At 39.2% G+C, this 144,179-nt stretch overlaps 2 protein-coding genes across 2 annotated transcripts; one reads left to right on the forward strand and one right to left on the reverse strand.

Moving 5' to 3' along the window:
• The first annotated feature begins 30,953 nt into the window (after positions 1-30,953).
• On the forward strand, positions 30,954-62,683 carry LOC114313078 (uncharacterized). Its single transcript, XM_028259413.2, has 15 exons — positions 30,954-31,488; positions 32,464-37,441; positions 37,519-37,707; positions 40,642-40,756; positions 41,416-42,469; positions 44,867-45,314; positions 48,898-48,951; positions 49,044-51,882; positions 52,000-52,113; positions 52,907-53,037; positions 58,975-59,067; positions 59,412-59,681; positions 59,786-60,362; positions 61,543-61,618; positions 61,694-62,683. Exons 1-15 carry the CDS (start codon positions 31,247-31,249, stop codon positions 61,782-61,784), a joined length of 11,271 nt encoding a protein of 3,756 aa, XP_028115214.2. The 5' UTR covers positions 30,954-31,246; the 3' UTR covers positions 61,785-62,683.
• Positions 62,684-87,139: 24,456 nt separating this feature from the next.
• Positions 87,140-88,918, reverse strand: LOC114313079 (protein JINGUBANG). The gene has a single exon (XM_082920420.1). It carries the CDS (start codon positions 88,778-88,780, stop codon positions 87,365-87,367), a length of 1,416 nt encoding a protein of 471 aa, XP_082776546.1. The 5' UTR covers positions 88,781-88,918; the 3' UTR covers positions 87,140-87,364.
• Positions 88,919-144,179: the final 55,261 nt, after the last annotated feature.

Consider the following 144,179-nt stretch of genomic DNA (forward strand, 5'->3'; position numbering starts at 1 on the left):
TTTAGAGGAGCAGAGCAGGGAAAACAGAGGCAACTTGTGCATGGTGGCGGATTTCAAAGCAAAACCGAGCGTGCATGCATTGGACCCTCTTCCCGAGGCTGAGTTTTACTACTTAGTTAGCTTAGTTAATTTGCTTAACTAGTTAATTGTCTGTAATATTTAATTAGCTTGTAGGCTAATTAAATTGTATTATTCTTTTGGTCCCTCCGAGCGAGGGCGAATTTGTAATAAGTGTGGGTGCGTGTGTGCATGTCTTCCAACCCCCACTTCTTTCTCCCTTTTACTTACCTGCTTTGATGGTTAGTGTTAGAGCACGTTTAATTTAGCATACCTTATGCTGTGCATGCGTGCATCATTCATCAGTCTTGCATTCACCAGGCTCGGAGCATCATGCTAACTGCATAGTATTTCAAATTCCAAACTTGAATACGTGCATCAAAATTGTTGTATTTCACATGTCATCCTTAGATTAGTCGAGCCTATTCTAATGACATTTTGTATGCAATGCATTAGCCATTTTTAAACTAGGATCATGCATGATTACTGACTAGTTCATTGTTTTGGCACGGAGTGCGATGTAAGTATTTTTGCTTTAGCATCTCGCATGAATATGAATGTTAACATGACAGCATGCCTACCATGCGGCTATATGCTTACATGATATTACTGCCTGAATGCCTGTGGGTGAAGTTTGGATTGTTTGAGTTGGAACAATTGATTGAAATCCGTGTTTTAGCCTACTCGTGAGTAGTAAATTTCAAATCATTTTCAAACAAACGGATATGCGATGCTTTGTTCCAAATTAGGCGATCTAGTCTATACTTGTTTTGCTGCGCGCATCACATTGTAATTCTAGGCTAATTAACCGGAATAAGAATGCATGTGTTTTCAAAACTAGATATCATGGTTAGTAGAGGCCAATCTTCGGATCGGGCGAGAGGGGGTGCTCATAGCTGACCTTCCCCAATCGTACCCAAGTTCCCGAGCCGAGGCAACTTTGGTGATGACGGACACGTGGCCTTAGGCAAACGACTCAGGGTTTCCTAAATTCTCCCAAAATAAAATATTTAGGTGGCGACTCTGTATCTGGCAAAACAGTTCATGTTTGGCACTTCTTTACAAAAATCTGTTTTCCAAAACGATTTGCCGGATTTGGACTCTTTGGTGATTTATCAATCTCACATTGCACATTGTGAGATCAGATTAAGAACTGACTCAAATCGAGTCCGAACTGTAGCATGAGGCCCCAGGGCGCGTCTACAGTTTCTGGCGACTCCGCTGGGGAGTTTAGAGAACTTGACTCGAACACATGATAGCCTATTTTGATTACACTTATGTGTTTCTTTGCATTGCATGTGCATTGGTGCGCCTAGGACACCGTGTTTGCCATCTGCTATTCCTGAACGGTTTGCCGGAGGCTTGCTTTGTCAAAACATGCCATAAGACTGACCGGTTATGGGCTCTGCCAGTATAGGAACACAAACCCCGGTTGTCACCGAGGCACCCTTTTGACCTTTCGACCTAGTGCATATTCGAAATCCATAGTGACCATTCCAAGCTAGGAAAGGTTGCTTACCCGATGTTAGGTTGTTTGAAACCGCTGCGTGCGTAGTGAAACCCTAGCTCCTGACAAAATAGGACAGGGAAACCCTACCCCAACATAGGGGTGTTTTGGTTCTCATTTACTTGCTATGTGCTTTTAGAGTGTATCTCTACAGGAACGCACATATCAGTTCGCAAGTTTAAGTACTAGGCCAGAGGGCATCAGTATCAGTATTTTGGGGAATCAGTTATATCTGCGGGTATCAGACTCAGTTTTGGGGCAGTGATTTTGGGGAACAGTAATCAGTAGTAGAGTACAGTTTTTCAGCTATGCCTGTGTCTGTTCCGTTTGGGCTGAAATGCTGCGTGTTTTCTCTTTTAGGTTCAAAGATTTAGTACAGAATAACCAGTGTTCTCCCTTGCTGAGGCAAGACAGATATCTGATCCATCAATCGACTAATTGCATCAGTCACCGTTCAAGTTCAGCGGACTTATGATGGCACAAAATTCGGAGGAGATTGTGGTTATGACAGCCGCGTTGGACCAAGGAACCATCTTGCGGAATGAACCCAATGTCGAAATACCACCTCCGCCCAGGTCGCCTGCCGCGCGCCCGATCTGGGAACCCCAGATGTTTCAAATTCATGAGCCCACCACGTTCGAGTTGATGGGAATGATTAGTGACCTCCTGAGGTCTATGGCGGATCTCGCTTACAGAATGTCGACTTTGCCACTAGCTGCACCACATGTCGGGAACTTCATGCTGCAGGAGCCCCTGCTACTGGGGCGAATTGTGATCGAGCTCAGCCAACCTGAGGTTGTTCCAAACTATAACAATGACGTGTCAACGACAACCGGGTTTCGCTCTGATGTAGCAACCCAAACCCTCGATCAGGCTGAGGCTAGAGGTAAGAATAAAGTGGGAACAGATGCTGATCCCGTTGAGCAACTGTTGTGGGCAGTCGAGGCTTTGAAAGCCGAGGGATGAATAAGCGGCAAGTATTCGCAGTCATGACTAAAGCTGTGGATGATGCTTTCCCCACTCCAGCCGAGGATAGTTCAAGCCAGGCGAAAAATTGGGATAGGCCCCGTCATGCCAGAACAGTCCCTTCTGCTCCCAACCCTGCATAAGGAAAAGATCAGAAAGCCAAGGCAGTGCTTGCCGACCCTTTTGCTAGTACGTCTAGCAAGAACCCTCAGACTTCGAAGTATCTGCCTCGAGGACGCAGAGTCTTTCATGCCCTCTACATGCCTTTGTCTAGGGCATTTCAAATTCTAGCTAAAAAGGGGCACCTTAAACCCCTCGAACCTCGACCTCTTCCGAAGAATCTCCCCCTCACACATGATACTGCCTTGTACTGCGCATACCATCAGCAAACCGGTCACAGCACCGATGGTTGTTTCCGCCTTCGCCACAAAGTGCAAGATTTGATCGATAATGAGGTCATCCTCCCACCCACCTTATCAAAGTCTGTTACCACTGAGTTGTTGGACTTCGAGGATACTGCAAGTATGTGATCAGGGGTTGGACCACCTGCGGGCGGCGCCCGGTGTATTTCAGATGTGGCGTTTGGCACGCATTGTTGGGAGCATTTGCGAATGCAGTTTTGTAATTTCTGGCTTGGGTGTCGAGTCAGTTCTTTGTTTTGTTTTGGGGTCTGTCTCATTGTCTTGAGTCAGTCTTTTTGCTTAAGGGTCTGTCTTGTTGTGTTGAGTCAGTCCCATTGTATAGAATGTTAGGTGATTCCAGAGTAGTTGCCTTGAACACTGTTTTGTTTTGTAATTACTCTTTTGTTTTCTTTTGAGTCTATCTCTGCTATGGAGCCGGTTGCAACCAGGAAATCTGAATGAAACAGCTACGGCTATCATATTTTCATGCTTATTGCTACTTTGAGCTAGTTGTGCTAGAGCATTTGAATGAAACGACGGAGCAGCTCACTTACTCTTCTACACCTCGAATTCATTACATTGACCTAAGTTTTTCAAAACTTTTTTAACACTGTGGTGATGAAAACGAAGAGGAAGGAATTCCTCGGGATTTGCAAAACTTTGATCATTTGAGAGAAAGAGAGGCGTGCTAAGCCCTTAATGGTTGAAATCTTGTTTGTTAACGTGAGTATTGAGAAGGACCCTAGCTTGACCCAGATTGGTTCCGCACTATCTTCAGCGCGAGCGATTTGTCGCTTTCTTAAAAAACTTTCAAAAACAAAATGTTTTGCGCAAGTCCTGCGAAGACCTGCGTGGAATCGCTCTTGAGATTGTGCAGCTTAGGATCGCTCTCAGCCTCGAGACTTGAGCCCTTACTTTCAAATCATGGAACTTGGTTCAGAAAGCTCAACGGTCAACTACAACATGAAGCCAGCATGGCCAAATTTGAAGCAACCCTCGAACAAGAGGCCAAGAAAGTTAGATCAAGAAGATCGGGCCTCATTAGAAGAAGCTTGCGAAGCTAGAACAGAAGCACTCCTCGGACTAGGGGCAAAAATGTCTGATGTGCTCGAAGAGCCGAAGATGGATCCTTCTACAAGTCAATACAACAGTCACCCTCCTGGATACGGATGGTTTCGCGATCCTAAAACCATTTGGTATGGAATTGTTACACTTTTACCCTTTGAAAGGCTCGCTGGGCCGAAAACCCGGAAGGGCGACCCAGGCAAAATTTAGAGCAAGAGAAAAATACAAAAAAGATGCAAAAAAAAAAGAGGAAAGAAAAGATAAAGAAGAAAAGAAGAAAAAGGAATGAAAAGATACAAAAAGAATGGAAAAGAAAAGAAAAACAAAGCTCGCAAGGTTGAAAACCTGCAAAGGGCGGCCTTGGCAAAAGTTAGAGCCTAAAAAGTGACGGTTAATACCCGAGTGTACCTTACCCGGAACTACGTAAGGCTTGATTCCCATGTCTGGGATACGTAGGCAACTTCATCCTGAAGTCCAGCCCCATGCACTTTCAAAGTGACTGTGTCCATATATTGGTTTTGACCATCTTTGTCTTCTCTTCATCTGAGAGTTCGGTTGCGATCATCACTAACAAGGACCATTTACAATATGCTGCGGCGTTATCCAAACAAGGGGCAGCTTTCCATTGCCATGAGTCGCCATCCAAACTAGGGGCAACTTTCCATTGCCGTGCTGTGCCCTTTGAAACAAGGGGCAATTTTCCATTGCCTCCGATCCGAGGTTGTACATCTCAAGAGTAAGTTTCATGCTCGTTGAGCACTGGCTGTTTGCCAAAATGATTTTTGAGAATTTTTTACTGAGGTTGACAATTTTCTCGAAAATTATTTCATTTCTCTAAAACTGGGCCATTTTCTTGGACCCAAAAAAAGAAAATTTTCAGTGCTCATAGCCTAACTTGCATGATTTCAAATCAAAAATTGAACAAGTATGTTAATCTAACTCTCATCTTGGTCAAAATTGTTTTAGTAGAAAGCCAAAAACAAAAATGGTCAAAATAATGCACTAGGGGCACAATTGAGTCAGGCTTCCTGTCTTTCCCCCATTTTCAACGTACTTGCCAAGAAGGGCACTCTACATGCTAGAAGGGCACAGCTGAAGCTGTCAACAAAGGGCTGAAAGCTCTCTCAACCTCCGAGCAACGAGGTATCAAACCAGGTGCGAAGCACGAAATGGAATAGATCAAGATACTCCACTCCCTTATCAAGAACATCGACTACACGTCACCAGAGGAAATAGCTGCGAGCTAACAGTGTTGGGAATGAACCCACGACCTCTTGTTTGTTCACCAACCATATCTGGGGAGGAATGAAAAATGAGAGAGTGAAGAATAGAGAGGTGTGAGTCGAGAGAAAAGTGAGCAAAAAGGGGTTTTGAGAGAAAAACCGAGCCTGAGGGCCGAGTGATGTGAGAATCACAAATTAGAAAGGGTGGGAATAATACCCGAAGAAACTGGCTCCTCGCAAACTAAGAGGTTTCTTGTCTTTTATAACACGTCTGTGTGTCATGTCTTTTGTTTTGACTGTCTCGATTCTTGTCTTGAGTCGTCTCGAGTGTTACTCGATTTGTTTAGGTTGAGTGCCTTTTTTGTTTTCTCTGTTGAGTTCTTTTCGCTGTGTTCAGTCGTAGGCTCAATACCCGGTTGCAAACCTTTTTCTCAAATCGCTTTGTGCTTAGGGTGTTGTGCCACTCTCCACATTTGTGCAAGGCAAGATTGGTTCCTTCAGCAAACTGCAAGGTCCACTCCCGATAAGTGTGAACAGGAAAACCTGAACCTATCCGAAGCTTTTGGGTTCCGGATTGTGAAGCAAGAACTTTTGGAGCATCTGAGTGTGTTTCAACTTCTGTAGAGTTCAGAATGAGCAGAGTTCAAAATGGGCAGAGTTCAGAATGAGCAGTGTTCAGAATCAGTTGTGAACTATGTGTATGGGCTGTGTGCCGAATAAACCAAGCGTTGTGTTATGGGCAGTATGTTCAGAATGAGCAGTAGGTTGTGTAAGTTGTTTTGTCGATAGCTGGTTCATTATCTGGTTATTACAATACAAGTATTTGATTTTCAGACGGGAGATCAATCTCATTTACATTAAGGTGCAATATGATGCAATGCGATGCAATGTATGAAATGTATCAATGTAACACTTTTTCAGACAAAAAGCTTGTTTCATTTCATAATCTTTTCAAGTACAAAGTTTCAAAGAAAAAAAGAACCTGCCTGCGGCAGTACAAGGTACTCAAGCTACCAGCAAAAAAAAGAAAAAAGTAAAACAAAAAAAAAAAAAGCAGCAAAAATCTGGATCAGCATCGACCATCTCAAGCCTATGGGTCTGTCCTCGTCCTCTTCCTGGACAAAAGTCTAGGAACATTGTCATCAACACCGTCGTCTGAGCCCGAGTCGTCTCCGGTCTCCTCCTCAGATGCCTCCGCCTTCGTCTCTGCCTCGGACTCATCATCATCGAGAACTGGTGCCCGAGAGCTACTCCCGACATGAGTGCGCCCCACTTTGGTGCGGGGGAATACTGTGCCACCTCGCCCTCCTCCTCGAGCGGGAACAGAAGGCCCAGCTGGAGCACCTCCTGCGACCGACATCTGGAATGGAGGCTGAAAAAGTACAAATGGCAAACGCATCAGTATGCTACGCAAAGCAGGGTATGAATGTTGAATACAGTGTGTGAGTACAGTGTATGAGTGCTATGAACAATATGCCGGTACAGAATGCAGTAACTGAGTGCAGTGTATGAATACCGTGAGTAATGCTGTGAACAGTCTGTGGGCTATAATGTATCAGATGTCGTGAGGGCCGTGTATCGAGTATTGTGTTGATAGTGCGATGCATCAGATTATGTGAAACAATTTATGTATGGTTTGAGACTGTGGTCAGAAGAACATACCAGAATACTGTAAATGGCCAGCAGGTCGAAGCTCCGCTGTAGCATCCCCATCATGGAGGCGTTCAACTCCAGGGACTGACGAGTGTACTCGGAAGAAGCCTGCAAAAGTGTTAGAAGTATCAGTATTCTGCGGAATATCAAGAAAAACGAAACGAAATGACAATGCAAGATGCAAAATGCAATAGTACATACCGGGGACAAGTCGTAGAACCCGACTAACTCGTGATCAGCCAAAGGGGGAGCGAAGGGGATCTGATAGGTCTCCCCACCATGCCCTCGGCATGTCATCGTCGTGGGTAATGCTGGCCAACTAGCCCCCCGTCCTCTCCGAGCCCCACTCCTGCCACGGACCCGAGCCACCCTCGGCGTTCCTGCTCCCGCTCCTGCCCTAGCTGCCAGCGTCGCTAGCCTCTCTCTCTCTCTCAACTCAACGGCTACTGCTTAAAGGCCACATAATGTAGGTCCGGATGTACTCTGTGTAGTCGCCCTCACCCCTGAAGCCCTCAGCATCCCAGCCGATCGTGTAATCAACCATCTCCTCCGGAGTGAACCTCTCTGTCTCCCTCATGTGGGTAGGAGGCAGACCCGGAACTATCTGCTCTAGTAAACCCAGGGTATGGCGCAGGAAGCACTCACCTAGGTACCAAGCCCGACAGACCGGGCCCTCCGACAAGATCCTGAACCGGGCGGTCTCCTTAGCGCCGGCAAACTGCTCCCGAACCGCAGCTGGCAATGGAGCCCAAGGCTGCCAGGTGATCTAAAAATGATATGCAGTCAGTTATCTACTGTTATTGAAAATACAGTGCAAAGCGAAGCTTGAAATAAACTCTAAAGTTGAACATACCTCTGCGGGGGTGATGGTGTCGAAGTAGCGGCGGAAGAATATGAACATCTCCCAGGGTCTCCGCACACACCTCACGTCGAAGCGTCGGGAGAATGGAACGCCGAGAGGAGTCTCCACGTCAGGCACTGGCGCAAGCCTCAAGAAGTAGGCGTAGACCCACAACTGCATGGAAAATATTAGTACGCTTATCAGATAAAGCAGAATGCAGAATAAAGCAGAAATGGTAGAACCGTGTGTTGTGCAGTAGATTGTGCAGAATGTATAGTGTGTGCAGTGTATAGTCAGTGTAAAGCAGATTATATGTGTACCGTGTGTGTAGTATACGGCCAGCGTGAGGCAGACCGCAGTGTGTGCAGTGTACAGAATACAGGTAATGTAGAGCAGAAATGTAAAAAAGAAGAAGAAGATGTACCTCCCAAGCTCGCTAGTAGCCTCCAAGCAACTGCTCGCTGCATCGAGAGGATGAGCTCATGTACCCATAGAGTGTGGCCAAGGCTGCCCCACCCCAGTCATAGCGCAAGATCCTGGTCACGTCCACCAGAGCGCTCAACAAATAGAGAGGCACAGTGTTCGCTCGGTCGGCGAAGATGGTCGTCCCCAGTAAGAACATAAGGAAGCCGTGCGCGTACTGCTCCACCTCCTCCTGAGTCATCGGCGCCTCCTCAGCTAAGGCTGGCTGAATCCTGAAGTGGTCCTCGAACCACGAGTATCTGACGAAGCCTGGACGAGCAAGAGGCGGTAGGTCGCCAAGCAAGTACATCTGAGCGGCCTCCCACTCATCCATGTTTGTGTCAAAGGGGATCGGATCACCTCCTACCCTGATGCCAGTGAGCATCGAGAAGTCATAGAGAGTCATCGTCATGTCTCCCGTGGCGGAGAAGTGGAAAGAGTCGGTGGTGTCCCACCACCTCTCCACCAGAGCGGCAAGGAGAGGCCTGCTCGCGGTAAGTCTGGAAAGTCCCCTGCAGAAGGCGCCGAAGCCGACCTGATCAACAATATGGCAGACCGCGTCTGGTAGCTCCATATACCATTCACGGGCCATGACATTCCCATACCCCCGGCAGGTATGGGAATCCCCCTGTATTCAAAAACAAAAGTTGCGAAGTAATATTCAATATACAGTTTTGAAGAATATTCACTATAGATATAGCATGTGTGCACGCGTTCAAATTCAAACAGACATCGAGTGCCGGTGTGCTCACAGTGAACTACAACATATGATGTGTCATTGTGTTTGAGTGGTTCAGTACAGATATAGCGTGCGTGCACGTGTTCAGATTCAAATAGATATCGGGTGCCGGTGTGCTCACAGTGAGCTACAACATATGATGTGTTAGTGTGTTTGAGTGGTTCAGAGCAAGTGCAGTGTGTGTGCGTGTGTTCCAATTCAAACAGATATCAGTGCAAGCATGTTCATAGTCAACTACAGCATATGATATACCGGTGTATTCGGGTCAGACAATTAAAGGCAAAATCGACTATGGCAGTTGAGTATTCTACTTTGCAGAAAATAAAATTAGGGAAAGAATATACCTCAGAAGCGCCATGTGAAAAGTGTGTCTCGGGCTCACGCAGAAACAGCTCCGCTGGCACCCTCCTGTCAAAGCTCCTGAACTAGCGAAGACCGTCAAGAGGCAGCTCGTGAATCGCCGGCCTGTAGGTTGCTGGATCGAATGGACGGACACTAAGAGGCAAGAGCTCGGCCTCTGGGTCCATATCTACCTTCGGGGGAGCCCCACTGCCTGGAATATTGTCTGCCATCTCAAAGAGAATGTGAAAATGGCCGGGAATGTGGAAACTGGGTGAGAATACGAAAGGTCAACCAAAAAGTCAACCCCGAGAGAGCGAAAAATGGCCGAAAAAGCCAGAATGTGGCAAAGGTACAGAGATCGAGATGAACTCAAGGGAAACAAGCCCCGAGTGATGGAAATCGAAAAAGAGACACCGAAACGAAGATTCGTTCGGTTCAAAACGTTCGAAACGCGAAGGTATTCACGAATCGAACGACGAAATGGGAGCTAAAACCGAGGAAAACAGAGAAATAAAGGAGGAAAAATAATCTAGAGGGAAAGAGGAGGAGATTTCGAGCAGCAAGGAATGAAGAAAATAGGGTTTAAACCCCTATTTTATTAGACCCGTGGCTGAAAGACCAAACTGCCCCGATTCAGGCATGTTTGGCCGGTCGGCCACATTGTTGGCCGGTCTGCCAAATAGATGGCCGATGGAAGTTTTTGATGGCTGATGGACAGCCGGTGATCTCCTCCAATGGCCGGTGAGCCTCCTACACCCTTGTTTGGGTCAGATGTGTGGTTTGGGGCCTTCATTGCTCAAGACAGTGCAAGAAAGTGCGTTTCCAAAGCTCAACCGGTCTCCGTTTTGACCTCAAACCTTGTCTTATGTGCGTAGCACTTGAATACGGGTGCGGTGTATCCTTATTGTATCCTTTTTTCTCTTCCAAGATTCGAAAGTTGTCCCGCATGCGTTGTTTTACAACGCTTTGACGTGAGCGCGCATTAAGTTATGCGCGCACGACTTGCATTATTATGCACCCAGTTCCGGTCTGGCGAGACCTTAAATATGCCCGGTCTAGGAGACCTTAAATCCTCTGAAGGTGCAAAACCTTCGGTGCTTGCATGACTGCATGCGTTGTAGCACACATCATCCCTCACATCGTTATGCGTGTCTACACGCGTTGTAGCGCGCACAATTTGCATCGTCATGCATTCTTCCCTAGCATTCGGTCTAGGAAACCTTAAATCCTCTGAAGGTGCAAGTCCTTCGGTGTTCGTTGTGCCCGAGCGACTTTTGGTAAGTTGCATTGTCATGCATTTCAAGCGATGCGCATCATCGTGCATTCAAGTTCACAAGCATTTCGAGCGACATGCGTGGTCGCGCATTCAAGATCATATGCATTGTCATGCATATCAAAAGACGTGCGTTGTCACGCATTTGCATCATCATGCATCAACATGCGTCATTTGCACTTTCAAAACAAAATAATAAAAAAAAAACAAGCACGCATTATCATGCATTTTCAAAAGAAAAACAAACAAAAAAGAGCAACATGCATTGTCATGCATTTTCCCTTTCATGCATTTGTTATGCATTTCAGAAAAACAAAAAAAAAAAAGCATGCATTGTCACGCATTTTTCCTTTCATTTGCATTGTCATGCATTTTCAAAAAATCAAAAAATCAAAAAAAAAAAACAAAAACAAAAAAAACATGCATCACCATGCACTTTTCATGCATTTCAAAAAACAAAACAAAAATAAATAGTGCATATGTCATGCATACATTGTAATTAGTGCATATGTCATGCATTCACTGTAAATAATGCATATGTCATGCATTACATTGTATATAGTGCATATGTCATGCATTCCCTTGTATATAGTGCATATGTCATGCATCTTACTATAAATATTGCATTTACGTCCATCCATTGCATATTGTATATATTGCATTGTAGCGTGCATGCATCCACTGCATCACATCCATCTATGGTTTGCGCCTTTTCATGTTGAGCTTGGTCTGGTATGTGCCCATATTTTCACGTCGAAGCACAGTTCTACATGTGTACGCGCCTATTCCACTGCTGGTATTGTAGTTTGAGGGTTGCGGCACCTTTTCTGTGTTAGGCGCGGTTTGTTTGTGTACATGCCTTTCCTAGGCAAGATTTGGTTTGGCCCGCCTGCCTTATCCATTGTATCCTACCCATCCAGTGCATATTGTATATATGGCATTGTAGCTTGCATGCATCCACTGCATCACATCCATCTATGGCTTGCGCCTTTCCATGTTGAGCTTGGTCTGGTATGTGCCCATACTTTTCGCGTTGAAGCACAGTTCTGCATGTGTACGCGCCTATTCCACTGCTGGTATTGTGGTTTGAGGGTTGCGGCACCGTTTCTGTGTAAGATGCGGTTTGTTTGTGTACATGCCTTTCCTAGGCAAGATTTGGTTTGGCCCGCGCGCCATATCCATTGTATATATTACATTGTAGTGTAATTTGTTGCGTCCAGCATTTAGGATCATGTTCTTTCTTTAGCGGGTCATTCCCCACTTTTGTCATCCCACCCAATTACTTATTCTTGTGTCTGTCTACATTACTCATAGTTCTGCATGTGTACGCGCCTATTCCACTGTTAATATTGTGGTTTAAGGGTTGCGGCACCTTTTCTATGGTAGACGGACTTTGCATCTCCATCATCTTTATGACATTTGTATGGTTTTGAACTGCTTATGATTTGATCATGTTTCAAATACATTGCATATCATTTGCATTGTTTATACATAGTTTTGTATATATTACATTAGCATTTTGCATTCATTTCGCATTGTCATGCATGATTGCTAACAATATTGCACCTGTTGAGTTCTCTTTCTCTTTTAGGCACGATATTGTATGTACGGTTCATTTGAGGCTGGTGCCACCAGGCGAATCGGGCAGGTATTGTATTCTCCGAGTGAGACGCATCGAGAATTACATAATTCTCTTACATCCTTTCTGCATTGTAATGTAGTTGAATTTGTGTTTGATTGCTTAAAACTGTCGCATGTTATGCTTCATTGCAGCTTTCTTTGCATGATCATCAGTTATGTTCGGCTTCTTGCATTATCAGTTGCATTTTGCCCCCGCCTTCGAGCGCATATCTTTGCTTGTCTTGCATACTTTGTCTAAGTCTTCGGCCTTGTCAAAAATGGGTCGTCTCTGAGCTTTGACATTCACTTCCGTCATTCTTATGACTTTCGAGTTCTGTCAAAGAGGGGCAACTGTAGACGCCCCATTTTTGACCGTCCTCAAGACTTGGACGTCACCGTTTGAACACTCGGTGATCATCCACGTTTGTGTTCATCTTGAGTTCCCGGAGGTCTCGGCCACGCGCCTTGCCTCAGGATCTCTCGACTCGACTGTTTTGTGTTTGGTTTTGCACCAAACACTTGTGTTTTGCCTTGGAGGGGCAGGGAATGGCTTGTGGGCCATCCCCACACATCACCGGCCATGGCTTGAGGCCACAGGCCAGTGTTTTGTTGCCATCGGCCAGATGTTTGGCCGATCGGCACTCTAGTTGGTCGGTCGGCCATTTATTTTGTCAAAATAACATTTTTGGCTGGCCGATCACTGTGCATCTGCATTTGCAGATATTTTTATGCCAGCTGTGCTAGCTGGCATACACATTTTCCCCCCTCCATACACGTGTATGGAGGGATTTCACTCTTGCCAAGCTTGTTTTGTAAGCTTTGCAAGAGTGATCTTCTATAAAGAGGAGGCCTCTCCTCCCTCCTCTAGGGTTATAAAAAATCCCAGGGGAGCTCTGGTTCTAGGGTTAGCATAATGTATCTATTCTATCTCTATTTCTCTCTTTCTTTTGCTCTAAGTGTGTGTTTGTCCTTAGTTTTGCACTAGGACACCTACCATTACACCTTACCTTGATTGCTGAGGCATTAGGGGGCTGTTCTTGAAGTTCTTAAGCTAGTTTGGAGTTAAGAAAGCTGCTGGAGTGATCCTTGTGAAGAAGGTCTTCAAGGGTAAGATTCTTGCCCTTTTTACCCCATCTTTGTATAGTCTTTTTGCCTACCTTACTTGCTGCTTTAAGCTTAGTATATAACATATAAAAGTCTTGTTTTTACCTGCTTAAAATAGTTGTTTAAGGTTGTTTTGAGCTTTGGGGTTGTTTGACCCCTCTTAGGCCTTGTTAAGCCCTATTTTTGTGCTATTTTGGTGAGCTCCGGGACCACCTTGTTTGGGCCTCCTCACCACTGAAATCTTGAGGGATTTTAGTGGTGAGGATGGTGGTTTAAGGTCCCAAGAAGGAGAGGGCCACCCCCTCTCCTTGTTGTCTTCAATATGTGCCATTTAAGCCTCATGTGTGAGCAACATTTTTGAGACCATGTTGGCCATGTTTCAGTAGGTATTTGGTAGTATTTTGCCATGTTTTACCTCTGTTTTTACTTGGTTTAGACACACCATGCTTGCCTTGCATACTTGTCTTGTAATGCCATGTTTTAGCCTTAACATGCTTTGTGCTTTGAGCCTTGTTCTAGCATGATTTAGGCCTAGCTTTGTGAAGATTTTATGCATGTGTAAGCATGCTAAAGGTCTATTTTTGGTCATTTGGGTCATCCATGCTTTTCTTTGTATAGCTACCATGTAATTCCCCTTGTATGCCTTGAGCATTGACCCCTCTAGCATGCCATCCTTGCTTTGTTTCAGTGGTTTGAAACCACTTGTCATGCCATTTTAGTCCATTTAGCATGCTTGTATGCTTGCATTTGGTGTTCCTTTAAAGCCTTGAAGAGTTCATGTTTAATGCTCCATGAATGTGTCATTGCGTATGTCATCATGTGTAGGCCTCTAGGATGCCACGTTATTGTGTTTTTGGCTTTGTTTTAGCATGCTAAACTCTGATTTTGGTCATTCAATTCATGCCATGTTTGGTTTTGTTAAGGGTAGTTCAATACCTCTTTGGTGAGCCTTAGACCTCGGACTTTGCTTACATGCTTTGATTGCCTTGTTTAGATTGATTTGGCATCATTTTATAACATGATTTCAAAGTTTATAACGCATGCCATATGCCCATGATGTTCCTCTTTTAAGTGTGCTTAAAAGTTGTCTCTATATGCCTAAGTGTTGGACCTTGTATGCATGCATATTTGTATGTGTTTTGGCCCTCATTTCTATGGCTTTTGGCCACTGTTTTGGGCCTAGTTGAGAGCTGCCCAAATTAGTCTAAGTCCACTCCCACTCTTTACATGTTGTTACATGTCTTACACTTTGTATGCTTTGATTGCATCATGTCTTGCATGTCCATTAGCCTTGTATGTTGTTGCATACTTGGCCCATCACATGCTTGTTTGTGTGCTTCAACATCCGTATTACATCTTGTATGTTTGTTGGCTAGCATTGATGCTTCATGCCTTGTGTGTTTGTTTGCATTATCATGTTGCATACTAGCTCACATGCCTAGGTTGCATGGCATTGGCATGCATGCTTTGCCTCTTGAATTGAGTATGATAGAGGTTGAGCTCATTGTTTGTTTGTGTGCATTTCATCCCACATTGAAAATGCATACTTGGTTCTTGGGCCATCACGCATTGAAATGTGTGATTGGTGGTCCAGGAATCGAGTACCATGCCCCTTTGAGTCATGACTATGATAAGGAGTGTGGTTAGTGCAAACATTGCTTGAAATGCATTGCCATGCCTTGTTTTGTCCTCTATTGCTGTCAAAACAAATTCTGCAGGAAGCTTTGGCCGATCGACTACACCAAGTGCCGATCGACCATTTATGGATGGCCGATGGCTCCATGGATGGTCGATGACCACCCTGCCATGGCTGATTACCATTCCCCTTGGCCGGTGGTGTTCCACAATGTCCAGAGAGTGTTCCTTGGGAATTGTGCCATTTTCAGAGGAGCAGAGCAGGGAAAACAGAGGCAACTTGTGCATGGTGGCGAATTTCTGAGCGAAACCGAGCATGCATGCATTGGACCCTCTTCCCAAGGCTGATTTTTACTACTTAGTTAGCTTAGTTAATTTGCTTAACTAGTTAATTGTCTGTAATATTTAATTAGCTTGTAGGCTAATTAAATTGTATTATTCTTTTGGTCCCTCCGAGCGAGGGTGAATTTGAAATAAGTGTGGGTGCGTGTGTCCATGTCTTCCAACCCCCACTTCTTTCTCCCTTTTACTTACCTGCTTTGATGGTTAGTGTTAGAGCACGTTTAATTTAGCATACCTTATGCTGTGCATGCGTGCATCATTCATCAGTCTTGCATTCACCAGGCTCGGCGCATCATGCTAACTGCATAGTATTTCAAATTCCAAACTTGAATACGTGCATCAAAATTGTTGTATTTCACATGTCATCCTTAGATTAGCCGAGCCTATTCTAATGACATTTTGTATGTGATGCATTAGCTATTTTTAAACTAGGATCATGCATGATTACTGACTAGTTCATTGTTTTGGCACGGAGTGCGATGTAAGTATTTTTGCTTTAGCATCTCGCATGAATATGAATGTTAACATGACAGCATGCCTACCATGCGGCTATATGCTTACATGATATTACTGCCTGAATGCCTGTGGGTGAAGTTTGGATTGTTTGAGTTGGAACAACTCATTGAAATCCGTGTTTTAGCCTACTCGTGAGTAGCAAATTTCAAATCATTTTCAAACAAACGGATATGCGATGCTTTGTTCCAAATTAGGCGATCTAGTCTATACTTGTTTTGCTGCGCGCATCACATAGTAATTCTAGGCTAATTAACCGGAATAAGAACGCATGTGTTTTCAAAACTAGATATCATGGTTAGTAGAGGCCGATCTTCGGATCGGGCGAGAGGGGGTGCTCATAGCTGACCTTTCCCAATCGTACCCAAGTTCCCGAGCCGAGGCAACTTTGGTGATGACGAACAAGTGGCCTTAGGCAAACGAGTCAGGGTTCCCTAAATTCCCCCAAAATAAAATATTTAGGTGGCGACTCTGTATCTGGCAAAGCAGTCCATGTTTGGCACTTCTTTACAAAAATCTGTTTTTCAAAACGATTTGTCGGATTTAGACTCTTTGGTGATTTATCAATCTCACATTGCACATTGTGAGATCAGATTAAGAACCGACACAAATCGAGTCCAAACTGTAGCATGAGGCCCCAGGGCGCATCTACACATAGTAAGCATGTCTTTGCGTTCTACTTGCCTTAGATTTGAAGTCAATAAGTAAGTTATCTAGATTAGGTTTAAAAGCTTTTTTGATTGTCTATGTTAAAGCAGTGAGTTGGGAGTAATGGTTCATGCAAATGTCAAGGCTTTTGTAGCCACTTAGTTTAAGATCAATATACATTTTTAATCCTTCTTTTTAAATAGTACTAATTATATCGCCATAGGTTAAATTATCATATTCGATAACACCAGTAGGTTGACTAAGAATACCACTAAGTTTAGGTTGAATAGTACTAATTATAACACCAGTAGGTTAAAAATGTGTATTTATCTCAAATTTTGTGAGCAAATAAACTAGGTAATTCATTAATAAATTTTTCTTTCCAAAATGATTTAGTACAGTCTTCTTTTAACATAACTCTAGAGGTAAATACATCTTTATACCATCTAAAATCACTCAACGTTGGACATGTAAGATTACTAAGTTGATCATGTATACGAGAATAGATATTAGTAGGAGTACCAATAAAATGTCTAACAATAGTATTATATATATATATATATATTTGTGGTTTGGTTTTAAAAAAAAAAGAATAAAAAAAAATTGTGTTCTGTGCGTGGTGTTGGAAAAAAAAAATTTTTGATTAATTGTTAATTTTGTTGTCTTAACAATTTAATTATATCTTAGTGTATTATACTATATTTCGTTTGAAAATATTTTTATGTCTCATATTCGGATGATCTTCACATGCACATAGCCGCTTAAATATTCTTTGATTGATTTTTGTTTTATTTCGTGTGTTTTTAGTATTGTGTGTAAGGGCAAAATAGACAAGTACACCTTTGAAGGGAACCGCAGAGAAAGACAAAATAAATTTGATCCGAAACGAGTTACTTGAAGGAGGATAAAATTTTCAGCCCTAAATCGTCTTGGAATCTAACGATAAAAGACCAATTTTTATTTGTTTTGTTTTCCTTCCTGTTCACTATTCTTGTCAGTCCTTTGTGGTATGTGTCATTAGGGACAATGTCATTTAAGTTGGGGGGGAAGTTTATTGTGTATTTTATTTTATGTGTTTTTAATTGTGTGTTTTTAATTTTATTTTTATTTTCAATTGTGTATTGAAACAAAATTTCAAATATATATATATATACATATATTTGTATGCTGTTGTTCGTGTTTTCAAAAAAAAAAAAAAAAAAAAAAAACAAATTGTCTTTGTGTGTGTTGCTCGGTTGTGTTTAAAACAAACACACACACACACACACACAAAAACAAATTTTTTCTTTGTTTGTGTGGTTGTGTTGTGTGTTTCAATATATATATATATATATATGTGATCACCATGTTCCGTGTAACGCCCTCAAAATAATAACATTAAACCCATCAAATAAGACATGCATTGACATATAAACTAACCACATTTCTCTATTCCTTAGAGTTCCATTACATAAGTATTACATGTTAACATCATAACAAAATGCCCTACGGGCTTACAGCTTTCCAAGTTAACACTTGGTTACAACAAAAGAGTACTAACTCGTTTACACATTAAGCCCTAGGCTTGAAGTTACATGTAATACATCAAAAGTTAAGCAACAAAAGTATGCCTGCCTCTAGCCTCCCAGCTATGTCCTTGGAGGTGGCATGCTACCTGCACCTGAAAATGATATTCCCATATAGGGTGAGCCACAGCCCAGTAGAAATACACTAAACCAACCATGAACAATGCCTAAAATATTAGCAATTGATAGATGGCCAACACTGATACAAACACATAAATCATATATTTATGTCAAACGACTTACAAGTCCCAATTACTTTTCATTTCCCTTTTTTCAACAGATAGGCATATAAGCACTACCCACATGCTCAACAGATATGTATAACAACAATATCCACATTCTCAGATAAGCAAATAAGCTATATCCACATTCTATAACAGATATGTATAACAACAATATCCACAGATAAGCATAAAGGCTATATCCACACATCACAAAGATAAGCATATAAGCTCTATCTTCACTTCTTTAGACAAGCATATGAGCTGTATCTACGGAGTTCATCCCCTATCTTCTCCCATCACTATCCGGTTTAGAGGTACATCCCCTATCTTCCCCTAAACCGCGGAGTACATCCCCTATCTCCTCCTCTACACATAACGTATATAAACACATTGGTTCTATATACAATCACCCAATACATACAGTTAATGTATTCTATCAACCGTCAAGTTCCATGACTCATTTCATTGATTAGTTTCAGTTTGCCTAATCATCATGCATTGTCTACAACAATCACGACTATCCTCCACCGATAGCCCAAAGTAGTTATTTCTAAACAGAAAATAAATGCACAATGGATATTCAATCAACATTTCATTTCTTCATTCTTCTCAATTAATTATCCCAATTAATTAAACAATGTAATTAGGTCGATTCCCATAATTAACATTTCAACCCTTAGGTCCCATTTTCATCAATGATTCAACAACCATTCCATTTTTCTATGCCAAACATGCATCTAGGTTTATTATGAATAAAACCCCAACTTTTGTAAAATTACACAAAAGCCCTAAACTTTCACAAAATTACCAAACCAAGCCCAACATCTCAAAATACCAAAATTTAAAGACAAAACCCATAGAGAGAAGTAGGATGTCCCTACCTTGAAGTTTCAGCCAAAAAGGAGATGAAGACTCGAAGATCAACGTGCTCCAAATCCAAACTTTTTCAGATTAAATCGAAGCTCTCAACGCCCTCTATCTTTTTAACAAAGGCCCTAGGCTAGATTCACACCCTAGGGAGATCAAACCTTAGAGAGAGTGCAAGTTTAGAGAGAGAGAGGCTCGGATTAAGGGTTTTGGATAAAAAAGAAAGTGAAAAAGTGATGTTTTAGACGCTGCTGTCCGCTGATATAAAACACGCTCGCTCGAGCGAAGGCTTGGTCGCTCGAGCGACCAGACACAGAAAACTCTCGCTCGAGCCAAGAAGTTCTCGATCGAGCGAAGAAAAATCTAGACCGCTCGAGCAAAGGAAGCTCGCTCGAGCCAAGAAAGACAGCTCTCAGGTCCAGAACCAGGTGCAACCGCTCGCTCGAGCGAGCCACTCTGGCTCGACCCACCAAATACGAACCCCACTCTCGCTCGAGCGACCAACTCCTCGCTCGAGCGAAGGTCCAAAATTCTGGGCAGCAACACTAGGCTCCCGAACACAACCAACCTGTAACAAACCTGCCTAACACATCCTATAACTCAAATACAAAGTACAAATGATGCAAACACGATAATAAACAACAACCAACATCCACGGACACATGTCCGGATCACTGTACAACAAGGGTAAACCCGGGATCGCTATCTTCCGTATTATGCTGATTGGTCCTTATTATGAATGTGATTATGTGTTTGATATGATTCTGTGTGCCATTTATGTGAAAATATGTGGTTTTGAATTTCCATCTGTTCACCGTAGGAAAATCTGTTTGACTTTCTGCTTTGGAAATTAAATTGAAGGCCTTATCGGCCACAAAACCCGAAATTAACTGCGCCATTGTGATTAGCGTAATTTTTAGAGCCTACGGTGAAATTTAATTGAAAATTTAGTCGGATCAAAATAATTAGATTCAAAACGATTAATTAAGTGCTTAATTATTTAATATTAAAATAATGTGATTATTAGGGGCTATATAAGGGCCATTATATGCTCAGTCCTTCTCTTTTATTCAAATTGGCTGATGTTACTCTAAGAAAAGAGAGAGAGGGTCGGCTAGAGAGGGAGAAATAAGGAGAATTGTGTGTTTGGCTCAAGTTTGAGAAATTGGAAGGTTGGACTCGAGATTCAACTAGAATTTGTGAAGATTAAAGCCTCTAGGTAAAAAAAATTCATGGATTTTAAATTGTAATTTTGTGAATTCAAGGTTGAATAATGATCAAGAACATGAATTAAATTGATTATGATGAAATTGAGTTGGTTTTGTTGAATTGAAAGTCAATATGCACATGCATGTGAGAAATTGCTTTGAATTTGCATGCTTGAGCACAAAATGTATAATCCATGTGAGATTTTAGTTAAAGCTCATATTTTGACCATCTTTCATCATCTAAGTTGAAATGGGAGTTATATTCCACATGCATGTACAATTCATGAGAAAATGAGTTTGAAATACATGGAATTGCTATGATGGAAACAAGTTTGGTGTAATTTGGAACATGCATGTAAGTAATTCATGGAATTGAGCTTCATCATGTTGTAATTTGGTGTTTGTACCATGTTAATACATGTATATGTGAAGTTTGAGCCAAAATTATGTGTTTAGAGCCTTTGAATATCAAGTTTGAGCTCAAGGTCAGGTTCTGGAAAACCCAGAATTCTTGACGTCCGCTCGAGCGGGGGAACCGCCGCTCGAGCGTAAAATACGGGCTCCCAGTATTTTTGCAGGCATGGATGTTTGCTCGAACGAGGAAGTTCACGCTCGAATGGGGAGCTATGTAGAATGACCTTCAGCTCGAGCGTCCGAGTTCACGCTCGAGCGTAAAAATAAGACAACCAATACTTTTGCAGACCTTATTGGTCTACTCGAGCAGGGAAGTCCACGCTCGAGCAGGGACCCCTGTTTTTGAAATTTTGAAAATGCATTATGTGCTTCATTTTCCGTTCTCTTTCACTTCCAAGTACTCTCAGGCATGCATTAGGCATTGTAAATGAGTTAAAAGGATAAGAAAGAAGCCTAAAAAGGAATATGTGAATTAAGGAACAGATTGAATCGTTTGTGACCCATGTGTGTTATGTAATATGTAGGGTCAAGCTCCAGGGCAAATCATCCAGCTGATCACTGTGAGTAATATCTTAATAAAGATATTTTGAAACATGTTATTTGTCCAATTACTTACTTCTCTATAAGTTTTATGAGTTTGTTGATTTGAATTGTGGACAAATGTTTGCTATGCCATATGGTTGGGCCTAAGGCCGTTTGCTAGAAGTGAATGGGCCGAAGGCCAATTTGATGTAAAAGAATGAATGGGCCAGAGGCCAGTTTGACATGAATGAATGGATGGGCCAAAGGCCAGTTTGACATAAAAGAATGAATGGACCAGAGGCCAGTTTGACATGAATGAATGGATAGGCCGAAGGCCAATTTGACATGAATGAAGGGCCAAAGACTAGTTTGACATAAATGACTGAATGGGCCAAAGGCCAGTTTGACATAGAAAAATGAATGGGCCAGAGGCCAGTTTGACACGAATGAATGAATGGGCCAGAGGCCGTATGACATGAATAAATTGGGCCTGAGGCCGTATGATGTGTTTGGAACCGCAGTCACTTGACCTAAATTTGTATATGTATGCTAAATAGAAATACGAATTGGGCCCAAGGACGTTTGAAGTATGTTGTTCTACATACCATTTGTATAACTTCTTTGTTTGATATTATTCACTAGGCTTTCGCTCACGCTCATTCATGTGTCTGTAGGTGAGCCAAGGGAGGTCCAAACCCAACCTCAGTGAAGTTTGTGTGGAACAACCAAGGTTTTGAAGAGTCATCCCTTGCGTCTCACGCACGAGACCCGTCTCCGTCCTTTTGCCATCTTGTTTTATTTTGTCATGTCGGCGAGGACTTTGGATATGTTTGTATATAGTTCTGATTGGCTAACTTAGACTTGAATAATCCTGTACGTACAGAACTTTGTGTTAGTGTATATTTTGATGTGAGTTGTTAACATGTATTATGTATGGTTTGTTAGGATGTGCCATATAAGCACAGCTCTATGGACATAAGTTTGAAATTGCTTCCGTTTGGTCCCTTTACTCTAATGAGTTATGTCTTATTTGGTTTGAGGCCGTCGGTAATCTCGCGATTACTGGCCGGTTATGTCCTTAACCCATGGAGCCGGGTTCAGGTCATGACAATATATATATATATATATATATTTGTGGTTTGGCTTTCAAAAAAAAAAAGAATCAAAAAAAATTGTGTTCTGTGCGTGGTGTTGGAAAAAAAAGTTTTTTGATTAATTGTTAATTTTGTTGTCTTAACAATTTAATTATATCTTAGTTTATTATACTATATTTTGATTGAAAATATTTTTCTGTCTCATATTCGGATGATCTTCACATGCACATAGTCGCTTAAATATTCTTTGATTGATTTTTTGATTTAGACTTGAAATCTTTATATTTAATGTGGAGACTATAACCCGTGTGAGATTTTGAACTTATCATTCTTTTTGGAGGGTTATTTTACATTTACTCTTCATTTTTTCTTTGACATCTCATTATGTCGTTGTTAAGTTTTATTATTCTTTCAAATTAGTCAAAAACATTGAAATCATCATTTTTATGCCATTTTGTCCTTATGGATCATGCTATATTTTGAGAAATGATTTTAGACCATCTTTCTTTGTTTGAGCCTTATTTTAAAAAAATTTTAAAAAAAAAAAAAATTCTTGTTCCAATTATCACTTGAAAAGCTTTTATTCATTTAGCCATTTCCTTTGGTGTCTCAAGAATGGATTTTATCTGTTATTTTGGGGGGAAGCTATCTTGTAAGCAAAACAAGGAGTTTAAAAAAAATAAAAAGAAAAAGGAAAAAAGAAAAAAAAAAGAAATTTATTTACTTCAATGTTAAAAAAATAAAAATAAAAATAAAAAAAGAAAGAAAAATTAATAACATGGAAAGTATTTAAGATGGTTGTGAATCACATGTAAAAAAAGAGTCAAAAGGGCGGGTTAATAAAGCAGTATTTCATATATATTGTTTTCGCTTAATTCATTTCTTTATTTTCGCTTAATTCATTTCTACCCTTCACCCAATTTTGTAAATAATTCCCCTTGACCCAATATTACAACTGAAAATAAAGTCCTATTTGATCTTGGAATTAGTATGATTTTTCAGACAACAAATTGGCATAATTTTATTATTTCCAGCATTCCTATCATGAGATTATACATACTTTTCTATACATCGTTTTTTCATTTCTAAATGTGAGAAATTTTCGTTTTGTTAAACATAAGTTTTCTCTCACATACATATATTGGTGAGCTGAGCCATTTCAAAGTGCTTCATTTGTTGAGAGTAAACTAGAGAGAATTGACTCGAAGCATGCTTCTGATAGAACTAGAGTCTTATTCTATTTTCAGATTAAATAATATTTTTGTCGGCTATAATTTACACACACACACCGAATATAGAGGTAGATAGATTATTCTTACTAATTGCTAGTATTCTGAACTCTGATAATTCTTTTGTTACTATATTAAAATTAACAATGATCATTGTGAATATTTTTCTTCAAAAAAATGTTTTTTTTAAATAAAAAAAAATCTGAATTTTGTGGGTATGCAAACCTTCACGAAACTACAACTCGTTCACTAAGGGCAACTTAGGGGTTCAAAGGCTAGTTGCATACACTCAATGCAATCGTGTTCTCTGCGAAAATGGCATATATATTTTCTTTTCTTTTCTTTTTAATTTGTTTTACTCGAGGACTAGCAAAATGTAAGTTGGAAGGTGTGATTGGAGCCTAAATGTTATACATTTTGACCCTCTAAAATATATTTTGTTCAGACTACTTTACTATGTTTGGACTATTTTATAATTTCATGGCCCAACTCTGTGTTAGATTGCCATGTCAAGGTCAGCTGCTCTCATTATTGTTCACATGGCCACTCCCTTTGTTTCAAGGAGAAAGAGCACATCTCCATCATTTTACACTCTCTGCGATTCAGTCTCTGTGGAAAATCTCGAACATGTGGATCACAATGGGTTCACGATCTCGACCGAAGATGGGGTAACAAGGAAGATCTCCACCGAAGATGGGTTCACTAAGTAATTTTTTAACTGAGCAGGTGAACTAGAACTTCAAGTTTCCCCTTTTATTTTGAAATTTGCATTAGTAGGGGATGCTTTGGAACTTATGTTGCACAATACTGATCTTGGAAATCAATTTTTTCATCTTCTTATTAGCTGGAAGCCATTAAGATCTCAAAATATGTTGCTCAGAATATGGTGGGCAGAGGACATGGTATGAATTCAAATTCCTCTGTTCAACCTTTGATCCCCTTTTTACTCTATTTACCCTTGGTATACTTTTGTTGCTTCCTTTATTTGTTTCCCTTTTTGCGGCGTTTTTCCTCTTTAATTATGTTTCGAGTATTGTTTAGTTTAGGTAGAGAATACATATAATTTATTTAAATTATGGTTTGTTGAATTCTGGAATTAGAGCAGTGCCACTTTGATTTCGGATTTGGCTGATGCTGTGATTGAAAGTCTTCCATACGTTGGAGCGATGGCAGTCTCAAATCTTGAAGCTCGACAGGTCCGACTTTGGACATTTATATTTAAAACATTGAACTAATGTGGAATGCTAGTTATAATGTGGAACTAATAAGATCTTGTCTTTACTGATGTGCCATATTTTTATTTATTTATTTTGTTCTGACTGGAGGTTGTGGGTATGCCTTTTGCAGTCTCTAGTTCCTCTTGGAAGCGTTGAAGAACTATTGGCAGCGTATGATTCGCAGCGTCGGGAGCTTCCACCACCGGTCACGGTGTGGGAATGGGGATGGACAAAAAGTGCTGAAACTTAGAATAATTGTAGTGTAGTGATATGAAGAAAATAATACATTTTTTTTGCAGTTATTTTATTCCTTGGTGCCTGCACAAAGCCTCCTCGGCTGTCCATGGTGACTGAATACGTGGAAATGGGATCATTGTACCATTTAATCCATGTGAGTGGGCTGAAAAAGAGACTCAGCTGGAGAAGGAGAGTGAAAATGATATGTGATATATGCAGGTGCATTTGACCATCAACTTTTCCATTGCACTACCTCATTGACATTGCACATTTATGTTGGTACTACTGCTAAATAAGTAACTTATGGTTGCTTTTGGAGCTCAGTATATTTTCTTATGTTGGTATATTTGCTTTTGCATTAATGAATGAGCATTCCTTCACTACAGGAAATATCTGTTTTGTGGAAAATGATTACTCTTTTTTTTTATATTTACCATAGGCCTATATTATTCAATTAAATGTTGAAGGTGTATTTCCTCGTTAAGTATTTTGTAATTTTTCAGCTGAGTTTAAAATGAAAAGGTTATTATTCCTTTTGTCATTTGCAATGACTACTTGTTCAAGCTTTTGCTGATTGGAGATTCTGGAGTTGGAAAATCATGTCTTCTTCTGAGATTTGCTATAAGTGCTTTGGAATGTTTTTCACTTTCTCCTATATTTCTTCTTTTTAATGAAAATCTAGTTGTAGTGATAGACAAATTTGTAGTTTATCTGATTTTCCCTTTTGTAGTTTATCTGTGTTGCATCTATAATATATATAAATGTTGACATATATTTGTATCTGTTTGTCTTTACATACATATATTAGGTTTGTGGATACCATATTCTGAATCTGAGTAAACAAAATTTGAATCTTACCTACTTTATAGTTGATTCTGTTATGGGAAAGAATGCAGAGTATGTGGGTTATTTATTGGGAATTTGAATCCCAAATGAAAGGCCCACAGTTTTGAATCAAATATAAGATATTTATTGGGTATTTGTGCATGTGCCTTCAGAAATTGTTGTTCTGTTGTTTGATTCTCCTCTTGAGCTCTGTTCTGTTCCTCACTGTTACTGCGAGATCGCCGATCTTCAAGGTATGTTTCGTTTCTCTACTTTCTTTTTGATCTATACAAATTGCATATATATATATATATATATGTGTGTGTGTGTGTGTGTGTGTGTGTGTGTGTGTGTGTGTGTGTGTGTATGATTGTGTTTATAAAGTTTAATTTGATTGTTGATTGTTTGTTATTTGAGCTTCAAATCTGTGATTCTGTCTGTTTAGTTACTGAAAAACAGTTTAATCTGTGATTTTGTAGCTTATGTTGACTTTACAGGCACTTCCATCAATTGAAAAGGACAACATGCCTACTGAAGGTATGGTATTTGATTAATTCTGAGTGTTTAGATGTTCATTCTGCAGTCAATTCAGGTAATGGGTTAGATGCTATTAAATTCAGTTTTTGTGTTATTCAAAAAAAGGTACTCGAATTTCTTCCTGAACTTTTTGTGTTATTTTTTTCTTTTTTTATCTTGATTTTTTGCATTCTTATTAGTGAACTTTTTTGCAGTATTTCCCAGCCAAGCTGAGATGGTGAACATTCCAAATTGAAGACATTGATTTGAGAAATCACAGATTTTATTTTATTTTTCTTTTTGTGATTGATTCATGCACTTGTATAAAAATACAACAAAGATTTGTGGGTTCTTTGTAAATCCGCTGATGTGTTCTAGAAATGTTCTATCAATAAACAATTTAAATGCATTTGGCCAAGATAAAACATACACAGGTAGAATGATGTTGGGATTGAACTTATTGGATTTTTTTCTTGAAGGATGTTGTATTGGGTACCATTATAGATGCGAGGGAATAGTAATCTCACAGGAATATATGTCTATACAAAGTTTTATTCATTATTGCTATTTTACAGGTATATTTTTAAAGTTAAATCTTACAAAATTAGTAGTTTAAAAAAAAAAAATCTATTGTGGCGTTTTTCAAAACGCCACTATAGTTATATTTTAAAAATAGCTAAAAAGCTATTACAACGTTTTTGAAGTGTTGCTAAAAGCCTATGTGACGTCATGTTACCGTTGACTGTCACATTTAGCGGCGTCTATAAAAACGACGTCTATACTAATTTTACGACGTTTTAAAGCGTCATAAACTTACAGCGACGGCCGCGTCTTCGGCATTTGGTGATAAGCGTCACTAAAGGAATTAGCGGCGTTTTTCAGACATATAGCGGCGTTTTTAAAACGCCGCTAAAAGTCATTTTTCCAGCAGTGATTGGAGCCTAAATGTTATACATTTTGAACCTCTAAAATATATTTTATTAATTTATTTATTTTTATTATTTTATATTTTTATAATGTTTTTATGTGTTTTTATATATTTTGAATGTTTGAACAAATATTAATATAAATAATACATTTTAGATATTTATATATTATATTATATTATATTATATTTATAAATTAAATAAAAAAATGCAAACACGCAAATATTATTATATTATCTTATTTGTTTTTATGCAAGTTGAATTGCCTATAAAGGGCAAACTAAAGAAACAAAGCAATTGGAGCGGAAAGAGCAGGCGGAGGCTTCGGGCCAAGGAAGCCCATGGAGAAGAAAGAGAAGAAAGGAAAAGTGGGGTAGTGTAATTTGTATATATTAGAGTGTGGTAGATACATGAGCGTTAAGAATTAAATTTTTTTTTTTTTTGAGGATAGAGATGAAATTTTGATCAAGTAATTAGGGTTTATGGTATTTAGTATTTTTAGGTGTCATTTGGGAAGTGAGTTAGTTTTTTAGCTTTTTACTTTTTTAGCTATTTTAGTTTGGGCTAAAAAGTTTGGTTTGGGAAGGATTTTTTGATTTTTTGACTTTTTTTGTGAGAGAAAAGTGTAATGATTATGGATTGCATGTGATATTTTATTTGTTGTAGCTAAAGTAGCATATTTTGTCTTTTGTGGCTAAAATAGCCAAAAAAGCCACAAACTCATCTTCTCAAACGGTGCTTTTTGATTTGATTTGAATAAATTGTATAACTTTCAAATATTTTTGAGCAATAAATGTTTTACTCCCTCCGTCCCAAAATATTAGTCCCTTATTCCATTTTTCATTGTCCCAAAATATTAGTACCTCTTCAAAAATCAAGTACAAAAATAATATAAATTTCCTATTTTGTCCTTCTTTTAAATTAATAAACAATATAAAAAGTACAATTATGACATTGATATTCCCAAAAAATGTACTATCAAAAGGACAATTTTGGAAAATCAACTTTTTTCAAATGCAATAATTGTATTATCAAAAAAAGTTGAATTCCCCAAAAGGGACCATTATTTTGGGACGGAAGGAGTATTCAAATAATGTTATACAATTATTTTCACTACTATGTATTAAAATTATTAAATAAGTCATACCTAGTAAGACGGGTCGTGCATTAATCATAGTTAGTTTAGTTTAATAGTGACGATCCGTGCTAAGCGAAGATGTTGCGTGATTTTCTAGTTTTAATATACAAATTCTCTTGACGATATATTTTCGATCAATTTATATCATTTTATCAAAATTAATGATTTTTTGAAAATTAATACAATAACCCCTAATTATTAGGTTAGTGGTGGATTCAAAATCCTGAGATATTTTTTATTTTATTTTATTTATTTGATGTTTTGTTAATTTTATTTTTAATGTTTTTAAAATCTATTATTTTTAAACTACTTTAATTATTATTTTTATATCAAAACAACTCAATTAGTCCCTGATGATTGGCACTTGGTCTTAACTGTTATTCTAGGAAGTAATAGTTATTACTTAGTTTAAATATAATATTTTAATATAGAAACGGCAACATCAATGTTATTATAGATGGCATTTTTTATATCTCTACTTCATAAAATTATGCAAATTATATAATGAAAATAAATAAAATTTGAATTACCAAACACGTTTTCGTGTTTTCATTTTTAATTTTTTTACAACAAATTGGTACAGCCAAACATGTTTTCTATTTCAGCTTTTATAAAAAAAAAATTAAACAAAAATGAGTTTTCAGTACTTTAAAAACGGAAAATAAAAACGGAAAATATTAACAAATGAGGCCTTAAAGTGTAGATTTCTATCATTTTGCAATTATTATAATTATTTTTTTGCATTTTAAGTACAATTGATTTATACTCGTTTGGGAATATATTATTTTAGTAATTTTTTGACTTTTTAACTAAAATTTGAAGTAAAAAAACTAGTATGTTTTGTGATGACTTTTTAATTTTTTTACTAAAAAACGGTAAAAAATTAAGAGAAATCGAATCTTTGACTTTTTTTTGTATAATTTATTAGTTTTCACTAACTTTTTTAATGATTTTTTTGATTGAGTAAGGAAATGGGGTCACTATTGTGTCTCAATTTGAAGTGTATTAAAAACTTATTTTTATAATCTGAACCGTTTGTTTTGTAGGATTTGTTAAGTACTTCATACCTCCTAAAAATATATTAATCGGATATCAATAACTATATGATCGAATTGTATATTTTTTTATGCTATTTCTCAAAAGAAAAACTTATTATTTATTTTTTTGATTATCGATCATATAGTTATTAATATCCAATTAATATGAATTTTGGTAGACATGAAGTACTCAACAAACCCTACAAAATAAACGGTTTAGATCATAAAAATAAACTCATAATACACCTCAAATTGAGGCACAACAGTCGCTACTGTGCATTTAGCACAACAATGTTTCCATTTCCATTGAGGCTTGGTTTAGGAAGTAGGTTGACTTTTTAACTTTTTGGCTTTTTTGATTATTTTAGCCTGGGGCTAAAAAGTTTGATTTAAGAAGAGTTTTTAACTTTTTTGTGAGAGAAAGAATATAACGATTATGGATTATATGTGATTTTTTGTCTTATTAGAGCTAAAAAGCCTATTTTATTTTTTGTGGCTATACAAACTCACCCAAACCCACTTCCCAAACAATGCCTGTGTAACAAATCACAAGTTGACATATTATCACATCAACAAAGATTCATACCACTAAAAAAAAAGACCACCAATAGCACTAATACATTGGGAATGCCAAAAAAAAAAGAGCATAGGCAGTGGGTAGGGCCCACTGCCACATCATTAGTGGTGCTATTAGAACACTATTTTTAGTGCTCTCAATCATTTTTCATAACCATATCATTGTGAGAACTTTTTGAGAGTCTCAAATATTTTTCTTTTTTATTTTTAGGCTGAAACATAAAGTTGCCAAACATGGACTCTTTTGCAATATTAGAAATAAATAAAGTAAGGAAAAATTATTAGGAAGTCCCATATGGGAATTAGTTACTTCAAATAGTCCCATGTCTACTGATAGGTCTTGTTTATTTTGATAATTTTACCGTGAGATTCTATTTTAAATTTTGGTATGATTTGGTAAACATTTCTACTCAATAATCCTTTCTCATTGAGGGACGCCATATCACGTTTCTGTCATTCCAATATAACAACGTAATATATTAAAAATTTTCTTAATGTACTTTTAAAAACGTGACACTCCTCCAATATAACATTCTAAAAGACTCTTCCAACATAACACTCTAACGTAATACATTAAAAGGCTTCTTAATATACTTTTTTCTAAATATAACACTCTAATAATGTAACATACTGAAAAACTCCTCCAACGTAACACATTACACTAAAAAACTCCTTAATATACTTTCTACAAACGTAACACACTGAAAAATTTCTCCAACGTACACTCCAACGTAACATACTATATTAAAAAAAATTTTAATATACTTTTCATGAACGTAACACTCCTCCAACTTAACACATTAAAAAACTCCTCCAATATAATACTCTTATATAGCGCACTTTTTATTATTTTTTTTCAAATGTATCACTATAATACAACACTGACATACTTAAAAAATTTTAAATATATATATATATATTAAATGTAATCGTCCAAATATAACACTTAACGAGGAAATAAGTCATTACACATCTAATAGATTAAAAAAAAAAAAAAAACAAAAAAAGATCTATCTGAAATCACAAGCCCACTATATTGGTGAAATCTCCCATAAAGTAAACCATGTTGTGTGGGTTGGCTTGCCAGTGAAGGATGAGTTCCTAATATACACAGCGAAAACGAATAACAACAGGTAAGGTAAGGCGCAGAAAAGCAGCAGTAGAAGCAGTGAACAATAAGAATGTTTATACGGGGAGAAAAGGAGGGAATATGAAAGAGGGAGATGCAAAGCCACAACTTGGGGAGCTATAACTATAATCATGCAAGGACTCCACCACCAACAACAGCAGCTAGTCGCTTTGCTCACCGTCGCTCGAGGCGGCGGCGGCGATTCTACATCGTCTTCCTCCACCGCCTCCGCCTCCGCCGAAGGAGACGAGTCCTCTTGCCTCGCCGCCATCAACTCTCTCCACCGCGCCATTCTTTACCCTCCGAACTCACTTCTCGTCACTCACTCCGCTTCTTTCCTCTCCCAGGGCTTCTCTCAACTTCTCTCCGACAAGTACGTAATCCAACCCTCCCTTGATTTCAACGCAAATTTGCAATTTTGACTTTATTAAATGGATTTTGATTATATTTTTTTTTTTTGCAAAATACACCATTAATTTCCTGTTGCTAGTTGAATTCCAAAGGTAATTTAGGGGCTAAGAAATTGATACATATTCGAAAAGCTTACGCAATTGGATTCCGAACTGTCCAGTCTTATGTAGCGGGTCATTTGATCTCAAAAAGATTTCTTAGCAAGTGCTTGCTTGTTAATTTGACTAAAAATGCTGTTGGTTTCAACCCAAAATCGCTGCACTGAGTTTCGAATTTGACTTTACTCACAGTTTTTTGATCAAATTTTTGCAAAATATATCATTGTTTTTTCACCTTTGAATTGCTCTTGTTGCACCAGTTACAATAGTTGAATTCTTCATGTTGTGTTTGGATCATGGATTTGAATGGAGATTTCGGAAGTGAGAGGGAAATGTGAATAAAATATAAGCTAATTTTTCCATTTCCCTTTCCCTTTCGCTTTCCAATTCTATATCTAAATTCATGATCCAAACACAATGTTACATGAACTAATTTCAATTAGAAAAAATTGCACCATTGGATGCTGTATTGTCCAAGGGTCATTTGATCTAAAAAACAACTTCTTAATAAGTTTTTACTTGTTAATTGGACTAGAAAGGATGGGTTTATCGCTGCACTATGTTTGGACTTTGACTTCTTTCACAGGATTTTGATCATATTTTTTAAGATATGCCATTACTTTACACCTTTAAATTTCTCTTGACATACCACTTACAATAGTTGAATTCAAAAGGTAATTTAGGGGAACAAATTGATACATGAAGTCATATCAATTAGAAAACTTACACGTCTGGATTTTGTATTATCCAATCTTGGGTAGCGGGTCAATTGAGGAATGCTTTTCGTCTTATTAACGCTTTCGTTCTTTTCTTTTTCTTTTGGTGAAACCATGGCTTAGATCATACTCAGTGTGTCAGGCAGCAGCTACAGCATATGGGGCTTTGTGTTCTGTGCTGTGTTCAATACTTATATCATCAAATGGAAGGCAAAACAATGTGATATTGGGCAGTTTGGTTGACCGGTTCATTAGTTGGGCACTGCCGTTGCTTACAAATGTCGGTACTGGAAATGGGAAAACAGAATTGGCACTGGAAGCTTTCCGTGAGTTTCTTAATGTTGGAGATGTTGGTGCAATTGAAAGATATGCGTTGCCAATTCTTAAAGCCTGTCAAGAACTTCTTGAGGATGAGAGAACCTCCTTGAGTTTACTGCACCAGCTTTTGGGTGTTTTAACTCTGATATCCTTGAAATTTTTTAGATGCTTTCAACCCCATTTTGTTGACATTGTCGATCTGCTTCTTGGGTGGGCAATGGTACCTGACCTTGCTGAGTCAGATAGACGTGTTATTATGGATAGCTTCTTGCAGTTTCAGAAACATTGGGTGAATAGTCTGCAGTTCTCTTTGGGATTGTTGTCAAAGTTCTTGGGTGACATGGATGTATTGCTCCAGGATGGAAGTCCTGGCACCCCACAACAATTTCAGAGATTGCTTGCTTTGCTGTCGTGTTTTTGTACAGTTTTGCAGTCGACAGCTTCTGGTTTGCTAGAGATGCATTTACTTGAACAAATAATTGAACCTCTTAGCAAAATGATTCCTTTGTTGTTGGGATGCTTATCCATGGTTGGGAGGAAATTTGGGTGGTCAAGATGGATTGTGGATTCCTGGAGGTGCCTGACTCTTTTGGCAGAAATTCTAAGCGAGAGGTTTTCAACCTTTTACCCCCTTGCAGTTGATGTCTTGTTCCAAAGCTTAGCAATGGATAATCTCAATCAACATGCAGGGGCTGGGAGGATTACATCTTTTCAGGTTCATGGGGTTCTTAAAACTAACCTTCAATTATTATCTCTGCAAAAACTTGGCCTGCTCCCATCATCTGTACATAAGATATTGCAATTTGATTTGCCTATATCTCAACTGCGTTTGCATCCAAACCACCTAGTCACGGGAAGTTCTGCTGCTACTTATATTTTCTTACTCCAACATGGGAAGAACGAAGTTGTTGAACAAGCAGTGACTTCCTTGGTTGAAGAACTGGAGTTGTTAAAGGGCATGCTCGAACAAACCTCATGTAACAGAGACAAGGTCAATAGTGCGATTGGTCTTAAAATTTATTCTAAGCCTGAGTTGTTTGTGCTGATTAAATTTGATTTGAAAGTTCTATTAAGCTGTGCGTCTGTGGGTGGGGGTAACAGTTTGATTGCCCGGGCAGAACTTGATGCTTTGTGCCTTAAGAGGTCAGAAAGACTGGCCTCCTTTATTGTTGAGAAATTGAATCCTTTTGACTTACCTATTCAGGCTTTTGTGGAGTTGCAAGCTAATGTTCTCAAGACATTGGACCAGCTAACCATGTTTGAATTTTTAAATAAGTGGTCCACGAGGAAGCAAATTAGCAGGAAAGGTTCTTTGAATACGGCAAGTGAAAAACTCCCAAAGGATGACACTATGAATGATGGATTTCCAGTTTTGATTTTTGAACATTTGCAGAAGTACAGTTTTCTCCTTGTCAAAGCTCTTCACATTTCATCCCCTTTGGCGGTCAAAGTAGAAGCCTTACAATGGATCTATAAATTCTGCGAGGGTGTCATTGATATATATGAGAGCATGAATGCAGCAAATGATCCTTGTGATGAATTTGGGTTTGTTGGTGTTGTTGGGAATTTGGTTTTCTCAGTATTGGATGCTGCATCTGATAGAGACCCAAAGGTGAGATCTCATGTTGCATCAGTTTTAGAGCAGCTTCTGCAGGCAAAACTTATAAATCCTACGCACTTCTACGCCATTAGTGAAGTCGTCCTCGAAAAACTTGGTGATCCAGATGGTGATATAAAAAATGCATTTGTAAGGATGCTTTCCCATGTGTTGCCCATTACAATTTACACATGTGGTCTATATGACTGTGGAACAGCTAACACTTACAGGCCTAGTATTCTTAGGTTAGGTAATAGTTGTAACTTGCACTGGAGTCAAGTATTTGCTCTCAAGCAACTCCCTCAGCAACTGCATTCACAACAGCTTGTTTCCATCTTGAGTTTCATTTCACAAAGATGGAAAGTGCCTCTTTCTTCTTGGATCCAACGGCTTATTCATACCTGCCGGAGTTCAAAGGGCTTGTCTTTGACTCAACTAGAGGAAACAGGAAACAGCATTGTGAATGATGTAGGGTTGGATATTAAAGTAGGGGAAGATATCCTTGAAAGAATTTGTTCAGTAAATATCCTTGCTGGTGCATGGTGGGCTATACATGAAGCGGCAAGATACTGTATTACTACACGCCTTCGTACCAACCTTGGTGGGCCCACCCAAACTTTTGCAGCATTGGAGCGCATGCTTTTGGACATTGCACATGTACTACAGCTTGATACTGAGCAAAGTGATGGAAACTTAAATATTATAGGTTCTTCTTATGCTCACTTGTTACCAATGAGGTTATTATTGGATTTTGTTGAGGCCCTGAAGAAAAATGTATATAATGCATACGAAGGATCTGCTGTTTTGCCATGTACTTCACGGCAGAGCTCCTTGTTCTTTCGTGCCAACAGAAAAGTCTGTGAGGAGTGGTTTTCTCGCATATGTGAGCCAATGATGAATGCTGGATTGGCACTGCAATGTCATCATGCTACAATCCATTACTGTACTTTGCGTTTGCAGGAGCTTAGAAATCTTGTGGTTTCAGCTTTGAATGACAAGCCTAGGGCTCAGGTGGCTGACAATCTCCATAATATCAAGGGCAGATTTTCTGAAGATATCTTGAGGGTTCTACGACACATGGCATTGGCTTTGTGTAAAAGTCATGAATCGGAGGCTTTGATTGGCCTACAAAAATGGGTTACTCTGACATTTTCTTCCTTGCTGACAGATGAGAACCATAGTTTGAGTAATGGTGAGAACCTGGGACCTTTTTCGTGGATCACTGGACTTGTTTATCAGGCAGAAGGCCAGTATGAAAAGTCTGCTGCTCACTTTACTCATTTGTTACAACTGGAGGAGTCTCTCAGTTCTATGGGTTCTGATGGTGTGCAGTTTGCTATTGCTCGCATCATTGAGAGTTATGCTGCAGTTTCTGATTGGAAATCGTTAGAGTCTTGGCTATTGGAGCTGCAAACACTTCGTGCTAAGCATGCTGGGAAGAGTTACTCTGGTGCACTAACTACAACTGGAAATGAAATAAATGCAATTCATGCTTTGGCCCGCTTTGATGAGGGTGATTTTCAGGCAGCATGGTCATGCCTGGATTTGACACCTAAAAGTAGCAGTGAACTCACACTTGATCCTAAATTGGCCTTGCAAAGGAGTGAGCAGATGCTTTTGCAGGCAATGCTTCTTCAAATAGAGGGGAAGGTAGAGAAGGTATCACATGAAATACAGAAGTCAAAGTCAATGCTGGAGGAAGCATTATCTGTTTTGCCACTTGATGGGTTGGCGGAGGCTGCAGCATATGCCACCCAGTTGCACTGCATCTCTGCATTTGAAGAAAGTTGCAAGCTTACAGGCAACCAAGACAAACAACTTCAGTCATTATTGAGTTCATATACCCAAGTACTGCATTCTCCAATCAACCCAGTTCATCAAGATTGTAACATGTGGTTGAAAGTTCACCGGCTTTATCGAACAATCCTTCCAACTTCACTGGTGACTCTAAAGCTCTCTAAGAATTTATTAAGTTTAGCCCGTAAGCAAAAAAACCTAGTGTTGGCAAACCGTCTTAATAATTATGTCAGGGATCATGCACTATCTTGCTCTGAAGGGAGGTACCGTGATTTCCTAATGACAAATTTGCACTATGAGGGCATCCTTTTGATGCATGCTGAAAACAGGCTTGAAGATGCTTTCACAAATCTTTGGTCATTTTTGCGTCCTTGTATGGTTTCTTCATCTGTAGTTTCTGATGCTGATGTCAATGTTTTGACTGCGAAGGCATGCCTGAAACTTTCAGATTGGTTGAGAAGGGATTATTCTGATATGCATTTGGAGAATGTTGTCCTCAAGATGCTGGCGGATTTCAGCATAACTGATATTTCTTCTCTTGGCAAAAGGGCAAGTGGTTTCAGTGATGATAACTTAAGCTCTAAACCAAATGTGGGTGTTATTGTTGAGGAACTTGTGGGTACAGCTACAAAGTTGTCCTCTCGTCTCTGCCCCTCCTTGGGCAAGTCATGGATTTCTTATGGCTCGTGGTGTTATAATCAAGCCAAAGCTTCTCTCTCTGTACCCAATGAGACTGTCCTTTATTCGTGCTCTTTTTCTTCCATTCTCGCTCCAGAAGTTCTACCTGATAGATTTAAATTAACTGAAGAAGAGCTATTAAAAGTTAAACATATTGTTTTGCAGCTTCTTCAGAAAAGGAGTAATTCAGAAGATTTGAATGAGGAAGGGGAAGAGGATAACTTTCAGCTTGATTCTTCTGAAAATTTGGGCAACGACAACTATGCGAAGGTTTTGGTGCAGCAAGCAGTGAATATAATTGAATCTGCAGCTGGAGTGCTGGGCGCAGAAAGTTCTAGCGGCGACTGCCTTTCTGCAATGCTGACTTCTCAGTTACAGAAATGCTTTCTATGTGCAAATGTTGGCATTGAAGAATCTGCAGTATTGTCCTCAGTTGATGATCTAGTTGATGTTTGGGGGTCTTTGAGGAGGAGAAGGGTTTCTCTATTCGGGCATGCAGCTCAAGCTTTCGTGCATTACCTTTCATATTCGTCTTCCAAACATTCTGATGGGCAGTTAGCTGCCTCTTTTTGCGAAGCTTTAAATCAAAAGACTGTCAGTTACACCCTGAGGGCTACATTATATGTCTTAAACATTCTTCTCAACTACGGAGTGGAGTTGAAAGAGACCCTTGAACCTGCTCTTTCTACAGCTCCATTGTTGCCATGGCAGGTGAGATACTGATTATTAAATTTTTATGTTAAGCTAAAATAATTTGAGGACATTCTGAATAGTTTGTACTTTTGAAGGAAATTACACCCCAACTCTTTGCTCGGTTAAGTTCTCATCCTGAACAAGTGGTTCGAAAACTGTTGGAGGGCTTACTAGTGATGCTTGCGAAGCTATCTCCTTGGTCTATTGTGTACCCAACCCTTGTTGATGTAAATGCTTGTGAACAGGAACCTTCAGAGGAGCTTCAGCATATACAAGCTTGTTTGGTAATGCAACCTTTTCCTATTAAAGTGTTTGATTCTGGTCTTAGATCTTCAATTTGCTTTGACATTCACAATTGAAAATTTCAGCCCTTTTTATTTAGGACAAGTAATTATATACAAAAAAAGAGTAATCAGAATTTTCATATAGAATGATGTGGCTTAATGAGAACCATTCTCTTTAAAAACAAAACAACCAGAATGATGAATTTATTTATGATAATGGAATTGCCACGTCATTCTTGTGGAGTTGTATGTATGAATTTTATTTTATGTATGAATAGAGTTTTCCTTAGGACAATGGGCATAAACAATTAAACATTTTGGCTTTATTCACACGATTTGGTATTTTGCATCGGTGTTGTCAATTATGGGCTGCAAATATTATTTTAATACAGAGAATATTGCAACTGAAGTAAGGAGGAAGCTGGTAATAGAGATGACATAAGAGTTTTTTTTTGGTTATTTTATTCAGCTAACGGCCTTATTTTCCATTAAACTACAGTCTGCAGTGTGATTGTCATCTAGATAGGAATCCCAGTTCTTTCTTCTTCTTCTTTTTTTGCCTCCCCCCCCCCCCCCCCCCCCCCCCCTTCCCTTCTTCGTCTTCTTCTTCTTCTCTTTCTGCCTCTAAATCAGCCATAGTCCATCGTTTCTCTAAATGGTACCTCAATCACTCAATCTTGGGATTGCTGGCTAGTAATTAGTGATTGTTAATTGATCCTAAATTTGAAGCTGTTGTGTGTTTTTGAAATGTAAAATTCTGCCATAAAAGTTACCATGGATCACCCACTCCTGCTCAGAAAGTCTTCATGCCACAAGATTTATGATTTAGATGACTGCTCCGTTTTTTTTTTTTTTTTTGATCAGCACTTGAGAATTTTACACTGCATCACAAACATTTGCACAATAATATGTATATTGTTTTGATAAGTAAGGAGACTTGAACTTGAGTCTCTTTATTGTAGGAATGTGATCTAAGCCGTTGGGGTGCTCCCTAGGGGACACAGACATTTGCATTATATATATACCTATTTTCAAGATCTTGACAGCTGTCTCTGAATATAAGCCTGGATGTGTGAAGTTTAAGATTGTCACATACTGACATAAAAAATCTGACAGTAACTAAGTAAGCAGTTAATGATGACATAAAAGGCCAGATGAAAATAAATTTTTTGATAACTAAGAATGAAATTGTATTAAAAGGATCCCGGGGGGGGGGGGGGGGGGGGGGGGGGCGGGGGGGGGGTTTCACCACTGTATGATAGGGGAGAAAATGAAAAAGTACAAAGAGGCAAATATAAGTAAAACTTTCTTTTGATATCTAACAACAAAATAGAAGACTTGCAAAATTCCTCTAATGGAAAGTGAAAAGATTGAAGTCAACTCCAATCTATGCATAGCCAACTGTATTCTTCAAAGGTCCTTGTATTTCTCCCTCTCTAAAGGCTCCACCATAAACACAAAGGAGCCACACTCTGAGCCTTCTATGCCCTCTTCACTTGGCAACCATGCTCCCAACATTTGGGAAGTTGAAGCACCAAAGCCAGTGGCATCACCCAACTAACACCAGACATGGATAACAGTAAGCTCCACATAGCTATGTCATGATGTATCAAAAGATGATCAGCCTACTTCTCCTGCTTGCACATACAACATCGACTAGGCGAAAAGAAACCTCTGTTGGCAACTTGGCAAGGTTATCCGTAGTCAAAATCATATCCAAAGCCTCCAAACAAAGAAGGCTACTTTGGTTGGGACTCCCCGATTCCCAATCAGACTTCTACAATGGAATTATTTGACCGTGAACTTTTTTGTTTCTATTAACAACAAAAATTTATTAAAAAGAGAGGTAATGTACAAAGAAGATCGAGGAGGACAAGTAGTCCACCAAAGTGTACTTATCTTTGAATGTTCTCGCATTTCTCTCCAACCAAATGACCCAAAGCATGGCTCAAATGATACAATCTCAAAGAATGCGAGCCTTCTGACTAGAACCAAAACCTTTCTAATCAATAGATAGTAGCTGGGCACATGAAGCTATAATTGGTCCATGAACTCCTTCACTGACAAAAGAAGGTTCTCAAACCACACTTGATTTTGAGATCCGCAAATTATCCTAAACCATAGCTTCTTTGTTAGCTGTAATGTAGTAAATCTTTGGAAAGGATTTGAATGAAGGGGTTTGACCATACCACCCATCAAAATTTCACCCTACGATTATGCCTAATAATGCAAAATAAACATGCCCAAATGTGTGAAACCATCCACTCCTAGTTGCTTTCCTGAGGCCTACCGCATAAGAACGGCTAGCCTCTCTAGATGTCCAGCCCCCCACTTCACAACTGTACTTGCACTCCACACTCCTTGAAAAACTTCACGATTGTAAACCCCAAGTGGTTGGCCTGGTGGCAAGGCCTTGGGTCTTGGGGGTATGCTCCCTTCAAAGTTTAGGGATCAAAACCTCTTATGTGCTAACAATTTCTTTGGGCCATTGGATCAGGGGAAAACCCTGGAATTAACCGTGGTACACTTGCAGGAAACTCCTTACTAAGGGCTTGTGCACCCCTGGGATTAGTTGGGACACTCCGGTGTCAATAACAAAAAAAAAAAGGAAAAAAACTTCGCAATTGTACTTGCACTCCACACCCTCCTTGAAAAACTTCCCACCTCCATAGCATATCCCTAAAGCCATTTCCCAAGGATTGTTTGTTGATAGAGAAACAACTGAGAAAACAACCCCTCTTGATACTCTTCCAACATCATAATATTCTTTTAACATCCCATTTAACTATTTTGCACTTGGTTATATATTGCTTTAAGATAGGGATATTTTATGGATATGTGGTGCTTTTGACTATCCTAAATATTATACAAACTTTAACTTCCTTGGTCCTAGTGGAATTGGGGATGATTAAACAAACATCTTTTTAAATACAGAGTAAGCTTTACCCAAGACTGATTCAGGACGTCCAGCTTGTCATGAAAGAGCTGGAAAATGTGACTGTTCTCTGGGAGGAACTATGGCTCAGCACGCTACAAGATCTTCATGCAGGTAGCCTTAACTTATTGATTTAGAAGACTTCATTCAACGTTTTTTGTGTTCCTGTGATGCATCTATATATGCATGTACACATTTATGTATTTCTAAGTGGGAGGTTGATTTTTTATCTTATTTCATCTGTGCAACAATAAACACAACCATGGATTTAATTGCCTAATACGCCAACTCAAAACAACATGAACTGCAACATGATTATCTGGATGGAAATTGTGTACAAATACACTTTGTTGATGTGTCTTACATGGAAACATATACTGAACTAGGCTTGTCATTGTGCGATGTCATTTTCTTGCATTGCAAGTGGGAATTTATACATTTTTATGGCACTGTGCATTATTCTGGTTCTATTTCATTATACTGGAATTCTTACTAACATTTGTGATCATGGGTTGGTATGCATAGGTAGTTTAAAAAATTATTTTTCTTTGAACATACAAGGCTATCAATATACATAAATGTAAATCTCAGTGTTGCAGTTTATATGGGGCCATTATTTTGATTATATTGTGTGCCACCTTATCTTTGCTGACTATCTCAACTTATGTTGTCCTTTTGCTGTTCGCCTTGTTGTTTTACCCTTCAGTGTTGCAGCTATCACTTTTTTTGGGGTCATGGACAGATCATAATTATTTTTGTTACACATTTTCCAGATGTGATGAGACGTATAAACTTGCTGAAAGAGGATGCTGCACGTATTGCAGAGAATGTTACTCTTAGTCACAGTGAGAAGAACAAAATAAATGCTGCAAAATACTCAGCCATGATGGCTCCCATTGTTGTAGCCTTAGAGCGTCGTTTAGCTTCTACTTCTCGGAAACCTGAGGCGCCTCATGAGATATGGTTCAATGAGGAGTATACGGAACAACTTAAATCAGCCATCTTAAACTTCAAGACTCCTCCGGCATCGGCTGCGGCACTAGGGGATGTTTGGCGACCATTTGATATCATTGCTGCATCATTGGCGTCTTATCAGAGGAAGTCATCTATATCTCTAGGAGAAGTTGCACCTAATTTGACTCGGCTATCATCTTCTGATGTTCCAATGCCTGGTCTTGAGAAGCAAATCACAATATCTGAATCTGATGGTGGCCTTACTACTCCCCAGGGAATTGTCACAATTGCTTCTTTCACTGAACAAGTAACTATCTTATCAACCAAAACTAAACCCAAAAAACTTGTTATACTGGGCTCAGATGGTCAGAAATACACGTATCTTTTGAAAGGGCGAGAAGATTTGCGTCTTGATGCTAGAATCATGCAGTTATTGCAAGCTATAAATGGCTTTTTGCAATCGTCGCGTGCAACTTCTAGCCAGTCTCTTTCCATTCGTTACTATTCTGTAACCCCTATAAGCGGTCGAGCTGGTCTTATCCGGTGGGTGGATAATGTTATAAATATATATAGTATCTTCAAATCATGGCAGAATCGTGCTCAGCTAGCACAACTGCAGGCGCTGGGTGCTGGTAGTACAAAAAATTCAGTTCCCCCACCTGTTCCCCGGCCAATTGATATGTTCTATGGTAAAATTATTCCAGCCCTAAAAGAGAAAGGCATAAGAAGAGTAATATCACGAAGAGACTGGCCTCATGAAGTCAAGCGGAAAGTTCTTTTGGATCTTATGAGGGAGGCTCCTAAACAACTTCTTCATCAAGAACTTTGGTGTGCTAGTGAAGGATTCAAAGCCTTTAGCTTAAAATTGAGGAGGTGTGTTATTGTAAAATTGAAAAAGCTCATATTCTTCGCTATTAAGCTCCATATCGATAAGTATTTTTTCTATATATATTTCATATATTTAGACTCCTCTTTGATCCAATTTTCATATCTTCACTAATGTGTCCGTGTGGTGCCGTTTGTGCTTTGCACTCATATTTCTCTTGTTTGATGATGTAGCACTTTTTGAGTTTCTTACCTACAAATATTTGGAAGCCGTTGTGGTCTTAATTAGTAAGAAATGTTTTGCCTCTTGGCCAATATTGCCATGATAAATCAATAACCACAATGTGCATGTTAACATGTGTAGGAAATTTGAAGTGAACTATATTTAACCAATTAGAAATTAATCATAAAATAGTAAGTATGGCTTATACATTGGTAGTTAATTCTATATTGTAAAATGTAATAAACATAACTATGAATAATTTGACATTTTTTTAGATTTATCTCCCCCCCCCCCCCCAAAAAAAAATAAATAAAATAAAATAAATTTGTCAAACCAAAAAGAGAAGTATTTAAGAATAAATTTTTTAAAGAAATAATGTGGAGTTTGGAAGGTGTACCAATAACATGTGAAATACAATGGCAGAATGGATTAAAAAGAATGTCAAAAGAAATCTTTGGAGAGTCGAAGGAAAAAGGCTTTATATCTAAAGATACTTTGTGTTGGAATAATAAGATACAAGTCGTAGTAAACAAAAATAAAATGAATGCTTTAAAAAGTGGCAATAGGATACAAATGAGGATAATTTTAAGGGATATAAGTTGACGGTTGGCAGGGTGGTGGAACGGTTTTAGCGATGGTTGTTGGGGTGGAAGCGTCAATATTTGTCAAAAAAGGGGAAGTTGACATTGATAAAGAGCACTTGCATTCCTACATATTTCATGTCGGCACATGTTATACTGGTATTGGTTGCATGTCGTTTGGAGAAGTTATAGCGAGATTTCCTTTGGCGTGGGCTGGGTGATAAACTTAAATTTCGTTTGGTGGCTTGGAATAGGGTGTGTAGTCCAAAAGAGGGGGTTGGTTCGGGGTTCAAAAAGTTGGTGGTCTTCAATAGGGCATTATTAGGGAAGTGGTTATGGCTGTTTGTGGGGGGAAACAAAGTTACTTTGGCGTCGGATTGTGGTTATGAAGTATGGGTCTAGGTGGGGAGGTTGGTGCTTAATATTCTCACAAGGGTCACTCAAGGAAGAGGTTTCTGAAAAATTCTTTGGTTAGGGATTAAGGAATTTTGGAGGTCCGTTAGCTTCCTGGTGGGTAGGGGTGAGCAAGTGCGGTTTTGGAATGATAGATGGTGTGGCGATCAAATTTTGGTCGTTTCTTGTTGATGTTTCAGCTTGCGATAGATAAGTATGCCATCGTAGCTTCTTATTTGTATTTATAAGATGAGTGGGTGGTGTGGGATGTTAGTTTCTGGGGGGAGATTTTTGATTGGAAGATTGATCAATTGGTGGACTTTTTAGCTTTGTTGTATGGTGTTAGGGAGGTGGGGATGGGGGAGGATGGGCTGATGTGGTGCTGTAAGGGTGCTAAAGGGGTTTTCTCGGTGTCATCCTCTTATCATGCTCAGGTGGGTTTCGTGGATAGGTCTTTTTCGTGGTAGAGTTTGTGGATTGTTGGTGTGCCATCCATAGTGGTGTTTTTTGTGTGGATGGATAATTTGATTCGATGTCGCTAGATTTTGGTCAATTGGTGTTGTATGTGTTGTCAGGCTGCGGAATCCACTTTGCATCTTTTACTTCACTGACTTGTGGCATCTTAATTTTGGGGTTAGATATTTTTAGTGTTTGGTTTGGATTGGGTGCAGCAGGGGAGTGTTCGGGAAGTGCTTTGTAGTTGGAGGGGGGATTGGGTGGGGAAGAGGCGGCGGAAGGCTTGGGATCTTGTGCCTTTGTGTTTAATGTGGTTGGTTTGGTTGAAGCGTAATCGTTGGACTTTTTAAGGGTTAACGGTTTCGTTGCTTCATTTGAAGAATATGTTTTTGGTGGTATGGTATAGTTGGGTGTTGGGGCGAGTGGCACTAGACTTATTTTCTTTTGTGGAGTTTATTGATTCTTTATATGTATAGTTCTAGGTTTGGTGGTGTTTGTTTTGTTAGCATCATCTTGATGCTCTTTTCTTATAAAATTTACTCCTTATTTATCAAAAAATTTAAAAAATTTAAAAAAATTAAGAGATATAAGTTGGCTAATAATGAGGTTAAAAGGACAATTAGATGCTAAATTAAAAGCCTATGATAATATTTATAAGTAATTTGGTAGTATTTGATAGTAATACTTCATTAGTTGAGCAATGTAAGTGGAAACATTTTGGTTTTTTGGACTATATCATAATTTTTGAAGCTTTTCTACTTCGTTGAATTGACTTATTTTGCTTGCATGTAGGTATTGTGGTAGCGTAGCAGCAATGAGCATGGTTGGTCACATTTTGGGCCTAGGGGACAGGCATTTGGATAATATTCTAATAGATTTTTCTAGCGGGGATATTTTGCATATTGATTATAATGTGTGCTTTGATAAAGGGCAAAGGCTAAAGATTCCTGAAATTGTGCCCTTCCGCCTGACCCAGACAATTGAAGCAGCTTTGGGATTGACTGGGATTGAAGGTGCCTTTAGAGCAAACTGTGAAGCAGTTCTTGGTGTTCTGAGGAAGAACAAAGACATAGTATTGATGTTGTTAGAGGTTTTTGTTTGGGATCCACTTGTGGAATGGACACGTGGAGATTTCCATGATGATGCAGCAATCATTGGTGAAGAAAGAAAGGGCATGGAGCTGGCAGTTAGCTTGAGTCTATTTGCATCTCGTGTTCAAGAAATTCGTGTTCCATTGCAGGTACTCTTGTATTGTGAATTCTTAGCTTTTATGTGCTTCAGTTTTAAAGATGATAAACAGGCCGATAAAATGATGAATGCCCTCCAACCTGCGGCCACCCTCTCAACCTCAAATAAAAAGGGGAAAAAAAAAAAGAAAGAAAAAAAAAAAAAGAGAAAAAGAAAAAGCAAAAGACACAAGAAATAGAAAAAGAAATGAAGGGAATTTTTTCCCTTTTGTCAATGAACTTATGCGACTACGTGCCATGTATAGTTCCCACATGCTTGCTGTTACTTTTGACATGTGTAATTGTTTTGTGATTGATTGCATTACAGCTTTTAACTTTTCATGCAACGTCTTAAATGTTTCAGCCCTTTCATTTATTTGACACTTTATCAAAGCTTTTTTCCCCCCTCCTATAATTGGAGCTGATTAATTGGTTGTAAAAATTTATGTATTATTGATTGATGTTTATTGATTTATTACAATGATTCATGATTCCTATATATAGAAGAGGGTGAGTGTGTAGTAGGTAAGGAGTAGGTGAAGTAGAGGTGGTAGTGGTGTAGTGGGTTAGGTTTAGTGGAGTAGGTTTAAGTGGGTGAAGTAGGTGATAGGTTTTAACAGCCCCCCGCAAACTCAAGGGGGATAGGAACTAACCAACTTGAGTTTGGAGAGAGTTACAAAACAAGAAAATACATAAAAATAAAAGAGGATAGGTGACACTGTATGGTCGTGTCAGACCATTGGTGAAGACACTGGATGGTGGTGTCATAACGTTGTAGAGGACACGGTATGGGGGTGTCATAACGTTGTAGAGGACACTGTATGGGGGTGTCATAACGTTGTAGAGGACACTGTATGGGGGTGTCAGACCGATGTAGAAGACAGTTTATGGGGTCATGTCGGACCGTTGTAGCAGACAATGTTGTGACAGTTGTTGTGACAGTTTACAGAGTCTTGCTGGACCCTTGTAGAAACTAACCGGAATCAATGTCGGGACAGTTTACAGAGTCTTGTCGGACCTATAAAGGAGCTAACCGGAATCAATGTCGAGACAGTTTACAGAGTCTTGTCGGACCCATGAAGGAGCTAACCGGAATCAATGTCGGGACAGTTTACAGAGTCTTGTCGGACCCCTAAAAAGTCGCACCCTCAAAAGGTGTGCCCAATCTTTCAAAAGGCGTGCCATCAAAAGGCGTGCCCAATCCATAAAAAGACGTGCCATCAAAATGCGTGCCCAATCCATAAAAAGACCTGCCATCAAAAGTTGCGCCCTCAAAAGGCGCGCCCACTTCATCAAAAGTCGTGCCCGACAGAAAGCGTCGAGCCATCAAAAGGTGAGCCGGAGACGCGGCGAGGCACGTGAGCGACAGAGTGGCGTGTCGGCCGCGTCGTCAGTGTCGATATAAACCAATGCGGAGGCTGTGCTTGAGGCAGAAGCGAAGACAAAAAACCTGGGAAAAAACTTCTGAAAAACTCTTCATTTTCTGAGAGAGATATTCGTTTTTCTGAGAGATTGCCTCTAAGAGCTGCAAATCTTGAAACACTCCCCTTCCAAACATTATCAGTCTGAAATTGCTATTTCGCTGAAACACGCAGCAACCCAAAAAACATGGCCTTTTCTTCCCGTTCAGCTACCCAGAATATGGCCTCTTCATCCCGTGGTCTACTCACTCTCTTTCCCGACCTCAACGAGTCAACAAGAGAGATAACTGGTGCGGAGGCCCGTGAACCTCAACCAAACACCTCTGGTTTTGCTCCGTTGAACTTTCCGATGCGGTCGGTGGAGCAAAGAATGGCAGTGCAGTCGGATGTGGAGGCCAATCAGTATACATTGAAGTCATGTGTGGAAACCATGACTGCGGTTACAAATTTGTCGAACCGGCTGCAGAGTAGGACAAATGAGGTGCAGCAGTTAAACGCCCAACTGGCTCTGCTCCAACGCATGTATAAGGATGCGCGAGCAGAGTTAAGTGTGCTAAAGGCGGAAAATAAGGAGCTGAAGCGGAAGGCCACCGTGATGTTCTGATTTGGAGGTCCACCGTATGCTGTAGTGGAGGAGCAGGGAGGAGGCAACTTGCTTGGTGGTCTAGGAAGCACGGAGGCAACACCGGCAAGGACCACCCAGAACGGAGGCAAGAAGAAAAGACCGGCGGCTGAGCAGAGAAGAAAAATCCCACTGTGGGTGTGGTAGTTTTGTTTTTGTTTGTGTGGGTTTTTTTTTTTTTTAATGTAAAAGTGTGATCGGGGTTGATCCCCTGATATGAATAAAATGACAAGGTTGTGGAATGTTGTTGGTGTTATTTTGTGGTGTTGTTTTGTTTAATAAGAAAAATAAAATAAAAGAAAATAATGGATAAAGAAAATAGAGAAAAATATTTGTGGATGGGTGATAAGAAAAACAGCAGTGTGATTTTTTTTTTTTTTTTTGGTGGAATATAAAATAAATAATAATAAGAGAATGGAAAACGGGTGATGCTTACTAACAAGGGATAGGGAAAATATATTATAATAAAATATATATATATATATTAAAATAAAAGAAAAGGGTGAAAGAACGTGGATGAAATAAATTAAGAGAAAGGAGAGATATGATTAAAGTGGGTTTGAAAGTGGGAAAAGATGAGAGAGAGGGAGATAGAGTGGGTGCATGATGATGATGTTGGGTCCATGGAGAGAGAGAGAGAGAGGGATGTCCAAGAAGCTTGTGCTTTTGATAGTTACACATTACCCAAGCTGTATGTGAAGATGCATGTTACTGTCTTACACTTCTGCAGGCTTGGTATTCTTTGTGGGACACTTGCAACACGTGACATTGAAAATTGTATTCGAAAATGATGACATCTCCAACATGAAACGTCTTGGAAGCAGCCCAGGCCTTGTAATCAATATTCCCAATGATGGTTCAACCAGCGGAGTCCCCAACCTTGTACACTGCTGCCATTGAAACCTTCAAGCCAGCAAACATGGCTACCAACAACAGAGCCACAGCTCTACACCCCACACCCAAATCCATGGCTAAGAGAGAGAGAGAGCAAATCGGGAAAAAAAAACAGCAGTGACGAGCAGAAAAGCAGCGCCAGAAACGCCAACGACGACGACGAGTAAGAGTACAACCACGGATATGTGAGAGGCGAGGTGAACGGCGATAGAGGCTAGACGATGATGCGGGTGCCGCCGCCGACATAGCGGAGGAGGGGTGTAAGAAAATGTTGAAGAAGTCAAGGTATGTGTAGAAAATAAGCGGAATAGGTTGAGGTCCGGCGGGCGGCCAAGGCGAGGTTGCCGCCCGCCGGTGAAGCGAGAAATACTAAGGTCTTAACCTTGCTCTGATACCATGTAAAAATTTATGTATTATTGATTGATGTTTATTGATTTATTACAATGATTCATGATTCCTATATATAGAAGAGGGTGAGTGTGTAGTAGGTAAGGAGTAGGTGAAGTAGAGGTGGTAGTGGTGTAGTGGGTTAGGTTTAGTGGAATAGGTTTAAGTGGGTGAAGTAGGTGATAGGTTTTAACATTGGTATTATTTTTCTGTCTTTTTACCTGGATGTTATCTGTATATATGAATGGTACTTATGCTATCGAATATGATCAGGAACATCATGATCTTTTACTCGGTACCTTGCCAGCTGTTGAATCCGCATTTGAGGTATGGAGAAATAATGCTTACATTTTTGGTTGGCTGCTTTTAAGTTTGTTATTAATTGGGTCTGGCTTTAACACTGAGAATCTGTGTACCAGAGGTTCACGAGCATCCTAAATCAACATGAGCTTGTTTCTGCTCTATTTTATCATGCTGATCAAGAGAGGTCCAACCTTGTACTACATGAGACTTCTGCAAAATCAAATGTTGCTGAAGCAACTTGTAATTCAGAAAAAGCCTGTGCCTCATTTGAAGTACAGGCAAGGGAATTCACTCAGGCGAAGGCTGTGGTAGTTGAGAAGGCCCAAGAGGCAACAACTTGGATGGAAAAACATGGAAGGATTCTTGATGCTTTACGAAGCAGTTCAATTTCAGAAATCAAAGCCTACTTACAGCTGACGGGTACAGAGGAAGCTTTGTCTCTCACATCTGCTATTCTCGTGGCTGGTGTTCCATTGACTATTGTTCCTGAGCCCACACAAGCTCAATGCCGTGATATAGATAGAGAAGTTTCTCAGCTCATAGCTGAACTGGATCATGGACTTTCTTCTGCAGTAACAGCAGTCCAAGAGTATTCTTTGGCTTTGCAACGAATCCTACCACTAAATTACATTACAACCAGCCCAATGCATGGTTGGGCACAAGTTCTGGAACTTTCAGTAAATAGCATTTCTTCTGATATTCTATCACTTTCCAGAAGACAGGCTACTGAGCTGATTGCAAAGGTACAGGGAGATGGATTTGATTCTGGTAGTAGTTATGATGATCTATGTCTAAAAGTGGAGAAGTATGCAGAAGAGATACAGAAAGTTGAAAAAGAGTGTGCTGAACTGGTGAACTCAATTGGTTCGGAGACTGAATTGAGAGCTAAGGATCGGCTTCTATCTACTTTCATGAAGTACATGCAGTCTGCTGGTTTAGCAAGGAAAGAAGATACCATATCTGCAATTCATGCAGGACCTTTGAAGCTTGATGGAACAAAAGATGCCAGATTTCAAGGGGAGCTGGAAGACAAGAAGGAGAAGGTTCTAACTGTCTTAAACATAGCCGCAAGCTCTTTATATAGTGAGGTTAAGCGTAGAGTGCTCAACATATTGAACCATTCTACTGGTGGTTCTGCTCTTGGAATTATTTTCTGTGACCTTGAAGAGCAAATAGAGAAATGTGCACTTGTAGCTGGATTTGTTAGTGAACTACAGCAATTTATTTGCGGAGATTTACCTCATATCGGCACAGATGATGATCGTTCAAATTATTTTTTTCAAAGGAATTGGGCTTCCATTTTCAAAACCAGTTTACTCTCCTCTAAGAACTTGGTTGGGCAAATGATTGAAGTTGTTCTACCTGATGTGATAAGATCGGTAGTATTATTCAATTCAGAAGTCATGGATGCATTTGGTTCTCTCTCACAGATCAGAGGATCCATTGATACAGCACTGGAGCAGCTGGTTGAGGTTGAATTAGAGAGGGCATCTTTAGTAGAACTGGAACAGAACTACTTTGTGAAGGTTGGTCTTATTACTGAGCAGCAGTTGGCTCTTGAAGAAGCTTCTGTGAAGGGTAGGGATCATCTTTCTTGGGAAGAGGCTGAAGAGCTTGCCTCTCAAGAAGAAGCTTGTAGAGCTCAGCTGGACAAACTCCATCAAGCATGGAACCAGAAGGACATCCGAACTTCTTCTCTGATGAAGAGAGATGCTAGTATTAGAAATGCTCTATTTTCTTCTGAAAGCCATTTTCAATCTATAATTAGTTCTGAAAAGGACAGTGAGCCGCACATTGCAAGGAGCAAAGCTCTTTTGGCAGCACTAGTCCAGCCCTTCTCTGAGCTGGAATCAATTGATAAAGCATTGGCTTCACTTGGCGGACTTGGCACTTCTTGCTCTAGTGGAACTTCTCGTCTTGCAGATTTGATGAGTACCGGTTGCTCGTTATCTGAATACATCTGGAAGTTTCCGAACTTAATGAACAACCATACTTTCTTTATTTGGAAGGTGGGTGTTGTGGATTCTTTTCTTGATTCATGCATACATGATACTGCTTCATGTGTAGATCAAAATTTAGGATTTGACCAGCTTTTCCATGTCGTGAAGAAAAAGCTTGAAATCCAATTTCATGAACATATAGGCCAATACCTGAAAGAGCGAGTTGGTCCTATTCTGTTGGCTGGATTAGACAAAGAAAATGAACTTTTGAAGCAACCGATGGAAACAACAAAGGAACTTGCTTTTGATCAAGTCAAGAAAGATTTTGGGGCTGTAAGAAGAGTACAACTTATGCTTGAGGAATACTGTAACGCAAATGAAACTGTCAGAGCAGCAAGGTCTGCAGCTTCTCTCATGAAAAGGCAAGTGACTGAACTTAAAGAGGCTCTTTGCAAGACCAGCCTAGAGATTGTTCAGATGCAATGGATTCATGACATTAGCCTGAACCCCTTGCATAATGTTAGGCTCATATCTCATAAATACCTTGCAAGTGAGGACAAATTATTTCCAGTTATTCTAAACCTTAGTAGACCTAAATTGTTGGAAAGTATACAATCTTCTGTCTCAAAAATAGCTAGGTCATTGGAGTGCCTACAAGCCTGTGAAAGAACTTCTGTTGCAGCAGAAGGGCAGCTTGAGAGAGCCATGGGTTGGGCCTGTGGTGGTCCAAACTCCGGTGTGATGGGAAGTACCTCAGCAAGGAATTCAGGAATACCTCCTGAATTCCATAACCATCTGATGAGACGACAACAATTGTTGTGGGACGCTCGAGAAAAGGCATCAGATATCATCAAAATTTGCATGTCAATATTGGAATTTGAAGCATCAAGAGATGGCATTTTTCGGACTTCCGGAGATATTTATCCCTTTAGGACTGGTGCTGATGGCAGGACATGGCAGCAAGCTTACTTGAATGCATTAACAAGATTGGATGTCACTTATCATTCTTTCACACGTTAGTTTCAGTCTTTCTCAGTAAAATGATCTCTGTAGTGGACAAGGTCATGGTCAATTAAATTAGTTACCCTTTCATATGGGTGATGAATGTATGGTTTTGTGCTTTGTGTATCAGGTGCCGAGCAAGAGTGGAACCTTGCACAGAGCAACATGGAAGCTGCTTCCAATGGCTTATTTTCCACAACTAATGAACTCTGCATTGCTTCTGTAAAAGCAAAGTCAGCATCAGGTCATGCCTTTTCTTAAATGATACTTACATATATCTGTATGCCCGCATGAATCCATATTTATGCTTCAGGCATAGCCATATAGCTATATATTAGTGACATACTGTTTGACCCTCCGCATGCCAATTGCATGTGGGAGGGCTTGATATTTGTATAACAAATCAACATTGGTATATTGATTTGCACCCTACTCAAATCATTATTTGCATTTGATCCTTTGAAGTGGTCATTATTGTTAGAAATATCTAACTTAAACTGCAAACTACTTATGTAAAATGATTTAAAATTGTGGTTAATGGATTAAGTTCGAATTAAAATGAGCATAAGAGACTAATGGGTATTAGGTTAAGCCTATACTCAACTAATTGACATTGTCGGCTACTATATGAAATATGTTTTGTTTAACTTTTAAATTGCCCACAAATTCATTTGTAAATTTCTATATGGTTGGAATACTTGGCTTTGGATTAGTGTTAAGCAAATAATTTCAGTTGAAGATTCAGATATTCTCCAACCAATATTAACTTAACTTCAGTTCAGTAGTGGTGGTAGTGTAGGTTTATATCACTGTTCCATAGACACTTCAATAAAAAACAAAGGAATGCAAGAACTTGTGAAGAGATTTGTGTGTGGTTTGTAATTTTTATTTCGATTTTCCTTTTTTCTTCATTCTAGGACTTCTTGCCCTCTAACCTTTTCTTTTTTTTTTCTTTTAGTAGATTTGTGTTGCCGATCGGAAAAATACACTCAATACTTGCATTGATTGACACGTATTGCTGATTTTGTCTTGCATAGGTGATTTACAAAGCACTCTTGTTGCAATGAAAGATTGTGCCTATGAAGCCAGCGTGGCACTATCTGCTTTTGGTCGTGTTATGAGGGGCCACACTGCTTTGACTTCTGAATGTGGTTCCATGCTTGAAGAGGTATAATCTTTATAAATTTGACACAATAATTTCATTTATCTTGCAATGGTACTTTCAAGTTTCACTATGGGTGATGGTTACGTATTGTGATGTGGGAGAATATCCTTTCAATTGTCATGTTTGTGATATTTGGACTTTGGATTGCATAAGTGAGATTTTTTATTTTTAACTCATGTGCATTTGGATGTCTGTGGGAGTTGAGTGGTCCTATCTCATTTCTGAGGTGAAGGAAACCATCAACCTTCTCATGAAGTAAGGAAATTTGAAACACTCTCCACTTTGATGATCCCATAACATTAAATTTAGTGAAGTTCCCCATCTTCCTTAATGGCCTCATTCTAAATATTGACTTCCAGCTGCTGGATGAAAGCTATGGAAAAACAAATGGGACCATTAAAATGCCAAGGGATTTGCAAATGCAATTTGAAGTTTCTAAATTAATTTTTTCTTCTTCTTTTTATTTTTTATTTTTTTACTTTTTCCCCGCCATATCTTGTTGAGTGCCAGAATCATTTTATTGATAGAGTTTCTAACACTTGTGGATGTGGTCTTCTAGTGATTACTTGTAGTTTTTTCAAGCTATTATTGAAAACTTGGAGTCGGATGTAGTTTGTGCCAACAAGGCGGGTGAATAGGCCAAACCTTTCCAAACTTATTACCAACTTAAATTTGTCGACCGTTAAATTAAAAATTTTCAATTCAAAAATGATCGAGTTATATCAAAGGCATCCACATGATAATTATATATAAAAAATGTAGAAAATTTAATGTATAAAGAGAAATAGAGAATTGTATAGATATTGATTGTATTATTGATAGATATATTGAATGTTACAATGATTCCTATATATAGAAGAGTAGGTGGTAGTAGGTGGTAGATGGAGTAGGTAAAGTGGAGGTGGTAGTGGTGTAGTGGGTTAGGTTTAGTGGAGTAGGTGAGGTGGTAGTGGTGTAGTGGGTTAGGTTTAGTGGGTGAAGTAGGTGATAGGTTTTAATAGCCCCCCGCAAACTCAAGGGGGATAGGAACTAACCAACTTGAGTTTGGAGAGAGTAACAAAACAAGAAAAATACATAAAAATAAAAGAGGATAGGAGACACTGTATGGTCGTGTCAGATCATTGGTGAAGACACTGGATGGTGGTGTCATAACGTTGTAGAGGACACTGCATGGGGGTGTCATAACGTTGTAGAGGACACTGTATGGTGGTGTCATAACGGTGTAGAGGACACTGGATGGCGGTGTCAGACCGATGTAGAAGACAGTTTATGGGGTCATGTCGGACCGTTGTAGCAGACAATGTTGTGACAGTTGTTGTGACAGTTTACGGAGTCTTGCTGGACCCTTGTAGAAACTAACCGGAATCAATGTCGGGACAGTTTATAGAGTCTTGTCGGACCCATAAAGGAGCTAACCGGAATCAATGTCGGGACAGTTTACAGAGTCTTGTCGGACCCATGAAGGAGCTAACCGGAATCAATGTCGGGATAGTTTACAGAGTCTTGTCGGACCCATGAAGGAGCTAACCGGAATCAATGTCGGGACAGTTTACAGAGTCTTGTCGGACCCATGTAGAAGACAGTTTATGGGGTCATGTCGGACCGCTGTAGAAGACTGTTTACGGGGTCATGTCGGACCGATGTAGAAGACAGTTTATGGGGTCATGTCGGACCGGTGTAGAAGACACTGTATGAGTGTGTATATAGGCTGCCCAAAAGATATACATGTAGATATATATATCGAGCCCGCAAAAGTCGCGCCCTCAAAAGGCGCGCCCACTTTATCAAAAGATGTGCCCGACAGAAATCATCGAGCGGCGAGCCATCAAAAGGCGCGCCAGACACGCGGCGATGCACGTGACCGACAGAACGCGTGTCGGCCTCTTCGTCAGGGTCTTTATAAACCGAAGCGGAGGCTGAGACTTGGAAGCATAACAAACCAGTTGAAACCTCTGCATTCTCAGAGAGCTTGTCTCGAAGAGCTGCAAATCTTGAAACACTCTGTAACCAACACTGTCTGACAGTACCAATCGGTAATCGCTGCTTCTCTGAAACACTTAGCAACCCAAAAACATGGCCTCTTCTTCCCATCCAGCTACCCAGAACATGGCCTCTTCTTCCCGTGGTCTGCTTACTCTCTTTCCCGACCTCAACGAGTCCACAAGAGAGATAACTGGTGCGGTGGCACTGGAACCTCAACCAAGCGCCCCGGAGTTTGCTCCGTTGAACTTTCCTATGCGGTCTGTGGAGCAAAGAATGGCAGTGCAGTCGGATGTGGAGGCCAATCAGTATACATTGAAGTCATGTGTGGAAACCATGACTGCGGTTACAAATTTGTCGAACCGGCTGCAGAGTAGAACAAATGAGGTGCAGCAGCTAAACGCCCAACTGGCTCTGCTCCAACGCATGTATAAGGATGCGCGAGCAGAGATAAGTGTGCTAAAGGCGGAAAATAAGGAACTGAAGCGGAAGGCCACCGTTATGTTCCGATTTGGAGGTCCGCCATATGCTGCAGTGGAGGAGCAGGGAGTAGTGATCGTGCCCAGTGGAGTGGGTGCGGGAAACACAAAGGCAGCACCGGCAAGGGCCGCCCAGGACGGAGGCAAGAAAAAGCGACCCGCAGCAGAGTAGAGAAGTAAAATCCCGCCTGTGGATGTGGTTGTTTTGTGTGTGTTTTTTTTTTTGTTTTTTTTTTTGTTTTTTTTTTTGTTTTTTTTTTTTTTTTTTTTTTTTGGTGTAAAATGCTGATCGGGGTTGATCCCCGGCATGAAGAAATGACAAGTTTGTAAAATGTTTTTTTTTTTGTTTTTTTTTTTGTTGTTTTTTTTGTTGTTTTTTTTTGGGAGTGTTGTGTTGAAAAAATAAAAATAAAATGAAAGAAAACAAGGGAGAGAAAATAGATAAAAAAAATATGTATAGATGGATTATATGAAAAATATCAGGGTGATTGTTTCAAAAATAAAGTGGAGGTGGTAGTGGTGTAGTGGGTTAGGTTTAGTGGAGTAGGTTTTTTTTGTTTTTTTTGTTTTTTTTTTGTTGTTTTTTTTTGGGAGTGTTGTGTTGAAAAAATAAAAATAAAATGAAAGAAAACAAGGGAGAAAGAAAATAGATAAAAAAAATATGTATAGATGGATTATATGAAAAATATCAGGGTGATTGTTTCAAAAATAAAGTGGGGGTATGTAAAAAGGAGGAAAAGTGATTTGGAAAAAATAAATAAAAAATAAGTGATTTTAAAATCAAATGGAGGAGAGTTTGAGTAATAGAATATAATAAAAAGAGATATATATATATATATATAAAGTAAAGAAGGTGGGGAACAACATGATAAGGGTGTATTTTAAAATGATAAATAAAAGAAAGTTGAAGACAACATGATACCGGTGTGTATGGATGTGATAATGAGAGTGAAACAAACTTGGTGAGTGTGATTAAATAAATAAAAGAAGAATGGGTGTGCTTTCCTTAGTGCTCCTCTCTCTGCCTTCAAAGTCGAGATTGGTCTCTCCAAACGAAGGCTCAACATTCAAATCATTGTAGTCCTCTGAAAAGATTCTAACCATGTGCCACAAAATTGGCCCCACCATTATTTGCCTGATAGATAGATGGCTGGAAGCCCTTGACAACACCAGCACCACATATGGACAAATGCATACACACACAATCACAGCGCTGGCACCACCGATGAGTATGGTGGATAGCCTCCTGTGGGCCATCTCTAACACCTCATCAACTCTATAACCAGATACTGATATTAAACAGAATGTTAATATAAATATCAGCAGCCCATAATCGTATCTTGCTTTCATTCTTGGAAAAAATCTTATGAATGTCACTACTGCAGCTAGTATGAAGACGAAAAGCCCAAGTAGTATGGGCTCACATATTTCTCCAGAAAAAACTAGCAATTCGATGAGCTCCAACGCCAAGAGTACCAGCAAGCAGTGTTGCAAAACCCCTATTTACACCCCTTCCAAGTGTTGCACCCACAGAGAAGTCAAAGACAACAACAATAGTAAGAACAGCCCACATTGCAGAGACACCAAAACCATCATAGAGAGGGTCACAGTAGTAGAACTAAAAGGTTGAGAAGGTGGTGTAGAGAGAAACCGAAGAGAGAGTTGCCGAGAGAGAGAGGTTGGCCTCTTCATCTCAGAGAGAGATGAGAATGGTTGATCTTTGTATGTAGAGAAGTCGCCTCTGGTGGCGGCGAACTGGAAGCTATATGTATTGATAGAGATGACAGCGGAATAGGTTGAGGTCCGGCGGGCGGCTAAGGTGAGGTTGCCGCCCGCCGGGGAAGCGAAAATACTAGGTTCTAAACCTGCTCTGATACCATGTAGAAAATTTAATGTATAAAGAGAAATAGAGAATTGTATAGATATTGATTGTATTATTGATAGATATATTGAATGTTACAATGATTCCTATATATAGAAGAGTAGGTGGTAGTAGGTGGTAGATGGAGTAGGTAAAGTGGAGGTGGTAGTGGTGTAGTGGGTTAGGTTTAGTGGAGTAGGTGAGGTGATAGTGGTGTAGTGGGTTAGGTTTAGTGGGTGAAGTAGGTGATAGGTTTTAACAAAAAAGAACACCAGTGATTTACGTGCCTATAGAAAAAATCATGGACACACAAGAACGATGTTATGCGAAAGCTTTTAGAAACCCCAACAAGAACTCCATAGGGATTACCCCTTACGGTAAGTTTGCATAATGTATCTTATGAATTTTTTAAAGCTTCACACAAGTTTAAAAAATCTATCACTTATATTAAATGGAAAGATTACAAAAGTATTTATACACTACTAGATATCTCCTAATTCTAATGGGATTGACTCGATGAAAGGTAACTGGTCCTCTATAGCAAACTATTTTTAGACCTAATAATAACTACATACTCATTAGCACAAATTGACTCATAAGACGTCCCATGCTCCCATTCTATAGTCCCTGTCCAGCAATTTTGAAGTTATCTAAGTAGCCTTGACTACTAAAACCTAATAAAAAACATGGTTATTGAAGGCTCAAGGCTCACTAAGGTGCCAAGTTATGAAGCACGGGTATGGGTACAAATACTGATACTGGTACAATACAGGTACGTTGATACTATAAAATCCAAAAAAAGTAGGGTACGGGTACGGGTACGGCTTCGGCTTGGTACGTTTGTAAAAAAATATTTATTTTTAATTTGGAATAATGCAAAAATTGATTAAATGATTTAATTTGTTAAGATCCAAAATGTCAAAAGTAAAGGTGTAAATTAAAATTAAATGTCAATATAATAAATAACTTACAAACCATAGCTTAATTTTAAAATCACGCTAAGCATGGAACCAAAAATAAAAAAGAAATCTTAGTGAAAGAAATTTTATCTGTATAGTAGAAGGATATATTGTTTAGACTAAGGTATGGTCTGGCACGGCTTGAGTATATGCTAGGTATATCCAGGTACGCCAAAAATTAAGAAGAAAAAATTTGGAATGGTACATATACAGAAGTACTATACGAAGTACCATAAGCCGGTAAGTACCCCGTACGGTTACGGCATGTTTTTCGAAGTACCTATGCTTCATAGGGGCCAAGGTAGGTGCCAAGGTCTCGTAGAGCTTGAGTGCAAGGTGCAACATAAAACGCAAGCTTGAGTGAAGTAAGCCGCATGTGAGATAGTCATGTATATTAAACACAATCACTTGGAAGCAATTTAAAATATGTAACACGGATAAGAAAAGGTGAATTTTTGATATTTTAACTAAGAGGGTTAGCTAAATTGACAGACTGTAAGATACACAATTAGAGACATTATGCATCACCACTTAATTAGCTGTCTTCTGTTTTCTCTTTCTCTTCCTGATCTTACAATGCATCATTCAAATTGTAACTTGAATAATTTGTGACACTTTTTTGTTTTTCATTTGAGGCTAACTTTGCTGTACTTTGCTTTAGGTCCTGGCAATAACTGAAGATCTACATGATGTTCATAGTTTGGGGAAGGAAGCTGCTGCTGTACATAGTTCTCTCATGGAAGATCTTTCTAAGGTATTTCTTTTCTCTCAATCATGATTTTTAGTTTTTTTTATTACTTGTTGAAAGAGAAATGCAATGTCACTGATTTTTGGTCACCAATTTAAATCACCTCCTACATGGATGGTTATGAATTGTTCCTTTGTTTGGAGATAATTATTAAGGAATTGACAAAAGCAAATAATATCTTGCCATGTAATATGGTGATACAAAACGGTGAAAAAAACTAGTGATATAAAGCATTCCTAGTTGCTTATATATGTTGTGACTCGCTCCGATAGTTTTTCTTTAAACAGATATGAAATTTATTCTGCTTACTGAGTCAAATTTAATTATGTGCTTACTTGTATATTGGTCAGGCAAATACAATCCTACTTCCTCTGGAATCTGTATTATCTAAGGATGTTGCTGCTATGACTGATTCCATGGCAAGAGAAAGAGAGACTAAGATGGAAATATCTCCAATTCATGGACAAGCAATATACCAGTCTTATTACTTGAGAATCAAGGAGGCTTATCAGGCCTTTAAACCCTTGGTATCATCGCTTTCAATCTCTGTGAAGGGACTCCACTCCATGTTGACCAGGCTGGCGCGAACTGCAAGTCTCCATGCAGGAAATCTTCATAAAGTAATGCCATGCTGTTGGGAATATTCTATTGACTGTCAATGTCTACAATATGTATATATACTCTGGATAAAGAGATTACTGATCAATTTATTGTTTTCTTACAGGCTCTTGAAGGGCTAGGAGAAAGCGAGGAAGTAAGGTCGCAGGACATTAATTTGTCAAGGCCAGAAGTTGCAGGTCATGATAGTGACTACAATAGTAAGGAGCGAGAGGTTTTCTCCAAATCTGATAGAGAAAGTGATGAGGATTCTCTTGGAGTGAGTAGACTGTCTTTGCAAGACAAAGGGTGGACATCTCCTCCAGAAAGTATCTGCAGTAGCAGCTCAGAGAACAGTGAAACATCAGCAGAAGAAAGTCTTGCAGATAGCTTTAATGACCTAGAAGTGGAATTGTCTGGAACTGATTCTCAAGAAACTTTGCATCATGTGCAGTCAGAATCTAGGTACAAGGAGGCCAATGATGGTGGTACTGGTTCTGTAGATGAATGTCTGAGACTGGGGGAATCACCATACGATGAATCTGTATCAAGCATTGCTCAGACTTCAAATTCTTTCAACCAGGAAAACCCACAGACGAAACTTGGGCTTAAGGACGAATCTTCACTAAACCAAGACAAGATTGAAGATGAAGATCATGAAACTCCATTTCCTACTATTGATGTTGGAAACCGAGTAACCAGGGGTAAGAATGAAACTTAACTGACTAAAATATCCCTTCTTTTACTTCTATTAATATTGGAAGTACCTTTTTCAATATAGTACCAACTTTTGCAGTTAATGCTTTAGATTCAACCCAGCTTGATGTTTCAGTTCACCTGAAATCATAGTTTAATTGAATGGTCAAAATCTGCCAGTTTTGAAATATAACTAATTTTTTACGATTCAAGGAATTTAATTTGTATTTAAAGAGTTTCATAATTTAACTCAAGAACTAATGCTTGATGGACAAAACCTAATTGTCTTGTCTTACTTTGTATTAAGGCTGAAAGTCTTATGTTTTGTGTAATTCATGACATTTTTCTGTCAGTCAATGTGTTTCTCTACTGGTTCAGCTTGTCAACGGCATTTTGTTTGTTAAAGCATGAGACTTGATTCTCTTGGAGACATTTTGTTGAGGTAGCATGTTTTTGGGACATGCAAGGAAAGTTAGATGTAGTAAATAGGAAAACCTTGTTTCAAATCACAAGCAAGTAAGAAATTGGATTACTAAAGCCCATCAAAAAACCAGAACAATTGTTCACATCATGTGTATCAGTGAATGCATGTGTTCATCATCGGGTAAGATTGCTATGAAAAATTAAATGCTGAGAATTCAATTATTTTTTTATTTTTTTATTTTTTATTAGGAAACTAGGGAAGGAAGGCTAATAATTTCGTAGATGAACATCTGGAGATGCTATAACATTGTAATCCTTCACTGAAACTGAATCAATATATGCTTAGGTTATTCCTGCAGTGGCAGGATTGAGAATACTTGCAAATATTGTCTAGTTTGACATTTATGTGCATGTGTCCTTGCGCTGGCATGTGTATACTCTACCAAGTGGTTCTGAGTTTTGGTTACTATAGTGTCTTACTAACTTTCTTCTTGCTATTGTTTTTGTCCTATTTGCTGAAAGCAGTTAGCTTCCTAATCCAGCTTGAAAATTATGAGAAATTCCATACATAAATGGCTTTCTCACCAGGTTTTCTTACCATTAGACACAAATCTATTAATTAATATACGTGGGATCCATACATTTATGTCTAGTCGTAAGAAAATCAGATAAGATACTCGTTTTATGTAACATTTTTCTGAAAATTATATGAATGAAATGTGGAACGATGCTTTAATCTGTATTGTAATTCTTGGTTATCTGTAGGTAAAAATGCTTATGCAATGTCGGTTCTAAAGAGAGTTGAGATGAAACTAGATGGTCAAGATATTGCTGACAACAGGTACACCTACTTCCCTTGACTATCTGTTCTTCAGGTGAAATTGGTGTTAACTGTACTTTCTTTCTGGCCAATTAGTATTGCAGAGCAAGTGGATTATCTACTTAAGCAAGCAACCAGTGTGGATAATCTTTGCAACATGTATGAAGGTTGGACACCTTGGATTTGAGATTCCAAGCCTGTTCATTATGTAACCGGTGCTATTCTCAGATGATATATAGAAAGAGAGAATCTGAGGTGCATCTGAGGTGTATCATTCTCCTCTTTCAACTGTCTGGCCATTGCCCTATTATGCCATATTTCTAGGCTCCAGGATCCTCGGTTGCTTCTAACGAAGGATCAGGCACAGCCACATTTAGCGAGAAATATGTCGTAGGATGTCATGAACCTCTTTAAAAGGTCTACCGTGGTAGATTTTCATCAATGTTCTGATTCTTCGTGCTCTCCTGTGCAAGGATCAGTGGTTTATCTGGCACTGAGCTACTCCAAACCAGCTTCAAAGCATTAACTTGAACAACTGTCTTGCGAAGACAACAACTATGGATTCCTCAAGGCTTCTAGCTGGACTGGTCACAGCTCTTTTACTGATTAACGTGCCTCATGATGGTGGTGTCATTTTGTGTGTATGCTGGGCCAAAGAATTTGTTTTTCCCAAATCCTTTCATATCCCACTGCTAGAATGAATTTCCTTTGCCATGCCAAAGGCACCTTATTCTTTCATATCCCATGTTATTGATGGTGCAAGGAATGCTCTACGCGCAGCCTAATATGCGTTTTTTTGAGGATTATGGTCATTCAAACCTGCCCGGTTGACTATATTGACAATTCTGATCAGAACCATTCTACTTTCTATCGAGGATGTTGATCTCCAAGTCAAGGGACCAATGCTAAAATGTGAATTGGGATGCCAAATATAATATGAATTACTTTTTGTAATAAACTTCATACTCCAGTAGGGCTGGTTTTGTATATGAATTTCATGGATTGTTGTCTGACACCGTATGCTTTTGTGTATATTGTCTTAGATATTAAAGATCTCAGCACATATGAAGTGGGAATTTTTATTTATTTGTTTAATTGTTTTTAAAGTCATGAAATCTGGCTTTGGGAAGATCATTTTTGCCCTCTTCCTTTTTCCCAACCTTCCCTAGTATCCTTCCCTTTTCCCCTGGCAAATCCCCCCAACCACCAACCCCGGACAATCGATGACTAGAAGCAGTTCAAACCTATTTGAGTCTTATGCCAAAAAGTTCAAGCTTGACCTGTTATAAACTTTTTATATTATAATACTTCATCTATTTTTTATTTTTACTTTTCTAAGAGGCAAACTAGAAATTAAATTTCTGTAAGTCTTTTTTTAATATGTCATTCTGTGGAAGTACAATTTCAAACTTTAAAATTGATTGTTGCTGATGTAACAAAACTACATATATAGAATTAATCATAAAACTAATTACAAAATCATGTCTCGAGATGATTTTTAAATTTTTGGTGGCAATCACTTCAGTTGTTAAATTCTTAAGAATTTATTACATTTTATACTCCTAAATTAGAGGGTTGCTATTAGTGCCTGTCTCTTTATTTTAGACCCCTTATTTTTTTTTTTCTTTTTTTTTTTAATTTCAATTTTGTCCCAAAATAAAATTTCATTTCTACCCTCATCCTTTACCCTCTAATCCTAATTTTTCAAACCTTAACCTTAATTCCATCATCATTGGCAACTACTGTTCACTCCAACATTGATCGTCCATAACTTCACAAAAGTTAATATGTATAAATATGTTCGACCCTTTTTATTAATAACAAATCTAATTTATACACAAGAAATCACGAAAACAAGTGACTACCTTGATCATATCGAAAACGAGTTACTTGATTTTTGCTATGTCTTGACACATAGACTCTATCATCTCCAATGGTGTAGTCATTGCCATAATAGACTGTTTTGATACCAAATGATACAAACCCCGTGGGTAGAACTCACCCTTGAAAATGGTCCTTTAAGAAAAGAATGCCCAAGAGGCTTATATGCACATGGCCAAACTTATGTTAACTGATGTGAGATCGTAATACAGTGACAATGGGTTGGGAGGATTAATTACTCCTTACCAAGGATTGGGGAGAAAGGAAATTTACTTCACTTCTTAATATCCAATTTCAATTAAAACCGTGACAAACCTGACACTACACCATAAACGAGCCTTCTCCTTTAGAGTCTTGAACTCACTCACTCCATTGCAAAGAATGCAAGCAAACTTGGACTTCTCTACCTTGCGGTGGGTTAATTTAACTAGAGGAAAAAGAGATAACTTGATTTGTTATTTTTTTTTTTTAGTCTTGTGTTTATTTTTTTTTCTCTACTATTTACAACTTGTGCATTGAATAGTTGTATGAAGCTGTCAAGATTCAACACAAGACTGTGGCCCTCAGTCCCACATGCTACAAAGACAAAAGAACAACACCCCCTCTTAAATAAAGATACATGAGTCCATCTTTAATTAGCCTAAAAGCGAAGTGATACCCTGATTTAACTTTATAAATCTTTTAAATTCCATTTTAATTCAATCTCATGTTCCTCCACCAAGATTTGAAATCTTTAATTAACATTCCTTCATTTAGAAGCAAAATTTAATTCTTGTCATTTACTTTTGTATAAACATGTTAGCTTCAAAGCAACAAAAGTCCAAAATTGATTCTAAATCATTTCATCATCATGCCATCACAAATTAATGGAAGAAGCTTATATTCATTGGAGTATGAAAATGTTTAATCCTTCAACAATGTCTCTTAAATTTACACAGCTACAAATATATCTTATATATATATATATATATATATATATATAAACAATATTTAAAAACTATTTCTTTTAAAGAAAAAATGGGATTAAAGTTATAAATTAGCCATTCGAATATTTTAGTTCATAAGATTGTGAACTCTGTAATTATTATTTTTTTCCATCTAAACATATGTTTGGTTTTCTTGTAAAAAAATATAATACATAAATGGATTTTTTTTTTTAACTTGATTTTCTTAGCACTAGATTTAAAGGCATGAATTTTACGTACATTTTTCAATGTGAACTCTTTTGCTTTTGTGTCTGTTGCGAAAAAAGAATTGATAAAAATCCATTAATATTTAAGATTACTATTACTTATGAAGTTTATTCTCATATATACTTAATTGGCGGTAAATTCGTGCTATGCGTAGAATGTGAAAAAATTTAAAAATGTATTTTTATATAAACCAATATAGATAGTTAAATTTTTGTATACAAATTATAAAAATAAAAAATAAAAAGAAGAAAAGATTGAAATTCACAATTTAAGTTTGATAATTTTACCACAATTTATGTGCCAGTTTTTAATTTGTCATAAACTCAACCATGTAATTTTCAACCACCTTACTAAAGTTGCAAACTTGGGCCAGTTGAATCCAAGCAACCCAAGTCAAATTTAAAATTTTCTAAAAATTGGGCAACATATTTTTTAATTAAGTGAGAACTTAGGCAAAAATTTAAAAATTCGAATTAAATTTGGGTGGGTATGGACAGAGACACCAAACAACCTGAACAACTCGAAACCCAAATTATATATATATATAAAATTATTTGCTCAATTATTTTTTGAAACAATAAATAAATTAATTAAAATTTTAATATTAATGAACAAAAGGAAAAGCGTTATGCTTAAGTTTATCCAATGAGATTTTTTTGATTTTTTTTTAAAAATATACCTTTTCAAAAGGGGATAATCGAACAAATTGATGTTAGAAAATATTAATTTTTATAATTGCATAAAATAATTTAAATATGATTTTTTAGAAATTATTTTTTAGTTTAAAAACTGCAATAAAATATCTAAATAGAATAAAAATAAATTTCTCACAAAATAAAAGTATCTGATTGAAAAAAAAAAAAAAAAAAAGTAAGAAGAAATTTAGAATGGTATTCTCAGTTGATTTGAAAATAATTCTGGATGAATAATAAATTATCATGTGTAACTCTTTTTTTTTATAATAAAAAAAGGTAAGTTTAACCAACCATCATTTTTAATAGAAAAATAACATTTCTTTTTGTTTGGCTTTAGCAAAAGTCATTTTTTTTAGCTATTTAAGCAAAAAATATTTTTATTTTTTATTTTAATTTGTTTAATTGACAATAATTGAGATAAAAAAAATTAATAGGATTCACCATGTTTAGTAAGTACTAAAAAAGTTTAAATGAATAATAAATTATCATGTCTAATCTTCATTTTTTTTTTTATTAAAAAAACATTTCACCAACCATCATTTTTAATAAAACAATACTGTTTGTTTTACCAAAAGTCACTTCTTAGCAGTTTAAGCCATATTTTTTTATTTTTTTATTTTAATTTTTTTTATTGACAATTGAGATAAAAATAAAATAAAATAAAATTCACCGTGTTTGGTAAATGCTAAAAAAATGCATCCATTTTTTTGTCTTTTGTGAAAACAAAAATAAAAATTTGCATTAAATTTTTTTACTATTCAAGTCCTTGTAGTTTAGAAGAATCTAAAAAAATTTAAAAAATTAAAAAATCGAAAAAGACAAAATAATAAAAATAAATAATAGCTTTTGATAATTTGACCATGTGTATTTAAAAATTAAAAAATTATATTTAAACCAAAAAAAATATAACACATAATTATTAATTACGTAAAATTTTAAAAAATTTAAGAAAAAATGAATGGGAAGTTGAAGTCTTAAATACCTAACAATATTTTGCAATTTTATATAGTATAGATATATTTGAAAATATGATTTAATTTTCTTGTATATGTGTGGATAATTTCCTTATATATTTGAAGAATTAAAAGATTTTAATATATTAATTAAACAATTAATAACTATATTTAAGGTAAAAGAACCAATAGTTACATAATATATATTTCTTATTTTATAAATTAAAAAAATCTTAAAAAATAGATTTGCTATTTTGGAGTTTAAAGACCCAACAATGTTTTAGAATTATAGATAGTATAGATAGATTTGTGTTGGATAGTTTGAAAGTGCAATAGGGAAAATGAAAAGAATTCTCATGAAAGTAATTGGTTAGAGAGCTGCTGTATATCACTTAAATATTTTATTTTTATTTTCATACTTTCTAAGTAATTTTTTTAATGAATTGCACTATTTCATAAATGTGTTAAATTTGATAAACATTTATTATATAAATCTATATAAGAAGTGAAGTAGATAATTACATACATAAGCATCCTTTATGCACAAACTTCATCAATCAACTCAAATAATTGTTGGCTACATATTTTGTATAAGCCAATCACAGTTCGACACGTGGCAAGATAAGGGCAATACGGGAAAACAATTCAAATCTTTAATCGGAATCACATATGTGGCAGTTAGTATTGGTTATTGTGGATCTGCATAAACACTGGATCAGCAAATAGATGCAAAATGACGTGGCTCTAATGGTTATTCATATTTAAATTCAAAACCAAGAGGGAAGCCTAACTGCAGATATGGCATAGTGGAGCTAACTATAAGGCAACATGATCAGCGACTATGGAGGGGTGGTTCGACGGTTGTTTTGAGAAGTATAAATAGCAGAGAAGGTCCCAGAAAGTGGCCTCTAGACTCAGATCCAAAAAATCAGTTTTATTCTACTTTATTTCCTTTCCAGTTTTTACATTTCTTATTCTTTACATTTCTGTACTTCAGTTACTGCACTGCACTTCGTTCGTAGGAGTAGTTTCAAGTAGTTTGCTGCTGTAAACCTCTACGAGGCTGATTTGGATCTTTGTAAGTCTTTCATTTTACTCAATGAAATGCTACAATTGTTCTTCATTTAATCATTGTTTGTTTAATTCTCTTAAACAAAGCCACCAGTAAAAGTCCTCTTCATTGAGACTGAAAGAACTAAAACACAATCGTCTGATAATTGGTTGGCAATTAATATTCTGTAAGGACTGATTGATCATTGCTGGCACGCTCACAATTACAATAGTAACCTTCGAAAGCCAAAAAAGCCAACGTATATTTTTGGCACGCCTAGTGAGACTAATTAAAATGGCTAGACATAGGAAACAAGGAGAAAATGAATGTCTGGAAGAAGGCGTAGAAGGAGGGGTAGAAATACCTAATCTAGAGGATAATGTGATGACACATCCTGTGGAAGTACCTGTTTTATCAGAACCTATGGTTGAACAGACCAGCACTTCGAAGCAAGTACCACATGTTCAGAGTATTGGACGAGGCCAAGGAATTGGACCATCCGCTGCTCCATCTACTCAGCCAATGAATTCATGGAGAGGCTTAGTAGATGCTATAGGACAGTAGTTAATGAACGCCATGGAAAGATGGACAACATTCTTTTTGAATCGAATGAATACTCATCAACCAACTAATGCAAGACACGTAGAGGAAGTTACAAATGTCCCTCAGCAAAGATTGGCTAGAGATAAACAGCCTATCCAAAGTAATAGACATACTAATGGTCAAATTAGTAACCAAAACTATGAAAGACCATCACCTCAGTCTTGGTATGAGCCTCTTTCGAGGCCTGTGGCAAAACAAAATGCTTCCTTACTCAACGGTAAAGCTATGCAAATTGATGGATCTGGTCCAACATAAGAAAATGGCATAAGGATGTTTCCAAATCTGTAACGACCCTCATACTGTTTACTGATTAAGGACTGATTGATTACCGATAATCACCGGTTACTGTTAAACGGAACTGATAATGACTGATAACTGACTGATAATCGAACTGAATGAAATACTGAACTGACTGACTGAAATTGAAACTGAATTGACTAAGTATATGTTAGTTAATTGCATTCTATCTGTTTGATTGTCTGATTATCTGTTCATGTTTATATGTTTAAACTGCTAATTGAAGGCCTTATCGGCGGCCGAATTAGAAACCGATTGATGTTCCGTGACCCTCATAATTAATGTGATTTTATGGTATATTCATCTGAAAACTGATTAGGTATGATTAAATTAGATTAAAATAAGCCAATTAAAGAGTTTGCCATATTTACCATTTTGCCACTATCTCATATACACACACTTGAGCCTTATACTTGAATCAAAACACATTTTGATCAGCCATTTTCCTTGCTTTAGCCGACCTTGAGAGGGAGAGAGTGAGTTTCATCTTGCATTGCTTGGAACTTGGTAGAATTGCTTGGTAATTGAAGTGTATTTGCATATTTGAGCTCCCTCACTCCTAATTCTACAAGACTAAGGTAGGACATCCATCTTCTTGTTGCTGTTCTTGAGTTCATTCTTGCATGATTCATGTTAATTTGTAGAGCTAAGTCATGATTTGGTTCATTAATGATGGATTGAAGATCATTTCTTGCATGCATGTTGGTATTGTTGCATTTTGAGGTTGATTACATGGACATTAGTGCATGCATACTCATATTGTTGTTATAGACCATGTTTCCATCTGATTTGAAAAGAAATGAGCTCATTTGATCAAGCTTTGGAGCTTTAATTTGGTTTAAAACTCATACATGACATGTTTGAATGTTGTTCTTGAAAATGGGTTTGAATGTGGTTTTAATTGACTCACCTTTGGGGCTTGAATTCATAAATTGAGCTTTGAAACTTGTTATACATTGAATTTAATGATGTTTTCCAGAATTTGGGCCCAAGAGGTCGAGTTTGGAGTGGTTGAATGCTTGGTTTGAGCTTGGGAGGCAGATCTGGAAATTCCAGATTTGGCTTCCTCGCTCGAGCGAAGGATTCCCCGCTCGAGCGAGCACCTTTGTCCAGGGCTTCGCTCGAGCGACCATCGAGCGACGATCGCGCGTAAAATTTCAGCATCCAGTACTTTTACTGTTTTGCAGACCGCTCGAGCGAAGCCTTTGATTTTGGACTTACGCTCAAGCGTAGAAAGTCTCGCTCGAGCGAGGCTCCTATTTTCAGCAAACTTTGCGAAATATTTTCTAAGTGTATTTTTGCATCCTCATCCCATCCTAGGCATTCTTAGGCCTAGTTTAAGGCATCTTGATGAGGATATCATTGTAGAACACACCAAGGCAAATTAGGGATTAAGTTATGAGATTTCCCAACTGTGTAGCTTAGTGTGTTCAACCTGTGAACTGTGTAGGGTTGGCAACTGGGGAGACACGCTCTAGCATACTGTAGCCCAGAACTCTGTGAGTAACAATTGTGTAAAGATATGTTCAACTGATATTTTTTTGAATACTGAACTGAACTGTTTACTGAACTGGTATTACTGAATGAATGTATGTCCTTTATTTCTGAACTGTACTGTGGCATCCTTAGTATCTACGGTTTACTGTTACTGTTACTGTTACAGAGATCTCTGTCGGTTCCCTCGTGGAGCCACTACTGTTTACTGACTGATGGCCATCATTACTGTTCGGTCTTTCAAGACCTACTGTTACTGTTATGCTAATGGATGTACCACATATGACTGTTTACTGTACTGAACGACTGAAATACTGATTGAATTGAACTGTTTTCATTACTGTAAGGACATTCATTCTAAACCCCTTTACGCTTTATGTTATTCACTGGGCTTTAGCTCACTGCTCATATATATATGTAGGTGTACAGGCACCAGATCGGAGCTAGGAGCGTCAGGGTAACTCCAGTTTTGTCAAGCCAGCCTTTGCGCCTCACTGCGAGGTTCCGAGTTGCCAAGCTATGGCTTGGGGGTGTTTTGGTTGTTTTCCCCCGCCTGTCTTCTGTACTGTCTAACTGTTCTGTATAGACTGACTGTTTACTGTACTGATATACAGGGATTAGGTCCCTGTACTGTGTGACTGTAAATTTTGTATAGACCGTACTGTTTTGTACAGACGGAATGTTTTCTGTACTGTTATGTAGGGTTGAGTCCCTAGTTTGAATGGATGTGAATATTGTTCATACTGTTCTGTACCGTTTATGTATGAATGCATGGAAAATCTTTTGCATACAGACTGTCACAGCTCATTGGACATTGTTTAATTACTGTATTGGCTTCCGCCAGGCCCTGTACTTTGTTTTACTGTATTTCTGTTAAGCAGGCCTTCGGTAATCTCGGATTACTGGCCGGTTACGGTGCTAAACCCATAGGGCCGGGTTTGGGTCGTGACAGAGTGGTATCAGAGCGATACTTACCACGAGTTATACCGCACACACGTGTCCAAATGAGCTATAGGGTGTCCTAGAAAAGTGATTAGGGCATCTCATGAGCATGATAAGTGTGTGGTTATGTTATGACTGAATATCTGCTAATGTGTTAAACTGGTAAACAAATGACTGCTTATGTTTAAAACTGTTATAACTGCTTATAGTGAAATGGACAATGCAAATGAACCTGAGTCCTCATCTACTGAGGCAAGAATGGAAAGAATGGAAAGAATGATGGAACTGATAACTGCTAGACTTGAACAACAACAGAACCAACCGCCCCCACCTCCTCCTCCTCCGGTACAACCGGAACCTGATGTGAATGTGAATGATGGGGATATTATTGCTCTCACCCATAAATTCAGCAAGATGAAACCGCCATCCTTTCAGGGAGGATTGGAACCGCTAAAGGCTGAAGCTTGGGTGCTTGAGACAGAAAAACTATTTGAAGTGTTTCCGTGCTCAGAAGCGAACAAAGTGTTGTTAGCTACCTTCACCCTACAAGAAGAGGCTAGAAGGTGGTGGATGTTGATCCGCGACACAAATACTGTTATGACTTGGGCTCAGTTCAAGGAGTCCTTCTTCGAAAAGTACTTCCCTCAGTGTGTCAGGGATAGAAAAGTGACTGAATTTGAACAGCTGAAGCAGGGCACAATGTCCGTTGCAGAATATGAAACCAAATTTACTGAACTTGCCCGTTATGCACCGCATATGGTGGATACTGAATATAAGAAGGCCAGGAAATTTGAAGGCGGCCTTAATGTGGCAATACTTGACCGGATAAATGTTTTGAAATTACCGACTTTTGTGGGTGTTCTCGACCGGGCATTGATGGCCGAGTCGAACATTGCAGCGGTGAAGCAATCTGAAACACCAACAACTGAATGGCATGGTAAGAGGCGGGGTTTCAAATTCAAGAAAGGCAAGCACAACCCAGCCAACAAGAAACAGAATACGGGGTTGACAACTAGCCCCAGCCAAGGGAGTGGTTTCATACCACCCTGTCCTGAGTGTGGCAAGAAGCACAAGGGGGTTTGCTACCGAATATCTGGAGCTTGTTACAGGTGTGGCAAGATGGGCCACATGGTTAAAGATTGCCCTTCTGCTCCTCAAGGCAATAGCAAAGCTGCAGCCAGCGGCGCAGCATCAAATGCTCCACCAAAGCCTAACCCTAAAGCTACCGGGAAAGAGCCTGTGAGGCAAGGCCGAGTGTTCGCACTAGTACCGGGAGATGTGCAAAATACTGAGACCGTTGTGTCAGGTATCCTCTCTATCTGTACGCAAAATGCATATGTATTGATTGATTCGGGGTCTACGCATTCTTATGTATCGCATGCTTTTTCACGGAAATTGAATAGACCCTTAGAACCTATGAACTATCTGCTGGCCGTATCATCACCCGTAGGGGGATCCATGACATGTGCTTATATGTACCCCGCATGTGAAATCATTGTTGGGGATATGCATCTGTTTATTGATTTACTGCCATTGAACATTGATCATTTTGATGTAATATTGGGGATGGATTGGTTACAAAAATATTATGCCACTATTGACTGTGTGACCAAGCAAGTTGTTTTTCGTCCACCTGGTTTGCCTGAATTTGTGTTTAATGGGAGTGGAGTAGTACCTCCTCCGTATTTGATTTCGTCAGTGAAGGCTGTTAAATTAATTAGAAAGGGGTGTAAAGGATATATGTGTTCTGTACTGACTGTGTCTACTGATGATAGCGTTAAAACTGATGTGAATTGCATTCCTATAGTCAGAGAATTTCCAGATGTTTTCCCAGATAATCTTCCAGGAGATTTGACTGACAGGGAGATTGAATTTACCATTGATGTGATTCCCGGAACACAACCAGTTTCTAAAGCTCCATACCGAATGGCTCCAACTGAATTGAAAGAACTAAAAGTGCAACTGCAAGAACTGCTAGACAAAAAGTTTATCAGGCCCAGTACCTCACCATACCAGTTTTGTTTGTAAAGAAGAAAGATGGCTCGTTGAGGTTGTGTATAGACTACCGTGAACTGAACAAAGTAACTGTGAAAAATAAATACCCTTTGCCACGTATTGATGACTTATTTGATCAGTTACAGGGTGCACAAGTGTTTTCCAAAATCGATCTCAGATCGGGGTATCATCAACTGAAGGTTAAACCAGAAGACATTGATAAAACTGCTTTTAGAACGAGGTATGGCCATTACGAATTTTTAGTTATGCCATTTGGAGTCACGAATGCCCCTGCTGCTTTTATGGACCTCATGAACAGAATTTCTAAACCATACCTTGATGATTTTATTGTAGTATTTATCGATGACATATTGATTTACTCCAAAAGTATAGAACAACATGAACATCATCTGAGACTTGCCCTGCAGACCCTAAGAGAACAGAAACTGTATGCTAAGCTGTCTAAATGTGAATTTTGGCTTGACCATGTTATGTTTTTGGGGCATGTTGTTAGCAAAAATGGAATTTCTGTTGACCCGCAGAAAATTGAAGCTGTAGTGAACTGGCCTAGACCGACCAATGTGACTGAAGTCCGAAGCTTTTTGGGACTGGCTGGATATTACAGAAGATTTGTCAAAGATTTCTCCAAAATTGCCCTACCATTGACTCAGTTAACTCAAAAGGGGACATCATTTGACTGGACTGACCAAAGAGAATCTGCTTTCCAGGAGTTGAAAACTCGACTTGTGACTGCACCAGTTTTGACTTTACCCTCAGGTACGGAGGGTTATACTGTATTTAGTGATGCTTCTCATAAGGGTTTGGGATGTGTTTTAATGCAGAATGGGAAGGTTATTGCTTATGCTTCCCGACAACTGAGACCACATGAAAAGAACTACCTGACCCATGATCTGGAACTTGTTGCAGTAGTATTTGCACTGAAAATCTGGCGTCACTATCTCTACGGGGTGACATGTGAAGTATACACCGACCACAAGAGTTTAAAGTATTTCTTCACACAGAAAGAACTGAATATGAGACAGCGGAGATGGCTGGAACTGATTAAAGACTATGACCTACAAATATTGTACCATCCGGGAAAAGCCAATACCGTTGCCGATGCATTGAGCCGGAAATCGATTGGAAACTTAGCCTGGTTGCTTACAGGACAGAAAGAGTTGCTTTGTGACCTTGAAAAATCTGAAATAGAAATTGTTTTGAGAGAACAAGGTGGAACCTTAGCAGCTATTTCTGCTCAACCGGCGCTGATTGAAGAGATTAAAGAGAAACAGCAACTGGATGACTTCTTGAAGAAGATCATCGAAGAAAGAGAATCTAAACCGAGACCGGGATTCAAATTTGAGAATAATGTACTGAAATTTCAAGAAAGACTGTGTGTACCAAATGATACTGAACTGAAAAGAAGAGTTCTGCAAGAAGGCCACAATTCGAAATTGTCTATCCATCCGGGGAATACGAAAATGTACCAAGATCTGAAACAGAATTTCTGGTGGCCGGGAATGAAGAAAGAAATTGTTGATTTTGTATCCAAATGTCTTCATTGCCAACAGGTCAAAGCTGAACATCAGCGACCTGCCGGATTATTGCAACCTCTACCCATACCAGAGTGGAAATGGGAGCATATCACGATGGATTTTATCGTTGGATTACCTCGCTCCAGAAAAGGTATGGATTCAATTTGGGTTATTGTTGATAGACTAACCAAATCTGCTCACTTCTTACCTGTCAAGACGATTTATAATGCGGACAAATTGGCTGTTATTTATATTGATGAAATTGTAAGACTGCATGGAGTGCCTGTGTCTATTGTTTCTGACAGGGATTCGAAGTTTACATCGAGGTTTTGGCAAAGCCTACAAACTGCACTGGGTACTGAACTGAGACTGAGTAGTGCCTATCATCCTCAGACAGATGGCCAATCAGAAAGGACCATCCAAACTCTAGAGGATTTACTGAGAATGTGTGTCCTTGATTATCAGGGAAACTGGGAAAGTCACTTGCCCTTAGCTGAATTCGCCTACAACAACAGTTACCATTAGAGTATTGGTATGGCGCCTTTTGAGGCATTGTATGGCAGAAAATGTAGATCTCCAATTTGCTGGGCAGAAGTTGGAGATGGGCCTTTGCTTGGGCCCGAGATTGTGTATGAAACAACTGAAAAAGTGAAACTGATACAGCAAAGACTGAAAACTGCACAGAGTAGACAGAAAAGTTATGCAGATGTCAGAAGACGGGACAGAGAGTATGAAGTGGGTGATCACGTTTTTGTGAAAGTGACACCATTGAAAGGCCAGACTCGTTTCGGAGTCAAAGGCAAGCTAGCACCGAGATACGTCGGACCATACAAGATTATTGAGAAAATCAATCCGGTGGCGTATCAAGTTGCGCTTCCTCCTGAAATGGAGCACATGCATAACGTCTTCCACATCTCTATGTTGAGAGACTATCTCCGGGATCCCTTCCATGTAATAGAGCCTACCCACGTAGTGTTGAGTAATGACTACACTTACGAGGAACGGCCTATACAGATTGTAAACCGACGGATCAAGAAACTGAGGAACAAAGAGATCCCGTTAGTGAAAGTTGACTGGCAGAACCATGGTGGCGTGTATGCCACTTGGGAAAGGGAAGATGACATGGCTAAACGATATCCTGAACTGTTTCCACTGAATCCTGTTTTCTTCCAGAATGAAGGTAACTCGAGTTTAGAGGACTAAACTCTTTATAAGGAGGGGAGACTGTAACGACCCTCATACTGTTTACTGATTAAGGACTGATTGATTACCGATAATCACCGGTTACTGTTAAACGGAACTGATAATGACTGATAACTGACTGATAATCGAACTGAATGAAATACTGAACTGACTGACTGAAATTGAAACTGAATTGACTGAGTATATGTTAGTTAATTGCATTCTATCTGTTTGATTGTCTGATTATCTGTTCATGTTTATATGTTTAAACTGCTAATTGAAGGCCTTATCGGCGGCCGAATTAGAAACCGATTGATGTTTCGTGACCCTCATAATTAATGTGATTTTATGGTATATTCATCTGAAAACTGATTAGGTATGATTAAATTAGATTAAAATAAGCCAATTAAAGAGTTTGCCATATTTACCATTTTGCCACTATCTCATATACACACACTTGAGCCTTATACTTGAATCAAAACACATTTTGATCAGCCATTTTCCTTGCTTTAGCCGACCTTGAGAGGGAGAGAGTGAGTTTCATCTTGCATTGCTTGGAACTTGGTAGAATTGCTTGGTAATTGAAGTGTATTTGCATATTTGAGCTCCCTCACTCCTAATTCTACAAGACTAAGGTAGGACATCCATCTTCTTGTTGCTGTTCTTGAGTTCATTCTTGCATGATTCATGTTAATTTGTAGAGCTAAGTCATGATTTGGTTCATTAATGATGGATTGAAGATCATTTCTTGCATGCATGTTGGTATTGTTGCATTTTGAGGTTGATTACATGGACATTAGTGCATGCATGCTCATATTGTTGTTATAGACCATATTTCCATCTGATTTGAAAAGAAATGAGCTCATTTGATCAAGCTTTGGAGCTTTAATTTGGTTTAAAACTCATACATGACATGTTTGAATGTTGTTCTTGAAAATGGGTTTGAATGTGGTTTTAATTGACTCACCTTTGGGGCTTGAATTCATAAATTGAGCTTTGAAACTTGTTATACATTGAATTTAATGATGTTTTCCAGAATTTGGGCCCAAGAGGTCGAGTTTGGAGTGGTTGAATGCTTGGTTTGAGCTTGGGAGGCAGATCTGGAAATTCCAGATTTGGCTTCCTCGCTCGAGCGAAGGATTCCCCGCTCGAGCGAGCACCTTTGTCCAGGGCTCCGCTCGAGCGACCATCGAGCGACGATCACGCGTAAAATTTCAGCACCCAGTACTTTTACTGTTTTGCAGACCGCTCGAGCGAAGGATTCCTCGCTCGAGCGAAGCCTTTGATTTTGGACTTACGCTCGAGCGTAGAAAGTCTCGCTCGAGCGAGGCTCCTATTTTCAGCAAACTTTGCGAAATATTTTCTAAGTGTATTTTTGCATCCTCATCCCATCCTAGGCATTCTTAGGCCTAGTTTAAGGCATCTTGATGAGGATATCATTGTAGAACACACCAAGGCAAATTAGGGATTAAGTTATGAGATTTCCCAACTGTGTAGCTTAGTGTGTTCAACCTGTGAACTGTGTAGGGTTGGCAACTGGGGAGACACGCTCTAGCATACTGTAGCCCAGAACTCTATGAGTAACAATTGTGTAAAGATATGTTCAACTGATATTTTTTTGAATACTGAACTGAACTGTTTACTGAACTGGTATTACTGAATGAATGTATGTCCTTTATTTCTGAACTGTACTGTGGCATCCTTAGTATCTACGGTTTACTGTTACTGTTACTGTTACAGAGATCTCTGTCGGTTCCCTCGTGGAGCCACTACTGTTTACTGACTGATGGCCATCATTACTGTTCGGTCTTTCAAGACCTACTGTTACTGTTATGCTAATGGATGTACCACATATGACTGTTTACTGTACTGAACGAATGAAATACTGATTGAATTGAACTGTTTTCATTACTGTAAGGACATTCATTCTAAACCCCTTTACGCTTTATGTTATTCACTGGGCTTTAGCTCACTGCTCATATATATATGTAGGTGTACAGGCACCAGATCGGAGCTAGGAGCGTCAGGGTAACTCCAGTTTTGTCAAGCCAGCCTTTGCGCCTCACTGCGAGGTTCCGAGTTGCCATGCTATGGCTTGGGGGTGTTTTGGTTGTTTTCCCCCGCCTGTCTTCTGTACTGTCTAACTGTTCTGTATAGACTGACTGTTTACTGTACTGATATACAGGGATTAGGTCCCTGTACTGTGTGACTGTAAATTTTGTATAGACCGTACTGTTTTGTACAGACGGAATATTTTCTGTACTGTTATGTAGGGTTGAGTCCCTGGTTTGAATGGATGTGAATATTGTTCATACTGTTCTGTACCGTTTATGTATGAATGCATGGAAAATCTTTTGCATACAGACTGTCACAGCTCATTGGACATTGTTTAATTACTGTATTGGCTTCCGCCAGGCCCTGTACTCTGTTTTACTGTATTTCTGCTAAGCAGGCCTTCGGTAATCTCGGATTACTGGCCGGTTACGGTGCTAAACCCATAGGGCCGGGTTTGGGTCGTGACAAAATCCCATGTTCGAAGCCATACCTGGCACGAGGGGGTTCACTAATCGTTTGTTCGAATTTGTGCTTGGGGTGTTGGAAGGGTTTCCTGTAACTGGAAGAGACACAACACCTGTTCCAGCACATTTCGCAGGTCCTTTCGTAGGACAGGCTCAAATGGGTCACACATACCCTCAACAGCAGCCAACACCATAGGGACAATTAGTCCCAAACATACCACCCTATGGACCAAGAGGACCCCAGGCACAAGGTTGTCCACCAAATCCTGTGTTTGTTCCTCCAGTAGTGATTCAACAGGCACAAAATATGGTCCCTAGGGACCAAATTGCTGATATTGTTAGAGAGATGTGTGAACCAATGGCTCGGGGGTTCAAACTCCTATGTACAGGAAACCGTACCCAAAATGGGTAGATAGGGTACATGAATACCCAAGAGGCTTCAGGATACCAGACTTTGCCCTTTTTTATGGGAATGGAAATCAGTCAACGGTTGAGCATATTGCCAGGTTCGCTGCTCAATGTGGTGAGTTTACCAATAATGATTACATGAAGTTAAGATTGTTCCCGAATTCTCTAACTGGGGCAGCCTTTGTATGGTATATTAACCTTACACCTGGATCTATCCAAACTTGACAACAAATGGATGAGGCATTTCATGCCCAATTCTTCCAAACAGAACCAAAAGTTTCTATGGCAGATTTGGCAAGATTGAGTCAAAGGCCTGATGAGAAGGCTATTCAGTTTATTGCCAGATTTAAAAGAGCACGAAACAAATGTAGGATCATCTTACCAGAGCCTGAATTTGTGAGGTTGGCTCAAAATGGTCTAGAGTTTAGGCTTCGAAAGAAGTTTGACTCAATTGAGTTTAGAGACTTAGTGGAACTAACCTATAAGGTGTTTAGGTATGAAGCATTACTAGAGAAAGAGCAAGATCGAAGTAATGCATCATACAAGACGTATTATAGAGATCCTAATTATAAGATTGATGCGGCAGAGATTGTAGGAAAAGAACCTGTGATCTGTGAAGTATTAATTCATAAAGACACGACAATAGGCCAGCAGTTTAAAAAAAAAAGACCTCCATAGGAAATACTCGTTTGATTTGACAAAGACAGAGACATTTTTGATCATTTGTTTGCTGCAAACTTTCTGAAGTTACCAAAAGGAGTCAAAATTCCGTCTCCAAATGAACTTAAAGGAAAAATTTATGGTAAATGGCATAATTTTTTATCTCACTTAACTAAAAACTGCATTGTTATTCGAGACAGGATCCAAGAGCAGATTCGAAAGGGAAGTTTGAAATTTCCAGCTAAAGCAGAAAAGGTCATGGGGATTGACACTAATCCATTTCTAAAAATTGGAGAAGTGGCAGCCAATGTTATTGTGCCAGACTTCCAGAACTTGTCCTTGAAAGAATTAGAAGAGGTCAATGTGCAAATGCATGTTGCCAGCCAGACTACTGTCAAGAAAGATGCTAGAAGTCTGTCAGCTATTGGACAAGGTTTTCTAGACCAGAGGGAAGACTCTGATGAAGAAGCATTGGATGATGATTCTTTAGAGGCAACAATTATGCAAAAAATGTGTCCCAGATGCAGGTTGAGCTACAAGTGGCTGAAAGGGCTTCCGATTGATGGAAAGCAATATTATAAAGATGTGCAGAGGCGTCCTAAACTAACCAGTGCTTATAACAAAAGGTCATATCCAACTAGTATCAAGCAGCAACCATTAATGGCTGAGCTAATAGCCACTAGAGTGCACTCCAAAGGCAAGAAACCTCTACATGAATCCAGACCACCTAATTATTACAGAATGGAGAGTAATCATCTTGAAAGGAGACCTGAAAGGGATTCAAGTTATGGGATCAAAGCCAGAGATTGGACTCCTAGACTAGCTTCTCACAGGATGGAAAGTGGCCACCTTCATTGAAGGCCTAAATTGGGCCTAAAACAGGGAGTCGGGGCCAAGCAGTGGTCTTCACAGCCAGCTTCGAAGATGGATTCGAAGGAAAAAAGAGACAGTTCAACAACTGGGCTAGTAGGTTCGTAGGTGCTTGGAGTCCCAGATTGGTTTGTCATGCAGAACAAACCTAGGGAAATGTCTAACCAAAGAAGTGTTGTTGGAAGCCAAGGTATGATGGTCAAACCTCCTTTAGTAGCTCCAAATAATTGGGTGTTATTAAAGCATCCAAAAACAAAGGAACCGGATATAGTTCTAGTGATCTCTAGATCCCAAAGGAGGAAGATTCAATGAAGGTACACTCAATACCAGAATGATCAGAAAAAAAGTGGAGAAAGCTCTTTATTGGTCCAGCCAAAGGCCCAAGTAGAGGGAGAAAAAAGTTTAAAGTTAGATCATAATCCAAAATCGACTCTTCAAGACAAGAGGAGTTGCAACAGAGAGCAATTGGCTAAAGTTCATTCCGAACTGAAAGCCAAAGAGAGATCCAGTTTGGTAGGACTGGAAAAGGCTTTTATGGAAAGTGATAATGAGACTGAGGAAGAAGTTAGCCTAGGCCAAAAGAAGGAGATGGTAGAGGAAGAAATGTTTAGAGCCTTCATGGCTGAGCAAACATTTTTAGTTAAAAAACCATTAGAAACAGATCCTTCAAAAAAAGTTACTAGTACCGAAGTGCCAGAATGCAGCATGGAAGATGCTTTTAAAATAATTAAACAAGTTGGCCAGGAAGAGAAACAGGTACAACCAGTCATCCAATTTGGTTCGTTTCCTCCAGTATCAGTGAATATGGTACACATACTACCGCAAGAATTCCAAGCTGAAGATGAGAACCAAGAAGGTTAAGAAATTGACCCAATTCCAGTTTCCAGTGAAGACTCATAAGTGAGTATGGTGCAAGATGAATCCGAAGTGGCCATACCAATGGAAACTGGAGATGAGAGTGACGAAGATGTGAGTATTAACCTCTCATACCCTTTCAGTATCCCACGACATCCATGACACAGCATGTCAAACCCTTGTATATCAAAGCCTTCTTCGATGGGATACAGATGAACTGAGTGTTGGTGGATAATGGGGCAACAGTAAACCTGCTTCCGAAAATCTTCTTTGAAAAAACTAGGAAAGAGGAACCCTAGACTAATCCCAAACAGTACAACCATTGCTGGTTTCGCTAGAGACAAACAGATGGCTCAAGGCATTTTGCCCATCAACCTAAGTGTGAGAACCAGGGACTGTATGACTGTATTCTTCGTTATTGACAGCAATGCTAAATACAATGCTCTACTTGGTAGGGATTGGATTCACACCAACAAGTGTGTATCTTCCTCTCTACATTAGAAAATAATGATGGCCTTGGGCAGTGGAGAGACAGAGGAGATCAATGCAAATCCTCAACCCTTCATAGCTCGTGCAGATTTTGCAGAGGCCAAATTGTATACTGAAAAAGCGGCACCACTCAGTGTACTGAGGAAACCTGATGGATCAGCCGAAGTGACGACTGATGAGGAATTAGCACACTTGAAACACTTAGTTCAAGAAAGTGCTGATGAGGAGTTTGTCGCCAAAGATGACAGTGATGTCTGGTTGTAGGCAAAGAGATGACACACAACAGGCCAGATCTTTGGCTTTAATTAAATTCTCAATATTGGACATAAAATCAATAGTCCAAAAGGTGCAAAGGCAAGAAAAAGAAGCCATGGTAATTGGCTGTGAGCAGGAGTAGCAATAGATCAGGATTTTGGCCTTGGGTAAATATTGTGCATTGGATATTGAAACAAAGGTCTAGGAGATACAGGAAGAAGAAGCCTTGTGGACAGACTTTGTCTATAAGGAGGATGGCAAAGAGGTTGAATCAAAGAAACTGAAGGCAGGACAAAGCAAGGAGATTGCTTCGAAGGTAAAAGAACTCAAAAAAGAAGCATCAGTAAGTCCTTAGATGCAAGACCCTTTGGAAGAAGTGAACTTGGGGGAAGGTTCTATACAGTAGCTCGCCTATATAAGTGCTTGGCTGAATACTCTTGACAGGGACCGGTTGTTGGTGGTCTTGAAGAGATATAAAGATTGTTTTGCATGGTCTTATAATGAGCTACCAGGATTGGATAGATCATTAGTAGAACATAGGCTCCCTATGAGGCCTAATTTCAAGGCATACAAGCAAAAACCAAGAAGGATGAGTCCTGAAGTGATTCAGAAGGTCAAGGAAGAAATCCTTAAGCTCCTCAAGATAGGCTTTATTAGGACAACCAGGTATGATGAATGGCTATCCAATATTGTGCCTGTAGTCAAGAAGAATGGTAAAATGAGGGTATGCATTGATTTCAGAAATCTGAATCTAGCAACTCCAAAAGATGAGTATCCTATGCCCACAGTAGATTTATTGGTAAACAGTTCAGCAAGGCATCAAATTTTATCAATGATGGATGGGCACTCTTGTTATAACCAAATCTGCATTGCAGAAGAGGATATCCATAAGACAACATTCAGATGTCCCGGGAGCTTTGGCACCTTCGAATGGCACTACAAGAAAAAACACTCTTGGCAACTAAATTTTTAGTCGCCAAAAGTCCTCTTTTAGTTGCCAAATGTAGAATTTTCACTTTTCCCGACTAAATATTTTAGTCGCCGCTGTGGTCGCCAATATACGGTCGCCAATACCTTTGGCGACTAAAGATTAGTTAGTCGGCAATATATAGGTCTTCAGCGACTAAAGTTTTAGTCGCCAATAGTCGATTCCATTTGTGAAATTATACATTTAGCGACTAAAGTTTTAGTCGCCAATAGTGTTTTTTTTTTTTTTTAATTTATACAATTGGCGACTACTTTTTTCGTCTGCAATTGTCACTCTTTTTGGCGACCACAGTATTTTGTCGCCAAAAGCATTTTTCAAAAAAAATATTTGATTACCCACTGTGTCTCAGCATCACCCACGCTTCGAACCTGCGACCTCCAAGCTCCAAACCATAACGACACACGCCACCCCACTATGCCACTCAACCATCACATTAATATAATTGCAACTTATATTATTTATATATTACTTTCACCAGTATTAATACAACAGAATATATATAAATATAATTATATATATTCAAATATAATTTATGTAAAAAATAAATTATTTATTAAAAAAAAATTTATCTCACTTTTGGCGACTAAATCCATTATTTAGTCGCCAATTCTACAATTTTAGGCTACTAATTAATTTTGCAGTCGCTAAAAAAAAATGTTGCGCCTAAAAACACACCTTTTGGCGACTAAATCTGTTTTTAGTCGCCAAAAACGTACCCTTTTGGCTACTAAACTGAATTTTAGTCACCAATACTCAGTTTTTAGCTACTAATTTTTTTTTTGTAGCCAAAAAGCTTCACTTTCAGCGACTAATCTGGTTTTAGTCGCCAAAACACCTACAATCGGCGACCAATCTGCTTTTTAGTCGCCAAAACCAGCACCTTTGGCTACTAAATTGTTTTAGTCGGCAAAAACCATCACTTTTGGCGACGAAAATTGTGCCAGTCGCTGAAACCCATATAATAGGCGACCAAACTGATTTTTAGTCGCCAATACATATACATTTGGCTACTAAATGGTTTTAGTCGCCAAAAGTCTTCATTTTTGGCGACTAAAATGGATTTAGTCGCCATTTGTGCAACTTTCAGCGACGAAATTCATTTTTTTGTCGCCATTGGTGCTTTTTGTTGTAGTGTGGGTTAAAATGTCATTTGGTCTGAAGAATGCTAAGGCTACATATCAAAAAGTTATGAACACTATCTTTCATGATCTCATTAGAGGATACTTAGAGTGCTACATTGATGATATTGTAGTAAAGTCCCAATCCATAGGGGAACATTTGTTTTACTTGGAGGTACCTTTTGAAAGAATGAGAAAGTTCAAGTTGAAACTCAATCCTCTCAAATGTGCTTTTGGCGTATCAACTGGAAACTTCTTGGACTATGTAGTACACAAGAAGGAAATATAGATTGATCAAAATAAAGCCAAAGCCATCATTAAAGGCAGACCTCCATCAAGTAAGAAAGAAGTACAAAAGTTCCTTGGGCAGGTTAATTTTCTTCGAAGATTTATTTCTAATACTGCAGGGAAAACTAAAGTATTTTCTTCCTTATTAAAGTTGAAAGATGAAGAGAAATTTGTGTGGACAACAGAGCATCAAACTGCTTTCGAAGGAATCAAAGCCTATTTGGCCAACCCTTCGATGTTGATGCCACCAAAGGGTGATAAGTCCTTGAAGTTGTATATAGTTGTAGCAGAAGATTCACTAAGAGTTTTCCTAGCCCAAGATAATGAAGAAGGCAAGGAGCAAGCTGTTTATTACCTTAGTAGGTTTCTAAATTCTTGTGAATGTAAATATTTAGCTGTAGAAAAGCTGTGCCTTGCATTGTATTTCGCTGCAATAAAATTAAGATACTATCTTTTGCCTACAACTGCCTTGGTAATTGCAACCACATATTTGGTTAAATATATGTTATCTAGACCTATGTTGAGGGAAATAATTGGCAAATGGATACTAGCTTTATCAGAATTTCATCTAGAATATGTCCCCCAAAAGGCAATAAAAGGACAAGTTTTAGCTAATTTTTTGGCAGACCATCCATGTCAAACAGAAGGCCAAGAGATAATGGAACTTGGTATGGTTAGTATTGAACCATGACAAATGTGGTTCGATGCATCAAAAGCTAATGGTCTGACTGGAATTGGTATGGTGATTAAGTCACCACAAGGGGTAGAAACCACACATGGTTTCAAGGTGGATGAAATTACTTGTTCCAATAATCAAGCTGAATACAAAGCTTTAATATTGAGATTGGAAATACTTATTGGATTACAAGCACATACAGTTGACATATTTGGAGATTCTCAATTGGTAGTTAACTAGGTGAAAGGGATTTTCAAATGTCAAAGTGTAAACATGTTGCCATACTATATTGTTGCATTACATTTGCTGTCTCAATTTCAGATAGCAAATGTAACTTATGTCCCGAGATTCTTGAATAGTAAAGCTAATGATGTGGCTCAGAAAGCTTCGAATTTCAAGAGAATAGACAACACTCAAAGGAACAAAAGCCAAACAACATATCAGAAGGTAATACTACCTTTGAATAAAAGGAACATGGTCTTAGAAGTCAATCATAATGACTTACAAGAACAAGATTAGAGGTATCCAATAATGTAGTATCTAGCTGGCCCATCTTCGAAAGCCAGCAGAAAAATTCAATTGCAGTCTATGCAATACATAATGTATGGTAATGCTCTCTACAAAAGGGGGGCAAATGGGCTATTATTAGAATGTTTAGGTCCAAAGGAAGCATTGACAGCCATGGCTGAGGTTCATTAAGGCATCTGTAGTGTTCATCAGCCTGGTGTGAAGATGAGATGGCTGCATCGAAGGCATTCTTACTATTGGTCAACCATCCTTAAGGATTGCATAGAATATGCTAGAGGTTGCCAGGCATGCTAGAAGTATGGCGCAATAAGGCATGTACCTATAACTGATCTACATGCAGTTGTGAAGCCTTGGTCGTTTAGAGGATGGGTCATGGACATGATAGAAAAAATACACCAACCCTCTTCGAACCATCATTGTTTCATCCTAGTAGCCACAGATTACTTCACTAAGTGGGTCGAAGCTAAACCGTATAAGCTGTAGACCAGATTGAAATTATTGGATTCATTAAAGATCTGATCCATAGATTTGGCATCTCACAAACCATAACTGTTGATAATGGGACTGTATTTGATAGAACTTAATCCACTAAAATCACCAAGTATTGGGTATATTAGTGCGGGGAGTAATGTTGGCTACATATTTTGTATAAGTCAATCATAGTTCGACACGTGGCAAGATAAGGGCAATACGGGAAAACAATTTGAATCTTCAATCGTAATCACACACGTGTCAGTTAGTATTGGTTATTGTGGATCTGCATAAACACTAGATCAACAAATAGATGCAAAATGACGTGGCTCTAACGGTTATTCATATTTAAATTCAAAACTAAGAGGAAAGCCTAACTGCAGATATAGCATAATGGAGCTAACTATAAGGCAACATGATCAACGACAATGAAGGGATTGTTCGACGGTTAGAAATGCAGTTCGACGGTTGTTTTGAGAAGTATAAATAGCAGAGAAGGTCCCAAAAAGTGGCCCCCAGACTCAGATAAAAAAAACCAGTTTTATTCTACTTTATTTCCTTTCCAATTTTTACATTTCTTATTCTTTACATTTCTGTACTTCAGTTACTGCACTGCACTGCACTTCATTCGTAGGAGTAGTTTTAAATAGTTTGCTGATGTAAACCTCTACGAGGCTGATTTGGATCTTTGTAAGTCTTTCATTTTACTCAATGAAATGCTACAATTGTTCTTCATTTAATCATTGTTTGTTTAGTTCTCCTAAATAAAGCCACCAATAAAAGTCATTTTTATTGAGGCTAAAAGAACTAAAATACAATCGTCTGATAATTGGTTGGCAATTAATGTTCTGTAAAGACTGATTGATCCTTCCTAGCACGCTCACAATTATAATAATAACATTTGAAAGCCAAAAAAGCCAACATATAAGACTACTACTAGAGATTACTCTCATATTTTTATATTTCTCATGCATCTATACAAAAGAATTTTAAAACAATAAAAATAAGAAAGAAAACAAAACAAAAAAAGAAGAAGGAAAGCGATTTGCAAAATATTCTCGATGTCATTCCTTTTCTATTTCAAACTCTCCTTATCTAAATTTAGAAAGGGCCAGGTTTCTTTTCAGCCAGAGATCGGATTAAAGCGTGTTGTTAGGCCCGTGAAGACCTACCACAGGTCCTATTTTGATAATCTGAATCGTTCAATGTATAGAACTCGTTGAGTACTTTATTCATGTAAAAAATCACATTGATTGAATATCGATAGCTACTTGATCAAATCAAATTTCTGTCAATTGTAAATATAATTTGAAAAATAAATTATTGACAAAAATCTGGTCCGATCAAATAACTATTGATATCCAATCAATATGATTTTTTATAGAAATAAAATATTAGACGAGTTCTACATATTAAACGATTTAAATTATAAAAACATGACTCGTTATGGGCCCACGAGCAACAGTACCGTCCAATTCACAAAATAAGCTTGAAGACAAGTCTCACCCATTTAAAAACACTCAATCCTCAAACAATGACAAATTTTAAAGAAAAGAATAAGATCTAGGGTACGGTAGGGGGAGTTATTCAGGGGTCTTAGTCAAGTGATATCTATGATTCATGGAGAAAGTAAAATTTACAATTTTGTTGAATTACAAAAAAGACGCGGGGTTTATATATTGATAGAGGTTGTAATCACATGATATGATACCAAGTAGATTGAATAATTTTACGAGCCGTAGACCATGCAAGCCACTATTTTGTCAAAAAAGCCAAAGTTCTGTACCATACCAGTACACCACCATAGTCCTGCACATGAATTCACATATTTTGAAACTGCTGAAAATCAGGCGCGTATTGAGAAACTCTCCAAACCTTAACCGACTTGTCCAAACTCCCACTATATACTACCCACCGTCGATCATCACCACCGGCCTTCTCGTTGTGATCTTCCTCAACGGCCAAGCACTTAACGGGCCCACAATGGCCGGTCAGAACAGACAAGCAGGTGTGGTCACCACCCTCATCCCTCCTCCACACACATATACTCTTATCCGCGGATCCACTAAACAACATGTTCCCCGCCGTGGCCAGGCACAGCACGGCCAGCTTGTGGCCGCGGATCACCCCTCTGTGGGCCATCTTCTTCTCACTCTCCCAATAATTCACCAGCCCGTCAGACGACCCGCAGTATATCATCGCCGGCGGAGCGTTCACCACCACCGCCGTCACCGCACTCTCTTGCTTCAACAATGTCTGCACCAAAACATGCTTTGAAATCTTCCCCAATAATTCCCTCCTCCATACCTTCACCGTCCCGTCGGCTGACCCCGTTAAGACCATTCCCCCGAACCCCGCCACCACAGAGTTTATTGAGTCGTCGTGGGCGTTGATGGATTCTAGGCATTTCGACTCAGATATTCTCCAAACTTTGAGGGTTTTGTCCCAGGAACCAGAGTAGAGAAGCCCTTGATCTTCGTCCAAGCTCATGCACGAAACGGCGTCGAAATGCTTGATCCATGGAACATTCCGGTGGCGGCGAACTTCCACGTAGCTTCTGGGGTTGAACGAGCTCTTCACCAAGTCTTTGGTGGTGGGTAAGCTTCCCAATCTCTTGTAAGGTTTCCGGAGATTCTTGGGAGAGAGTTTCCAGACCCTGATTTTACCGTCTTGGTGGCCGGTGAATATCCTATCGCCGGAGATAACAATGGCTTTAACTAAACCACTGTTTGATTTAAACCCAGAATACTCCTTAAAATTCTTCCAAACCCTAATGTTATTGCTATCGGACCCAGTATACAACAAATCTCCGGAAGCTGCCAGAGAATATATATGGCCTTCTTCGCGAACCATCGAACCAATCAAACCGTGATGAGGGAATTTGTTTTTGTCATCATCATCCATGGATGTCCTAGGGGAAGCTTGAGTCCATGGTGACCTGTTATAATAACGGGACGATTGGTTCAATGGCGAAAAAAAGTATGGAGAAGAGGAGGAGGTGGTGTCTACGTCTGTGTCACGGCTCAAGGAAGATCCCGCGGAGGCATTGCTGTTGCGGCGTGACAAGTAATAATTAGTCTCATCTTGCTGTTGTTGTTGTTGTTGTTGATTGGTCGAAACGCGACCGGATTCAGAATGCAAGAGCGTTGCAGACTTAGGACGCCGGAAACTGTTCCTCTCTCTAAAGACGGCGAGGGTGGCGCCGCCACCACCAGTGCCTCTGTCTCTTGTGATCATTCGGCAAGATATGTGGATGATGAGACACAGAAGAATTCGGAAGAGATCGAGGAAGAAATTGAAAGTCTGTGATTGAGTGATTTTGGGAGAGGGAAGAGGGAACAGTAGATAAATTCTTGGGGAAGGGTTAGGATGATGGAGGAAGAGGGGTATATATATATATATATATGTGAGAGGTGATTTTATTAACATTAGGGTGGTTGAATAGTAGGTGCATGAGGACACGTGTTGGGATCACATATTACGTATGTTTTATGAATACGAAGATCTCAGAGAGTCTCCGGGAAACCGGGTGAGCCCGTAATAAGGAGTGTGGCGTGGCGACGAGTATCACGTTCGTTTGTTTGAGGGGTGTGTATGTATATGTGGTTCTTTCTAGAAGATGACGTGGTAAGGAGGAGAGATGAAGAGGTTTTTACTGTTTAACGAGGGGGGAAGAAAAAACAATGACGTGTTTTTGACGTTGTTACGGGGATGAGGATGTTTTGACCTTTGACTTAGTCACTGGTAAAAGTTCAATTTTAGAAACTTTCCAATAGTTTATAATTATATGGTCAACGATCTTGAGAATCACGTGACTTTTTACAATGGTCGATGGGTGACACACCCCTAGGATTTATCTTCCTAAATAATTTTATCTTCTGTCCTAAATTATTTATAATTATTAAATATATCTTGAAATTTTTATATTTTGAAATTCTCATATAATTTAATAATTATAAATAATTTAGGATAGGAGAACAGGGTAATTTAGAGACAGAGGATCCTCATTGGATTTTACATTAACGCAAGTTCTTTTGTCACAAAGTCTATTTTGACAAGCTAGTTAAAAGTCGATTTTTTAATTTTTTTTGAGTCATCATCTTTTTTATTTTTTTTACTCGTTTTTTTTAAAAAAATGAGTAATAAAAAAAATCAATAAATCAATTTTTAACCAACTTTTCAAAACACTTCAAAATATTAAATTTTATCTCAAATCATCTGTCTTAATCTATTTACATAATTTATAGGTGTTTTAAAATAAAAAATAAAATGCGAGTTTAATTCAAAAAATTTCCATTAACGCTATAAAGGATGGACGATGGTTCATTCCAAATTTACCACTAACTATAAAATTTTGTACAACAATATTATGTGATTGAATGTCTGTGGGGATATATTTTCTGAGTACCAACACGTGGCAAGGTGACACCGACGTATCGGCTGAGGTGCCACGTGTCCTGGTCATGACGCCGAGGTTATCTCGGCAAGGCCGAGGTTATCTCCGAAGATATCGAAATCCGAGATAAACGGATAAGGGACAAGAGTCCTAGAATGAAGAGGAGACTTAGTTAAGATGAGGATAAAGCTCTTGGGGAGTTTATCTTTATCTCTTGAAGAGTCCAAAGTAAGTATTGAGATGGAATCCATAGAAGTCAGGCTTCCTGTGGGACTAGGATTAAGTAAACTATAAAAGAGAGGCACCCCCGTGCGTCTAAGGTATGCAATTTATGCTTTAAGTAGTGAGTTTAGCACTTGATTATCTTTGAGAGATATACTGACTTGATCGTCAGAGTACCCCCGGGTGGAAGAACCACCGCCGGAGCCTTTTCTTTCTGTTACAGGTTAACTGAAGCCATCTATTCTGCCAGTGCTCTCTAGCTGATTACTAAGCCGGCAGTGTGATCAGAAAATTACTCACACAATTTGGCGCCGTCTGTGGGAAGAAGGAAGAATAGATGGCCAGTAACGCACAGAATGAAAAGATAGGGGATGACACTTCTGCTGGGAGTGGCAGACCTATAGACCTTGATATTGAAGGAGACAACAACAATACAAAAACTCATAACCAGGGCCACAGAGAGAATGACGTCGGCCAGGAGGGCGATACTTCGAAGAAGACAGACCAAAGCAAGTACTATAACGAAGAAAACCTCCAGGTATGGAGGGATAGGTGCCTTCGAAGGGATGATGAAGTAAGAGAATTGGCAAACAAGTTGGCAGACCTGCAGTCGGTCGTCAACTTCATGATGCAAAACAATGTCATGCAGCCACCATACCCGCTGCACAACACGCCAATTCCAGTAATTAATACCCAGAAGGGAGGAAGGAAAACAATTCCCGAAGCCCCTCAGCACAACAGAAGCGGAAGGCACTCTCACCGACCTTCCAGGGAAGTCGGGCGAGAGGAGTCGAGACGAGAGGAGTCCCAAAGGACGTACCACACAAAGGACCCAGAGCCCAAAGAACATCGGCATGTTCAAGGGCAGGCGCTCTGTTTGACACAACCCATAGAGAAAAAACAAAACGGGCTCACCACGAGGCCGAAAGTAGTGTGCCGAAAAGATTGAAGTCCAAAGATAGCCGAGCTCCAGGAAGAAGTAAAGAGGACTTGAGAGATTACCTCAAGAGAAAAAAACAGAATGCAGAAGCCGAGGTAACTTCCCCGGATAAACCGAAAACACCATTCTCGGTGGAACTGGACAAATTTGAAGCACCAAAGAGATTCAGTATGCCGAGGTTCCAAATTTATGATGGTAAGTCCGATCCCAACTTTCACGTTGGACTATACCTGAATTCAATGGCATTATATAGTGGGAACGAGCCGTTGCTCTGCAAAGTATTCCCCTTATCCTTCGGGGAAATTGCATCAGATTGGTTCCATAAACTACCTAAGGGAAGCGTAAAGACTTAGGAGGGCCTGGCTGAGATGTTTGTGGCCAGGTTTATGACAAATAAACTACAGCCCTTGAGGGTTGACGCACTGATGGCTTTAAAAATCACAAAGGATGAAGGTCTTAGGGCCTACGCAAAAAGGTACTACGAGGTGTTCAATCGAATACCTGAATGCAACCAAGAGGTGGCAGTCGTGTCTTTCAAGAACAGCCTGAAAGATGACTGCCCACTACGGAAGTCTTTGGCAAAGATATTGCCAAAAAGCATGGAGGAACTCATGGCGAGAATCGAGAAGTACGCCAGAGCCGAAGAGGATACGTCGGGAAACAAAGAGATAAAACAGAAGAAAGGAAACGGCTCGCTGAAGCGAAGCCGAGGCAACAATGGATCAACTAAACAAGAAACGGAATTGAGGGCTAAACAGGCAGTAACGACTATATTCCGAGTCCCGATCCACAAAGTCCTGGATCAAATACGAAACCAACCCTATTTCAGAGGACCGATAAGAACACCAGGGGAATTTATGAGAAGAAACGTCGGTAGGCGTTGTGCTTACCACAATGAAGAAGGGCACCCAACTCAGGGTTGCAGAGCCCTAAAAGCACACCTAGAAGACTTGGTGAGGCAAGGCCATCTGAGGGACCTTGTCGATGAGGCCAAGATAAGGGAAGAACAGGCAAGATTGCCTCAAGCACCAGCAGCTCTGCCTCCCCCAGCACAGCAACCACAAGCAGGAGGACCACGGGTGGTCAATGTAATTCACTCAAAAGTGAACGAAAACGACATACGAGGGGAGATCCAAAAGGTAAAACACCTACAGCACGTAAACCAGGTCGGACATAAAAGACCTCGGCCTGAAGAATGCCAAGGACCAACAATAGCCTTTACTGAAGCCGACTTAGAGATGGTCCAGCATCCACATAATGATGCCTTGGTAGTATCCCTCCAGGTTGGGGAGTGCCAAGTGAAACGCATCCTGATTGATCAAGGTAGCTCTTGCGACATCATGTATGTTAGATGTTACAAGGAGCTGGGCCTTTATCCGGATGACTTGGAGCAATCTAATGGCCGATGGTCGGCTTCAATGGAACGCCGACGTGGCCACTGGGCGCAACAAGCTTGGAAATACAAGCCGGCACTAAGAAGGTCAGGACAGAATTCATGGTGATTGACACGTCTTCGCCATACAATATCATCTTGGGAAGGCTATGGTTGCATGCAATGGGGGCAGTTCCCTCAACATTGCATCAACTACTGTGATTCCCTACAAAGCATGGGATAGAGGAAGTTAGAGGTGATCAGCTACAGGCGAAGAGTTGCTCCATGGCAGCAATGAAATCTACCTGCAGCGTGCGAGAGCCAGAGAAGGCAGAAATTGAAGATGAAGACTTGGAAGTCTTAGATGACGTCGGCAAAGAACCAGCCGAGAAGAGCGAAGAGGTGCTAAAAAAAATCCTCGACCAGGATGGGGATGAAGAACACTTTTTTCTTCTCGGCTCGGGCTTAGCCGAAGAAGAGGAAAAAGAGTTAGAGGCTTTTTTAAGAGCAAATATTGAGGTGTTCGCTTGGACACCTTACGAAATGCCTGGCATTGACCCCGAGGTCACATGCCACAAATTGAATGTTGACAGGTCGACTAAACTTGTAATTCAGCGAGCCAGAAGACCGACATTGATACACGTCGAAGCAGTAGAAGAAGCAGTAGACAAACTTTTGGAGGCCAAGGCCATTAGAGAAGTACACTACCCAACATGACTATCCAATACAGTGCGGTAAAAAAGAAGAACGGTAAATGAAGGGCCTGTGTAGACTTTACCAGCCTCAACAAAGCCTGTCCCAAAGACAGCTTTCCCCTACTCAAAATTGACCAGCTAGTAGATGCCACTTCAGGGCATGGAAGAATGAGTTTCCTAGACGCCTATAAGAGGTACCACTAGATCGCCATGTATCCCCTAGACGAAGAAAAAACCGCATTCATCACCCCAAAAGGCCTGTACTGTTACAGGGTAATGCCTTTCGGATTGAAAAACGCAGGAGCAACTTACCAAAGGCTGGTAACCAAAATGTTCAAACACCTGATTGGCCGAACGGTAGAAGTATACATCGATGACATGGTCGTGAAGACCAAGGAACCTATGGGACATCTTGCCGACCTAAAAGAAGTCTTTGATATACTCAAAACATACCGGCTCTGACTCAACGCATCGAAGTGCGCGTTTGGAGTTGGATCAGGTAAGTTTCTGGGGTACCTGGTAACAAGAAAGGGCATTGAGGCCAGCCCAGATCAAATCAAGGCCATCCTAGAGTTGAAGAGCTCGACATAGGCAAAGCAGGTGCAGACGCTAACTGGAAGGGCCGCAGCCCTAAACAGGTTCATCAGCAGAAGATTAGACAAATGTAAACCCTTCTTCAACTTGGTGAAGAAAGCCACGGACTTCCTATGGACTGAGGAATGTGAAGCCGCTTTGGCCGACCTAAAAAAGTATCTGACCACGGCTCCAGTCCTCTCAACACCTGAACCTAGAGAAGAACTGTTTCTGTATTTGGCAGTTTCAGAACACGCAGTAAGTGCAGTGCTAATCCGAGAAAAAAAGAGGGAGCAAAAGGCTGTTTACTATGTAAGCAAAACCTTAGCTGATGCAGAAACAAGGTACCTACCACTAGAGAAATTAATGATGGCCTTAGTAATGGCTTCAAAGAAGCTGAACCATTACTTTCAAGCACACAAGATTATAGTGCTAACTGAGCATCCATTGAAGTCCTTGTTACAACAAGGAGACTTAACAGGAAGAATAGCAAGATGGGCAGTGGCCTTGGGCCAGTACGACCTTCAGTTCAGGCCGAGAACAGCAATTAAGGGCCAAGTTTTGGCCGACTTCGTGGCCGAATTCATGCTAGAATCCATCAAACATCAGGCTCCGTTGAGCCAAGCTGAACGATGTCCAAGCAAACAAGGAGAAGCCCAGCCAAAGGCAAAAGAACAAGAAAAACTTAGACCTTGCAGCATTTACATCGGCGACTCCTTTCGCCTGTTCATCGATGGGAGCTCAAACTGGCAAGGATCAGGGGCAGGAGTAGTGTTAATATCTCCTGATGGGGAGATATTGGAACAGTCAATCCGATTAGGGTTCAAGGCCTCGAACAATGAGGCAAAATACGAAGCATTAATTGCGGGACTAAAGCTGGCAGCGGCAGCAGAAGCAGATGAGGTAATAATTTTTTGTGATTCACAACTTATAGTAAATTAAACAACAGGAGAATTTGCAACCCGAGATGAGAGGATGTCAGCATACGCAAAGGAAGTCATCAGGTTGGCAGCCTTGTTTCGCAACTGCCTACTCCTGCAAGTTAGCCGAGATGATAACGGCCACGCCGACGCGTTGGCCAACTTGGCAAGTTCAATACAAACTGGAAAAACAAGGACAATCATGATTGATTATTTGTCAAGCCCAAGCATAGAACAGCCGATCACAGAACAAAAGCAATGTGTGTAGACTTGGGACCAAGCTGGATGGATGCAATTGTTGCATTCCTAAAAGAGGGGAAGCTGTCAGAGGACCATAAGGAAGCACACAAGGTCAGATTGAAGTCGGCAAGATTCAATCTGACAGCGGAAGGACATCTCTACAGAAGGTCCTTCACTGGACCACTTTTAAGGTGCGTACACCCTTTGCATGTTGAAGATTTTCTATATGAAATTCATGAAGGGGTTTGTGGAAGCCACGCTGGGAGCAGATCATTAGCTCACAGGGCCATTACCCAGGGGTATTGGTGGCCCTACATACAAAAAGATGCTGAAGCCTACGTGAAGAAGTGTGAGCAATGCCAAAGGTTCGCACCATTGATACACCAGCCATCTGCTGACCTGAACCCTGTATCCAGTCCATGGCCATTTGCCCAATGGGGCATGGATCTCATTGGTCAGTTGCCCCAAGCAACTGGGCAAAGAAAGTACTTGCAGGTAGCAACAGATTACTTCACGAAGTGGATAGAAGTAGAACCTTTTGCCAAAATCCGAGATGTGGACGTCAAGAATTTCATATGGAGAAACATCATCACCAGATTTGGCATTCCAAGAGCAATAGTTGCCGACAATGGAACGTAGTTTGATAGCAAACTTATCAAGAACTTCTGTGCGAAATTCAAGATAAAGAATTACTTTTCAACACCAAGTTTTCCCCAAAGCAATGGGCAAGCAGAAGCATCCAACAAAGTAATTTTGGATGGGATAAAGAAGAGACTGCAAGCAACAAAAGGAAAGTGGGTGGACGAGTTGCCCAATGTACTCTGGGCATATCGGACTACGCCGAGAAAATCAACAGGGGAAACCCCCTTTGCCATGGCCTACGGCACAGAAGCAGTCATCCCACTGAAGATCGACATCCCAGGGATCAGAACCCAGGGAGTAGAGAATGGGACTAATGACATACTTCTAGCCCGAGATTTGGATCTCTTAGAAGAAAGAAGGGAGAAAGCTGCAATTCAGCTTGCAGCATACCAGCAGCAACTTGCTAGAGCTTACAATAAGAAGGTTAATCCAAGGGATTTCCAGGTCGGCGACCTAGTCCTAAGGAAAGTTGTTGGCAACAAGAAGGACCCCAGAGAGGGCAAGCTTGGCCCAAACTAGGAAGGACCCTACAGAATCACTTCGGTATTGGGCAATGGAGCATACCGACTTGAAGATAATGAGGGCAAAGCATTGCCAAGACCCTGAAACACTTGTAATTTAAAATTTTTCTATCATTAGATGTTCCTTGTTATTTTTTACCAACATCATCAATAAAATCTTAGCAGAATTTTCCAAGACTTGTGAGTTTATAAAAGATGCATAATGAATGTTTCTGAATAATGAGAACCCAAGTGGAACTCAGGTTCACATTGGGGACAGAGAGAAGACAAAAATACTTAACGCTTGTTGAAATTCGTAGCAATTTACAAGTTGAAGTTAAGCCGAGATAATTGTTTATCTTCACTTGTTGAAATTTGTAGCAATTTACAAGTTGAAGTTAAGCCGATATAATTGTTTATCTTCACTTGTTGAAATTTGTAGCAATTTACAAGTTGAAGTTAAGCCGAGATAATTGTTTATCTTCACTTGTTGAAATTTGTAGCAATTTACAAGTTGAAGTTAAACCGAAGTAATGCTTAACGCTTGTTGAAATTTGTAGCAATTTACAAGTTGAAGTTAAGCCGAGATAATTTTTTATCTTCACTTGTTGAAATTTGTAGCAATTTACAAGTTGAAGTTAAACCGAAGTAATGCTTAACGCTTGTTGAAATTTGTCGCAATTTACAAGTTGACGTTAAGCCGAGATAATTGTTTATCTTCACTTGTTGAAATTTGTAGCAATTTACAAGTTAAAGATTAAACCGACATATATTATTTAACACTTGTTGAAATTTGTAGTAATTAACAAGTTGAAGTTGAGATTAAACCAGTATATGTTTATCCTTGTTAAAATTTATAAGCAATTGGCAGGGCGAGAACTTGCCAAGGTATATCGTCAGTTGGGATAGCCGAGGTGTGTCACCCCAAGAAGGTTACATAAAGAAGGAAGAGTATACATATGCAGAATATTCTAAGTATAGAATCATACGAAGACAAAGAAGAGAAGACAAGAGTACAAGCACTTAGAAAAGAAAAATTATATTCATTCACCAAGAAAAAAAAAAGGAGAGGGGCACATCGGCCATACAAAGAACATACATTGTTCCCCAAGATAAAAAAGCAAGAAAATACAAGTAAGAAAAAGATAACAGCTAAGACTCCTCCCCACCAGTTGGTTGAGTTTGAAGATCAGATGATTGTTGAAAAGTCATCTCAGCAGCCTTATCCGCCGCTATCTCGGCATCAATTTCTTGTAGAGTTTCTTCAACACTCTTGTCTGCAGAGGAGACGTCGGCTGGTGCAATCTCGGGAACAGCTTCTATGGGAACCTCATCACCTTCCTCATCCTAAGTCAAGTCTAGGACTTGCTCATTCTGAGGAGGGGACTTGGCCCCATCAGTATCTTTGGATTTTCTGACCAAAGCCTCATCCTCTTCCTCATCGGCATCCTCAGACTTAGATTCGCCGACGTCTTGACTTGAGGATTGGGCAGGAGGGAATGGAAGAGGAATATTGTCGGCACTTCTCAGAGGCGAATCATCAGGGACATTAAGTTTTTTCAGAAGAGACATCCAACCAAGGGTGAAACCCTTGTTGCATGCCTACTTCACTTGAAGTTCATAGGCCTCAGTAATGTCGACCATGCCTTGAGTATACGCCTTTTCATCAGCTTCTTTTATTTCGGCGTCCTTAGTGGCCAAGGGCCTCCTGAAGCTCTTTTTCGGCCTGGGCCATTCGTTCCTCGGCTTCTCTCTTCTGAGATTCAGCCACTTTTCTGATCGCCTCAGCAGCCTCAGCCTTCTCTTCAACATTGTTCTGAGCTTTGATTGCAGCCTCGGCTTGATCCTCTAATTTTTTCATCTTTGATTGTAAGCCTTTATTAGTCTTTTAGAGGGAAGAAAACTCTCTCTTCATCTCGACAAGCCTCTCTCGATTCTCAAAAGATTGCATTGAGAAAGAGTGGGCATGCTGGATGGCCTGAAAGAAAACAGAGGTGTTAGAGAATACTCAAAGTATAAAATAAAGGGAAAAAAAGAAGAAAGATACCAAATAGAAAACATTTACCTGAACGGAGTGTTGAAGCATAAGGGCATAGTTCTCATACTCACTATACTGGGCATTTCACTCAAGATCGCCTAGAAGAAGCAGAGCGGTACTAAGTGCGACGCCGATATTTATATCATCGGCACTATCGCTCGCCATGACAGGCTTGTCTTCCAAAGTAATTGTGGGGCCCTAGGGGGCATCGGGCTTTTTTGATCCCGAAGTTGTTGCAGAAGAAGACCTCGGCTTTTTGGATTGTTGGGATTCTGGTGGTTGAGACTCAGAATGCCTCTTCCCAGCAGAAGGCTGGGATTTATCACTCTCAGCTAACTTTGAAATAGGGAGAGTGTCTTCAGACTCAACCTAAGCTACCTTGGCTTTTGGTTGAGCCTTTTTTATTCTTTTTGGCTTCGGTGGAGGAAGGGTTTGTGTTGGCTGCTCATCGACAGATGATGGAATACTGGCTAGAAGATCTTTTGCAACAGGCTTAGGGCGACCCATCTCGGCAGTAAGGACAAGTCGTCGCCGACGTTTTCATTCTGCAATTGGAACCAAGTATGGAACTGAAGTAGACGGTTGCTCGGCCGGATCAGAAGTTGACCCCTGATCTGTCCGAGATGTGGATGTAGTCTGTGGAGTAGTGGCAGAAGGTGGAGAGAGGCTTTTCTTCTTCCTCTTAGGGACGTCGGGCAACGTTGACTTATAAGTTGGGATAAAATTGAGCAGCAGAGACACCTTTCTTTTGTGGATTGGCAAGTCCAGAAGTTTCTTCAAATCCTTGCTGGGAACAAAGGATTGATGAAAATTTTTCGGTGGCAGACGAACAGCTGCAAGAAGAACAAACGTCAGAAACAAATAAAGTATTTGAGACTTCGAAAGAAAACAGGCAAAGCTGAATACTGGGCTCTTACCCTTGCCCTCTAAAACTGATCGAGGAAGAGGGTAGAGATGGATGTCCTCGTCTAGAGCAAACTCCCAATTTCCCGAGGTAATGAGGTAGTCATCTCCAGCCCCCTTGTTGGAGTCTGGGAGGTCGGCTACAATTTTGAATTCTGTAGACCTCGGCTTAAGGTAATAAATGTAGCCTTTTTCTTTCAAATTAAGGTCACACATGGTATAGCAATACTGGATATCGGCTAGGGTGATCCTAGCGTTTTCCTGTTTAGCTAAGGCTATGGCACCAAAGATCACTCGATAGGAGTTAATTGCCACTTGCATGGGGTTCAACTTATAGTAATGAAGAATCTCACGAAAAAGAATGTTGAGTGGGAGCCGGAGTCCACACTCAGTAAAAGCTACAATGGAAAAGGGCATGGCGTTTTCTATAGGCATGATGGAGTCATCATCCCCAACCAGCCTCAGATGGACATCGGTAGGGATGGAGAACTCTTGCCTAAAGTATTCAAGTTTGGTCGGGGTATCTACCCTATGTCTCCACATATCCATGATATCGGCCTGAATTAGAAAGGTTGAAATTCAGAAAGAAGATATTTCTAATTGATGGGACCTCGGCAAAAACCTAGGTTTGGGCTGGTACAGAAATTTATAAGGAATGTTTCAGTTTTACCCTAAATCGTAGGTTCTACAAACAAATCCCAAACCTAAAACTATGAAGATGAAGATAAAAGACATAGATCTGGAAAAGATACAAAAAACAGAAAACAAATACGAAGTTTCAAAATCAAGAACAGAGATGGACTATCAAGAACATGAAGAATACAAAGGGTTGAAGGCCAAGGACAGTGGCAAGGCGTGCAAAAAAAACTATGAACAGTACATGTATTTAGGGCATAAGCAAAAAGCGAAATCAACACATTCAGGTGTATGAACCGCAAATTAAAAGTTTCAATAGATGCAGTAAAAGCAACAGGTAATGAAGAATATTAACAGAATTGAAAACGAAAGGAACAGTAGCTTACCAAAAAAGAGTGAAGCCGGTATGAAGATTGCCGAAGTCAGACGAAGGTTGCAGGAGTAACAGAGTAGCGAAAGCTTCACCAGAAAAACGAACGAAGACAACGGCGGAGCTTGGAGCTTGAGCAATGGCGGATTTGAAAGAAAAAAGTTTAGAGAGAGAAAAAACAAGAGAAATCAGATACAGAATTGGAAAAGTAAAGAAAGGGGGAAAGATTTTGTCAAAAATGAAAATGGCGGCAAAAAAGTAATCAATACGCCTAGAAGAACGCATACGTCAGACGGCGCACGTAAGGAAGAGACGGCTTACAAGCGCGTCATGAACACGGTCCAATAAGGTAAGGACGCGTGAATAAAACGATTGAATGAATGATGCATGACAGCTCATACACGTGAAAGAGTTCACTGGAATTCTTGTTCTCTGAAGAGAACATGTCGGCCTGAAATGAATGATCTCGGTTGAAATACTGAAAACTGACGTACTGGAAAAATGGAATGATGTAGGTTTCATTACCTCAAAATGCCGAGGTAATAGAACTTAGGGGGTAGTTGTGGGGCTATATTTTCTGAGTACCAACACGTGGCAAGGTGACACCGACGTGTCGGCCGAGGTGCCACGTGTCCTGGTCGTGACGCCGACGTTATCTCGGCAAGGCCGAGGTTATCTCCGAAGATATCGGAATTCGAGATAAACGGATAAGGGACAAGAGTCCTAGAATGAAGAGGAGACTTAGTTAAGATGAGGATAAAGCTCTTGGGGAGTTTATCTTTATCTCTTGAAGAGTCCAAAGTAAGTATTGAGATGGAATCCATAGAAGTCAGGCTTCCTGTGGGACTAGGATTAAGTAAACTATAAAAGAGAGGCACCCCCATGGGTCTAAGGTATGCAATTTATGCATTAAGTAGTGAGTTTAGCACTTGATTATCTTTGAGAGATATACTGACTTGATCGTCGGAGTACCCCCGGGTGGAAGAACCACCGCCGGAGCCTTTTCTTTCTGTTACAGGTTAACTGAAGCCATCTATTCTGCCAGTGCTCTCTGGCTGATTACTAAGCGGGCAGTGTGATCAGAAAATTACTCACACAATGTCCAATTAATAATATTTTTTTGATTTATTTATATTATTATTGTTTTAATCATATAAGTTCATAACTAATGGTGAAGGCCCGGGGGGTCACGTATTTTGGGATTTTATTTTTATTTTTATTTTTTAAATTTGCAAACATAAAGAAAATATTTTCAATTAAAAAAATTAAAAAAATATTATTAGAGTGAAATGTCAATGACATTTTAAAAATTATGAGAATAATAATGGTTGTTTTAAGGGGATTTCTTTTAGGGTCTCTTATATTAAGATTTTATAGCATAAAGGATATTCAATATTTTAATAATGTCTAAGATCTCTCAAATTGATTTAGAGAAAATTCTACCCAGAGAATTTCTCTGGACTGCACAAAGAAAATCTCACCAGAGAAATTCACTTCAACCCAAAGAAATTCCCCTCTCTAACTCAGAGAAATTCACTCAAAACCAGAGAAATTCTCATTTCCAATCTAGAGAAATTCACTCAACCTAGAGAAATTCTCTCTCTCCAACCCAAACCAGAGAAATTCCATTTTCTGTGATTGGAATGTCAGAGATGGAGGGAAATTTCTCTACTTAACATCATGGGCAACTTTGTATACATCAAGAAGATAAATACAGAGGGGGGAAAATGCAATGAAGCCTATTACATTATATATATGTAGCCAATAAACGCCTTGACATCTTCACCAAACTCACATACTAGCAAAGGCTCGCTACCGGAACGCCGTACCGTGCCGACAGAAAGTCATACCTCCGGTCAGACAAAACACAGAAAGGACAGCTTCGATCGACCATACCTTGTCAGTAATAACCTTTTCTGCTTGGATCTGAGCGAACAGAGATCTCTTCGGCGACGATCTCTTCGACGGCGAACTTGGCAATAACGACAGCCGCCGGCGGACTAGCTTCTCCAAATCAATGCTAAACAACCCTTCGAATCGGTGTTGAAACGGTTTATGGTTGATTAAATCAGAGAGAGAGAGAGAGAGCGAGAGAGAGAGAGAGAGGGAGAAGGAGAAAGAGATTACATCTAATGGTGGAAGAGAAAACTTGAAGCGAAATGGTGCAACTCAATAGTTTAACCTAGTGAATCTGAGAAGAAAACTTGGAACGAAATGGTACAATCCAGCTCGTGTATGTACAAACAGATACATGGAGATACTGTAGAAAGTATATATTAAAATCTGTTAATATCTTATAATCGTCGTTCATACATGTTCGCATTGTGTCGAAAAGCTTAGAAATGTGTTCATGTGTGTAGAAGGAGAAAGCAAGTGAAATTTCTCTGGATATATGTGTGTAGGGTTAAGGGACCTTAAACATCACAAAATAACATTATGAATCTCTTCTATCACTAAAAGTGTGAGAAGGACCTTAAACTAATTTTCCCTTGTTTTAATTGAAAATAAAGAGACTATTATAAACCATATTATCTATGAAATTTTTTGAATGTAACGGTTGTGTCATTATTATTGACATGCAAGTATAAGTAATCTCATTATAAAGATATGAAATTTAGTGGATTGTTAGTTACATTTGACATGTAAGGTTTGCTCTCTATGTGTTTATGTACTATTAGTTGGTGATATCACATATCAATGATGACGTGGTATTATCATTATATTGAATTTTTAATCAAATTTTATATAAAAAAAAATTTATCATTATATAATTTATTTTAAGTCATATCCATTTTTTTTTTGGTATTGTCCATAATACACTAGTTACAAATAACATTATTTTTTTGATGTTTCTCGAAATCAATCGTAAAAACTTGCGTGAAATATTTTTATAAAAATTTTTAATATTGTAATTAATAAATGTCCCATCTAATTTAATTTTCTAACTCCGCCACTGTTCATAACCTTTTGTTGTTGGGTTGTGAACTAACATACACATGATAGTTACTTCAATTTAATTGAAAGATCTGTTTATAAATTGGTTGATTTTAAGGTAGACTAAGAACTATTGGTCCATTTGATTATAAGAATTTAAAAATTAGGTTAAATCACAAAAGGTCCATTTTGCAAGAGATTAAAAAAAAATACTAATCTCCTACAAGTGTGGTCCTTTGTAGTTGATGGCTCATGAAGGACGCAAGACTGTCGTGTAGGGTTTGCATTGGTGGGCAGTAACGGACTACAAGAGCGGATTCATTACAGGAGTGAGGATCTTCTCCTTGCGTCTTCTGTCCTTGCGTCCGTCCTTGCAGACCTTCGGGTCTACTTTTAGGCCCAATTTTGATAATCCGAACCGTTCATATTTTATGATTTATTCAGTATATCATACCTGTAAAAAATCAAGTTGATCGGATATCAAAAAGCATGTGTTTGAAAAATTGAACTAAACATTATTTTTTAAAGAATTTAATAAACAGTTTTCCGAACACATGATTTCTGATATCCGATCAACTTGATTTTTTACAGGTATGATATACTGAATAAATCATAAAATATGAACGGTTCGGATTATCAAAATCGGGCCTAAAAGTAGACCCGAAGGCCTGCAAGGACGGGCGCAAGGACGGAAGCCGCAAGGAGAGGATCCTCACTCTCATTACAGAGCAGCAAAGCGTTGCCTTCATTCCCCGTTGATAGTGGAAGCCCGTGTTTGGGTGCTATGCTCTTGGTTAAGCAAAATCATCTTTCTTATGTTCTAATCTATATGGGCTGCCAAGTTTTGCTAGATATTTTGAATGGCGAGCGCTCTCCGCAGTGGAATGTAATGACCATATGTATGGATATTAAAAATGCTTGTAAAATATTTTATTTTATTTTATTTATTTATTTTTTGTGTGTGTGTGTGTGTATTTATGCATTGGGTAAATTATACTTTGTCTCCTAAAGTTTCACCTATTTTTTACTTTAACCCTTTATGTTTACTATCCTTCCAACGTTGGTCCTTTATGTTTATAGTCCTTCCCACTTTTGTTATTTAAGCTTGATTTTTTCTACTTTGGCCATTCATATTTGCAATCCTTCCTACTCTACTCCCAGACTAACTTCCATCCAAAAAAGTAACAGAATTTATCACATCATTAACATATCAACTCCATATGTGATGTAAAAAATTAATTAAAGATGCAAAAAATAAAAAACAAAAAAATTGAATTTTTTTTTTAGTCTTTAGTGAATTTTTTTCCAAATTTATTCATAAATGTTATTACATTATAGACACATCTAGATTAGATGCAGCTAAAAAAATAAAAAATAAAAATTAACTAAAAAAAAATTTAACAAAAGACAAAAAAACGATAGTACATTTTTTATTTCAAAATTGACAATACAAGTGTTTGAGTCAGTATATTTTAATTTTTTTTTTACTTTAGTAAACTTTTTTTTCTTTTTTTAATTAATTTGTTTTTATTTTTTTAGTTGCATCTAATCTAGATGCATCTATAATGTAATAATGTTTATGAATAAATTTAAAAAAAAAAAAAAAGTTTACGAAAGACTAAAAAAAATTCCTATTTTTTTGTTTTCTATTTTTTATTTTTTGCATCTTTAGTAAATTTTTTACATCACTCATGGAGTTAATATGTTAATGATGTGGCAGATTCTATTGCTTGGTTCCATTTTTTCAAAAATACTTTTCAGAAAATTCTACTTTCTTGTTTTTCGTATTTTTTTTTTGTTTTTATTGAATTTTTTTAATATTTTAAGCAATTTTTTTTTTACTTTTTAGACATACCTAACATAAATATACCTAAAAAGTAAAAAATTTGTGAAAAAATCTTTTAAAAACTCACTAAATACCAAAAATACAAAAAAAAAAAATACGAGAATTCAGTACATTTTTTTTTGTATTTTTATGTATTTATTAATTTTTAAAAATATTTTTTCACAATTTTTTTAATTTTTAGATACATTTAAGTAAGTTGCATCTAAAAAAGTAAAAAAAAAAATTAAAATTTTAAAAATATTCACTAAAAAAAAAAACATGAAAACTAAAAAACTCAATTTTCAAAAAACTTAATCCAAATAACTTAAACCAATGACACTGAATAATTTTTTGAATGGAAGTTAGTTTAGAAATAAAGTGAGAAAAATTGTAAATAATGTTAATAATGTATATAAACTTATGGGCAAATTACACTAATAGTCTCTATAGTTTGGGGTTTGTGTCACTTTAATCCCTGACTTTTCAATTGTGACACATTTGACCATGAATTTTGAATCTTGTTCCAAATAAGGACAATTGAACATACCATTGCTTAATTTCAAGGGCAAAATCATCAATTTGATAAAATATAAACTAATTTGACAAAAATAAATGTCAAAAAAATATTTTAAAAATTATTTTTACCCACCAAAAATAAAATTATGTAAAATTGACAAATTAATAAAAATTACATGATTAATTTTTAAAAATTAATTTTACATGATCATCATCCAAATACAAAATAAAAATTAATTTGGTAAAAAAAATAAATGTTAAAAGATTTATCAATTTTATATAATTTTTTCTTTAGTAGCTAGAAATAATTTTTAAAAATTCAAAAATAAATTTTTGACATTTATTTTTGTCAAATTAATTTATATTTTATCGAATTGACGATTTTACCCTTGAAAAATCTAATAGTATCTACAATTATCCATATTTTGAACAAAATTCAAAATTCAGGATCAAATGTATCACAATTGAAAACTCAATGATCAAAATGACACAAGTTTCAAACTATAGGGACCATTAATGTAATAAGTTATTCAATTTTATTGTTCTACAACTACTTGTGTCTATTCCGTGATATTTCTATAATTTTTTTTGTTGTCACCCCTTTTTTTTTTTTTTTTTTTTTTTTTTTTTTTTTTTTTTTTTTAATACCCAAGTATCTAGTTTGTTTTTCCGCCGTTTTTTCTTACAATTCTCTTTCCCTAATTCAAAATTGGCATTAGAAGTCCAAAAGATGTAAAGAATACATAACATGCTTTTAATGTTATGTTTGGTCTAGCTGCATAATTGCACCGTCCTCCTGCCAAAGTTGCTTCTTTTCAAAGTTCATTAGCATGCTTTTAATGTTACGTTTGGTCTAGCTGCATGAATATTGCACCCTCCTCCTGCCAAAGTTGCTTCTTTTCAAAGTTCATTAATAATAGACTGAACCTTTAAATGATTTATATCTCAAAAACGATGGGAAAAAAACCGATAGAAATATAAATTAAATTATTAATTATTCGTATGTATCATATATATGAGAGAGACTTAGCACAGCGGTGTTGGAGAGCACCTCCAGCGATTTTCAGTGTTCCTCTGGCTAGTTTCCAATTAGCTTAAAAGCACTTTCACAGTGTAGATATTAATATTTTTGTGTTTAAAAAGAAAGGTTTAAGAGTTTTTTCTCTCAATTTTCTATATAGATTTTAAATTTTTAGTACTTGCAATAATCTCGTCTTCTCTCAATCCTTGTTCCTTACTATTATATATGTTCTTCTTTAACTTGGGTAGCAGTGGTAAGTACGACGGCAATACTAACAATAACATCAAATTTAGTCTTTAATTTAATGCACATTTTATGTTTTCAAACAACATGTGTGAAAATATTAGTGATTTTTTTTAAAATCACACTTTTTATTTTATTTTATTTTTGTTATTTATGGTCTGTGTAGTGTACGTGTATTTTTTATATTAATTATTTTCAAACTTTAGATAGCTAATACCTTCTTTATTTACAATCGTGAAAAATTTGACAATTGGGAGGTACCTACGACGCAGTTTAATTGTATAAATTTTATATGTATATTACCAAATATATGAAGTGATATATTACCAAACCCCTACCACTACAAGAAAAGGAGGCTTAAAAGATGGAACTTTTTGCGACGGCACAACTTGCTGTCACTAAAAAATGTGACTTTTTGAGACGGCACAACTTGCCGTGGCAAAAAATAGAGTATTTGCGACGACATAAAATGCTGTTGCGAAAAAAGAGAGTATTTGCGACGGCAGAAATTGCAGTCGTAAAAAAAAATAGAGTATTTACGACGGCAGAGATTGCTGTCGCAAAAAAATAGAGTTTTTGCGACAGCATCAGCTGCAGTCTCAAAAAAAGAAGAAGAGTTTTTTGTGACTGTAATAGTACCGTTACAAAAAAATAAAGAAGTAAATTAAAATATATATATATATATATATTGTGGCTTTGAGACGGCTTTATATATGTGTAGTCACAAAATGGTTTAAATAAATGCAACCATATTTTTCTGTCACAAAAAAAAAAAAAAAAAACAACGTCGTCTTACTCTTTTTGAACATTTCTCTTTTCACCAATTTTTTCATCTTCCTATCTCTCTGTCTCTGTCTCTCTTCTTTTTCTCTCTCTCACTCATCACTATTTTCTATTTGTCTCTCTTTCTCTCTCTCTCTCTCTCTCTATGTGTCTTTGTCTCCCTCTCACTCATCACTCTTCTCTGTCCGTCTCTCTCTCTCTTTCTCTCTGTGTCTCTGTCTCTCTTCTCTTTCTCTTTTTCACTCATCACTCTTCTCTGTTTGTCTATCTCTCTCTTTCTCTCTGTGCCTCTCTCTCATCTCTCTCCTCTCATCTCTCTCTATCTCTTTTCTCTTTATCTCTCTCTCTCTTTCGCTCATCTCTCTTTGTCTCTCTCTTTTCACTCTTTCTCTCTCTCTCTCTCTCTCTCTCTTTGTCTGTCTCTTTTCACCCATTTTTTCATCTTCCTCTCTCTCTCACTCGTCACTCTTCTCTCTTCTCTCTCTGTCTGTTTGTCTATCTATCTCTCTCTCTCTCTCTTCTCTCTGTCTCTTTCATCTGTCTTCTCTCTCTATCTTTCTCGCTTATCTCTCTTCTCTCTATGTCTCTCTCTTGCTCATCTCTCATCTCTCTATCTCTCTCATCTTTTGTCTCTATCTTTCTATCTCTCTCATTCATCTCTCTTCTCTCTCTTCTCGCTCATCTCTTTTCTCTCTCTATCGTTCATATATTTTTGCTATCTTTGTCTCTCTTTTTGTTTATCTTTCGCTCATCTCTTGTTTCTCTCTTTTTCTGTCTCTTTTTGTCTATTTCTCTCTCTATCTCTGTCTCTCACTCATCACACTTGTCTCTCTCTTTCTCTCTCTGTCTGCCTATCTATTTGTCTGTCTGTCTCTCTCTCCCTCATTGTGTTCACCTTGCTCACTTTCCCCCTCTCATCTTCTCTATTTACCAAGCTCCCTCTCGATTTATTAAGACATTACAAGAAAATGCACTTTTAACGACCACTTTATCTCTCTTTTGCTTATCACTCTATCTCTGTCAATTTGTCTCTCTATCTCTCTTCTCTATCTGTCTCTTACTTATCTCTCTCACACCACCCATCTCCTCTACTATCTTCACCACTACTGTAAATACCATTCCACTACCACCACTACTACCACTGTTGTCACTCCACCTTTACGACTATCATTACTACCACCATCGCCATCACTTCACTACCACCACTACTACTACCATTACCTCTCCTTCACCACTGCTACTCTATTTCCTCTATCACTACCACAACTTCACCACTAATCTTCTTCACCATCACCATTACTACCACTATCACCTCTTATCCACCACCACCACCACTACTGCCACTACTAGTACCATTACCTTTCCTCCACCACCGTCACTCCATCTCCTTTACCACTACCACAACTTCACCACTAATCTCCTTCGATATCACCACCACCACCACCTTACCACTACTGCCGCTCTATCTCCTGTACCACAAAAAATTAGTTCCTGATTTATAGTAACAAAAAAAAAATGGGCCGCAACAAAAAAAAAAAAATCATTGACCACAAAAAATTAACTTCATTTTAATAGAAAATATATTTTTCATTAAAATATTACCCTTACTTCTACCAAATAAAAAAAATAATAATTTTTTTTTCATTAAAATAAAAATGAAACAAAGAAACTTTTGATGAAAAATGAAAAATCTAAAAAAAAATGAAAAATCAAAAAAAAATTCATTAACTAAAAAAAAATGCAAAAAAAAAAAAATCATAAACTCAAAAAAATGAAAAATAAAAAAAAATAAATTCATTAACTACAAAAAATATATATATATATTTTAACGAAAAAAAAAAACTCTTTTCGTTTTCCTGTAATTTTATCTCAATTCCTCCCCTTTTTTTCCTCACGATCTCCCCAATCCCTAACCTAGCACTCCCTCTCTCTCTCTCTCTCTCTCCTCTCTCTTTAGACGGGACTCCAATCGGGTTTTCGGCTTGGGAATTAGAGCCGGATTTCACTCTAGGCAAACTAATTTCTTAAGAAACTTGAATTCGAGGTGTTGACGCCCCAAAATCATCAAACGACGTCGGTTTGGCACGAAACTTGGCACACACGACCGCCTAGGCACGAGAAACTTATGGGAGAAGACGAGACTCCAATCGGGTTCCCGATTTGGGAGTTAGAGCCGAATTTCACTCTAGGCAAACTAGTTCCTTGAGAAAGTTGAATTCGAGTGTTGACGCCCCAAAATCATTAAACGTGGTCGAATTAGCACGAAACTTGGCACACACGACCGCCTAGGCACGGCAGACTTGTGGGAGAAGACGGGGCTCAAATGGGGTTCTCGATTTGGGGGTTAGAGCCAGATTTTGGTCTAGGCAAACTAGTTCCTTAAGAAATTTGAATTCGAGGTGTTGACACCCCAAAATCGCCAAACGGCGTCGGTTTGGCAAGAAACTTGGCACACATGACCGCTTAGGCACGAGAGACTTGTGGGGGAAGACGAGACTCCAATCTGGTTCCCGGTTTGGGAGTTAGAGCCGGATTTCACTATGGGCAAACTAATTCCTTAAGAAACTTGAATTCGAGGTGTTGACGCCCCAAAATCACCAAACGGGGTCGGATTGGCACGAAACTTGGCACACACGACCGCCTAGGCACGAGAGACTTGTAGGAGAAGACGAGGCTCGAATCGGGTTCCCTGTTTGGGAGTTAGAGTCAGATTTCGGTCTAGGCAAACTAGTTTATTAAGAAATTTGAATTCAAGGTGTTGATGCCCCAAAATCACCATATGTCGTTGGTTTGGCACGAAACTTGGCGCACACGACCGCCTAGGCACGAGAGACTTGTGAGAGAAGACGGGACTCCAATCGGGTTCTCGGTTTGGGAGTTAGAGTCAGATTTCACTTTAGGCAAACTAGTTCCTTAAAAAACTTGAATTCGAGGTGTTGACGCCCCAAAATCACCAAACGGTGTCGGTTTGGCACGAAACTTGGCACACACGACTGCCTAGGCACAAGAAACTTATGGGAGAAGACAGGACTCCAATCGGGTTCCCGGTTTGGGAGTTAGAGCCGAATTTCATTCTACACAAACTATTTCCTTAAGAAACTTGAATTCGAGGCATTGATGCCCTAAAATCATCAAACGACGTCGGATTAGCATGAAAATTGGCACACACGACCGCCTAGGCACGAGAGACTTGTGGGAAAAGATGAGACTCGAATCGGATTCTCAATTTGGGAGTTAGAGCCGAATTTCTGTCTAGCCAAAATTATTTACTTAATTATCTTTGTAATTATATAGTAGTTAATTTTTAATTTTTTTGTAATTAAAATATTAACACATAATTATATTGTCATTAATTATTTTTATTTTTTGTTTTCAGATATTTTCCTAGTAGCGGTTTGCTTCTTGTGAAATGCAGGCATGTGAAGATTGCGATTAACTATTGTTTTTGTTACCCATAGAAGAATCTTGACGAAAACTTTTGTTTTTGATTTACGTTGTTTTGAATTGTGAACAACATTATGTATTTAAACATTGTATATGTATTATGCAACATTATGTAGTGGGATAATTTTGCTGATATATTGTTATGAATGGAAGAATATTTTTATTATGGATGAATTGTTATTTTTATACTGAAATTTTTATATTATTATGTAATTATCGGTTTATTTTTCAATTATTTTTCATTTAATACAGGCAACTTTCATATTTTTAATAATTTTATTACATTTTTTTTTTTTTGAGACGGCACCACACCGTCTCAAAAAACATTAGAATCAGATTGTTTTTGCGACATAAGCAATGCCGTCGCAAAAGATATCGACAACCGTTGAAAAAAACCTTTTGCGACGGTATTATTTGCTGTCGCAAATAACTTTTTAGAGACAGCGTTGTCATACTGTCTCAAATAAACTTTTAGCGACGGCAGGTTATCCGTCACAATAAAATACTTTCGCGACGACATTTTTGCCATCGCAAATAACACTTTTAGCGACGGCAACACAGTTCTGTCTCAAAAAATTTCAGATTTTTACATATTAATGGCGACGGCAGAATTCCGTCACAAAAAGGCAACTTTGTCGTCACAGAAAAAAGGTGACGACATTGTGCCGTCGCTAAAACCTTTTAGCAACGCCCTTTGTTGCGACCCCTCACTTGCCGTCGTTAAAAGTCATATGCCGTCACAAAAAAACTTTTGAGACGGTATTTTGAGTATTTGCGATGGCATTTTACCATCGCAAAAAGTCAAATTTTTTATAGTGAACATGATTACACTTGTCCACAATAACCTAACAATTCAAAGAATCACTCTTGTAAATGACTTTTTATTCCTCACACCCACCATCAACAATTGTTAATAAATTAAAAGGTAAATTATAAATACACTTTTTAAAACTTGCTTCAAAATATAATTTGTTTTTTTGTGGTTTAAAAATTACATTGGCTTCTTTGAGAATTTTAATTTCTTAATAAATGAATTATTTTATTAATAAATTATTAAGTCAATTAACAGTTTTTAATGATGTTATAAATTTATTTTAATTAATAATTTAGATAATTTAATCATTATATATAAGAGCGGTTAGGAATTTTATTTTTCAGTTAATTTTATTAAATAAAAAATTCTGACAATGAGATTTTTGTAATTTTTCAAACTATAAAAAAGAATTCGTATTTTAAATAAATATTAAGAAGTATATTTGTAATTTATTTTAAAAAGTGTATTTGTAATTTATCTTAAATTTTAAATGAAGAAGTGAGATACTGATGACGCGCCGTGAGTCCTGAGTGTGTTATATGCTTCAATCATTTAAATTTATGTTTTGCTTATTTTAGTCTAAAAATATATATATTTTTTAATATTTGGTATAATAAAAAAATAAAAATTAACAAAATAAACTAATGTTAAAGCATCTTCATCAAATTAGTTTAATTTTTGTATTTTAATTTAAAATTTATTTTATTTATTTATTTTGATTATACACCTTTTCAATACAGTCTCTACTCTTTCTCTATATTATTTAAAATTTTTGTTTAATTTAATTTAGCATCATTCTTTATAAAATTACTACAACTAATTTCAAAAAATTTAAAAGTACTATGTTTTTTAATGTTGACTAGCCATAATCACTACTGACATTTGTTGAACCAAAACCTTCAAAATTAAAATAAAAAATGACATATAAGTTCACTTTTTAGATTAATTTTCTAAATCCAGTGATGTATCAAAAAGATGATTTGTTGATAATTAAAAAATATTTAATTATTAACTAATCATCTTCTTATCAACTAATCATCTTTTTGACACATTACTTGGTTTGGAAAATAAGCCTAACTTTTGGACTTGAATAACAATGCTCAATTAAAATAGTTTATTTAATAGTTAGTTTTATAAAGTTGAAATTTGATGATTAGTTTATTGTAGTTAAAAAAATAAAATAAAATAAAAATAGCTAGTTCGATAGAAATGGAGATACTCCAGGTTCATTTGGGAAGTAATTTTTTTTAGGGACTTTTTAATTAAACTATGAGGTGAAAAAAAATCATAGTATTTGGAAATTATTTTTTAGCATTTTATAAAAAGATGTACGAAAAAATAAAAATAATGAGAACGAAATTTTGACTTTTTATATTGATTTTTTTTTATTTAATAAATTTTTAACTAATCACTTTCCAGACATAGCCTCAGCATATTATTATTAAGGCATATTTTGAAAAATACGAAAAAAAGGGTCAATTTTTTGACATCTAAAAAAAAATTGAAAAAATATATATAAAAAAATAGTATAAGTTAAATAAATCACTGGATTAATAAGTTAATTTTTTTAATTGTCAAAATAAACCTAACTGTTTAAGGTATCAGCAATGGTTAGTGGCCCGAAATTCAGTGGCTCGAATGGCTTGAAACTGTCAAAATGACGTTGTTTTGAGCACAAAACGACATCGTTTTGACAATTTCAAACCATTTAAACTACCGATTTTATAGCCTTCAAACATTTTCATAAGATATCATAAACTAATCAATACCAATTGTCTCAATTGCTCAACGAAAAAGTAATGCGCAAAAAGGACTCTTGCTTTGCTTCAAAAGACATGGCTACTATTTTTTATTTATTTAGGTCAAGTATGGGATATTGAGAAAAAGTTAAAAGTCAAAAAATTATTTAAAAAATTAAAAAGTTAACACTATTTACTAAAAGTTAACAATTACGGTTGCACAACTCCCAATTCTAATTTTTCCTTACAAATCAATTTTTACAATTTTTTAATACATATTTTTTTATAAAAAGTTAAAAGTTAACCCAAACATCTATATTTTTCTCCTCAATTTTTTAGTCTAAAAAGACAAAAAGTGCACTTATTTAAGACATCCCAAACAATCCCTTATTTATTTTTTATTTTTTTTTATTAATCGAAAAAAAAGACATGGCAACTATTGCGGAGATTTGCTTTTTTTTTTTGTTTTTTGTTTTTTTTTAAGATTGACATCTTTAACATGTGGGAATTTGAGAAATTCGTGATATTATCACTAGTTTCATTTTGATAATAAAAATTATTTACTCTGTAAAGTTTTCAATGTTAATTATTTATGGAAAAAAATTAGTTTCACCGCGAACAAATAGATGATAAATATATTTTTTAAAATAGATTATCTATTTTTTAGAGACAAACATGATAATATGAAAAAATTACAATTATTAAATCGACATAATTTTTTATATAAATGATATATATTGAAATTTTTACAAAATATATAAGTACGACTTATCAAAACAAAATCACGTAATTAATTACGAAAGAAATCCAATCATTTTGCCAATGTCAAAAAAAGTCAATGCCACGTTGGATAACTATATTTTTTTATTTTTCAAAAAAAAAGTATAAATCATTATATTTGGTTTTAATTTTTAAAATTTACTGTTCAGAAAATTATATTTTTTTATTTTTTATATTTTTTTTATTTTCACTGAATTTTTTTAATATTTTAAGTAAATTTTAAATTTTTAGATACACCTAACATAAATACACTTAAAAAGTATAATATTTATAAAAAAAAATCTTTAAAAAATTTACTAAATACCAAAAATATAAAAATTCAGTATATTTTTTTATATTTTTGTATATTTATTAATTTTTTAAAATATTTTTTATAAATATTTTATTGTTTAGATATATCTAAGTAAGGTACATTTAAAAAAATAAAAAAAATATTTAAAATTTTAAAAATATTCATTAAAAATAAAAAAAATATATATAAAAAAAAAAAAACCTCAATTCAAAAAACTGAAATTTAAAAAACTTAAAGACGATGAATAATTTTTCAACATCAAAGTTATACCTTTCAGCCGCCTCTTCGAACAATTCGCTAATTTTATATTATTTTTTAATTTTATATATTTTTAAAACATGTGTATACAATGTACCAAATCTTTTTAGAAAAATGCTTGGGAGCACTAATTAGGTGGCAATGGGTCCCGTCATTAATGATGTGATGTTTTGATCTTGGAGTTGTATTTTTTTTTTTTATACTTTTTTAATGCATTAGTGCTATTAGTGGTGTTATTTTTAGTGGGATGAATCATTGTTGATCTTTTTATTTATTTTTTTATCAGTCCAAAATAAAAATATGTAAAGTTAGCCAAGGCCACACCAACTATATCACAAACTTATTTTTACTCCAAAATATAACATGTTTACTTATAGTACCATAATTGAATTCTATGCTATATATTTTTATAATTGTATTTAGAATAAATTATATCATTAGTCTCTATAATTTTAATTTGAATTTAATCCTTACAGTTTCAATATTATTGCAATGTAATCCCATTCATTATATATCATTAGCATTTTAAACGCAAAAATACCATATGTAAAATTTTATTATATTAATGGTTCTAAGAGCATCTCCAACGGTGTACCAAATATTTCACCAAATTTGAGTAAAAAATGGATCATTTCCTTAATTTGATGCTTCGCGCTCCAACGGTTCAACATCAAATCCGTTTCATCAAATTTGCGCTGGGCAACCGGTTGGTTGACCGGCCGGTCGACCGGCCGGTCAACCGGTAACGGCAAATTTTTTTTTTTTTTTTTATCGGTTTGAACCTTTTTTTTTTGAACTTTTTGAACTTTTGGTGGTCGACCACCTAGGCAAATTTTTTTTTTTTTTTTTTTGACTGGTTTCAACCTTTTTGTGAACTGTCTGAACTTTCTCCGGGGCGACCGGTTGGTTAACCGGTTGGTCAACCGGATGGTCGACCCGTTCGTCTCATCCCAACGGTTAGGAACAGTGATTTGGTGAAATGCTTCGCCTGCACTCAGTTTGGTACCATTTTTGCTGAATTCTGGATTTGATATCGATTTGGTGAAAACGTTGGAGCTTAAAAAAGTGACTTTTTCACCAAATTTTAAATTTGATGCCAGGTTTGGTTCACCATTGGAGATGGTCTAATTAATTTCTTTTAATTTCACTTCTGTATCTCTAACTTTGCTTTCTATTTAAAACTTCAATGACAAGTGATGAAGAGGGATCACATTATAACTGCACGAGCAAGAAATAATCTTCTCGTATAATTCTGTTGATCAAGTCCGCGCTCCTCCAAACGTCGTCGCTTTACTCCCTAAAAACACAAACGTGAGCTAGTCGGCGGGTGTGAGCCAGATACCTCTCCGATGCCTAAGTCAGCAAAATAGACAAATAGACAAAAGCTCTGTGTATTCGGGAATCAAAGTTGTGTTACCTCTCCATAGGTGATGTTATGAGCTTTTATAGGTTCCGCGTGGCACAATCCTAGTAGGACTCTTATTCCTCCATGCAGAGTCCTCATAGGAATCGCACTCTTGAAAGATAATGCTTATCCTTCAACACCCCCCTCGCTGCTTGAACCAAGTGAGATGGTTTTACCTCGGTTGGACGTAAATACGACCGAGCTAACATGACCATGCTAAAGCCGCAGACTAAACTGAGCTCCAACTAGCTCGGTTCTTCCTTTCACTGCGTGTGCCTCGGTTTGACATACTCCAACTGAGCTGTTCATTTAATACCGAGCTAACCAAGCTTGGTGCTCCAATGCACAACGCCAAGCTAGCTAGGTTCTCGTGCAGTTGTACCTCGATTGCCTGTAGACCGTGCTAACCATAGCATACTTGGACCGAGCTACTCAACAGCAAGGTCCTGAGTAGAAGCCAAAAATACCTCGGCTCAAGATGGTTTGACTGAGCTAACTGTCACCGCGCCGACTGTGGTGACCGAGCTAACCACTAAGCTCTTTCGGACCAGGCTATCTACAAGGCTACTCTGGACCGGTCTAATTACAAGGCCCCTTTTACTCAGCTCTTCTTACTGTGGCCTACAGAATGGCCCATTATCCAGCTCGACCCAATTTACATATAAATTACCCTCTCAATTGCCCTTAATTCTATCTGCTCAGCATGATAGGGATTACCTGTTACCGACCGAGCTAAAAAAAAGCTTTAGCCTTCCGACCGAGCTAAAAAACTTTAGCCTTCCAATCGAGCTAAATTCACATCATGCTACCAATCTGTCCAGTCAAAACGTCTCTTCAGACTCTATAACTGAATTGATTTCCATTCCTTACACACGTGGCAGACCCACAACTCCAAGAAGGAAGATTTTGCAAGAAGCCCACAACTCCAAATTTGCCGTTCATCCAGGAAGCACCAAGATGTATCAAGATGTGAAGCGGACCTTCTGGTGGCCAAATATGAAAAGAGAGATAGCCGAGTTCGTATTCCACTGTTTGTGTTGTCAGCAAGTGAAGGCAGAACACCAGAGACCAGCAGGACTTCTACAACCCTTGCCTATTCCTGAGTGGAAATGAGAACACATCTCCATGGATTTTGTGGTGGGTTTGCCGAGGATGCAAAAAGGTATGGATTCAATTTGGGTTATCGTTGACAGGTTAACTAAGTCAGCACACTTCTTGCCAGTTAAAACTACGTTCAATGCCGACCGACTTGCTGATCTATATATGAATGAGATTATTAGACTTCACGGTGTGCCGGTGTCCATTGTATCAGACCGAGATTCGAAATTCGTTTCTAGATTTTGGCAGAGCCTGCAAGGAGCCTTGGGGACTGAGTTGAGGTTTAGCACAGCTTTTCACCCCCAGACTGATGGGCAAACGGAAAGAACCATTCAAACACTTGAGGATATGCTCAGAATGTGTGTATTGGATTTCAAGGGAAGTTGGGAATCGCATCTGCCATTAGTAGAATTTGCATACAACAACAGTTATCAAGCCAGCATTAAAATGGCGCCATACGAAGCTTTGTATGGAAGGGAGTGCAGGTCGCTGATTTGTTGGACCGAGGTGGGAGATACAGCTATAATTGGCCCCGAGTGAGTTCAAGGAACGACCAAAAAGATTAAGCTCATTCAACAGAGGATTAGAACCGCGCAGAGTCGACAGAAGAGTTACGCCGACCAGAGGAGAAGGAAGCTAGAATTCGAGGTTGGGGATCATGTATTTTTGAGGATCTCACCGATGACAGGAGTTTCAAGATTCGGAAAGAAAGGTAAATTAGCACCCCGGTATATTGGACCGTTTGAAATTCTTGAGAGAATTAACCCGTTGCCTACAGACTTGCTTTGTCGCCAGATTTAAGCCAAGTCCACAATGTGTTTCATGTTTCGATTTTGAGGAAGTACATCTGAGATCCACTACACATAATTGATCATTCTGGGATTACTGTTAATGAGGATTTGGGCTACGAGGAGAAACCAATGAGGATTATTGACAGGCAAGTAAGGCAGTTGAGAAACAAATCAATACCAATGGTAAAGGTCGAATGAAAGGAGCATTATGGCATAGAAGCCACGTGGGAAAAGGAAGAGGATGTGAGAATCCGATATCCGGAATTGTTTATAGAGCAAGGTAACTTAAGTTTGGGGACCAAACTTCTTTAAGGGGGTAGACTGTGGCAACCCTCACCTTACTCTTGTCGTACTTGCATACATTCATGCATGATCTTGTTTTGTTATGTTGTTTTGCAAGTTTTGCCTTGCCTTGTTTTGTTTAAGTGTTGCTTGCATGATTTTGTTCCTTGCTTGGTGTGTAGCCGAGGTCATCTTGAGCTTAGTTCACCTCTGAACCTTTGTACTTAGAACTGTTTTGGAACCGCTTGGTCGACCCCCATCTTCACCCCGGGCATGTTTGCCGAGATGTTTTGCACTTAGTGATCCTTGTCCTTGGGCAGGTATGGCCTAGACCGAGGTGTGGCACACCCCGGCCAAGGTGTGGCACAGCTTAGTCAAGTGTCGTCCTCCCTAGCCGATGTCTTTGTTACCCTGTTGCCGAAGCTTTGCCTTTAGCTGATGTCATTACTTGCCGATGTGTCTTGCCTTAGCTTGCTGCATACGCTTTGTCATAGACTTGTCTTATCAATCAGTCACCTTTTGAGTTGAACCAACCCGATAGCGCCACGTGTCCGAGCTGAAGGTTAAGTCAGCCGGCAGGCCTGTGTGCATATCATTCTTTTGTATCATTTTGTTGCAAGTTTTGTTCTTGAAGAGAGAGAATCTCTAAAAGAGGGAGAAGGAGTTTTAGAGTGAGAGAGTAGATTTTCGAGTTGACCTTTGGAGTTGAGCCGTTAGATTCGAGCTTTAGGGTAAGAATCTTAATCTACTCTGGTTGTTGTTATTGATCATCTAGCTGCATTGCATGATCGAATTTGTTTTGCATGTCATGCATCGATTTGAAGTTGGGTTCGGAAGAGAAAGATAATATTCATGTGTTCTTGAAGAAAAGTCTCGTTTTGATCCGAAAGTTTGGAACAATAACCATGTTTTGTGTTTGTTCTTGCATAACCTTCTTGTATGGGTACCTAGGTCCATGTTTTGAACCCATGGCACGAAATCTTAGATTTTTGTAACAAGTTATGATCTTGCATTCATCTTCCTCATGATCATGTTCTTCATGTTCTTCAAAGGGAAACCCAGGTTTTCCCGACTTTGCTTTTGAATGAGGCCATCGGGACCACACCTTGGCGAGGAGGTGTAGGACCTCGGCAAAGACCTGGTTGGTACCTAGTGTGTTTTCATGAGACGGAAACAGTGTTTAAACTCCCAGCATGTTTTGCTTTGTTATTGACTTGGATCTGGTGAGAATGCCGGGATCATTTGCATGCATGTAAAGCTTGTTTTGAGAATGTGATTGCCATGTGATTGTAGGTCCTTGATCTTTGCTTTGAGCCTACACCCGAGAAGACCTATGTGAGTGGTATTTTTAATAAAGCTATGTTATACTGTTTTGATAAATCTTGCCTTGCTTTGTTTTGACGAAAGTATTTGTTAAGCATGAATGAATAGCTCTGTTTTGATGTATCAAGTATAAGCTTTGTTTTGATGTCATCCTTGAAAAGTCCCTTGTACTGGAGGACTCTAAACTTTCACAGTACTAAGTATAAAAGGATACGGTTCTTTCTTGGAAAGACTACTATGTTAAAGCGGGCTACGGGCCTAAGTAACATAAGTCTTATCATGTTAAAGCGGGCTATGGGCCTAAGTAACACAAGACCATCGTGTTAAAAGGAGCTACGGGCTTAAGTAACACAAGTCCCTTGTGCTGGAGGACTATAAACTTTCGTAGTACCTTTGACTAATCGATTACGGATCGTGCAGTCCTTGTTTTGCCACTGACAGTTTACCGCGTGGATTTGTTTGTTCGGAAAGCTTGATTTGTGTTTTGCCGATGCCAGTAAGCATCCCTTGAGACTTGTAAGACTTGATAGATGAATACGGTTCATCTCTTGTTTTGATAAAGTTTTGATGTGTTTTGCTTTGAAAGGACCTCGGCTAATATTCGTATGGTCTTGGCATGTTTTGTTTGGAAAAGACTTCGGCTATATTCATGTAAAACCTTTATTACTAGTACCATTCACTGAGTATCCAAGCTCACCCTCTCTATATATATGTAGGTGATGAGCAGGACGGCGGCGACGCCTAGATGTGTTTTGCAAAGCTTGTTTTGGATTCTTGTCATGTCGGCTTGACTTGTTCTATGTCGAAAAATTTGTATTTACGTCGGCGAATCTTGAAGATTATGCTTCTTTGGCTTGTAATCATTGTATTTGCACATGTCGGCTCTAGAAGCCTTTTGATCAAGATTCTGATATGTATTTCGTTTATTATCAACCGAATGGGAAACTATGTCATGTATGTCATTACATTTGATCTATGCACAGCTCTTATGGACCACTTGTATTTTGATTTATCGCTTCCGCATCTGTGAGCCCATATACTATACTCTGATTGTGTTAAACTTTTGAAAGTTGGCCTTCGGTAATCTCGGATTACTGGCCATCACGGCACCAAACTACTAGGGGCGGTTTGGGGTCGTGACACTCAATCCCTTCACATCGAACTGGTATGTAACTCAAATCTGTTTCCTTTCTGTTGATTTCATTCTTGTTTATATAGCATGCTTAGTTGTATGTTTTTTCAAAACATATGCCATGTTTGCTTCCATGTTTCTGTGAAAAACTATATAATAGAACCACTTGTACTCACGAATAATCTGAAGAACGATGTATTTGATCCAAAATCACACATCGACCGAACTAGGATACTGTTTGTATTAGATGCAAGCCTAGCCACAACCAACAACCGCACTAAAACTTATGCCTTACCTGCGGTTTCCATAAGTTAAGGACCTTTTGTTTCTTTTAATCGTGCTATCGCACCGTACTAGTTTTGCGCAATACCACTCTAGAAAGCCTTAACCACCGACCGAGCTAAATCTTGGGGCTAAACCAGCTCCCTTAGTTCAAACCAAACTAAGAATGCTGCCCCAAAGGCTCAACCGGGCTAAAGCCCCTTGCTTAAACCGAGCTAAGACTGGATAGCATCCCATGTAACCGAGCTAGGACTTCATTTATCTTGCCTATATTTCTTGTAGCACGGTCCCACAATCTATGCTTAACACCTTTATTTTTTACTTTGTAGTCTCTAACTAGGTTGACCAGACACTCCTTTTGAACGTTCGACCGAGATATCTAACATCTTCTCAACGCCGGGCTAACACTTAGGCTAATTTATTCATAATTTAATAGCAAATGGGTAAATATAGGTTTTTAGTAAACTCACCAGGGGCCATGGCCGAGTTTTGAAGGGACTACCATATCCCTGATGATGTCCATCTTATCTTGGCCGACCTAGATACCATACCCTGGGGAAACCCTAGCTTCGTTCCTTTCACCCTCCTTTCTATTGTAGAAACCGGCCTAAGATTCCCCGTACAACCCCTTCTTTGTGAATTCCTCAAACAAACAAACCTCTGCCCTATCCAACTTTCCACCAATTCTTACCGCATAATAAACGGCATTGCTGAGCTAAACCGCCGGGCTGGCCTTAATCTCGGTCTGGCCGAGCTCTTCCACCAATACTCCATAGGATCGGCTGAAGATGGCTGAGTTTACTATCTAAGAGTAAGACGCCGTCGTGAAAAGATAATAAAAATACCTCGAATAAAGATGTGAATGATGATGATTTTTTCTGGGTATCTGGGAACTTTGAGGACCATCATGCCCAGATCTCAGGCGACAGAATAAATTGGAATAAGGGTGAAGTCGGTAGGATTACCTTGGCTCAATTCCATGCTTTTCTTTACTTCGGTTTTCTTATCTTGAACCGTACTGACTGTAGTCTCCTTCCTTCATGCAGATTTGAACTTCCTTAAGTCTCAGTACAGTTACCCAAACTTAAACGTACTTCGTGCTGCACTTCGATATCCAAACAAAGACTGGGCCGAGCTACTGAATTTTGAACCGACCTACCGATATAGTAGCCGCAGGAAGACCAGAGTGACCGATTTTCTCCTTGAACCTTCGCCAGAACCTGATCCTTCCCTTTCACAAATCAACTTGATCCTACTGACTGCGGAGCAAGAAATGGCCAAGAAAAGAGCAGTGAGAGCCTTTTTAACCAAAACAAACCAGGCCGAGGTACCACCAGCAAGCCAACCTCAAGAGACCGTGGTAGCCTTACCAACCACTCAGCCTTCTTCATCTCGGCCAAACAAGCGTGCCCGGACTTCCATGACTGAGCCGCACCTCCTTGATGAAGAAGACACCATTCTCCCACAATCCACTCCACCAAGCCCACAACCGGAGCGCTCAGACCGAGCTAGCTCCTCCAAGTGGGTGCCAAAGGTTTCCTACAAGAACCGTGCTAGCGCTCAGACCGAGCTAGCTCCTCCAAGTGGGTGCCAAAGGTTTCCTACAAGAACCGTGCTATCACTGACTCCGACTCTGTGGTCGCGGAAAAAGACCATATGCTGGCCTTTAATCTGGCCAAGAGCGTCTGCCTTCCAGTCGATATGGATCACCACGATCATTTTACCGAGCTGAAGGCCATTCGCTCGGCTTCCAAATCAATGGTGTTGGTAAGTTCTCCTTTTCCTTTCCCAAATTTCAATAACTTTTTGCTCGGTTTATCTCAAAATTTGTTTCTCTCCTTTTGCAGGCCTTGTAGAAGAACCATGTTGCACACAAGCGCGTGTTGGAGCTTCGAAAGACCACGAGGGAGGCCATGGCAGAGGCCAATGCTAAAACGGCCGAGCTAAAAAAGTCCCAGCAGAAGATGGCTGAGCTACAGGCCGAAGTAGCTCAGCTTGCCGGCCTGGTCAATTTAGCTGAGGCAGATAAGAAAAAGGCTACGGCCGTGGTAAAAGACAAATATCTGCGCGAGCTAGCCAAGCTTAAAGGCAAGAAGAATGCAGAGATAGCCGAGCTAGAGAAGAAGGTTGAGGACGCGGTAGATCGCGATTTCAAGGAGGGGGAGGCCACGTACATCAAGCAATGTGAAGCTGCAAAAGATCTCTTTTTCAAGTGTAGCTGGTCGGCGGCTGTGGTGCAGCTCGGTCATGGCCCAGAGACCGAGGTTTTCAACCCTCCTCTGTATTTCATACCGAGCTCTATGGCGGAGTATGCTGCTTCTATTCAGCAAAAATTTCTGGAAGAGGATGACGAAGATGCTGTTCCAGAAGACAACACCCAGCCCGGTCGCCAATCTATCTTCCCAACTCAAGTGGTCTCCCTCGCACCTTTGCCTGCTGTGTCTGACGCGGTGCCTCCAACCGAGCTGAACCAAGAGGTGTTTGCAACAACCGAGCTACCTCTGGGTGAAGACCGGGTTGTTTTGGACGCCGACCTAGACGACCTCTTTGCTTGATTTATGCACTTTTATTTTCTTTTAGGTGCTAACTTTAGAAGTTTTTGTAACCGGGCTACGACCCCAACTCTTGTACTTTGGCTTTGCGTTATCAATGAAATCATCTTTTATTTTCCTCAACTGTCTGTTCGGCTTACTTGTATGATATAATCTGAATGAAGTAAATTCTTTGGCCGAGATATTTTAGCCCGGTCATAACTTTGCAATCTAACTAGCCATACCTGCCAACCTCTTCAGCCTAAATCCTTATCTCGGCTGAAGAACAATAAGTGTTGGTTTTTCCAGCCAACCTCTAAGTTGGTTATTCTTGCCAACCTAGAGTAAAGTGTTTGGTTATTCTTGCCAAACGTCTTACAGCCTGGATCCTTATCCTAGGCTTAGGAGGGGTGTTGGTTATTCCAGCCAACCTCTAAGTTAGTTATTCCTGCCAACTTAGAGTAAAGTGTTTGGTTTTTTCTGCCAAACGTCCTGCAGCCTGGATCCTTATCTTGGGCTTAGGAGGAGTGTTGGTTATTCCAGCCAACCTCTAAGTTGGTTATTCCTGCCAATCTAGAGTAAAGTGTTTGGTTTTTTCTGCCAAACGTCCTGCAGCCTGGATCCTTATCCTGGGCTTAGGAGGGGTGTTGGTTATTCCAGCCAACCTCTAAGTTAGTTATTTCTGCCAACCTAGAGTAAAGTGTTTGGTTATTCCGGCCAAACGTCCTACAGCCTGGATCCTTATCCTGGGCTTAGGAGAAGTGTTTGTTGGTTTTTCCAACCAAACTCTTCAGCCTAGATTCTAATCCTAGCTGAAGAGAGCGCAAAGTTGGTTATTCCGGCCAACTCTGCTTGTGTTGCCCCTAGCTTGCTAAAATAACTTTTTTCAGAATAAAACAATTATGCTGAAAGAAAGCTACTTGTTTTATTGAGGAAAAGAAAAATTACAAGTATGTCTAAAGAGAAAGCTAAAAATAAAATAGTTTGAGATTGGCAGTGTTCCATGGCCTGGGAATGGCTTTGCTGTCCTTGTCTTCTAAGTGGTATGCCCATTTTCCTGCTAACCCAACCACTGTGTAAGGTCCTTCCCAATTGGGCCCTAACTTGTCGTCTCTGGGTACCAGGGTATTTCCCATTACTTTGCGTAGTACCCAATCTCCAACTTTGAACTGCCTTGGATGTACTGTCTTGTTGTATTTTCTGGATAACTCTTGTTGGTATGAGGCGATGTGAACTAGCGCTTTTTCTCTTCTTTCTTCTGCAAGATCGAGCTCTAATGCTATGGCTTCTCCATTTAAGTTTGGGTCAAAATTTTCGCTTCTGATGGTGGGGAGGCCAATTTTCAGTGGGATTACTGCTTTCATGCCGTAGGCTAAAGAGAATGGTATTTCTCCAGTTGATCGTCGAGGTGTGGTACGGTAAGCCCATAAAACATGAGGAAGCTTCTCAGCCCACTTTCCTTTTGCTTTCTCTAACCTTTTCTTCAATCCATCCAAGATAACTTTGTTTGATACTTCTGCCTGACCATTTGCTTGGGGGTATGCCGGTGTAGAGTTGTAGAATTCTATCTTGTACTCATCATAAAAGCCTCTAAAAATTTTTCCGTCGAACTGAGTGCCGTTGTTTGATATTAGTGCCTTGGGTATGCCGAACCGAGTGATTATATTCTGCCAGACGAACTTCTTCAAATCTTTCTCTTTTATTAATGCTAGTGCTTCTGCTTCCACCCACTTTGTGAAGTAGTCTGTTGCTGCAAGGAAGAACTTTCTGTTGCCGGGTGCTGTTGGAAGTGGTCCTACTATGTCCAAGCCCCACATTGCGAAGGGCCATGGGCTAGTTAAAGGTAGAACCTCCCTGGCTGGCTGATGTATTTGGTGTGCGAACTTCTGACATTTCTCACACTTCTTGATATACTTCTCTAAATCTGCTTGCATGTAAGGCCACCAATATCCTTGTGAAATTGCTCTGTAGGCTAAAGATCTTCCTCCTTGGTGGCTGCCGCATACGCCTTCGTGAATCTCGAACAGGAATGCTTCGACCTTGCTGGGATGGACGCACTTTAGGTAAGGTCCTATGAAGGATTTCTTGTACAAGGCCATTGATAGGGAGAGCCAAAATCGTTGCGGCTTTGCTCTGATCTTGTTGGCCTCCTTCTTCTCTTCGGGTAAAATGCCGTCTTTTAGGAACACTATGATGGGATCCATCCATGAAGGGCCTAGTTCGGTGTAACATACTTCTTCTACTTCAAGTTCTTCAATGCTTGGTCTGGATAGGAAGTCGATCAGTAGTGGATGTGGGATGGATGTATCTGCCATCGAAGCAAAACCTGCTAGTTCGTCTGCTCTGCTATTTTCTTCTCTGCCAATCTGCTCTATCTGCACTGCTTCGAACTTCATGATCTCTTTTCTGACTAACTCTTGGTACTTATCCATCCTTTCATCCTTTGCTTCGTAGTCGCTTGAAATTTGGTTTACCACCAGCTGTGAGTCACTGTAAACCATTAGCTCGGTAGCCTTCATGTAGAGTGCAGATTTTAGTCCTGCCAGAAGCGCTTCATACTCCGCTTCGTTGTTTGATGCTAGGAAGCCAAGGCTGACTGCCTGTTCCACTACTAGGTCATCTGGTGAGATGAGGACTATGCCGAGTCCTGCACCGTGCCTATTGGATGCTCCATCCACGAAAAACTTCCACATCTCTCCAACGAACAGCTTCCAGTAAGCAGAGAGATCGGATGATGCCTCGGGATCCTGAGTGTTGCTGGTGTTTTCTTCAAAGTCCACACTTACTGTTTGCCCCTTGCTATCTGATTGTACCAAGTCTTTATTTGTCGATGGGTCTTTGCTTGGTGCAGCATGGTTTATTTCTCCCTCCTTTTGTTCACTCTGGTCTGTCCTGAGATGTGGTTGGGTATCCTGTATGTAACGCCGTCAAAATAATAACATTATACCCATCAAATAAGACATTCATTTACATATAAACTAACCATATTCCTTTATTCCTTAGAGTTCCATTACATAAGTATTACATGTTATCATCATAACAAAATGCCCTACGGGCTTACAGTTTTCCAAGTTAACACTTGGTTACAACAAAAGAGTACTAACTCGTTTACACATTAAGCCCTTGGCTTGAAGTTACATGTAATACATCAAAAGTTAAGCAACAAAAGTATGCCTGCCTCTAGCCTCCCAGCTATGTCCTTGGAGGTGGCATGCTACCTGCACCTGAAAATGATATTCCCATATAGGGTGAGCCACAGCCCAGTAGAAATACACTAAACCAACCATGAACAATGCCTAAAATATTAGCAATTGATAGATGGCCAACACCGATACAATCACATAAATCACATATTTATGTCATACGACTTATGAGTCCAAGTTTCCTTTCATTTTCCCTTTTTCAACGGATAGGCATATAAGCACTAACCACATTCTCAACAGATATGTATAACAACAATATCCACATTCTCAGATAAGCAAATAAGCTATATCCACATTCTACAACAGATATGTATAACCACAATATCCACAGATAAGCATATGAGCTATATCCACACATCACAAAGATAAGCATATAAGCTCTATCTTTACTTCTAGACAAGCATATGAGCTGTATCTACGGAGTTCATCCCCTATCTTCTCCCAACACTAACCGGTTTAGAGGTACATCCCCTATCTTCCCCTAAACCGCGGAGTACATCCCCTATCTCCTCCTCTACACATAACGTATATAAACACATTGGTTCTATATACAATCACCCAATACATACAGTTAATGTATTCTATCAACCGTCAAGTTCCATGACACATTTCATTGATTAGTTTCAGTTTGCCTAATCATCATGCATTGTCTACAACAATCACGACTATCCTCCACCGATAGCCCAAAGCAGTTATTTCTAAACAGAAAATAAATGCACAATGGATATTCAATCAACATTTCATTTCTTCGTTCTTCTCAATTAATTATCCCAATTAATTAAACAATGTAATTAGGTCAATTCCCATAATTAACATTTCAACCCTTAGGTCCCATTTTCATCAATGATTCAACAATCATTCTATTTTTCTATGCCAAACATGCATCTAGGTTTATTATGAATAAAACCCCAACTTTTGTAAAATTACACAAAAGCCCCAAACTTTCACAAAATTACCAAACCAAGCCCAACATCTCAAAATACCAAAATTTAAAGACAAAACCCATAGAGAGGAGTAGGATATCCCTACCTCGAAGTTTAAGCCAAAAAGGAGATGAAGACTCGAAGATCAACTTGCTCCAAATCCAAACTTTTTCAAATTAAATCGAAGCTCTCAACACCCTCTATCTTTTTAACAAAGGCCCTAGGCTAGATTCACACCCTAGGGAGATCAAACCTTAGAGAGAATGTAAGTTTAGAGAGAGAGAGTGTCGGATTAAGGGTTAGATCAAAGAAAAGAAGTGAAAAAGTGATGTTTTAGACGCTGCTGTCCGCTGATATAAAACACGCTCGCTCGAGCGAAGACTTGGTCGCTCGAGCGACCAGACACAGAAAACTCTCGCTCGAGCCAAGAAGTTCTCGATCGAGCGAAGAAAAATCCAGACCGCTCGAGCGAAGGAAGCTCGCTCGAGCCAAGAAAGACAGCTCTCAGGTCCAGAACCAGGTGCAACCGCTCGCTCGAGCGAGCCACTCTGGCTCGACCCACCATACTCGAACCCCACTCTCGCTCGAGCGACCAACTCCTCGCTCGAGCGAAGATCCAAAATTCTGGGCAGCAACACTAGGCTCCCGAACACAACCAACCTGTAACAAACCTGCCCAACACATCCTATAACTCAAATATGAAGAAAAAGGAATGTAAACACGATAATAATCAACTACCAACATCCACGGACACATATCCGGATCACTGTACAACAAGGGTAAACCCGGGATCGCTATAACCTCCCCCCCTTAAAGAATTTCGCCGCCGAAATTAAGCACAAGTTTTTCAAAAACAGGTTTTCCTCCATTTTAGACAATGTTACATTTGAACATTCAACAATTCGACCCATTACCGGTCATCCCATCCCTTTAACAAGAGACATATCACAATATGTAAACAACATATGTATTTTCAACATGTATCAACATTATGCACTATCTTTCCAATTTCAACAATATAATCAACATATATAATGTCACATTCAACTTCCATATGAGGCAAGTTCCAAAACATACTTCCAATAATCAAAACATTTTCAATGTTTCACAACTTAAGACATATATAAAAGCTCTTAAGTTCAACAAATTGTAAAATTTAAATACAAGATCACACATCAACAAACAAGTCCGGATATTTCTCACGGACTCCCAACTCACGTTCCCAAGTGGCTTCCTCCACTCCGTGATGTTTCCACAAGACTTTCACCAAAGGAATGGTCTTGCCACGCAGGACCTGATCCCGCCTATCCAAGACCCGAACCGGTCTCTCCTCATACGAGGCATCCTCATCTACCTCTAAATCGGTCCAATCCAGCACATGTGATGGATCTGGCTCATACTTCCGAAGCATACTCACATGAAACACGTCATGCACTCCGGACAACTGCGGTGGTAAGGCTAATCGATAAGCAACCTCACCAATCCTCTCAAGGATCTCAAAAGGACCAATAAACCGAGGGGATAACTTCCCACTCTTCCCAAACCTCATCAAGCCTCGCCTAGGTGATATCTTCAGAAAGACATGATCACCTACCTCAAACGCCAAAGGCCTCCTCCTACGGTCGGCATAACTCTTTTGTCGACTCTGGGCTGTAACAAGCCTCCTACGGATAAGCTCAACTTTCTCCGTCGTCTCCCTAACCAACTCCGGACCCAACAAAGGTGTATCACCCACCTCGGCCCAACACACTGGAGACCTACACGGTCGGCCATACAAGGCCTCAAACGGTGCCATACCGATGCTAGACTGAAAGCTGTTATTGTAGGCAAACTCTACCAAGGGCAAGTGCCTCTCCCACGTCCCACTGAAATCCAGGACACAACCCCGAAGCATATCCTCGAGGATCTGAATAGTACGCTCGGACTGCCCGTCAGTCTGAGGGTGATAAGTCGTACTAAAGGTCAACTTAGTGCCCAAGGCACTCTGCAAACTCTGCCACAACCTAGCAGTAAAACGAGGATCTCTATCTGAGACGATCGTCACTGGGACCCCGTGCAATCTCACTACGTCCCGAATATACAGGTCGGCAAGATGATCTACCGAATCTCTCACGCGCATAGGAATAAAGTGCGCCGACTTAGTCAACCGGTCTACAACCACCCAAATAGCATCACTACCCCGCTGAGTCCTCGGAAGACCTACAACGAAGTCCATAGTGACATGCTCCCACTTCCACTCGGCAATAGGCAAGGGTTGCAACAAACCCGCTGGCCTCTGATGCTCGGCCTTCACTTGCTGGCAAGTAAGGCACTTCGATACGAAAACCGCCACATCTCTCTTCATACCCCGCCACCAAAACTGGCGACCCAAATCCTGATACATCTTAGTACCTCCCGGATGCACCGCAAGGCGCGAATGATGAAACTCTCGGAGTACTTCCTCTCGGCAAGACTCCGGTACAAACAAACGGTCTCGGTATCTCACACTCAGGTCGGGATACACCGTCAAACCCTTCTCAACCTTCCCACTGGAGATCTTCCCTCGGAGGGATTCTACCTCAAGGTCACCTCTCTGTGCCTCTAACACTCTAATCACAAGTGTAGGTTGCGCAACAACAGAAAACAAGGCCGCAGCCTCAACAGATTCGCCCAGTAGCAAATCAAACTCGCCAAGTGCTCCCAACATCTCCCATTCCCGGATGGCTATACTAGCAACATCACTAATGGTCTTCCTACTAAGGGCATCGGCCACAACATTGGCCTTTCCCGGATGATAGTGCAACTCAAAATCATAATCCTCGATGAACTCCATCCATCTCCTCTGCCTCAAATTCAAGTCTCTCTAGGTAAACAGATACTTCAAACTCTTGTGATCCGAGAATACCTCGAACTTCTCACCATAAAGGTAGTGCCTCCAGATTTTCAAGGCAAAGATCACAGCTGCTAACTCTAGGTCGTGTGTGGGGTAATTCTTCTCGTGTATTTTCAACTGACGTGAGCCATAAGCTACCACTTTCCCTTCTTGCATCAACACACAACCCAAACCCTCTCGTGAGGCATCACAATAAACCACATAACCCAACCCTCTTTCCGGAATAATCAACACCGGAGCGGTGGTCAATCTAACTTTCAACTCTTGAAATGACTTTTCACAAGTCTCACTCCACACAAACTTGACTCCCTTCCGAGTCAGTCTAGTCAACGGTGACGCTAACCTGGAGAAATCTTTCACAAACCGACGGTAATACCCAGCTAATCCCAGAAAACTGCGGATCTCAAATACACTCTTAGGCTGTGCCCAATCTTGCACTGCCTCTACCATGGATGTATCAACAGACACCCCTTCTCCGGATACCACATGGCCTAAGAATTTGACTTCCCTCAGCCAGAATTCACACTTCCCAAACTTGGCATACAGCCTATGGGCTCTAAGTAACTCAAGCACCACTCTCAAGTGTGTCTCGTGCTCCTCCTCAGAAGACGAATAGATAAGGATATCGTCCATGAAAACAACCACAAATCGGTCTAAGAACTCCCGGAAAATCCGGTTCATCAAGTCCATAAAGACTGCCGGTGCATTGGTAAGCCCGAATGGCATCACCAGAAACTCATAATGGCCATACCGCGTACGGAATGCCGTCTTAGGAATATCTTCCTCCCTGACCCTCAACTGGTGGTAACCCGATCTCAAGTCTATCTTAGAGAAACAACGGGAACCCTTCAACTGGTCAAACAAATCATCTATACGGGGCATAGGGTACTTATTCTTAACCGTAGCTCGATTCAGCTTCCGGTAGTCAATACACAATCTCAAGGCACCATCTTTCTTTTTAACAAAGAGGGCCGGTGCTCCCCACGGCGAAACACTAGGGCGAACAAAGCCCTTATCGAGCAATTCCTGGAGCTGAACTTTCAACTCTACCAATTCTACTGGAGCAAAACGGTAAGGTGCCATAGAAATCGGCGCCGTGCCGGGCACTAAATCAATAGAGAACTCTATCTCTCGGTGAGGTGGCAAACTAACAAGATCTTCGGGAAAAACATCCGAATACTCACAAACCACCCTCGGCAACACAAGCTGGGTCTCACCACTCTCACCACTCTCAAAGCTGGCAAGTAGACTACTAAGCTCACTTCGCCCTCGCGAATCATACTCCGGTGGCAAAACACTACCAACCCGGTCTCCCAAGAAATGGAACCACTCCCCGCTCAAGGTACATAACGTAACCCTCTGGCGGTAGCAATCGATAACAGCCCGGTATGACGATAACCAGTCCATACCCAAAATAACATCAAAGCCCTTCATGGGCATGACAACAAACGGAAAAGGAAGCCTATAGTCGGCGACCTCTATATCACATCCTCTAACACCCTGTTTCAGAATCAACTCACCACCCAAAGGCGATACCACACAAATAGGAGATGCTAACCGTGCTAACTCCAATTCCAAAACAGATGCAAATGCAGCAAATACAAAAGAATGAGATGCACCCGTGTCTATCAACACATTAGCAACTGAGTTGCAAAACAGAAAAGTACCTCTCACTACTGATGGAGCCGGTACTAAATCCTGCGCAGCATACACGCGCCCCGTAGGCCCCTGGTCTACCTGCTCACCTCTCGGAGCAAAAGACTGCTGCACAGACTGGGATGACGAAACTCCCGGATTGGCCCTCGAGGCCTGCACAGACTGAGCTGGCTGAAAACCCTACGTCTGCCTAGAACCAGACGCTCCCGAAGTGGCACCCAACTGTGGGCAAAACCTCTTCAGGTGCCCAGGCTGTCCACACTGATAACAAGTCAAGGGCTGCCCCCTGCCCAAACTCTGACTCTGCGGTCTAGCTGAAGAAGAAGCAGCTTTCTGACCCCCACCCTTCTGCGGGCAAACTGAAACCTTGTGACCCAGCTGGCCACACTTGTAACAAGTGAATTCCCCCTGACTGCCTCTCCCCGAGCCTACACTCGGCACTGGAAAGGTCGATCTAGAGACTGCACCCTGAGACTGCTGAGGGTTATAACCCTTCTGCCTCCTGCCATCACTCTGACTATCCTGGCTCCTCTTGGAGCCCCTCTGTTCTTCCTCCTCCTCCTGCATCATAATCTCCATATGAGCAGCAGCATCAACTAGGTGTCTATACTCTCGGATGTAAGACCCACCAACTCTCAACTTGAGGCCCCGCCTCAACTTTCGCTCAAACTCATAGCAACGGCGTTCCTCAGACGCCACCAGTTCCGGTGCAAACCTGGACAGATTGGTAAAAGTAGCCTCAAACTCGGCCACTGACAAGCCCTGCTGTTTAAGCCGGCTAAACTGATCCCTCAGCTTCTCCCTAGCTGCTGCAGACAAAAACCTCTCCTGAAAAGCATTTATAAACGCCTCCCAAGTACCACCAACACGAGCCTTCTCGTACTTCCACCATTGACCCGCATCCCCCTTCAGTTGGAAAGATGCCAAGGTCACTTTCAGTGCTCCATCCTCAATGCCAAGCATCTCGAACGTCTTACTCATCTGTTCTAACCACTCATCAGCCTTCAGTGGCTCTTTCGGATCCCTAATAAACTCATCCGGATTAGACTGGAAGAACTCCCTCTTCAAGAAAGAAGGCCCTGTCTCAGCTACCTGATTCCCAGCTCTAAGAATACCCAAAGCTCCTGCTATCTCTCTGGCCAAGGCACCCATAGCCTGCTGACCTACTGGCTCAGCCACATTGGCCTGCCCAACTCCCTCCTGCACTGCCGGAATCTCACCCGGTAACGGTACTTCCTGCCTCGCAGGTCTACCACGCCTAGCTCCTCTTCCTCGTCCTGACATCCTAATAAAGGCAACACAGAACGTTAGCACATTCATAAATGTGCCGAAACTAAACACTCACGTCCCAATGCATGGACAACTGTAATTCACTCCACATAAGCACATAAACACATAAGCACTTACGAATTTCATTTCCGGATAATGATAGTCCCGAGACGTTACTAGAGTTCCGGTTAGAAACAGCATTGATCAAGTGCTTTTCCAACAAGACTCCCAGAAACTCAAGGATCCAATCAACATCCCAGAAATTAAATCCCATACCCACATAGTCACATAAGCATGTTATCATTTAAGCACATAGCATATGGTACTACATCTAAGTCTCTATCAAGCGAGACAAACCCATTGTGATACTAATCACTTCCCACGTACCCAAAGTATTCGAACCCGGTACGCTCTGATACCAAGTTGTAACGCCCTCAAAATAATAACATTATACCCATCAAATAAGACATTCATTTACATATAAACTAATCATATTCCTTTATTCCTTAGAGTTCCATTACATAAGTATTACATGTTATCATCATAACAAAATGCCCTACGGGCTTACAGCTTTCCAAGTTAACACTTGGTTACAACAAAAGAGTACTAATTCGTTTACACATTAAGCCCTTGGCTTGAAGTTACATGTAATACATCAAAAGTTAAGCAACAAAAGTATGCCTGCCTCTAGCCTCCCAGCTATGTCCTTGGAGGTGGCATGCTACCTGCACCTGAAAATGATATTCCCATATAGGGTGAGCCACAGCCCAGTAGAAATACACTAAACCAACCATGAACAATGCCTAAAATATTAGCAATTGATAGATGTCCAACACTGATACAATCACATAAATCACATATTTATGTCATACGACTTATGAGTCCAAGTTTCCTTTCATTTTCCCTTTTTCAACGGATAGGCATATAAGCACTAACCACATTCTCAACAGATATGTATAACAACAATATCCACATTCTCAGATAAGCAAATAAGCTATATCCACATTCTACAACAGATATGTATAACCACAATATCCACAGATAAGCATATGAGCTATATCCACACATCACAAAGATAAGCATATAAGCTCTATCTTTACTTCTAGACAAGCATATGAGCTGTATCTACGGAGTTCATCCCCTATCTTCTCCCAACACTAATCGGTTTAGAGGTACATCCCCTATCTTCCCCTAAACCGCGGAGTACATCCCCTATCTCCTCCTCTACACATAACGTATATAAACACATTGGTTCTATATACAATCACCCAATACATACAGTTAATGTATTCTATCAACCGTCAAGTTCCATGACACATTTCATTGATTAGTTTCAGTTTGCCTAATCATCATGCATTGTCTACAACAATCACGACTATCCTCCACCGATAGCCCAAAGCAGTTATTTCTAAACAGAAAATAAATGCACAATGGATATTCAATCAACATTTCATTTCTTCATTCTTCTCAATTAATTATCCCAATTAATTAAACAATGTAATTAGGTCAATTCCCATAATTAACATTTCAACCCTTAGGTCCCATTTTCATCAATGATTCAACAATCATTCCATTTTTCTATGCCAAACATGCATCTAGGTTTATTATGAATAAAACCCCAACTTTTGTAAAATTACACAAAAGCCCCAAACTTTCACAAAATTACCAAACCAAGCCCAACATCTCAAAATACCAAAATTTAAAGACAAAACCCATAGAGAGGAGTAGGATATCCCTACCTCGAAGTTTAAGCCAAAAAGGAGATGAAGACTCGAAGATCAACTTGCTCCAAATCCAAACTTTTTCAAATTAAATCGAAGCTCTCAACACCCTCTATCTTTTTAACAAAGGCCCTAGGCTAGATTCACACCCTAGGGAGATCAAACCTTAGAGAGAATGTAAGTTTAGAGAGAGAGAGTGTCGGATTAAGGGTTAGATCAAAGAAAAGAAGTGAAAAAGTGATGTTTTAGACGCTGCTGTCCGCTGATATAAAACACGCTCGCTCGAGCGAAGACTTGGTCGCTCGAGCGACCAGACACAGAAAACTCTCGCTCGAGCCAAGAAGTTCTCGATCGAGCGAAGAAAAATCCAGACCGCTCGAGCGAAGGAAGCTCGCTCGAGCCAAGAAAGACAGCTCTCAGGTCCAGAACCAGGTGCAACCGCTCGCTCGAGCGAGCCACTCTGGCTCGACCCACCATACTCGAACCCCACTCTCGCTCGAGCGACCAACTCCTCGCTCGAGCGAAGATCCAAAATTCTGGGCAGCAACACTAGGCTCCCGAACACAACCAACCTGTAACAAACCTGCCCAACACATCCTATAACTCAAATATGAAGAAAAAGGAATGTAAACACGATAATAATCAACTACCAACATCCACGGACACATATCCGGATCACTGTACAACAAGGGTAAACCCGGGATCGCTATACTGTATTAGGGGTTGCGCTATTCCGGCGCCATTTTCCATCCCTATTTTGGTTGTACTCGTTAAGTCAACTGGGCAGATATGATGACTTCCTGGTGTGAATTCTGTAACAAAGTCTGCCAAAGCTTGGGATTTTATCACGGCTCTGGGTTGAAACTTGATGTCAAACTGTCCCAACTCTACTGCCCACTTCAAGATTCGCCCAGAAAAGTTCGCCCTCTCAAACAAAGCTTTTAATGGAAAAGCTGTGAGGACAATTATGGTGTGGGCGTGAAAGTAGTGCGACAACTTTCTTGAGGCCATCATCAAGGCTAAGGCCAGTTTTTCCAATGGTAAGTACCTGGTTTTTGCGCCTAGCAATGTCTTGCTGACATAAAAGATGGGCAGATGTTGGATTCCTTTCGCTCGGACCAACCCTACGCTAATTGCGTGCTGCGAAACTGCCAGGTACAAAAATAGTTTTTCTCCAAGTATTGGGGTCACTAGCAGCGGTGGAGAAGACATGTATTCCTTTAAACTCTCTAGGGCGCAGTCACATTCTTCATCCCACTCAAACTTGGCCTTTAATGCTTGAAAAAATGGTCGACATCTGTCTGACGACCGACTTATGAACCGGTTTAGCGCGGCTGCCATGCTGGTGAGATGCTGTACTTCTTTTACTGAGTTGGGTGTCTCTAGATCTTGAATTTCCTTGATCTGAGAAGGGTCTGCCTCTACATCTCGGTTAGTTACCAGGAAGCCTAGGAATTTGCCTGATCTTACGCCGAACGCACACTTAGATGCATTAAGGCACAACTTGTGCCTCTTTAGGATCTGAAACATCTCACCTAGGTCTCTGAGATGGTCATTCTCATCTTTGCTTTTGACTACCATATCGTCGATGTAAGCCTCCATTGTTTTTCCTAACAATGGTTCGAACATCTTGGTGATCATTCGTTGGAATGTTGCCCATGCGTTCTTTAGGCCAAAGGGCATGACCTTGTAGCAATACAAACCTCTTGGCGTTGTAAAAGATGTGATCTCCTGATGTGGTTCATACATAGTGATTTGATGATAACCTCTATATGCATCAAGAAAGCTAAGTCAGTTGTGTCCTGCCGTGAGGTCTACCAGTTGGTCTATCCGTGGTAGGGAAAAGCTGTCTTTTGGGCACCCTTTGTTGATTGCTTTGTAGTCCACACAGACACACCATTTTGCATTCTTCTTTGGCACCACTACTGTATTGTATATCCACTTGGGATAGTGCACTTCTCTGATAGCTCCTGCCTCTAGAAGGTTTCCCACTTCTTCCACCACTATCTCAGTGTGGTGGAGTGCTGATCTGCGAGTGCGTTGTATGATTGGTCTTACAGTTGGGTGGACATTCAATTGGTGACAGATGAAGTTTGGGTCAATGCTAGGCATGTCATACGGCGTCCAGGAAAACACTTCGATGTTAGAGGTCAAGAATTCCATGACCTCTATTCTCTCGGTGCTGGACATAGATGAGCCAAGCAAAAAGAACTTTTCCGGGTCCTTTTCATCTATTCTTACCTGTACCAAGTCTTCCACTGCCTTCTGTTCAGCGACTTTGCCAACATTCGCAAACAATTCATTGCTCTCAGGTTTTTCCACCATCTGAACAAACCCTTTGGCAGCTCGATTGCCATTTACTGTGACGAAGCATTGCTTGGACATAATTTGGTCTCCAAAGATCTCTTCAATTACTCCGGCTTCATTGGGGAACCGCATTACTTGATGGTAGGTTGATGCTACCGATCACATGGCATGCAGCCATGTCCTCCCCAAGATTATGTCGTAAGTGGAAGGGACTTTCAATATCCAGAATTCTACTTGTTTCATCATGCTTCCTGCTCTAACTGGGAGGATAATCTTGCCAACGGGCCACTCTGGCATTGAGTTGAATCCGATCAGGAGAGATATGGCAGGTGCCAAGTCTTTGTCTTCCAGTTTTAACTGTTTGAAGGTTTCATAATACATTATCTCACATGAGCTCCCTTGGTCAATCAAAATTCACTTGACGTCGTAATCCTTGACGCGGAGAGTGACGACCAGTGCATCATTGTGAGGGCAATATATCCTTGCCAAGTCTCTGTCTGAAAAAGACATGACGTTCGTGGCCTCCGTTTTCCCTTTTTTAATGGTAGGTTACGCACGTAATACCTCTCTTAAGTGCTCAGCCTTCTTGATCGTTCCCCTGAGCTCACATACTCACTCAGGTTTGAATACCCCATGTATTACGTTTATCACACCTTGAGGTGGGGCGTCGATCGGCGTTCCGTCTGGGTGATCGTGGTTTTGGGGGGCTGGCTGCGTCCCTCCCTCAATGTACTGGTCCAGATGCCCAGCTGCCAGTAACTCTTCCAGATGCTGTCTCAATGGCGTGCAATTTTCAGTGCGGTGCCCTTTTTCCTTATGGAAGGTGCACCGAGATCTTTCGTCATAGTCTTTTTGTGCTTCCCCTAGTTTAGCTGGCCATCTGACGAAAGGTTCATCGCACATCTCACTGAGAATCCGATAGATCGGTTTTTTGAACACCGTGGTAATGGCAGTGCGGACTCTCAACCACCTTTTATCGTGGTCCTCTCCGTTGTCCCGCATGCCTCGCCCGTTTTTGCTTAGACGTTCTACTGTGTTGACTTTTGTTGAAGTCTTTTTATCTGGTATTGCGGTTGTACCAGACTTTGTTTTAGCACGGGCGCCATCCTTCTCTACCCGAATGTGCTAGTGTACCCTCTCCATTAAGGCTTCCATTGTGAGGGGGGCGTCATGGTAATTGAGTCCCTCAGCCTGTTTCCGACTAGAAGACCTCTTTTGTATTGTGCGATGGCGAGATTTGTGGGGCAATCTCCTATTTGGTTGAAGGTCTCCCAATAACGACTGTTGTAGGATCTCAATGTCTCATTGTCGCCCATGTCAATGGAGAGTAGCTGATCGATTTCTACTGGTGTCTTGGTGTTAGTTCTAAACCTTGTCACGAACGCCTCCGCCAATTGTGCCCAAGAGGCTATGCTGCCTTCTGGTAGCCTTTTGAACCAGGTTAAACCTAGGTCGCCAAGGCTGGATGGAAATAGGATGCACATCAAAGCCTCGATCCACCAGTATACTGCCATGACCTGGCAAAAGTGGCTTAGGTGCATGTAGGGGTCTGTCTTCCCCTCGTAAGTCGTAAATTTAGGCTGGATGAAGCCTAAAGGTAAGGGTGCGTTCTTAATCGCCGAAACGAATGGTGAGCTATGTAGCCTTGCCAATGCTTTATCTGTTGGTTCGTAGGCAAGGTGCAGTATTGGTATTCCTACCTCGACGCTTCCATACGTCCGAGGAGCCAACCGCTGAAGGGCTGAAATTCTGTGCGGGTCACGTGCCCTGGCATCCTCCGTCTGTCGTGCCCTTTCTTCAAGCACAGTCCGTAAGTCGGACGATCTAGGCAACTTCGTTTGCCTGGATGATGTCTGGTGTGTATGTGAGGGCCGATAGGTGCTTCCCTCAGTGTAAGACCTCAATGATCTCGTTCTCTCAGACTTGGAATAACGAGTTCTGGAAGTCCTTGATTGAGTGTCGCCTATCCTGAGGCTTCTACTCTTTGTTTGCGATGGCGTGGTATGCCTACCACGATCTTCTGAGTGGCGAGGAGGCGTATCGCTTTTGCGCCCCTCTCCTGTCGCCACCCCTTTCCCTTTTTTCTGGCGCTTCATCAATTCCATGTCTGCCGCCATCTTCCTGATTAACTCGTCCTGTTTCTTTACCCGATCCTCCAAAACTTGAGGGTCGATCCTCCGCCTCTACCTATCAGGACTTGATGAGCGACGGGGGCTGTTACTCCGCCTCCCCCTTGCATCCCTCTGGGGGTTTTGTCGCTGGGGCTCTAAATCTGCCATGGGAGGGATGAAAGGAAAACCTTCGCGCCTCCCACCTCCCTCTGGGGTTTGCCCGTCAATGGCGGACTGCGGCAAATCCTCATTGTGCGCCATTGCGTCTAATCTAGCGAGAAAAACTTTGATCAAGAGGTTTTGTTCTTTCTGTGATTCCCACAGACGGCGCCAATTGTACGAGCAAGAAATAATCTTCTCGTATAATCCTGTTGATCAAGTCCGCGCTCCTCCAAACGTTGTCGCTTTACTCTCTGAAAACACAAACGTGAGCTAGCCGGCAGGTGTGAGCCGGATACCTCTCCGATGCCTAAGTCAGCAAAATAGACAAATAGACAAAAGCTCTGTGTATTCGGGAATCAAAGTTGTGTTACCTCTCCATAGGTGATGTTATGAGCTTTTATAGGTTCCGCGTGGTACAATCCTAGTAGGACTCTTATTCCTCCATGCAAAGTCCTCCTAGGAATCGCACTCCTGAAAGATAATGCTTACCCTTCAACACCCTCCTTACTGCTTAAACCAAGTGAGATGGTTTTACCTCGGTTGGACATAAATACGACCAAGCTAACATGACCATGCTAAAGCCGCAGACTAGACCGAGCTCCAACTAGCTCGGTTTTTCCTTTCACTGCGTGTGCCTCGGTTTGACATACTCCAACTGAGCTGTTCATTTAATACCGAGCTAACCAAGCTTGGTGCTCCAATACACAACGCCAAGCTAGCTACGTTCTCGTGCAGTTGTACCTCGATTGCCTGTAGACTGTGCTAACCATAGCGTACTTAGACCGAGCTACTCATCAGCAAGGTCTTAAGTAGAAGCCAAAAATACCTCGGCTCAAGATGGTTTGATTGAACTAACTGTCACTACGCCGACCGTGGTGACCAAGCTAACCACCAAGCTTTTTCGGACCGGGCTATCTGCAAGGCTCCTCTAGACCGGACTAATTACAAGGCCCCTTTTACTCAGCCCTTCTTATTGTGACCCACAGAATGGCCCATTACCCAGCTCGACCCAATTTACATATAAATTACCCTCTCAATAACAAAACTAAAAGTATAGGGGTTCAAATTGAATTTATGAGGATCAAAGTGAAATTTCTCTCAAATTGGAGGGATTACGATATAATTTCCCTTTGTATTTAAAATTGCGAAATATAATAAGCTCATAGGGATTCCTCGAGAATGATCTTTTAAAAAATAAAATGATTTTAGAGTAATTTTTCTGTATGATTATTATACCATTAACTTTTGAATATTTTACCTCAATTTTTATAAAATTAAAATTTAACTATTTAAAAACATAATTCTAAAATCATTTAAAAAATCAATTTAAAAGATTCGGACTTGATGATGGGAGGAGGGTAAGGATAGTAGTGAACATGGTTCGGATTGATTTAGTTTAGGACTAAATTAAGACCAAACCATTACTTGCGATTTATGAATTTTGGAACCAAACCACTAAAATGCGGTTAGATTTGGAACCATGGTTTTTAGAAATTTCATCATCATTCACAATATGATCACAAAATATTGTTCCACAACCTAAGAATTATTTAGGTGAATATTTAGAATTAAGTAGGGGGATGTATTTTATGCATATATATATATATATAATACTAACAAGACATTTGAGAGTTTATGGTAGTTAGTAAATTATATCTATGTGAATATTTAAATAGTTCAATTTAGTTCTAAAGCGGATTTGAAATTATAAAATTACGGACCAAACCATGAAATATGATTCTTATATTTTTAGAGCTAAGACCTAATCGTGCGGTGAAAAATTCAAATCAAATCAAATCGAATGATTTGATCTGAATGTATTAGTTTGTGATTTTTTAATTTTTATGCTCAGCCCTAAGTAGGGACTAAGGGTGTTCAAATTACCTAGTAAATTGAAGAACCAAATCAAATTGACCTCATTGGGTTGGGTTGATTTTCGAGTGGATTGATTTGGTTATAAGTTTTCAAATCATCAAATCGATATGATTGCGTTGATTCTTAGTTTAGGCGTTGTCTAAACCGAGCCAACCCAAAAATCGAACCTATTTATATCTATATACTAGGGTATGCCCGTGCCTAAAACCATGGTGGAAAAAAAAAATGAGGTGAAAATATAAATAGATGATTCGTAAGGTTTTGGATTTTCAAATGAATTTTATGATTAGATTTTTGAAAAGAGTTTGTCAAACTTAAAATTTTGTTTGGTTGTATATTTTAAAAATAATTTTTACAAATTTAAAATTCAAAACTTACTTAGTTTTGGAGTTTCCAAAAATAGTTTTTAAAATTTTAATTTGTATTTTATTATTTTTAGTGAACTTTTTAATATTTTAATCAATATTTTTCACTTTTTAGATCCACTTAATTTAAATATTTTGCGAAATTATAAAATTTAGAGAGATGCAGAAATTAAAAAAAATTAGACCCTCCTTTTCTATATTGCAAACTTAATGATAAACTTACAAAAACTGTCCAATTGAATTTAACAATAGGTTTCGTTAGAAATTTTTGTTTTTAACAATAAGTAAGTTTCAATAATATCATTGTGATTGATATAATATTTGAACTCAAATTGTCAATGCAAAAATAGATGCGTTTTTTTGCATTGACACAAAATTTAAATGGCAAAAAATGGTATGGTCCATGATTAGTAGTGGTGGAGGCAATGTGATGGAAATTGCTACAATTTATCAAGAAAGTGTCAAAATAGTGATGACACAATTATTACCTTGGCCAAGAAAACGTGAAAACGTGAAAATAGTGATGACACAAATGCAAACAAAGACCAGATCACCAAATATTTACTATTGTAGTATTTTTGTTTATTTAACCCACCTGCAATTTGCAACAGAAAATAAGCACTTTATTACCCTGGCCAATAACAATACTCACATAAATTTCTATAAAGAAGAGAGATCTCATGGCTATAGTTTTGCGTCAATTTTAATCTATTGGTTGAAATCTACAAATATGTGTAGGGCTTGCATGAGTAGGCCTACAAATATTTGTTGTGCACAAAATAAAATTTATAATATAAAATATTAACAATAAGAATATGTATTTATAGAAAAAAAATATATAGTGTTTTACCAATTCGATTGTGAAGCTAAAGATGTACTTGGCGAAGTAAGATGTGTAAACATTACTCCTTTTTGAGCCAGTGGAGTATTAGTTGTGCTTGGTGGAATCAATTCTCTTGATTTCTCTCGTTCACGTCGCAAACGTTGTCCCAATTGATATGCAGAGCTTGTCCTTTCATTTCTTTCACGTTCTCGCCGTGCACGTTGAGCCAACGCAGCTTTCGATATAATATTATTGTTATGTGCCTAAAACATGAAGATTAATTTCATAAGATGCCTAAAATATGAATATTATCATCTACTATTTTATACTTTTCTCTTCATTTTTCTATCCTTTTAATTTACTTTATCTTAATTCCCTTTCCTTCTGATATTTTGTAAAAAAATTGAAAACCTTTTCATTCTATATCCCTCCCCCCCTCATTCCTTTTTCCTTCTCTTGTTTATGTTCATGCCAATAGTAAAAAGCCAAAAAAAGAATAATAATAATTTAAAACACATATAATGTTTTTGTACAAATGCTATTTTAGCATGCTTCAAAAAAAAGATTTCACAAATTTACATGAAACTGTTTACTATAAAAATAGTATATGGCACTGTGGAAGTAGTATGTCAATTTTACATTAAAAAAAAAAAAAAAAACATGATCGAGGTTCATGCTCCAAAATAAATATGTCAAAAAAAGAACTTAAAATGGAAATGTTGAAAAGCCATACTACTGAACATCCATTTTCTTTTCACTTGGCCGAAACGGTGGTCTTGTCGTTCTTCTTCAACAATGCCTTGGCAATTTCTTTTTCCTTTGCCTACAAAAAATAAATATATATGTAGAAAGTTTTTTTAAAAAATGTAAGTAAGAATATACGGTGTTTTGAATAAAAAAAATCTATATAATTAAATTGGGCCTACCTCTCGAATACGGATGACATTAAGGTCACGCTCATCACGGATAACGACGTTAGCATTTCTTTCTTGAAGAAATTGAACCTAAAAATACAAAAGAATTAAAGGTAAGAAAAATAAAAAAATTATACATGTAAGAAAATGAGTAAAAGGAATCGATATTACAGTTCGACGTAGGTCTCCATCCATCTGTAAATTATACGAAAAGAGCATTTTGTTATAAGAAAATTAGATTAAAAAAAAGTAATGAAAAGAAAAGAAAATTGACTTTTGCTTATAAGAAAAGTGTATTTTTTTTCAAATAAATAAAAAAGAAAACAACTTACATGACCAAAAATAGTAATGTTGTCCATAATTAGCAGTTGAAGGTCAATGGTGTCTCAACCTGAAAGTGTCTGGTTATGTAAATTTGACAAAGATAACTGTAAGAAGGTAGAATGAGGTTTAATAATTGTCATAATAAAAAATTAATTGACACAAAATTAACAA

Source organism: Camellia sinensis, chromosome 3, assembly GCF_055761805.1.
Source record: "Camellia sinensis isolate YWXY chromosome 3, ASM5576180v1, whole genome shotgun sequence".
In the NCBI taxonomy this organism is placed as follows: domain Eukaryota; kingdom Viridiplantae; phylum Streptophyta; class Magnoliopsida; order Ericales; family Theaceae; genus Camellia; species Camellia sinensis.

Bases quoted from the DNA above. Each gene is read 5' to 3' on its own strand.
- LOC114313078 (XM_028259413.2), top strand. From the start codon at position 31,247: ATGCAAGGACTCCACCACCAACAACAGCAGCTAGTCGCTTTGCTCACC. The intron at 45,315-48,897 runs GTACTCTTGTAT...GAATATGATCAG, and splicing joins AAATTCGTGTTCCATTGCAG to GAACATCATGATCTTTTACT. The intron at 61,619-61,693 runs GTACACCTACTT...CTGGCCAATTAG, and splicing joins CAAGATATTGCTGACAACAG to TATTGCAGAGCAAGTGGATT.
- LOC114313079 (XM_082920420.1), bottom strand. From the start codon at position 88,780: ATGATCACAAGAGACAGAGGCACTGGTGGTGGCGGCGCCACCCTCGCC.